At 51.7% G+C, this 104629-nt stretch overlaps 30 protein-coding genes across 30 annotated transcripts; 12 read left to right on the top strand and 18 right to left on the bottom strand.

Annotated features, from left to right (window-relative positions):
* Positions 1–9654: 9654 nt before the first annotated feature.
* Positions 9655–10050, bottom strand: MIND_01108500 (uncharacterized protein; the record flags this gene model as incomplete). The annotated part of the gene is made up of 1 exon (XM_037367651.1): positions 9655–10050. One exon carries the CDS (start codon positions 10048–10050, stop codon positions 9655–9657), a length of 396 nt encoding a protein of 131 aa, XP_037217045.1.
* Positions 10051–10937: 887 nt separating this feature from the next.
* MIND_01108400 (uncharacterized protein) lies at positions 10938–11381 on the top strand (the record flags this gene model as incomplete). The annotated part of the gene is made up of 3 exons (XM_037367650.1): positions 10938–11004; positions 11051–11150; positions 11201–11381. The coding sequence occupies 3 exons, from the start codon at positions 10938–10940 to the stop codon at positions 11379–11381; spliced, it is 348 nt and encodes a 115-aa protein (XP_037217044.1).
* Positions 11382–12106: 725 nt separating this feature from the next.
* MIND_01108300 (N-acetyltransferase) lies at positions 12107–12859 on the bottom strand (the record flags this gene model as incomplete). Its single annotated transcript, XM_037367649.1, has 5 exons — positions 12792–12859; positions 12721–12745; positions 12582–12672; positions 12238–12534; positions 12107–12189 (listed from the first exon to the last, which is right to left on the bottom strand). Exons 1-5 carry the CDS (start codon positions 12842–12844, stop codon positions 12107–12109), a joined length of 549 nt encoding a protein of 182 aa, XP_037217043.1. The 5' UTR covers positions 12845–12859.
* Positions 12860–20516: 7657 nt separating this feature from the next.
* Positions 20517–21348, top strand: MIND_01108200 (uncharacterized protein; the record flags this gene model as incomplete). The annotated part of the gene is made up of 3 exons (XM_037367648.1): positions 20517–20791; positions 20842–21267; positions 21321–21348. 3 exons carry the CDS (start codon positions 20517–20519, stop codon positions 21346–21348), a joined length of 729 nt encoding a protein of 242 aa, XP_037217042.1.
* A 6801-nt stretch (positions 21349–28149) lies between these two features.
* On the bottom strand, positions 28150–30662 carry MIND_01108100 (Acyl-CoA carboxylate CoA-transferase; the record flags this gene model as incomplete). The annotated part of the gene is made up of 19 exons (XM_037367647.1): positions 28150–28203; positions 28255–28266; positions 28320–28385; positions 28432–28559; positions 28604–28674; positions 28728–28840; positions 28900–29015; positions 29069–29088; positions 29137–29212; positions 29266–29452; positions 29500–29616; positions 29669–29749; positions 29794–29849; positions 29895–30020; positions 30069–30160; positions 30203–30315; positions 30362–30412; positions 30466–30477; positions 30528–30662. 19 exons carry the CDS (start codon positions 30660–30662, stop codon positions 28150–28152), a joined length of 1626 nt encoding a protein of 541 aa, XP_037217041.1.
* A 303-nt stretch (positions 30663–30965) lies between these two features.
* On the top strand, positions 30966–32177 carry MIND_01108000 (F-box domain-containing protein; the record flags this gene model as incomplete). The annotated part of the gene is made up of 1 exon (XM_037367646.1): positions 30966–32177. One exon carries the CDS (start codon positions 30966–30968, stop codon positions 32175–32177), a length of 1212 nt encoding a protein of 403 aa, XP_037217040.1.
* Positions 32178–33920: 1743 nt separating this feature from the next.
* Positions 33921–35758, bottom strand: MIND_01107900 (PH domain-containing protein; the record flags this gene model as incomplete). The annotated part of the gene is made up of 4 exons (XM_037367645.1): positions 33921–34103; positions 34149–35228; positions 35273–35404; positions 35450–35758. 4 exons carry the CDS (start codon positions 35756–35758, stop codon positions 33921–33923), a joined length of 1704 nt encoding a protein of 567 aa, XP_037217039.1.
* A 134-nt stretch (positions 35759–35892) lies between these two features.
* MIND_01107800 (F-box domain-containing protein) lies at positions 35893–37128 on the top strand (the record flags this gene model as incomplete). Its single annotated transcript, XM_037367644.1, has 1 exon — positions 35893–37128. Exon 1 carries the CDS (start codon positions 35926–35928, stop codon positions 37126–37128), a length of 1203 nt encoding a protein of 400 aa, XP_037217038.1. The 5' UTR covers positions 35893–35925.
* On the bottom strand, positions 36931–37869 carry MIND_01107700 (Phosphoglycerate mutase-like protein; the record flags this gene model as incomplete). The annotated part of the gene is made up of 4 exons (XM_037367643.1): positions 36931–37030; positions 37081–37186; positions 37247–37743; positions 37805–37869. The coding sequence occupies 4 exons, from the start codon at positions 37867–37869 to the stop codon at positions 36931–36933; spliced, it is 768 nt and encodes a 255-aa protein (XP_037217037.1).
* A 726-nt stretch (positions 37870–38595) lies between these two features.
* MIND_01107600 (Avidin family protein) lies at positions 38596–39078 on the top strand (the record flags this gene model as incomplete). Its single annotated transcript, XM_037367642.1, has 1 exon — positions 38596–39078. The coding sequence occupies one exon, from the start codon at positions 38596–38598 to the stop codon at positions 39076–39078; it is 483 nt and encodes a 160-aa protein (XP_037217036.1).
* A 442-nt stretch (positions 39079–39520) lies between these two features.
* MIND_01107500 (uncharacterized protein) lies at positions 39521–42600 on the bottom strand (the record flags this gene model as incomplete). Its single annotated transcript, XM_037367641.1, has 10 exons — positions 39521–39780; positions 39832–40330; positions 40379–40423; positions 40472–40621; positions 40742–41497; positions 41548–41747; positions 41796–41882; positions 41932–42032; positions 42085–42245; positions 42298–42600. 10 exons carry the CDS (start codon positions 42598–42600, stop codon positions 39521–39523), a joined length of 2562 nt encoding a protein of 853 aa, XP_037217035.1.
* Positions 42601–44680: 2080 nt separating this feature from the next.
* Positions 44681–45985, top strand: MIND_01107400 (F-box domain-containing protein; the record flags this gene model as incomplete). The annotated part of the gene is made up of 1 exon (XM_037367640.1): positions 44681–45985. One exon carries the CDS (start codon positions 44681–44683, stop codon positions 45983–45985), a length of 1305 nt encoding a protein of 434 aa, XP_037217034.1.
* A 762-nt stretch (positions 45986–46747) lies between these two features.
* On the top strand, positions 46748–48765 carry MIND_01107300 (F-box/WD repeat-containing protein 11; the record flags this gene model as incomplete). Its single annotated transcript, XM_037367639.1, has 3 exons — positions 46748–47018; positions 47073–47167; positions 47221–48765. 3 exons carry the CDS (start codon positions 46748–46750, stop codon positions 48763–48765), a joined length of 1911 nt encoding a protein of 636 aa, XP_037217033.1.
* Positions 48766–50732: 1967 nt separating this feature from the next.
* Positions 50733–52037, bottom strand: MIND_01107200 (F-box domain-containing protein; the record flags this gene model as incomplete). The annotated part of the gene is made up of 1 exon (XM_037367638.1): positions 50733–52037. The coding sequence occupies one exon, from the start codon at positions 52035–52037 to the stop codon at positions 50733–50735; it is 1305 nt and encodes a 434-aa protein (XP_037217032.1).
* A 591-nt stretch (positions 52038–52628) lies between these two features.
* Positions 52629–53690, bottom strand: MIND_01107100 (SH3 domain-containing protein; the record flags this gene model as incomplete). The annotated part of the gene is made up of 1 exon (XM_037367637.1): positions 52629–53690. One exon carries the CDS (start codon positions 53688–53690, stop codon positions 52629–52631), a length of 1062 nt encoding a protein of 353 aa, XP_037217031.1.
* Positions 53691–54386: 696 nt separating this feature from the next.
* MIND_01107000 (MYND-type domain-containing protein) lies at positions 54387–55441 on the top strand (the record flags this gene model as incomplete). Its single annotated transcript, XM_037367636.1, has 4 exons — positions 54387–54476; positions 54525–54757; positions 54805–54982; positions 55031–55441. The coding sequence occupies 4 exons, from the start codon at positions 54387–54389 to the stop codon at positions 55439–55441; spliced, it is 912 nt and encodes a 303-aa protein (XP_037217030.1).
* A 1817-nt stretch (positions 55442–57258) lies between these two features.
* Positions 57259–57829, top strand: MIND_01106900 (uncharacterized protein; the record flags this gene model as incomplete). Its single annotated transcript, XM_037367635.1, has 2 exons — positions 57259–57330; positions 57377–57829. The coding sequence occupies 2 exons, from the start codon at positions 57259–57261 to the stop codon at positions 57827–57829; spliced, it is 525 nt and encodes a 174-aa protein (XP_037217029.1).
* Positions 57830–59637: 1808 nt separating this feature from the next.
* On the top strand, positions 59638–60416 carry MIND_01106800 (Acyl-CoA N-acyltransferase; the record flags this gene model as incomplete). The annotated part of the gene is made up of 4 exons (XM_037367634.1): positions 59638–59685; positions 59759–59846; positions 59894–60094; positions 60142–60416. 4 exons carry the CDS (start codon positions 59638–59640, stop codon positions 60414–60416), a joined length of 612 nt encoding a protein of 203 aa, XP_037217028.1.
* Positions 60417–68064: 7648 nt separating this feature from the next.
* On the bottom strand, positions 68065–69289 carry MIND_01106600 (uncharacterized protein; the record flags this gene model as incomplete). The annotated part of the gene is made up of 4 exons (XM_037367633.1): positions 68065–68268; positions 68312–68552; positions 68601–69054; positions 69112–69289. The coding sequence occupies 4 exons, from the start codon at positions 69287–69289 to the stop codon at positions 68065–68067; spliced, it is 1077 nt and encodes a 358-aa protein (XP_037217027.1).
* Positions 69290–74915: 5626 nt separating this feature from the next.
* On the bottom strand, positions 74916–75901 carry MIND_01106500 (FAA-hydrolase domain-containing protein; the record flags this gene model as incomplete). Its single annotated transcript, XM_037367632.1, has 6 exons — positions 74916–75083; positions 75138–75233; positions 75280–75337; positions 75384–75486; positions 75544–75621; positions 75667–75901. The coding sequence occupies 6 exons, from the start codon at positions 75899–75901 to the stop codon at positions 74916–74918; spliced, it is 738 nt and encodes a 245-aa protein (XP_037217026.1).
* A 309-nt stretch (positions 75902–76210) lies between these two features.
* Positions 76211–77177, bottom strand: MIND_01106400 (uncharacterized protein; the record flags this gene model as incomplete). The annotated part of the gene is made up of 7 exons (XM_037367631.1): positions 76211–76372; positions 76416–76511; positions 76563–76620; positions 76672–76774; positions 76818–76895; positions 76942–77095; positions 77145–77177. 7 exons carry the CDS (start codon positions 77175–77177, stop codon positions 76211–76213), a joined length of 684 nt encoding a protein of 227 aa, XP_037217025.1.
* A 906-nt stretch (positions 77178–78083) lies between these two features.
* On the top strand, positions 78084–79455 carry MIND_01106300 (uncharacterized protein; the record flags this gene model as incomplete). The annotated part of the gene is made up of 9 exons (XM_037367630.1): positions 78084–78123; positions 78188–78468; positions 78519–78686; positions 78734–78793; positions 78839–78855; positions 78905–78963; positions 79016–79130; positions 79177–79241; positions 79292–79455. 9 exons carry the CDS (start codon positions 78084–78086, stop codon positions 79453–79455), a joined length of 969 nt encoding a protein of 322 aa, XP_037217024.1.
* Positions 79456–80005: 550 nt separating this feature from the next.
* MIND_01106200 (Acyl-CoA N-acyltransferase) lies at positions 80006–80811 on the bottom strand (the record flags this gene model as incomplete). Its single annotated transcript, XM_037367629.1, has 4 exons — positions 80722–80811; positions 80579–80666; positions 80331–80531; positions 80006–80283 (listed from the first exon to the last, which is right to left on the bottom strand). The coding sequence occupies exons 1-4, from the start codon at positions 80794–80796 to the stop codon at positions 80006–80008; spliced, it is 642 nt and encodes a 213-aa protein (XP_037217023.1). The 5' UTR covers positions 80797–80811.
* A 2139-nt stretch (positions 80812–82950) lies between these two features.
* MIND_01106100 (uncharacterized protein) lies at positions 82951–83521 on the bottom strand (the record flags this gene model as incomplete). Its single annotated transcript, XM_037367628.1, has 2 exons — positions 82951–83403; positions 83450–83521. The coding sequence occupies 2 exons, from the start codon at positions 83519–83521 to the stop codon at positions 82951–82953; spliced, it is 525 nt and encodes a 174-aa protein (XP_037217022.1).
* Positions 83522–89847: 6326 nt separating this feature from the next.
* On the bottom strand, positions 89848–90814 carry MIND_01106000 (uncharacterized protein; the record flags this gene model as incomplete). Its single annotated transcript, XM_037367627.1, has 2 exons — positions 89848–90065; positions 90118–90814. 2 exons carry the CDS (start codon positions 90812–90814, stop codon positions 89848–89850), a joined length of 915 nt encoding a protein of 304 aa, XP_037217021.1.
* Positions 90815–91469: 655 nt separating this feature from the next.
* Positions 91470–95785, bottom strand: MIND_01105900 (Helicase C-terminal domain-containing protein; the record flags this gene model as incomplete). Its single annotated transcript, XM_037367626.1, has 15 exons — positions 91470–91763; positions 91808–91929; positions 91981–92093; positions 92141–92358; positions 92408–92945; positions 92992–93132; positions 93177–93217; positions 93263–93283; positions 93327–93474; positions 93526–94138; positions 94185–94206; positions 94254–94381; positions 94432–94908; positions 94957–95293; positions 95348–95785. The coding sequence occupies 15 exons, from the start codon at positions 95783–95785 to the stop codon at positions 91470–91472; spliced, it is 3651 nt and encodes a 1216-aa protein (XP_037217020.1).
* Positions 95786–95913: 128 nt separating this feature from the next.
* On the top strand, positions 95914–96709 carry MIND_01105800 (uncharacterized protein; the record flags this gene model as incomplete). The annotated part of the gene is made up of 6 exons (XM_037367625.1): positions 95914–96063; positions 96111–96200; positions 96248–96296; positions 96345–96515; positions 96568–96602; positions 96653–96709. 6 exons carry the CDS (start codon positions 95914–95916, stop codon positions 96707–96709), a joined length of 552 nt encoding a protein of 183 aa, XP_037217019.1.
* Positions 96710–96918: 209 nt separating this feature from the next.
* On the bottom strand, positions 96919–98426 carry MIND_01105700 (uncharacterized protein; the record flags this gene model as incomplete). Its single annotated transcript, XM_037367624.1, has 7 exons — positions 96919–97225; positions 97274–97432; positions 97481–97671; positions 97723–98034; positions 98087–98158; positions 98208–98269; positions 98318–98426. 7 exons carry the CDS (start codon positions 98424–98426, stop codon positions 96919–96921), a joined length of 1212 nt encoding a protein of 403 aa, XP_037217018.1.
* Positions 98427–99321: 895 nt separating this feature from the next.
* On the bottom strand, positions 99322–100969 carry MIND_01105600 (uncharacterized protein; the record flags this gene model as incomplete). Its single annotated transcript, XM_037367623.1, has 6 exons — positions 99322–99489; positions 99535–99618; positions 99665–100228; positions 100278–100439; positions 100488–100550; positions 100601–100969. 6 exons carry the CDS (start codon positions 100967–100969, stop codon positions 99322–99324), a joined length of 1410 nt encoding a protein of 469 aa, XP_037217017.1.
* Positions 100970–102457: 1488 nt separating this feature from the next.
* Positions 102458–104042, bottom strand: MIND_01105500 (Endopolygalacturonase 2; the record flags this gene model as incomplete). Its single annotated transcript, XM_037367622.1, has 10 exons — positions 102458–102478; positions 102531–102687; positions 102741–102833; positions 102888–103200; positions 103250–103362; positions 103409–103449; positions 103506–103537; positions 103586–103651; positions 103709–103766; positions 103818–104042. The coding sequence occupies 10 exons, from the start codon at positions 104040–104042 to the stop codon at positions 102458–102460; spliced, it is 1119 nt and encodes a 372-aa protein (XP_037217016.1).
* Between the last annotated feature and the right edge of the window lie 587 nt (positions 104043–104629).

The following is a 104629-nucleotide window of genomic DNA, read 5'->3' as shown; positions in this document are numbered from 1 at the left end:
CCTAATTACCATAATATATTTCCCTAGACTAGTCTGACCATTCACATAATTTTTTTATAATTTTCCCACGAGTATACAGCTTAAAATGAATTTAATACTATTTGCCCAGAATGGGTGAACCACAGGCACCAAACAGCTGGTGTGATGTGACAGGGGGTGGAGACACCCATGGTGATGGAAACAGCCATAGCCTGTGGGTTGAACCCATCCAGGGGAACCTCTTAGGTTAGAAGTCAGGGGGGGGTATTTAACCCTAACAGGTCTAGGGGGGGGGTAGCCTGAGGTGGACAAACTCCCCCGCGACTTTCCAGACGATGATGAATGACATTTTCCAGGATCTCATTCTTTCAGGAGACGTTATGATCTACCTCGACGATATCCTTATCGCACATTCGGACCTCCGTAAGCACCGCGAGATCGTCCCGCGAAGTCCTTCGGAGACTCCGAATGCACAAGCTCAGAGCTGTACCTTCGCAAGGAGAAGTGCGACTTTGAGAAATCGTCGATCGAGTACCTGGGGGTTATCATCTCTCACAACCACGTCGAAATGGATCCCGTTAAGGTCGCCGGAGTCTCCGCATGGCCTCCGCCCGAAAACAAGAAGGACGTCCAGCAGTTTCTGGGGTTTGCTAATTTCTACCGCAGGTTCATTCGGGATTTCTCGGCCCTTGCGCAGCCTCTCTATGCGCTCACCAAGAAAGACCAGAAATGGACCTGGGAGAGCGCCGGCCGCCGCCTTTCAAGCTATCAAAGACGCGGTTGTCTCAGAGCCCGTCTTAGCGATCCCGGACGACTCTCGGCCTTTCCGACTTGAAGCAGACAGCTCAGATTATGCGACGGGGGCGGTTCTTTCACAACAATCCACCCCGGACGGGAAGTGGCACCCTGTAGCGTTCTATTCCAAAAGCTTAAATGATGTCCTGCGCAACTACAAGATTCACGACAAGGAGATGCTCGCGATCATCCGCGCACTCGAGGAGTATCGGCATTTCCTCAAGGGCGCCGCGTATCCGGTCGAGATCTGGACTGACCATAAGAATTTGGAGGATTTCCGAAAGGCATAGCACCTTAACCGTCGGCAAGCCCGATGGTCGTTGTACCTTTCTAGGTTTGACTTCACGCTGCACCATGTCCCAGGTCGCCAGATGGGCCGCCCCGACGCTCTCTCCCCCCTGGCCTGACCACGGCATCTCCGAAGACAACTCGGACGTCACCCTCTTGCGCCCTGAGCTCTTCCACGTTCGTGCGCTTGAGGCCGTCACTGTCTCCGGGCCAGGGTCCGAACTTGTCCGCGACATCAAGGAAGCGCTATCCGGTGAGCCTGACCTAGAGGAGCCCGTCGCGCTTGCGGCCCGGCAACTCTTGAAGGTCCGAGGTCAAGTTCGGGGCCCCCGCTCGTCACGTTCGGACGAGTGGGCCGTCTCGGGCGATCTCTTGTACTTCCGCGGCAAGGTTGTAGTCCCCAAAGACAAGGACCTAAGGAGGCGCATCATCGAGCTCTGCCACGACACGCGAGTCGCCGGACACGCCGGTCGGTTCAAAACCCTAGAGCTGGTTTCGCGCAACTACTGGTGGCCACAGATGTCCCGCCATATCGGACGCTACGTCGCGACCTGCGACTTGTGCTACCGCACGAAGGCCCTCCGAAAGCTCCCGCACGGAGAGAGCTACACCCGACCAAGTCCCCCCGAACGCTGGCACACCGTCACGGTGGACTTCATCGTCGAGCTCCCCGAGGCTCACGGGTACGACGCGGTCATGGTAGTCATCGACGCTCTTGGCAAACGCGCTCACTTCACTGAGTGCCATACGACAATAGACGCGGTCGGAGCCGCCCGGTTGTACTATCGGAATGTCTGGAGGCACCACGGAACCCCGAGAAGTACATTTCGGACCGTGGTTCGCAGTTCATCGCTGACTTCACGCGAACTCTGGCGCTTAATTGGCGTCAAACCGGCCACCTCTACGGCTTACCACCCGCAAACCGACGGACAAACCGAACGCGTTAACCAAGAGCTCGAGCAGTACATCCGGATCTTCACCAACTACTAACAAGACGACTGGGACGAGCTTATCCCTGCTGCCGAAGTTCGCCTATAACAACCACGTTCACTCCTCCACTCAACAGGTACCCTTCATGACGGACACTGGTCGGCTCCCCCGAATGGGTTTCGAGCCAGGCGCCCGCTCAGAGTTGGAGTCGGTGAACGAGTTTCGACCGGATAGCTAACGGCGTCTCCGAGGCAAAGGCCGCGCTCGTTAAAAGCCAAAGACGAGTATAAACGGTACTACGATCAGAAACGTTCGGACGCTCCGAATATTCAAGTTGGTGATAAGGTTTGGCTGGACGCTTCTGACATTAGAACAACTCGGCCCTCCGAGAAGTTCTCCCACAAGCGCCTCGGACCGTTCAAGGTGCTCGCAGAAGTTAGCAAAGGTGCCTACAAGCTCGACCTCCCCCCGCGTTACTCCAAGCTCCACCCCGTCTTCCCCGTTGTTAAGCTCGAGCCCGCTCAGGACGACCCCTTCAATGGACGACCCGGCTACGACGAACCGCCCCCCGAGCTAGAGGACGGAGTCCCCGAATGGGAAGTCGAGGAAATCTTGGACGCCAGGATAAGGTATAAGCGTCTTAACTATTTCGTCAGGTGGAAAGGCTACGATGCTTCACACGACTCGTGGGTTCGGTTCGACCGTGTCTTTGCGCCAGACAAGATTGCGGACTTCTATCGGAGGTACCCGGGTAAACCACGGCACATTGCCTCAGCGACCTTCGACTCCTTGCCCTTTCAAACTATGCGTCGGGACGCCGCATTCAAAGGGGGGGGGGTGATGTCAGGGGAACCCCCGCTTCGGCCTCCTTCGGACCCTCCGAACGCATCCGAGGCGCATCCGACCGGCGCCCCCTCGGACGCTCCGACCCACCCCGACCATCGTCCACGGCCTCCTTCGCCCGCACAATCACCGATCCGTCAAGACCCTCCCAACGATCACCTTGGGACAGAGCCTGCGACGCCGCTCAGGCCTTCTGCGCTCTACGTCGGCAGTTACGGACGACCAGTATATAGTTGGCGCCCTAGCAGGCGGACCCTTAGAGTTTCTTCTCTTTGGATCCTCCCCTGCTAGGTTGGTCCCTCCGTCTATTTCCTGTAGCTTTTATTCACGCTTTGGATCCTCCCCTGCTAGCTAGGCTTTCGTCGGAGTCTCCAGGGTTGCCCTTACAGTGCCAATGGGAAACAGTGCAGCTCCTATGACATGTAATTCAATATAACCATTTTATATTAAATATTGATATTATTTACCTTTGCCAGTTTCTCAGCTATTTCCCTGTCACTAATCTGTGAGATAGAGCATATAACATCAATGGCCTCATCCAGGGCCAAGCCAGATACATTGATCGACTTTTGCTTTGTGTATACACCTAGCTCTGGTTCGAGATGTAATCAGGATGTTGCCATGATTACACTTGGGAAGGTGCTCCCAGAGATTCAGCTCCACATTATCAGCATTATCAAAGAGGATGAGCCATTCATCTGTGTTTCCTGTCAGCCATGTGTGTGCAGCTGTGACTGAGATTTCTTGAGTCTTGATTCTAGCAATTTCTCTGTATCCTGCATCAATGGTATTTTCATTGGTTGCATCAATTTTGAACTGGTTTGTGAATCTGCAGAGGTATAAATATATATAGGAAGAGTTATTATATCATACCTTGAGCTGGATTCTGCAATGAATTTGAGAGCAGTCTGTGTTTTGCCTATCCCACCAAGCCCAAATAGAAGCACAAGCTTTCGACTTTGTTGACTTGTCTCTCCAAAGAATTCCTTCAGTTTTGCTAGAATATCTGTGCGACCAGTGAAGTTATCAGATGGCCGAAAGCACCCATAATATGCTTCTGTAGTCAAATCCCTTAGACAATTTGAAGATCATACAGAACATAGCACACTGACTATCTGAGACCATGTCTCTGCAATGGGTGTCAGTTCATTTTCCCATTTGGAATAATGCCCAGGCCTTACTCAGGCTCTGTTCCGTGGTAATGAATATTAAAGCTGTCGGTAATTACTGTTCCTCCACCAGTTCCCCCATCTCCGCCGCTTTCTGTTGCTGCCCCGCCGCCGCCGCCATGACCACCTGGGAACAGTGAATCGGGTGCCGGGGTCACAGTGGCTTGCCGCAGCCTGACGAAGGGGGGGTTCAAGATCCTTCTCAGGCACATGGGGTAGGGGGGAGGGGGGGGGGTCCCTAGGGGTAAAAAAAACTTTTTGTATATAAAATATTTGGGCCTTATATGGGTGTAAAGACACTAGAAATATAGTGTATACACTCTACTTTCTATAGTTCACAACTCTCATACTTATATCTGTATAATTTCAGGCCCATGAGCTTGGATAGCCCACTCTGTCATAGTGTCAGGGGATGAGGGTCCAGGTGCCTAGTTGATACCAAAGCCGGGGGAACAGCCCCACAGCCAACTACTTAAGTACAGGGCTATCTGCGCACGGACCAGTCACGTGATCAGTCACAGCTGTCACATCACATGCTCCCCTTACACCAACCCCTCCTCAAGATCCGTCGCCTCGACGGATAGGCGGAGTGTAGGGTTCTGCAAACTCGTATTCGGGGTCGCCAGGGAAATAGAGGTTGTCGCCTATAACACGCGATGATTGCAGCGGTACGCCCCCTCGTTGGGCCGTCTGTCGATTGCGCTGCCGACCGTGCGCTACCGCGTCAATCTGCATGGGAGTGGAAGCCACACTGGTATCCATCCGCATGGGAGAGGCGCCTTGGGTATGCGAGACTCGGGTAAACGTCGACGGAGTTCCCATAGCCACCGAGGGTGCGAAGGGAGTAGGGTTAGGCTGGGGAGTAGGGAGAGTGGAAGCCGCGGCCCGTATAGGTTGGGTAGTGGCGGCAGCGGGCTGACGGGGTAGGGTAGACGGGAAGAGGGGAGAAGACAGTCGCGAATGCCCAGCTGGCCCGCCGGCGGCAGTCGAAGCCCTCGGATGAGCGGCAGGACGTGCGGCAGTGGGGGCGCGGGGCACCTGAGACTGGCCACGGGGCACAGTGGACGAGCGGTGCGGAGCACGGTCCAGGATGTGCACTCAGTTTTACTAATAAAACTGTGGCTACTGGTGAAGGGCTGTACTCATAAAACCTGGGGGAGCTCATGCCAGCCATGGCCGGAGTACTGTGACAAAAAATGCGACATTCAATCAATTGTGAATATCTCAATGAGTTTGACAGCTATGACTAAGATATTACCAGATATGGAACGGCAAATCACCATTTTTTCAGGCCGAAGACCCGGATAAACATCTAGGTAGGCCTGTGATCTAGGGCAAAGGTATACACCCTAATTAGGCTAAAATTGATGTATCCTGACATAGCCATCAATGATACTGATGTCCATCAAAAATCGTTCCACATTGATCACTTTATCTTGATGCCATCAATCCCATCATCAATACTATGATCTAACACCCAAAAATGAATAAAATGGTTTTTTAAAAAGTGTGACATTTGTGACCCTTGAGCCCTTCCCCAGGTTTTATGAGTATGGCCCTTCACCAGTAGCCACGTTTTTATTAGTATTCCTGAGTGAATGAGCTGCACGGTCGACATCCATCTTAGTGGCGTGAGACGCAGGCACAGGCGCGACAGGAGGAGGGGGAGCAGGTCCCTCAGCAGACGGTGGCTGACGTTGCTTCTTCGCACGGACACGCTTACGCATGAACCGTTTCCCAAGCGCAATAAGCGCTTCACCGATTTGCTGGTCGGTTCCCCGGATAGAGACCCGGCGCTCACCAGGCGCAGCGCGATCAGAGTACGCGCGCAACTGAGCACCAGAAGTGTCATGAGCTTGGTGGAGACCCTTGCCGCCACGACCCACGATATGCCCGACAGCCGAGTCAGGCACCACAAGCGTACAAGAGAAGCGCGTGACAGTGTCGGGCGCAGTAGGGGGGAAGGTTTCGGCAAGTGGTATGGAAGTGTGGGCCGCAGCGATGACGGCAGGGGTAGGGGCCGGGATTGTTGGAAGAACCCAGCGACTGCCGTCCCAGACACCGTGGAATGTAGGACCAGGGGAAGGGGGAGCAGGGGGTGGAGCAGGCGTACCATACTCAAGACGGTCGAGACGGTCGGTGAGGCGAGTAATTTCGCTCTGCAAGAGCAGGCAGTACGAATACAGGTCGACAGGGACGCCAGGAGTCGTCATTGGAGGAGAGAAGGCAAGCACAGTAGGGTGAGGACGAATATAGGAGATAGAGAGGATCAACTGGGGCTAGAAGAGTGCCAGAGTCGATGTAGAGGCTTTGGTATGCTGTCAGGGGATGAGGGTCCAGGTGCCTAGTTGATACCAAAGCCGGGGGAACAGCCCCACAGCCAACTACTTAAGTACAGGGCTATCTGCGCACGGACCAGTCACGTGATCAGTCACAGCTGTCACATCACATGCTCCCCTTACACCAACCCCTCCTCAAGATCCGTCGCCTCGACGGATAGGCGGAGTGTAGGGTTCTGCAAACTCGTATTCGGGGTCGCCAGGGAAATAGAGGTTGTCGCCTATAACACGCGATGATTGCGCAGGTACGCCCCCTCGTTGGGCCGTCTGTCGATTGCGCTGCCGACCGTGCGCTACCGCGTCAATCTGCATGGGAGTGGAAGCCACACTGGTATCCATCCGCATGGGAGAGGCGCCTTGGGTATGCGAGACTCGGGTAAACGTCGACGGAGTTCCCATAGCCACCGAGGGTGCGAAGGGAGTAGGGTTAGGCTGGGGAGTAGGGAGAGTGGAAGCCGCGGCCCGTATAGGTTGGGTAGTGGCGGCAGCGGGCTGACGGGGTAGGGTAGACGGGAAGAGGGGAGAAGACAGTCGCGAATGCCCAGCTGGCCCGCCGGCGGCAGTCGAAGCCCTCGGATGAGCGGCAGGACGTGCGGCAGTGGGGGCGCGGGGCACCTGAGACTGGCCACGGGGCACAGTGGACGAGCGGTGCGGAGCACGGTCCAGGATGTGCACTCAGTTTTACTAATAAAACTGTGGCTACTGGTGAAGGGCTGTACTCATAAAACCTGGGGGAGCTCATGCCAGCCATGGCCGGAGTACTGTGACAAAAAATGCGACATTCAATCAATTGTGAATATCTCAATGAGTTTGACAGCTATGACTAAGATATTACCAGATATGGAACGGCAAATCACCATTTTTTCAGGCCGAAGACCCGGATAAACATCTAGGTAGGCCTGTGATCTAGGGCAAAGGTATACACCCTAATTAGGCTAAAATTGATGTATCCTGACATAGCCATCAATGATACTGATGTCCATCAAAAATCGTTCCACATTGATCACTTTATCTTGATGCCATCAATCCCATCATCAATACTATGATCTAACACCCAAAAATGAATAAAATGGTTTTTTAAAAAGTGTGACATTTGTGACCCTTGAGCCCTTCCCCAGGTTTTATGAGTATGGCCCTTCACCAGGTAGCCACGTTTTTATTAGTATTCCTGAGTGAATGAGCTGCACGGTCGACATCCATCTTAGTGGCGTGAGACGCACAGGCACAGGCGCGACAGGAGGAGGGGGAGCAGGTCCCTCAGCAGACGGTGGCTGACGTTGCTTCTTCGCACGGACACGCTTACGCATGAACCGTTTCCCAAGCGCAATAAGCGCTTCACCGATTTGCTGGTCGGTTCCCCGGATAGAGACCCGGCGCTCACCAGGCGCAGCGCGATCAGAGTACGCGCGCAACTGAGCACCAGAAGTGTCATGAGCTTGGTGGAGACCCTTGCCGCCACGACCCACGATATGCCCGACAGCCGAGTCAGGCACCACAAGCGTACAAGAGAAGCGGTGACAGTGTCGGGCGCAGTAGGGGGAAGGTTTCGGCAAGTGGTATGGAAGTGTGGGCCGCAGCGATGACGGCAGGGGTAGGGGCCGGGATTGTTGGAAGAACCCAGCGACTGCCGTCCCAGACACCGTGGAATGTAGGACCAGGGGAAGGGGGAGCAGGGGGTGGAGCAGGCGTACCATACTCAAGACGGTCGAGACGGTCGGTGAGGCGAGTAATTTCGCTCTGCAAGAGCAGGCAGTACGAATACAGGTCGACAGGGACGCCAGGAGTCGTCATTGGAGGAGAGAAGGCAAGCACAGTAGGGTGAGGACGAATATAGGAGATAGAGAGGATCAACTGGGGCTAGAAGAGTGCCAGAGTCGATGTAGAGGCTTTGGTATGCTGTCAGGGGATGAGGGTCCAGGTGCCTAGTTGATACCAAAGCCGGGGGAACAGCCCCACAGCCAACTACTTAAGTACAGGGCTATCTGCGCACGGACCAGTCACGTGATCAGTCACAGCTGTCACATCACATGCTCCCCTTACACCAACCCCTCCTCAAGATCCGTCGCCTCGACGGATAGGCGGAGTGTAGGGTTCTGCAAACTCGTATTCGGGGTCGCCAGGGAAATAGAGGTTGTCGCCTATAACACGCGATGATTGCGCAGGTACGCCCCCTCGTTGGGCCGTCTGTCGATTGCGCTGCCGACCGTGCGCTACCGCGTCAATCTGCATGGGAGTGGAAGCCACACTGGTATCCATCCGCATGGGAGAGGCGCCTTGGGTATGCGAGACTCGGGTAAACGTCGACGGAGTTCCCATAGCCACCGAGGGTGCGAAGGGAGTAGGGTTAGGCTGGGGAGTAGGGAGAGTGGAAGCCGCGGCCCGTATAGGTTGGGTAGTGGGCGGCAGCGGGCTGACGGGGTAGGGTAGACGGGAAGAGGGGAGAAGACAGTCGCGAATGCCCAGCTGGCCCGCCGGGCGGCAGTCGAAGCCCTCGGATGAGCGGCAGGACGTGCGGCAGTGGGGGCGCGGGGCACCTGAGACTGGCCACGGGGCACAGTGGACGAGCGGTGCGGAGCACGGTCCAGGATGTGCACTCAGTTTTACTAATAAAACTGTGGCTACTGGTGAAGGGCTGTACTCATAAAACCTGGGGGAGCTCATGCCAGCCATGGCCGGAGTACTGTGACAAAAAATGCGACATTCAATCAATTGTGAATATCTCAATGAGTTTGACAGCTATGACTAAGATATTACCAGATATGGAACGGCAAATCACCATTTTTTCAGGCCGAAGACCCGGATAAACATCTAGGTAGGCCTGTGATCTAGGGCAAAGGTATACACCCTAATTAGGCTAAAATTGATGTATCCTGACATAGCCATCAATGATACTGATGTCCATCAAAAATCGTTCCACATTGATCACTTTATCTTGATGCCATCAATCCCATCATCAATACTATGATCTAACACCCAAAAATGAATAAAATGGTTTTTTAAAAAGTGTGACATTTGTGACCCTTGAGCCCTTCCCCAGGTTTTATGAGTATGGCCCTTCACCAGTAGCCACGTTTTTATTAGTATTCCTGAGTGAATGAGCTGCACGGTCGACATCCATCTTAGTGGCGTGAGACGCAGGCACAGGCGCGACAGGAGGAGGGGGAGCAGGTCCCTCAGCAGACGGTGGCTGACGTTGCTTCTTCGCACGGACACGCTTACGCATGAACCGTTTCCCAAGCGCAATAAGCGCTTCACCGATTTGCTGGTCGGTTCCCCGGATAGAGACCCGGCGCTCACCAGGCGCAGCGCGATCAGAGTACGCGCAGACTGAGCACCAGAAGTGTCATGAGCTTGGTGGAGACCCTTGCCGCCACGACCCACGATATGCCCGACAGCCGAGTCAGGCACCACAAGCGTACAAGAGAAGCGCGTGACAGTGTCGGGCGCAGTAGGGGGAAGGTTTCGGCAAGTGGTATGGAAGTGTGGGCCGCAGCGATGACGGCAGGGGTAGGGGCCGGGATTGTTGGAAGAACCCAGCGACTGCCGTCCCAGACACCGTGGAATGTAGGACCAGGGGAAGGGGGAGCAGGGGGTGGAGCAGGCGTACCATACTCAAGACGGTCGAGACGGTCGGTGAGGCGAGTAATTTCGCTCTGCAAGAGCAGGCAGTACGAATACAGGTCGACAGGGACGCCAGGAGTCGTCATTGGAGGAGAGAAGGCAAGCACAGTAGGGTGAGGACGAATATAGGAGATAGAGAGGATCAACTGGGGCTAGAAGAGTGCCAGAGTCGATGTAGAGGCTTTGGTATGCTGTCAGGGGATGAGGGTCCAGGTGCCTAGTTGATACCAAAGCCGGGGGAACAGCCCCACAGCCAACTACTTAAGTACAGGGCTATCTGCGCACGGACCAGTCACGTGATCAGTCACAGCTGTCACATCACATGCTCCCCTTACACATAGGCCCATCATCAGGTAATAGATGAGAGGTGAACATGTTGAAGAGTTAATATGGCCTGCCATGTGTGTTTGAAGATTCCAGGTACATACATACATACACATATACACATGCACATATATAGAAAAATTTGCAAAAAAAAAGTTTCCCAAAGATTGAATTTTTTATCCCACCTTTTGATCGCATCAGTGATCACATGACGCGAATCGTGGGAGCATATTACCCGATATGGCAGGAGGGGGGTCCCCCAGGGGTCGGAAAAAAACTTTCCGACCCTATATCCATGATTCGAGACTTGAACCCCCCTTGAGCCTGACTCTGCCTGAGAATGGATCAACACACCGACAATGTGGATGTTCGTCCCGGCAAAGCTCATAGTTTGATGCAACGAGTTGGAGAGTGGTCGTCGTATGCGTGTAAGGGCTAGTAAGGCTGCCTCGTGGCATCATCGTGTGCTGTATTATGATCTCACGTCGGTCCGCCAGCGGTCCGTCATCAGATTCCAGCCATCGGATTCCAGCCGGGTCAAGTTACATACTGCGACGCCACCGCTGGGGCCTGGGCAGTGCTAACCACTCTGGTCGTCCCTCGGTGGGCATCCGAGTCTGAGACTCCCTACTAGTACTATTGCCTCGAAATGAACCCGAATCCCATGGCAGCAGCTGCAGTCTTACGGGGTCTCGCCCTCCTCCTCCAAGGACCAGGTAAGAAGGATTATTATCCCGAGATCTCTTATTGACAACACTAAAGAATTGGATCGTAAGGCTTTGGAGAAGGGCATGTGGGAGAGGATGAAGGAGTTTGCTTCCCGCATTCCCGGCTCTGACAAGCGCTGGGATGAGGCTGAAGAGTGAGTGCTAGTGACCGGTGTTCAGCAGCTCTGACTCGGACCTTTACAAGGCAAGGCCTCTTAGATGTGGACAAAACGATCGAAATTGGAAAGGAGTATTGCCAGCGCAAGAAGATGCCCCTCACCGTGGAAGCTATCCTGGAGGTGCACGCCTACCGCGTGTCGGTCATCGAGCGCGGCCCCAACGCTGATTTGTCGGACGCCAACGCTGCAAACTTCCCGATACGCTAGACAGTTAAGTTACCGATTCATGTGTTTACTCTCGGAATCCAAACTGGGATGAGTTCCCTTTTGACCGATGAAGGATTTCCCTGCCGCATTCGCGTGCAACGTGACTGGGTCTTTTTGAGTTGGCGACACTTCCAGTTGGGGGAAGCGGCATGAGAAGACGTGTCGCCGCCGCGAACCACTGTCAGACGGTGTCAGTCGTGATTTCGACGAATGAGTTACTTAACCGCTACCATATGAATAACGCAGCTGATTACCCACTATTTTGCTCTAAGGGCGACTCGCGGCTCCGTCGAGCCATGGCGCAAGCGTTCCGACCAAGGCTGCCAGATGACAAAGGCGAGCTCAAAGCTGAGAAATTTCGCGCTCACGGCAGCAGCCAGCACCTCGCCGCCGACGAGACGCCCATCGTGGCAACTGTGGTGGCTTTCTTGGGTGAATCTCCCTAGGGTTTCAGGCAAAACGACGTTGTTTCGAGAGTTGATCATGGCCGTCTCCTGGCTCATCATCATCCAGCCGACGACGACAGTGCAACAGGTAATTAGCCGCCGCAGAATAGACTTGTGGTGTGAGTGTTCATTGACTGACCTGAGGACACACAAACAGTTGAGAAGGAGTCTGTTATGGCGCTTCGAAACTGGACCGTGCGACAGAATGCAATGGGAAGTGATGCTTTGCTTTACAATTATTATGTGAGTGGGGTGTGTAGAATGGAATATATAAAGGCTTTACGCCTGGTCTACGATGACGTCGCGCCCGTTAGAGCGGACAGAATGCCTCGACGGGTCCCGGCTGAGCGGTTTGCGCATGTCTTTAGTTTAATTTCAATAAAATCCAAAGAAAAATCGAGTTCACGCACCAAACGCGTCCTCCTCGTCTCGCCCCTCCCTTCCCCGCCCGAGACTGCCGTAATACTCCCGTATCCTCCGCCAGACGCTGTAGCCCATGCCCTCGTACATGTCAATGGCAACCTGGTTTTGGCAGCGCACAAAGAGGTCGACAAATGCGCCGGTATATACCGCGTCAGCAACCAGCTCGAGTAACGTGGTCAGTGACCGCGCCAGCCCGAGGCGGCGGTATTCGGGGGCAATGGTCAGCGCCGTGACGTGGCCGTGCCAGTCAGAGGAGGTGCCTTCGCGCCCGGCGTTGCCCATGACTAAGAAGTTCGGTGCAAAACACTCGAGGAGCAAAAAAGCTGCTCACCATAGCCCATGAGCCGCCCGCTCGGCGCGGCCTGCACGTAGCACAGGTCCGGCCACGTCGCGAGGTACTGCAAATAGAACCCCAGGTCGTACTACGCAGTTGTCAGCTAACAGCATCACCGACCAGCCAGGCGACACACCGTTTCGGTCCAGACATCCAAATTTCTGCGTCGCGTTAGTAGTAGCCCTCCCCGAAGTGGGTTGGACATACATATTGTTGAACCGGAACAGGTCGTCGACGTGCAGCGGGCGGAGGACACTCATGTGGGGCGGGAGGAAAGGGCAAGGAAAAAAATGTATGTCACGGAGCGGATCGGAGGCCACGCTCACGTGGCCGGCCGCCGGTACCCCATTCGGCAGAAGTATTGCCTGTTTGGGAGTGCTGATCGGAGATATATGAGTGAGCCAAGTTTTGTTGCGTCGAAGACGAAATGTGGGCTATGTGCCGCCGTCGTTGATGCTGCGTTGACCTCTCGAAACGACTTGAAGCGCCGCCAAGGTAGCAAGCACTTAGTGGTGGGCGCGGTCGCGTTACAGCATCAACCCGGCGCTAGCTTCATCTGATGGCGGACCAATGGCGGATCCGGACCGACGCGCGAATGACGTGTGAGCGATGATGCCACGACACCACGAGGCGGCCTTACACGCATACAACGACTCCTCCTACTCTCTTGCTCTTTGCATTGAACAATGAGCTTTGCTGGGACAAATATCCACATCGTTGGTATGTTGATCCATTCTCAGGCTGAGCCAAGCCACCGCCGCACCCGATTCAATGTTCCCAGGTGGTCACGGCGGCGGTGGCGGGGCGGGAACAGAAAGCGGCGGAGACGGGGGAACTGGTGGAGGAACAGCAATTACCGACAGCTTCAATATTCATTACCACGGAACATTGCCAGAGTGAGGTGTCACACCAAGTGGGAAAATGAACTGACACCCATTGCAGGGACATGGTCTCAGATAGTCAGTGTACTATATTCTGTATGATCTTTAAATTGTCTGAGGAATTTGACTACAGAACCATATCATGGGTGCTCTCGCCCATCTGATAACTTCACTGGGCGCACATATATTCTAGCACAACTGAAAGAATTCTTTGGAGAGACAAGTCAACAAAGCCCAAAGCTTGTGCTTCTATTTGGTCTAGGTGGCATAGGCAAAACACAGACTGCCCTCAAAGTTATTGCAGAATCCAGCTCAAGGTATGATGCAATAACTCTTCCTTTATATATTTATACCTCTCCAGATTCACAAACCAGTTCAAAATTGATGCAACCAATGAAAATACTATCGATACAGGATACAGAGAAATTGCTAGAATCAAGAATCAAGAAATTTCAGTCACAGCTGCACACACATGGCTGACAGGAAACACAGATGAATGGCTCATCCTCTTTGATAATGCTGATAATGTGGAGCTGAATCTCTGGGAGCACCTTCCCAAGTGTAATCATGGTAACATCCTAATTACATCTCGGAACCCAGAGCTAAGTGTATATACAAAGCAAAAGTCAATCAATGTATCTGGCCTGGCCCTAGATGAGGCCATTGATGTTATATGCTCTATTTCACAGATTAGTGACAGGGAAATAGCTGAGAAACTGGCAAAGGTAAATATTATCAATGTATAATATTCAATATAAAATTTAATTACATATGATAGGAGCTGCACTATTTCCCATTGGCACTAGCACAAGCTGCTGCCTTTATATCTCAATCTCAGAAGCTACATCAAAACCCATTAAAGTATCTTGAAATTTATAACAAAAACAAACAGAAGTACTGGAATCAAAGGGCAACTCAACAGGCCTGGGATTATAAGGATACAGTCTATACTACCTGGAGGGTCAGCTTTGACAACTTGCCTCCTACTGCTCAACACATGATGCAGGTGTGCTCTTTAATGCACAATAGTCAGATTACTGAGGCTATTTTTCAAAATGCATCAAAATATAAATGGACTGAGGCAGAGTGGAAGACTCGGATAGAAGAGCCAGAGCAGGTTCCACAGCCATTAGCCCTCATACTCAATCTTTTATCCCAGTTCTTGGATGAAGATGAGGAGTGGGATGAGCTGCTATTTGAAAAGATTATAAGAGATATAGAAGTCTACTCATTAATCAGTTTGAGGAATGATGGCTACTATATCCATCCCATGAGTGGACAAGATTAACACTGCCAAACCCAGAAGATTATAGAAGTATGGCAATGAACCTGTTGGGAATGTCAGCTGTTGGAACAGTCAATAGGACAGATCAGCTAGTATTAGCACAACATCTAAAAACAGTGATATTGAGGCCAGAGGTGATACTGGCACCATTTCAGATTCCTTGTCAGAAGATATATATGTCTGCTAGCTTTTTTTCCAATGCAGAGATCTTGGGACAAATCATTGTGGAGAGATTAACAAGGGACCGAGGCTTAAGGGATCCTAGCACAATATCTGCTCAACTCAATTTAGCTTTAGCTTTCTACCAACTGGGAAAATATACAGATGCTAAAGTAGTATATGAAGAGATTCTAGAGCAGCATATACATCTACTAGGGTTTGAGCATCTTCAGACTATTCAGCTCAGAAGCAACCTTGCATCAACATATCGCCAGCTTGGAAAATACAGAGAGGCTCAAAAACTGCAAGAACAAGTCCTAGAGCAGCGGATGAGATTACTAGGGCCCAAACATTTGAACACTATTCAGTCTAGATATGATCTTGCCTGGACATACCATCAGCTTGGCCAATATCAAGATGCCCAACAAATGCAAGAACAAGTTATAGAGCAGCGCATTAGTCTGCTAGGACTGGAACATCCAGATACTATTGACAAGCTTTCTCACTGGTGTGAGAAAGAACAAGAAAAGCAAGAGCCCTTCAAACTGCTCTAACTGCAACCAAAGGCTACAGCACAACCAGAGAGGGAGAAGAAGAGGAAAGACTTTGAACTCTGAGGGAAACTCTGCTGGGGGAAACTATATGATATGATATGGAAACTAAACTAAGAACACTCTTATATACTAACTAAACTAGGAGCTAGGAGAGAGGAACCAGGACCAGGAACAGGACGAGATGAACTAAAGGAGTCCGGAAGGACGGCCTATCCGGATCAATGCTGACTAATCGATGCTGATGAGCCTCCGAGGCTCATCACTATTTGGGCCAGAAATGATCTTGCATGGACATACCAACAGCTTGGCCAATATCAAAAAGCCCAAGATATACAAGAGCAGGTTCTTGAGCAGCGCATACGTCTGTTAGGATCTGAACATCCAGATACTATTTCAACTAGAAATGACCTTGCATCTACATGTTATCAGCTTGGCAAATATATGGAGGCACAAGAAATTCAAGAACAAGTCTTGGAACAGCATATACAGCTGCTAGGATCTGAACATCTAGATACCATCCAAGCTAAAAGTAATCTTGCATTAACAAAGTGTCAGCTTGGCAGATATCAAGAGGCCAAAGACATGCAAGAGCATGTTCTGGAGCAGCGCAAAAAGCTACTAGGGCTAGAACATCCAGTTACTACTTCAGCCAAATACAATCTTGCATGGACATATTGTCAGCTTGGGAGATATCAGGAGGCTAAAGAAATGCAAGAACAGGTTCTGGAGCAGCGTATAGCTCTGCTAGGCCCTGAACATCCAGATACTATTCGAGCTAGGAATGATCTTGCATGGACACTGAAGAAACAGGTTCTAAATCTATTCATGTATATAATTGTAATTGTCAAAAAAATATTCACTTATTCCTCTTATATTAAGCAGATGTTGTGTAAATGTATGCACATGTTTGGCACCGGCTTTAAAATTTATTTACTCTACACTTCCATTTTTGGAGTGACTGCTGTTATAACCCTGAATTGGTAAGAAAAGCTGTAAAATGTGACCAATCCTAATTAGGATGCAAAGCTGTAAGTGATATCGTACACCCAGTATTATAAACAAATTATATCTAAGGTTATTTAACATAATAACACTGAAGTGTGTACTAAGTAAGTATTCTCAAATTGCCTTCAAATTGCCCACTAATTAAGAAATAAGTATATAAAGTTTACTGACTTGGGTTAACGTTGCAATCTAGATATATTAGCAACAATAGTAGACCAGATATTTAAGAGGAGTCAAGACCATTGGGTATCTATATGCCATTCTGTAGTAAGTGGCAATGTTCTTAATCTGGGAATTCATGTTGTTCAAGCAATATTCAAAGTTGGAGCGTAGCCCCAGCCTTGTCTAGTATGATATATATCAGGGCCCTGGATCATATAAGTGAATATTTTTGGTCCCATTTTCATGCAAAAATTGGTCCAAAAAGAGCATTTGATCTGCCCTAAAACTGGGTGACAAAAACTAAGTCTATTGATTGCACCTATTTCTCATGTAAGCAGGCAAATCTGGGACAAATTCCTTTGAGTGCAAAGGTGTTTTTTTTTTGATATATTGATTTTAGGCATATAATTAATTGAAACAGGCTCCCGCAGTGAGTATATCAATAGAAAATTGAAGAAATCAAGCAAGTACTCCCTCAAATTTCCCCATCTGATTCTGATTCCGAGTCGGAAATGGCGCTACTTGAACTGCTCTCATGCTCAGCCGGATTCCAGTACTTATCCGTCCTCCATGCGTCCTTGGAAATTGTATCTGGTTGTCTGGGTGTGAAAAAACTTGATGTTTGGAAATGCTGCTCGACAAGCGTGTAGCAAGCCATCATCCTCTGGCGAAACGATCCTCACACGTTGCAGCAAGGACCCAGAACGCATGATAAAGGCTCGCAGGCGAGTAATAGCCTCTTCAACGCTCTCCGCTTCTGTCCCTGCCAGTGGATTTTCCGGTAATATTAATAACGCTCCTGAGATTTCTAGATTTCGTAGTCTGGGAACAGCGCGGAAGTGGGAAAGATAGTCAGCTTGCTCCTTGCTGCTGACGAGAGTCCCGCCTCCGGCGTGGCTGTGGAGCAACACAAGCGTATGGATACGCGGGAGGACGAATTCGAAGGGTGAGTGTGGGACACCTAGAGGATTGAAGGACTGGATGACAAGTTTACACCACTCGAGGCTCTCCGCAGCTGCAAGGACAGCAGCGCAAGTGGATAGTTCGGCATCAAAGAGGGTCACAGTCGTCAATTGATACCACGGAAGCGAAGTTGTGCGCAATAGGGATGTCCCATAAGTAGAGGAAGCGCAAACACGGGGCGGGGTCAAACGACACGGCAGCAGTGTTGTGCCAAGAAGATAAAAGATCAGGAGAGTCCCATCCAACAATATCGACATCTACGAGTGCAGGAGCGGCACCAGAGAGGCGTGCGACTTGAAAATGCCGGACATGAAAGTTGACGTATTCCCAGCGGTGACGATGCTTTGTCACCGTCTGAATAAGTTCGACGCGATCGACATCACTATTGACTGCAGTAGGCCCATCTGAGCTTGGCTTGAAATCAAATTTGAGAGAAAGAAGACTCGCGCCAGACCGTTGCAGCCACGTTGCTGCAAGCTCTGCGTCCGCTCTCTTGTGATCCATTTCGATCGCACGCCATACTGTAGCATTTTATTCAATTCGGCGGTCACGCGTCACACCGGCCTTAAAATGCCGAAATTTTTTCGGCGGTCACACTCGACAGCCTAGACGCCGAATTCCCTCGGCTGATGTACCATTTTTGGCTGGCGCGGCCCTGCGGGCCGCGCCGAAATCTGCCCAAAATTTTCGGCGGTCACACTTGGAGCCACCAGATGCCGAACATTTCATTTCGGCGCCGATGTCACACCGATTTCGGGCGCCGAATTGAATAAAATGCTACAGTAACGTAGGGCTGTTCAGCGCAATCGTCCGCCAGAGTTGACAAATACCAAGTAGGTATGTGGGCGAGCCGGGGCCGATGAGGGGTGGGCATTGAGGGTATGGAGGCAGGTAGCGGGTAAAAATTTCGACGACGATCTCGCTCGGCAATGTGAGCACTGGATATGTGTATTGTGCGAGTCGTTGACGAGGCGCGGCCATTTTTAGTCGTAGACCCGCTATATATTCTTCAGCTTTGTCTATTTTCTCTTGTAATTCACCCAGAAGAGCTCTATCCGCGGCACAGCTGGTCATCGCGGAAACCTGGAACCAAAGCAACTTGAATGGTCTCGGGTTAAAGTTTCGACTCTAAAATGAGGCTCTGGTAGTTTGTTAGCAAGATGAAGAGCGTTCTGATTCTCTTACAATGTTATAGTTCTCCTCGCCACGACCAACGTGGATCGGCAGTTGACGTCGGAAAGAGAGGATCGTTCTGGATCGTTTGATCACATGCTCGTGGAGTCGCCGCACTTTACTCTTCCACCATCTGCTCTTTCGCTGCAGCTGATGCTAAATGCTTGATACAATACTCTTCCCAGTGCATGCGTGACGCATGCCACTCAAAACCGCATGTCTTTGAGCGGCGACACGACTGATGAGGAGTTTTTTTCAAGTTCAAGGCCCGAGTGACAGACCGTGCTTGTCGCGTTCTTGTGAAGATTCCGTTGACTCGTATACGCGAGCGGCGGCTCGGAGGCATATGAAAGCTTGGAAGGAACTGTGGCTAACGGTGTGTCTAACGCCCATTGTGCTTGATCTCCCATGCTAACTCAACCTTAGGCCCCGTGAAGCTGCCATCAAGGGTTGTCCACGCCCGCCAAGAAATTGCCGGCGACCACCAACCCCAATGATTGTGTTGGAGGGTGGAAAAGATGCGCAAGAGGGTCCTTTAAGTCCTCCAACAAACGCGGTCCCTCAATCTGCAGCGGTTCCCCAGATATGCCCGACTTTTTAATTTTTTTTTCAAAATCGGGCCTTAAAAACCCATTTTGATTGACATCTTGATGGCTGATTTCCCACGCCCCTGGGCGAATTTGGACGGAAATTTTTATATGGGCGTGTAGCTCTCATCGATGCGCACAATTTCATGTAGTTTATAAGGCCAGAGAGCTACATTTGCGACCGAAATCAAGGAGATACGTCAAAAAAAATGGGTTTTTGATCGATTGGACAAGGCTTGCCATCAGCTTCTCGGGGCCTTCAACCTTGCGGAACGCTTAGACTATCGTCAGCCCACAGCAAAGTATATGCGCGGGTTAACCGACTCCGGGACGGGGACACTAGCGACTGTCAACCATCTCACCCACAACTCCCTTCAAAAGACGGGCCCCAGGCAGACTGAGCTATCAAGCAGATGTGTGACTCTTTTTTTGCACTGTATTTCCGCCACAGAACCCGTTTCTCCAGGTCTTTCGCCGACTGCCGGCCACCAAGTTGTCTTCTTCTTCTCAGTATTTTCAATGCTGTCAAACCCAAGATGTGTCATTTCTATCTATCCTCCCATACCGTTCACAAAAGCAGTTGCACATCTGGACACAAAGGTCACTGGAATCTCGACGTGCACAATTGGAAGTCCTTCGGCAATCTTCACCCATCTCATCTGTATCGCAAGTGCGACAGGTAACAGAGCTTGAGCCGCCGATCAGCGAAGGGACCCACAAGCCTCACTGCCACCAATGAAGGGCATCAGCAAGACGAGTCTACACACGCCCCCATCTCCAATCGAGGCTAGACATTGTCTGCATCCAACCTCCTTCGAGAACCGACCGTTCAGCGAAATGCCGATGCTTGTCTAACGAGACATCTTGAATCCCCAACACGGCCCCACAAACACTGCCAGCTGTCCATTTCCATCCGTCCCACGCCGCCAACTGGCCCAGGAGGGCACAATAGCGCTCTTGTCTCGTCTTCCAAGCGCGCATCCGCTAATTGTGTGCATGATTCCATGGCCTTGTCTGGCGCGGAGGGTATAAGACGGGCATTAACGAAGTTCTATTTCCGGCAAGTTCTCAACTAGTCCTTCCCGGCCTCTGCTTGAACACACGCAGAACACAGGCTCGCCGACTTCTCGGAAATCAACACTAGGCGACCACGACTCATACATATGACTACGGCTGCGGCATCCTCTTGCCTCCCCATCGCGAAGTCAACGCGCCTGTTTACGACTGCCGCCTCCTCCAGAGGCCACTCGCCCCCGCCAATGGCACCAATCGCCATTCCCGTTCTGGCTACCCCCAAGCCCGTCACCAAAAGCCGACCGAAGGATCTGCGGAAAGAGGTGCTGCTCAAGCAGTTCTACTACGACCTGGAGAAACAGGGACATGGAGACTCTTTCGAGTCCACCATGGTGCTGCCCACGGTCTCTCTACGGGTAACAAGGTGAGCATTTGCCCTTGGGGACTGCCAGCGAAGCTGACAATGTCGTGCAGCTCGCGACACGTCAAACGCCGACGAGCTCATCCCGACAAACACTGTGACTACCTCACCGCACACGCTGCTCGTCACGAAGCGGTAGCCTCACCAGAACAGGAGCATGCCTTGAGTGTGACCGTACCGGAAGCACGTGCCGAACGCATAATCCACGCGCGCATCGACCAACTGAAAGACCGTCTCCGCCGCGTCTACAGCGCGGCATGTTCTCTTCAGCAAGCTGCCCTCGTCCGTCGTCTCCCGCCGAACAGAGCGTGGCAAGACAGCAGGACGTACTTCACAAATGAATACCACGCGCTGAGTGACTTTGCTGTTGCGCGGGTCCCCGGCTGGGAGGCGGAGCTCGAGACGCTTCTCGATGCGGTTGGCCTACCGGCCTGGGATAGGGATGGGTGGCGCGCCAAAATGTGTTTGGTTATGAACTCGTGAGTCGCTCTGCATTTATCGCAGGGAGAATAAGTAACTGACCAGGAATTAGAATCCAGGTCATTGTCGCGGTGATGTAGCACTAGCACAGACAGTCTGTGGACTCCCCTGCATGAATTCTAGCATTATCATGACTTGTACACCTACTTATGTGGTTGGGAGTTAGTCCCATTCGTCTATTTTCATTAGTGCTGTCCAAGGATACGATACGGCCGATATATTTTGAATATATCGGTCAAAATACGGATACGATATGCAATTTCAGTGCGCGTATCGTATCGTATCGGTTTGATGGGAGATCATTGGTGTGGAAATCATCCATATTGAGGCTCACCTGTTTCTGCTAGCTTCTGGGAGCAGTTCTGCATACTAAACTGCCCTTTAGAGGTGAGTGGGACCTTTGATGGTGTAGTTTAATGTTGGCAATATGGATACGATACTGTCAGGGGAACCTCCCTTTCGGCCCGGAGACGCGCCCGATTCCGGTCCGACTCCGGTTCCGACTCCGGTCCGGCCCTCCATCTCGCCCGCACAATCACCGATCCGTCAACGCCCTCCCGATGGTCGCCCTGGGACCTCGCCTGCGACGCCGCCCAAGCCTTCTGTGCCCGACAGCGGCAGCTACGGACAAGCAGTATATAGTCAGCTACCTAGCAGGCGAACCCTTAGAGTTTCTTCTCTTTGGATCCTCCCCTGCTAGGTCAGCTTCATTTGTATTCGCTTACCAATGTTCACGCCTTTGGATCCTCCCCTGCTAGGACCTTGATCTCAGGCCTCCGGGGTTGCCCTTACAGCAGAAGAAACTCTCTACGGGATCAACCGGACAAGATTGCCAGGTTCGGCGCTGACTCAGGCTCGGAGTACGAGTCCGTTCCGCCCTCGTCACCGCCCCTGCCACTTGTCCCCTCCTCCTCTACTCCTGTGGTCCCCGCACCCGTCATGCCGTCCAGAGTCACTCCTACCGCAGACGCCCGGCTGGACTCACTCGAGGCGAAAATCGATAGCCTAACTGAGGCCCTTGCTTTACTCACCAACCAGGCTTCCGCTGCCGCTGCCGCCGCTAATAATGCTGGCGGACCCCAAACACCATCACCGGAGACGTCGATTCCGACTCCGACTCCGGTCCAGGGCGACTCCGAAGCCCTTTTTGGCGACATCAACCTCGCCTCAAAATTGGTCTTGGGACCAAACCCCCCGTTCACCTTCAACGGCGACCGGAAACGCGGCCGCGCGTTCCTCTACGCGGTCCGCACCTACGCCCGCCTTGCCCCTGAGGCCTTCGTGGTCAACGGAGAGGCGAGCGAGGAAAAGGCTGTCCGCTATGCCATGTTATTTATGGCAGAAGGACCCGCTCAGCAATGGGCGGAGCGCCACGGAAGCAAAGCCCCGTTTCCGTTTCCGTCCTGGGGCTCGTTCGTTTCCGAGTTTCGACTCCGGTTCGTCGAGGAGAATGAGCAAGATCACGCTCTCTCCAAGCTAGAGACTTCCGCCTATCACATGGGTACAAAGGATGTCTACCAGTACACCGACGACTTCGAGGACCTGATGGACCTCGCCGGATTCGAAGACGCGCTGGTCAAGGTGACCAAGTTCCGCCACGGACTTGACCCCCTGATCAATAACGGAATCACGTCCTCGAACGACCCCCCGGACCTCCGGGATTACCTTAGCTGGCGCACCCGGGCCTTCCGTCAATACAAGGCCCTGGTCCGGGCCAAGCTGATCAAGTCAGCCGCCCCCAAGACGCCTGGCGGTTTGATTCGGACTCCGTTTCCGGTCAACCGCATCCCGGCTCCGGCCCCTTTCCGCCCGGTGGCTCCGGTCGTGCCACCCGCGGCCCGTGCCCCCGCTCCGGCGCCTCCAGCTCCCATCCCTATGGAGTTGGATCGCACCAGGGCTCGGGGTGCCCCTCGTCGCGCCTGCTTCAGGTGCGGCGACCCAAACCATCTCGCCCGGGATTGCCCCCTCCCCGCCGATGTCCGCTCGATGGACATCCTCGACGAGGTGATCCAACAACTCGGTGACGAGATGTTAGCGGAGTTGATCGCCCGCTACACGGACACAGCTGCCCTGCCGGAGACGGCAGCGGAGTCGATGGCCGGAGAGGATTTTGTCCCCCGCGACGAGTGACTGGTGTGCCCTCGTTCGCGTCTATAAATCGTTTTGCCTCCTTGTATGATCAATGCAGTTCCTTGCCCTACAATGAGCCCGAAACGAAAGACACACCCTCTCCTGCCCCCACCTCGACTCTGTCTCCGACTCCGCCCGCAACTCCGGTCATCGTCCTTCGCCGCCTCACTGCCTGGGAAAAGAAACTGCCCAAGCAGTACACCATTGCTGCTGCCCCTGGGGCGAACTCCCTCCACCTCCCGTTGGAGCTTGAGTCCACCACCAGCGCACTGAAGCTCTCACTCTCTGGGCTTGTCGACTGTGGTGCCACCTCCGACTTCATTGACACGAACTATGTTGCTCGGAATGGCATTCCGGTCCACACCCTCGATCAGCCGATTCCGGTTTTCAATGTCGATGGCACCCCCAATGACGCTGGCTCCATCAAACAGATCGCGGACTTGGTCCTGCGCTACAAGGGCCATGCCGAACGAGTTCAGCTGGCCGTCACCCATCTTGGCAAGCAAGACCTCATCCTGGGGTATTCCTGGTTGCGGAAACATAACCCAGAGATCAATTGGGAAACCAAGGAGGTCAAGATGACACGGTGCCCCCCAATTGCTCCACCTGCTGTGAGGAAGAGCGGGTCGAACGGACCGAGTTGCGGCGACTCCGGTCGCTTCAGAAGCGTCTCCGCTCCGGCCCGTTCCCCTCGGTCTGCGCCATGGACCTTTCTGGGTCTGATGACGGAGACGATTCCGTCTCCGGTGACGACTCCGGCCTGCCTGATCTGACGCCGGACTCCGACGACGACGATGACGATGGTCAGCTTGAATATGGTGACCGCATCTTCTACATCTCGTTCCGCCCCTCGGAGGAGATACGCGCTGGCAGTACTGTCTCGCAACGCCTGGCCGAAGCCTTCGCCAGGAACTCCGCCCCTCCGCCCTCCGAGATCCCGGACTGGGCTAAGGAGTTCCAGGACGTCTTCAACAAGGAGTCCTTCGACACGCTACCGGGGCGGAGAGCCTGGGACCACGCCATTGAACTCGTCCCCGACGCTAAGCCCACCAACTGCAAGGTGTACCCCATCTCGCCCCTCGAGCAACGCGAGGCTCGACGTTTCATCGAGGAAGGGCTTTCGACGGGCCGGATTCGCCCTCCAAGTCTCCGATGGCGTCTCCGGTCTCCTTCGTCAAGAAGAAGGACGGCGGACTCCGCTTCGTCCAGGACTACCGTGCTCTCAACGTGATGACTGTCAAAAACCGGTACCCCCTTCCGCTGATCAACGACCTCATCAACCGGCTCAAAGGCGCTCGTTACTTCACCAAACTCGGCGTCCGTTGGGGCTTCAACAACGTCCGGATCAAGGAAGGTGACGAGTGGAAAGCGGCTTTCCGGACTAACCGAGGCCTGTTCGAGCCCTTGGTGATGTATTTCGGCCTGACAAACTCTCCCTGACGTTCCAAACGATGATGAATGACATTTTCCAGGACCTCATCCTCTCCGGAGACGTCATGATCTACCTTGACGACATCCTGATCGCCCATTCCGACCTCCGGAAACACCGGCAGATTGTCCAGGAGGTCTTACGGCGACTCCGGGAGCACAAGTTGTACCTTCGAGCGGAGAAGTGCGACTTTGAAAAATCGTCAATCGAGTACCTCGGAGTCATCATCTCCCACAACCACGTTGAAATGGACCCCGTCAAGGTCGCAGGCGTCTCCGCTTGGCCGACTCCGGAAAACAAGAAGGACATTCAGCAGTTCCTTGGGTTTGCTAACTTCTACCGCAGGTTCATTCGGGACTTCTCGACCCTTGCGCGCCCTCTTTTCGTGCTCACCAAGAAGGACCAGCAGTGGACTTGGGGCGAAGCGGAGGCCTCCGCGTTCCAAGCGATCAAGGACGCGGTCACCTCGGAACCGGTCCTGGCGATTCCGGACGATACACGGCCTTTCCGACTCGAGGCGGACAGCTCTGATTATGCGACGGGGGTGGTTCTTTCACAATCCGCCCCGGACGGGAAGTGGCACCCTGTAGCATTCTATTCCAAAAGCTTAAATGATGTCCAGCGCAACTACGAAATCCACGACAAGGAGATGCTCGCGATCATCCGCGCACTCGAGGAGTATAGACACTTCCTCGAGGGCGCCGCGCACCCTGTAGAGATTTGGACTGACCATAAGAATTTGGAGTACTTCAGGAAGACGCAGCACCTCAACCGGAGACAGGCCCGGTGGTCTCTGTACCTCTCCCGGTTCGACTTCACGCTGCACCACAAGCCTGGCCGCGATATGGGTCGGCCTGACGCCCTCTCCCGGAGACCCGACCACGGAGTCGATTCCGACAACTCCGATGTCGTCCTTCTGCGGCCTGAACTCTTCCACGTCCGCGCACTCAAGGGCGTTTCCGTTTCCGGTCCCGGCTCTGAACTCCTCCGCGACATCCGTGATGCCCTCTCCAGTGAGCCTGACCTGGAGGAGCCCGTCGCACTAGCGGCCCGGCAACTTCTTAAGGTTCAAGGTCAAGCTCGAGGCCCCCGCTCCTCACGTTCTGACGAATGGGCCGTCTCCGGCGGTCTTCTCCATTTCCGAGGAAAGATCGTCGTACCAAAGGACAAGGACCTCCGGAGACGCATCATCGAGCTCTGCCATGACACCCGAGTCGCCGGACACGCAGGTCGTTTCAAGACCCTGGAGTTGGTCTCCCGGAACTACTGGTGGCCTCAGATGTCTCGCCATATCGGCCGGTATGTTGCGACCTGTGACTTGTGCTGTCGCACCAAGGCACTCCGGAGACTGCCCCACGGAGAACTGCACCCCACGGAAACGCCCCCGGAACGCTGGCATACCGTCTCCGTCGACTTCATCGTAGAGCTTCCCGAAGCCCATGGGTACGACGCGATCATGGTCGTCGTTGACACCCTCGGAAAGCGCGCCCACTTCTCGGAGTGTCATACGACGGTCGATGCAGTAGGGGCAGCCCGCCTCTACTACCGGAATGTCTGGCGGCACCACGGGACTCCGGAGAAGTACGTCTCCGACCGCGGCTCGCAGTTCATCGCGGACTTCACCCGAGAACTCTGGCGTCTAATAGGCATCAAGCCCGCCACGTCCACCGCGTACCACCCGCAGACAGACGGTCAGACAGAGCACGTCAACCAGGAGCTGGAGCAGTACTTGCGGATCTTCACCAACTACCAGCAGGTTCACTCCTCCACGCAGCAGGTCCCCTTCATGACGGACACGGGACGGCTCCCGCGCATGGGCTTCGAACCCGGAGTCCGTTCCGCCATGGAGTCAGTGAACGAGTTCCGCGACCGGATCGCCACTGGTGTTGCTGAAGCCAAGGCCGCGCTCACTAAGGCCAAAGAGGAGTACAAGCGCTACTACGACCGGAGACGGACTCCGTCTCCGGAGTTTAAGGTTGGCGACCGTGTCTGGCTGGATGCCTCTGACATCAGGACGACTCGCCCCTCGGAAAAGTTCTCCCATCGCCGCCTTGGACCGTTCAAGATAGTCGCGGAGATCAGCAAAGGTGCCTACAAGCTCGACCTCCCTCCGCGCTATTCGAAGCTCCGCCCGGTCTTCCCCGTCGTCAAGCTCGAGCTCGCCCAGGACGACCCCTTCGACGGACGCCCCGGCTACGACCAACCCCCTCCGGACCTCGAGGACGGAGTCCCGGAGTGGGAAGTAGAGGAAATCCTGGACGCAAGGGTGAGGTATAAACGGCTGAACTACTTTGTCAGATGGAAAGGCTACGACGCATCGCACGACCAATGGGTCCGCTTCGACCGCGTCTTTGCCCCGGAGAAAATTGCGGAGTTCTATCGTAAGTACCCTGGCAAGCCACGACACATCGCCTCCGCGACCTTTGACTCGATTCCGTTCCGGTCTATGCGTCGGGACGCCGCATTCAAAGGGGGGGGTGATGTCAGGGGAACCTCCCTTTCGGCCCGGAGACGCGCCCGATTCCGGTCCGACTCCGGTTCCGACTCCGGTCCGGCCCTCCATCTCGCCCGCACAATCACCGATCCGTCAACGCCCTCCCGATGGTCGCCCTGGGACCTCGCCTGCGACGCCGCCCAAGCCTTCTGTGCCCGACAGCGGCAGCTACGGACAAGCAGTATATAGTCAGCTACCTAGCAGGCGGACCCTTAGAGTTTCTTCTCTTTGGATCCTCCCCTGCTAGGTCAGCTTCATTTGTATTCGCTTACCAATGTTCACGCCTTTGGATCCTCCCCTGCTAGGACCTTGATCTCAGGCCTCCGGGGTTGCCCTTACAGATACGCGGTTGGAGCTGCCGATACGATACGATACCGATAAAATACGATACGCCAAATGGCGTATCGTATCTGTATTTGGCCAGCACTAATTTTCATCGTTCTCTATCAATGCTCCACAGAATGTTGAGGTTCAAAAGCATCGTATAGAACACTTAGAGACTCGACGGCGTGTTGATATTTCGTCCTTTTTCACAAGCGAAAATCGAGATGAAAACACGCGGGGCGGAGGGAACAGAACTTAATTAACCTATCATCAAATTATAATTACTAGAACTATCATGCATCCAATAACCAGAACCTCCAACCGATAACGCTCATTTCTAGTCCAGTAGCTCTCCGATGGAGGCATATACTGTATTACAAACAAACAAACAACCAATCTTCCCAAAACAAACTGCGTTCTGCGCGGTAATCTATGATATGTAATAGGACAGGACCTGATCTTCGCATGTAGCGTCCTCATAACTTGCACTTTTTTTTACTTAGACTAATCCCACTTGTCGACCTTCATCGTTCCCTGCTCCATCAACTGAATATGCATCTATAAAGACATCAGAATTCTTGGCTTCGGGACAACGCCTGAGCAACAAACCTTGAATGCATTCTAGACAACGACAGATTAGAGAGTAACGCGCAAACAAAGAAAAGGTGACGCACCCGCAGCATATGAGGCTCATGTCCCCGTCCAGCAGCAATGCATTCGTGTAAAGACCGTTCATAGTACTGCACCAAGTCAGACGATGATTTCCCAGGAAAGCACAGCACTAACATCCATAAGCATGTCGCGGTAATCCGGATGAGCGCAGTTCTTGATAATAATGGGAGCTCGCTCGCGGGGAGACAGTCCTCGTAGGTCTGCGAGACCTTGTTCCGTCACAACAACATCAAGATCATGCTCTGGCTCCAAGTCAGCTTCATTCAGGGCACGACAGGCCACGCACCAGTTTGGTCGATATGCGAAGCAAATGGTACGATGCAGGAGATGCCAGTGGGGTCGGATTTTGTCGGTCGACTACAGTTTTGGATCAGAAAGCCCGTCGGTATGAACGATGTGACAGAACCCACCTTGACGGAGTATGCATGATGGAGAGTTTGGCGTTGCGCAAGAAGTCGGCAGAACCACCTAGGCCGTTGAGCATTCGGGAGCCCAGAGCGCAAGTCGAATTAGCATGCGCATACTATGAAGCTTATGTCAGCGGGGAAAAAGAGAAAAAAGAGGAAATTTCTCCAAACTCACGATGTCCACTTCTAGAGGAGTATTCATTGCGATGACACCAAGACGCCTAATAATTTCGGGAGCGTTGGCAACTTGTTGTGAGCGTAGGAGTAGTCGGTCTTTGTAGTCGGCCCAATCTGCATCCACAAATAAGCTCCACTAACTTGTTCCAGTGCTTGGTTGTACTTACGAGCGTAAAAGTGGTCGAACCTGTTGTGTGATGAGTGGAATAAGCTTTCTATGAAGGCGAAGACTGACCCTTCCGCGCTGAACTTGATCGAAGTAGCAGTTGCGAAATCCAGCTTGCCAGAGTCGAAGAACTTCAGGAATGTATCTGGTTTATCATATCGTCGGTTTGCAGCTTCATCCAGCTCAAACAAATCCGACCTTGAAGAACTTCCGTCCACACCATGACGTTGTCAAACGGCCCAGCAGCAAGACCACCGATAATGGAGTTGGCTACGTTTCCAATACCGGACTGCAATGGGAGGAGGGAGCGAGGAAGACGTCCAGCATCGACCTCAGACGAGAGGAATTCAATGAGGTGGCCTGCAATCGCGCGGGACTCTTCATTCTGACAAGACTGTGAGCAAGTCTGAATTTGGAAGTAAAAAAATGTACCTCTGGCGCATTGGGGCCGGTATTATCAGGTAAATGAGATTCAACGATGGCGACGACACGGTCGGGGTCGATGGCAATTGCTGTTTTGCCGATTCTGTCTTCAGGATGGCTAACGAGCTGGGAGGCGGTATCAGAATAGCGCGACGGGCAGCGAATCGGATTCTTTTACGTAGGGCTGTCGGTTTGGCGGAACGAAAGACTGGGAAATATCGTGGAGGCCTTCGAGGTTTGGCAGATGGGTGTTAACTTCCTGTGAATGCGTTAGATATAGTCCAGGGAAAAGAAGCGCCGCACGATGATGATCTTCTCAGCGCACTCGAGAATCTCCGGCGTTGCTCCAACGGAAGCACCTTGGCGACTCTTAGCATGCCCACTGCCACGTCGACAATGCTCACCTGGAACAATATGGCCGTCTTCTGTAATGGCTGTAGCTTCGACAATGGCCCAGTTGAGGTGTTTCTTGGGGTCTCCATGAGTCTTACGGAGACTGTAATACCCATAAGTGAGGTCCTGCGGGAACACTGTCAAGAAATGAATGAGTAGAATTGAGGTCAAAGCATAGCCCGTACTCGACAAGTGTTTGTCTGCGAACTCGATTCGTCCACTGTTGATGCCTTTGGCAATCTCTTTGCCGACTTGGTGGGGGTAGCGGCGGGCAATCCTACCAACGTGAGCGTTCGCCAGCGTGAGCGGAAAGACATACATGTCGAGCTTGGCCCAACGCTCTTCAATTTCTGGACCCACTGATGCGCCAACAAAGAGATTGAAGCGTTTTTGAGACTGCAGATTGTTGGCCTCGACATAGTCTGCAATTGCCTGGACGACATGAGAAAAGGCGGAGTCGAACGGCAGCAACACGCACCGCTGGGACTGATTTGGGGTATCCGACACCGGTGAACCCGCTCCATGCTATCTAAAGACAATTTGAGAACTGGAGGGAGGAGGAACAGGGCGACAACAGCGCACATAATCGTCATCCTAGAACCCGGTTCAGTCTTATACTTTAGAAAGACAACTAATGAGCTCACCCGGAATAGCGGAGCAAGATCCTTGGGGTCTGCTAGCTTCTCCAGAAATGCTGGTCGCCTTACACGGTCGCGGAGGACAGAGGAGGCCGTAGACGGTCGAAAATTGATGTTTCTCGTGAGAGCAGTTCGACGCATGATGGGGAAGAAGGAAGCGTAGAACTTCCCTCGCGCCTTATAAAGGGCTCGCGGGAAGTGGGCCGGAGGAACATCCTTCTAACGAAGGACTGGGCGCGATTGAGCGACGGTCTAGAGTCAAGTTGGGATCGATGACATAAGCATCGCTTCTCTTCCGGGAAGTTCACGCTTCAAGATAACTGACCAGGCGTAATAGGGTCTCATTGCAGAAAACATGGGTTGATCGAAGCTTTAGAGACCCTCCTATAACCCAAACGCTTGACTTTACTTAAAAGGGTCATCGACCCTTCCCCTCTCACACAAATGGCCGCCCGCCGACAACAAGACCGCGATAGGCTTCCTGTCGTTGAGACCGAGCTTGCCCGGCTGGAACTCCAGATTAGCAGGCTGCGAATTGAGCGCAGTGGAATCAAGCGTCGCCTGGAGAGTTACATATACCCAGTCCAAAACCTTCCCAACGAAATCGTATCAGAAATCTTCATCAACCTCATTCCTCCCTATCCCGAATGCCCACCTCTCTTCGGTCAGCAATCACCGACACGCCTCCTGCGTATTTGTCATGCCTGGCGAGAGATTGCGCTTCACACACCCCAACTTTGGCGCGCCATAGATTGTCAAGGGCCACCACCCCGGTACCGTCTCCGGCCAAACCAGACGGTACCCGATGCTGCCACAACTCTCGCGGAAATTAACACTTGGTTGGGCCGTTCTGCTTCCTGCGGCTTGTCGCTCTCCTTCGATCCTCAACCTGACGAGAATCCTGAATACCAAACTGATGTCATGAAGCTGCTACGACTCCACCAGCATCGCTGGGAATTTCTTACTATGACCAGCGTCGCGGCAGTCGAATCGAACGAAACCCCTCTTGCACTCGCTGGGCCACTTCCCCTGCTTCGAGAGCTCTGGGCCTTTCATAGTGTCGCGGTCTCCGCGGCCCCTTCGAATGCTCCAATGCTCAGATCTTTATTCCTCAGTATTCCGCGATTCCCAGATACTTTTGCGATGGGACCCAACAATATTCAATGGGCTCAGTTCACCAGCTTGAACCTGAACCATGCTATCGAGGATTGTCTTCCGATTCTTCGTGATGCTGTCAATCTTCGACACTTTTATGTGCACCTAGAGCGGGAAAAAACCATCCTCCCAGCAGCCCTTCATCTCCCTCCTCGACTCGAAACCTTCATTCTGGTCTTTGATGCCAATCCAGGATCCCTCCCCCTTGCACCCGGTTACCTCCAGAAAATCGTGGGTCCCGCACTCAAACGCGTACACATCCATGCTGTCTTCCTGCAGCCCAACCCCATGGACGTGATAAATGCGTTTCTCCGCAACTCCCAGTGCCCGCTGCAACATCTGCAGTTCATGGGACAGTCCAAGCCTTTCGTGATTTTGGCGGAAGAGCTGCGAGTTCTGCTGCCACATATTCCGAAGATTACCAAAGTCAGCGGACCACCAGAGCCTGTAATCGGACAATCGATGGATCAGTACTTTGACCGAATAACTCTCCCATACTAGTCGAAGTTCGGCAACTTCCAAAACAACTGCTGTACTATTCAAATAGTCATATTACTCGTACAGAATCGGTACTCAGCAACTGATTTTTTTTAAATGGCACGGGCACGTGCGCTGTCACGGTCTGGAAATGATCGTGACCCTCATACTCCTAACATAACCACACCAACTCAAAAGACTTTAGCTTAACTCGACCGCAAGTGGACTCGGTCTGTGCCAACCACCGACATGGCGCCTCATCCACTCGTAAACGGCATACCAAACACCGAGAAGTTTGTCTCAACCGCAGCCAATCGAGCAGCCGACCGCGCTCGGCTGCACGCAATTGACGAAGAAACGGATAATGTACTCCGGAGACTGGAAGCACTGCGCTCCGAACGCGTAGAAGTCACACAGCGACTGGCAGTCTATCGATACCCCTTCCTGACGCTCGCGAACGAAATCATTCTCGAAATAATGAAGCAATACCTCCCCCCATATCCGGAATGTCCTCCTTTGCTTGGTGACGGGTCTCCGACCATTCTGACCCAAGTTTGTCGCCGGTGGCGGGAGGTCGCACATTCCACCGGCGACCTTTGGCGGGCGATTCAGCTTCCGGAATGCCCGCCAGGCATGTCTGCTGGACCACAATTGCTGGAGATCGTGATGGAGTGGCTTGAGCACAAATCCCGCTCTCTTCCGCTTTCCATCTGCTTGCCCGAGGAACTAGGCGCATATATCGATCCGCAAGACGGTTCAAATAGATACCACCAAGTTGCCAAGCTATGTCATGCGCTGCTCGGTCATTCTTCGCGGTGGCAACATGTCAAATGGAGGCAGCCGTATCTTTACCAGATGGGAAGCGCCCTCCCCGACTTGGTGGGTGAGATGCCGATGTTGGAGGGACTTCATCTCGACTGTTGTGATTACCGCAAGATCGGTCATCTTGGTGCCAGTGCCCCCCGTCTGTTGAGCTTCACTGTCATATTCCACCTCCACCATGAGGATTCTGATATCTCTTCCCTCCATCCGCAAATAGTGAACTACAGACATCTCACCCGCCTGCGCCTCGACCCAATCTCGCCTCCATCAGCTGCTCAGATATTGCAACAGACCAAACAACTCCGCGAATGTTGGCTCTTCCTAATATTTGACTACATATTCAGCGTCGACGACAAGACGGTCTGCTCCATGGAGCTTCCGCATCTGACCACGATGATACTCGACTCCGGAAGTGCACACTCGTGTCACGACTTTTTCGCTGCACTGCGTGTTCCCGCTCTCAAGAAACTGGCCCTCAAAGAGGACATGGTCACCCCGGATCCGCTGGCAAGACTCGCTAGCACCTTGGCGGGACTTGGGTGTCAGCTGGAGGGGCTCGGAATCCGGCACGCCGTAATTGGCTCCGAGGAGGAATATCGCGAAGCATTCCCGAGCATCAAACAGCTAGAGTTCAATGCGAACTATGGAACCTGGAAACCAAGTATAGAAGCATGGGGAGGACCTTGGGCGTGAAATCCTGTTCCGCTATGGTACTGCATAATAATTTATTGCGCCAATTGGCCCTACTTCATATTCTCCTCAGATAAGTACTTATACTAGTGAACGACCTCTAGTGGTCAATACTACTTCACATTTCTCAGCATTAGTATCTTTTTCCTGGCCAGTGCTCGGTTCACTTTCAAAACCATTGAAAATAACGAAGTAGAATACAAACGCAACAGGTAAACTTCATGTCCCATAGACTCACAACACCCAACTAATCCTTCAAACATTCTCCTTGAAACGGCTTTCCCCACCAGGCATCACTGGTTCTTCATCTGCCTCGCCCGCAGGATGTGGCTCTCGACCCTCGGGCGCCTTTTCCTGTTGGCGTTTGCTCGGACGACGCGAAACTGTGGCGCCATCTGCATTGGACGGTTGCCGACTGTGTCCATTCTTTTTGTCAATCTGCATTTCGTTAGTGCTTGGCGGTGAACTGGTCAGAGAACTAACCGGATATCCATTGGCGCCCATAACTAGAGCCTGGTGGGGTGTCGAATAACTCGGTGGTCCGTCTGCTTCAGCATCAGCATACTCGAGCCCATCTTCTTCATCTTCCTCCTCAACACTACTGCCTTCATCACTACCTTCTTCATCTTCGCTCAGATAACCAGCAGCCCTGACCGCAGCAGCCACGGGCCCACTCCGCTCCATCTGCTCGCTCGCCACCAGATACCGCGCACAAAGCATTCGCACGTCGTTCCACCACTCCATCATCTCCTCCCGACTCCGCGCGCGGAAACTCCAGGCATGATCATTGCCGCCCAGGCGACCGAGGCTTAAGCTTCGCCGAATGCTGCCGCTCTTGGTTGTACCGCTACCGTCTTTCCTGCCCTCGATATGGAATTTGTGGGATTTGGCGCTGCTTCCACTGGGTGGTCCAAGCGTACACATAGGGAGGAACAGAGAAAAGAGCGGCTCTCGAGCATTGACGGGGTCGGAGGAGGCATATTCGTGTAAAAAGCCAGCAGGGGTAAGCACAAAGTAATGCTCCTTGTACGCTCTCGTGTAGCGTTTCTTGCGTTCAAGTAAACCTGCGTGGACTGGGGCGACACTCGGGTCGTCTTTGCTTGGGTAGACGATGGTAGACGGGTTCCGTAGAGGAGTTTCGGGGTCAAGGAGGTGGTCTGCTCTCCCGCTGAACGCTAGCCATTCTCGATCCGGAGCCAGCGACGCCATATGGGTTGTTAGTTCTGAATGGGTTGTCGCAATCGAAGTTCCCATCCGAGCTTGCCATTCGTCGTAAGTTTGCCAAGCGGACTGGATTGCGCGCACGATACCCTCTTCGAAATGGGCGCTGTTTTGTTGCATGATGATGATCGATTTCTGGAGCAGGTTTTCCTCGTGGACTTGTTTGGTCAACTGTCGAACGACAGCTTGGTTGATAACGTAGGGGTCTGTCTTGTTCGTGACTGCCATTGGCGTGTTCTTGAAGGAAGAAATGCCGCTGGAGAGCTCGGAGATGAGACGCGTAGACAATTCACGCTCCTTTGCGACATTGCTGGCTAGTTTACCAGTGTCGTTTTGGATGTTCTTGGATTATTGAGTTGAGGATCTCACAAGACACCGAGACACACCTTCAAATGTGCCTTGATTTCAGTTCTCAGCTTTTCCAGGTGTTGGACGATGGAACTGTCGATTGTGCGACCAAGATTAGCATGCTGGTCGGCAATAGCACGAGTCTTGTCTCGAATATCGTAGTATATGTCCTTGATTGTGTCAGTAAGCACTCCCTCTCTACTCTATCAGCGCACCTGAAGCCCGCCCTCACCCAGAAACTGGTTGCCCGCGCGAAAGGGTACTTGGATAACTGCACCCAGTTTGGTCAGTTCTTTGGCGTTGCTGTTGTGAATGTCCGCGATTCCCTCGAAGTAGGCTATGAGTTGCTTGACGATGGCCTTCCATGCCACGAATCGCTCGATGAGGATGTCAGACGGGCGGAGGTCGTGTGGGGCAACGTTCTTCTTGATGAGGGATTGGTTGCGGGAGAGCGATGAGCCAGGGCGACTGGCTCGAGAGAGGGATGTAGCGCGAGAAATCGAGGCTCCTTCGTGGTTGTTCATTCTTGGGGGCCACACCCTGAACTGTCCGCCTTAAATGAAGGTGGAGAAGTGGATGCAAGACTGACGTAGTTGATCAACGGGAGGCGAAGGAGTGAGAAATCAACATGAACAAACAAGTGACAACGCGTGACCGCGACGACCTTCAAAGAGATTTATCTTTGCTTGGAATGGATGCGCACCATCTTCCTGCCTACCGACTACTTCTCAAAGAAGTCGAGGAAGACATAGCAAACGCCCAAGCACACCTCAACGCTCTTGAATCGAAACGCGCTGAAATTTGCCAACGCCTTGAAGCGTACAAATATCCAGTACTTTCGCTCCCCAACGAAATTATCACGGAAATTTTCTCGCAATACCTTCCGGAATATCCATCTTGTCCCCCTCTCACCGGTCCAGGCTCGCCTACACACCTCCTTGGTATATACCGTCTCTGGCGGAAGATTGCTCTCAAAAGCCCGACCTTGTGGCGCGCATTAGAGATGGACATAGAGAACGCTGATGCAGAGCTTGCCAACAGCTGGCTTCAGCGGTCTGGCAGCAGTTTCCTTTCTCTGAATTTCGATTTTGAGCCATTCGGGCCTCAACACGACGGCACACCACTTCTCGAAACCATTCTGGCGCACCGAAAACGCTGGGAATACATACACTTTCGTGTGGCTTCCTCCTATGACGCCGAAATCGCTTGTATCAGCGGGGAAGCCCCAGCTCTGGTTGAAGCGGACATCGCATCATGGGGATCTGACGCCGACTGGGAGGCAGAACCTGGCCCAACAAGCATATCTTTCCATAACGCTCCTCGGTTGCGTTCTATTTGTGTCGGGGATGTACGCTTCACCCCACAATCCATACCGTGGGCCCAGTTAACGACTGTGGTCCTTTACTACGTCGCCATGACTGCCTGCATTCCGGTCCTGGCGCAAGCCGAGAGTTTACGGTATTGCAGGCTGGTATTCAAAGACATAAGTGGCGTAAGTCAACCACAGGGTGTGCCGTTGACGCTCCCTCGAGTCGAAATCTTAGTTTTACTTGATCCGTTTCGCCCTCACGATCCGGACTCGGAAAACAATGTCTTGGCCAACCTCACGTTGCCTTCTCTCCAAAAACTCGAAATCTCAGGCTGCCTACTACCATACGACAACCAGAACTCCGTGGAGGCCATTCGCTCTTTGATTTCACGGTCCGCATGCTCGTTGCGGCATCTGAGAGCGGACATAGGTTTTTATACTGTTGCCGATTGGGCTGCAGCGTTTCCGAACATTCACGTATTCCATTCTACGCACTCTGTCATCTACAATGGCACTATATGGAAGCTGGATGATTACTGGGAGGAGCCGGATGAGTCTGGATCACTTGACTCGGAGACCATTTGATGAGTTGAGGGCGCTGGCAATAGCAATGTGTCGGACTGCAGAATAAAGCTCCTCATCTCTGTACCGTGATTAAGAAGCCCGCACCAAGTACTTGGACGGTTGGACCCTCGTGACTTACCACCATTCTCAAACCGCGAGCTGTCCACGAGGTACTTGATGAATGCTCGATGCGTCACAAGCAGAATATTATTCTCGGGTCTCGTCGAAAGCTCCTCACGCACACGTAATGCGCGTATCGTTGCCGCCTCCTCCGAGTGAGCTTCATAGTCCCATTCTTCCCTGCATCGTGTCAAATCGAGGGCTATTTGCGCCTGGAACGCGTTGGCAAGCTGTGTTTTGGGGACACCAAGGTTACAAATAGCGTCATGCGCCTCCCGCAAGTCCGGCCAGATCTCTAAACGCGGATTGCTCGATTCGGATCCACTGACAGAATTTGAAGTATTGGTCGAGGAAAGACTCGGGATGGCGGTAAGAGCTGTCTGGATAGTTCTCGTCATTGGAGAGCATATCACGAGCTCAGGCAGGTTGTTGGATAGCTCTTTCGAAGCAAACGCTGCCTCAGCGAAGCCTTGCTCAGTCAGTGGCGGATCGCGGTGAGGATAGCCACGCTGTACGCTGTTCCAGTATATTAGCGCGCGCATATGTCATGACGAAATGCAAGAGGTCTTATACGCACTTATGCAAGGCTTGCCCATGTCTCAAAATGCGTATAGTCTTCGGAAATTGCGGCGACCCTGACATACTAGTATAGATGTTCATATACGGAGGGCAGACAACAGCCTAAAGGTGATTTACGACCCGATAGCTTGGAAGTGATATTGGAGAAACAATTCCTGAGTTCAAGTCAGTCGGAAGTGTGCCAATTCGTTGTGTGGTTGTATGAACCAGATTGAAGTCGGTCGCGTCACACCCGGGCCGTGTGACCCGTCACCCGTGACACCGCTGCACTACACCTGCTCACAAACTCCTTGAACATTAACTCTCTCGGACATACCACTTTGCGCATATATTTAAAGCCTGTCCCAGCTTCTCGAGATCCGAAACTAGACTAATTGCTGCACTATGGGGGCGGCGTGGCTACTGGGCCCGGGACCATAGTAGCAGCAGAGTTCGCAGACGGTTCCTGCTCGTTAGTCTGATTGGCTGGCAAAGATCCGTCTATCAGAACTTCAGGATGGACAGGGCAGGCTCTCCTCCAATAGAATCGACATCCGTCGCTCTCGCGGTGAGTCCGGCTCTGTTCTGGGTTTTATTTTGGGACGCATTCTGACAGTGCGAATCCCGTTTCTTAGTGCGAGCTGCGTGTCACCCTGGAATGAAGGGCACATAGATAAATGCTTGTTTCGGCTCTCAAGCACATCTGCCCTCTTTCTTACCCCAAGTCAGAGGAACATCGACGGTGTGGACTCTTTCCCAGACCTTGTCGTCTGGCTAAGTCTTACTTCATAGGATAACGACTGTTGAATCATGGCATTTGACTATACGCAGCTTACCGGGACTTGGTACAACGAGCTCGGCTCTGTCATGTCCCTTACCGCAGACGAAAATGGCGGTCTTACTGGGACATACAACTCGGCGGTCGGAGACGCCGAATTTGAATACGTCCTCACTGGGCGCTTCGACACCACCCCTCCTGACGGTGAAGGCGTATCCCTTGGCTGGGCAGTCGCATGGAAGAATGGCTATCGCGACGCGAATTCGACCACAACCTGGAGCGGGCAGTTTTACCCTGGTGACACTGCTGACGATAACACCATCGTTACGCAGTGGCTGCTGACCTCGAGCACGACGCCGGCCAACAACTGGGACTCCACTGCCATCGGAAACGACCTCTTCACACCCAACGCGCCAGACGACGCGACTGTTGCCAAGGCCAAGGCCGCAAGCTTTGCGTCGCCTCGTCCAGAGCATCTTATCGCGAAGAAAAATAAAGACAAAGGGAAACATTGAACGTCAAATGTACTTGCAAGGTCTACCATGGAATTGTAACCTCAAATGTCTCTGTACTATCTCAACTTGAATGGAACAACTCAGTGCCAACGATCGTATTGATTTGACCTGTGTTACTTGAACTGGTAGTCTGCGACTCTGCATCTTGTAGGTGGGGTTATCAAAGTGGCTGACTTCTCTTTCTCGCTATGAATAATTAAACTACAGTAATCTGTTGGTATATGCGGTAGTTAGATGTCTTCAGAGACCTAGCTACTTACTGTAATGATATGGATTGAGGCTTTTTCTGCCATCTTCTTGCACTCATCTCAGAGACCAGTTTCCTTTGTGTATCGACATAATCCCCCCTTCAACACGTTTAGATGATCTTAGACTATCCAGCCACTCAACACTTTCTGGTTTTCTCTTGCAATTAATATTCTGGTTGCGATTATACAGATGACTACACAATGCTGGCAGAGCTGACAGTGCCCGCGGTGACGGGTTTGAGAACGGGCGAGGCGCTAACTGGGCAAGCCAGAGTAGCGCGTTGGATGCGCTCGAAGCGGGAAGTACGCGGGTACGAGCGGATTTCACGGGCCGCCTTCTTGGCAGCATCGGCCGTCTTCTCTGGCTCGGGGACGGTGGACTTCTTGAAGCACTTGTTAAGTACGGCGAAGTTCTTGGTGAAGAGGTTGGCCTTGGTGCTCTTGCTGAAGAGGCCTAGAATAACGTTAGGTGACTGCGCTCAGTGGGAAAAAAAGGTCAACGAACTGAAGAAGTTGGCGGAGGCACCAGCGTTGATGGCGAGGCCAGTGTTGACCTTGACGCAGCCAGAGAACGAAGCTTGGGCGGCGGGCTCAGGTGCTTTGGGGGCCTTGGCGTCCTTCGCAGCAGCATCGTCGGCAGCACGTGCTTCGAGCTCGAGTTCCTCGTCATCGAATTCCTCTTCACGTGCCTCAAGCTCGAGCTCCTCGTCGTCGAATTCCTCCTCACGTGCGTCAAGGTCAATCTCCTCCTCGTCGAATTCCTCCTCGCGTGCCTCGAGCTCGTACTCTGGCTCCTCGAACAGCTCAAAGTCACGCGCCTTCTTGGTAGCAACGGCCTTCTTAGCAACCGCAGGCTTCTTGGCAGCAGCGGTGGCTGGCTTCTTGGCAGCGGTGGCTGGCTTCTTGGCAGCGGTCGCGGGCTTCTTTGCGGCGGTCTTCTTCACAACAGGTCGCTGGACTTTGACGCCGGCCTTTTTGACGACGGGTAGCTTGATTGGCTTCTTCTATCAAATCTATGAGAAATATGCCCGGTATTCACAGATGCAACTCACAGCAGCAGTAGTGCCAGTCTTCGCGGTGGCCTTGGTGGCGGGTTTCTGGAGAGCGTCTCAGAAAATCACGCACAAAACAAATAGACAACAAACCTTGGCAGTTGTCGCCGTCTTCTTTGTAGCAGCTTTAGTCGCCGTCTTCTTTGTTGCAGTCTTCTTTGTAGCAGCAGCTTTCGTTGCGGTCTTCTTGGTTGCAGCTTTCGTTGCAGTCTTCTTGGTTGCAGCCTTCTTCGGGGCAGCTTTCTGTTAACATGATCAGTAAGAACATCGAGAAGAAGGTGTTGTTGTCGTGCCTTGGCAGAAGTAGCGGCCTTCTACAACAAAACATTTAGATCGAGCATAAGATAAGATCAGACAACACACCTTGGCAGTGACGGCCTTCGATGCGGCAGGCTTCTTCGCAGCAGCGGACTTGGCCGCATTCTTGCTCGGGAGGACACAGGCAGTGACACCCTTGGTTCCCTGACGTGCACAAACCACACCGGCTGGGGGAGTCGCAGCTGTTTTGGCAGCAGAGGCGGTGCTCTTAGTTGCGAGGGCGGATTTGGCAGCGGATTTGACGTCGACAGTTTTCTTGGCGGAGGCGTTGGCATCGAGACCCATGGTGAGCGACGCGCTGGTATCGAAGTCGATGAAGATTTGCGAGGTTGCCTGGCCTCCGAGGGCGTTGACGGCGACTTGGAGCGAGGGGATCATGTGAGCGGTGACGGTTCCAGTTGCCTTAACTCCAGCCTCGGCGTTGATAGTAAGCGCTGGAAAAACAGGGGTCAATGTTTCGTCGCATAGAACAAACAGGGTGCACGGACGCATGTCTCCAACGCTGAATGCGCTAGTGGCTGGCTTGCCTCCAGCGGAGGGGGGGAAAGCGAGTTGTGCGTTCTTGATGGCAAAGTTGATTCCAACGTTCATGTTCATGGGCACTTGGACATCGCCAACCATCTGCGCATCGATTCTGAAGACGGGGCCAACGGTGAGGACACCGGGGAAGTTGAGGCCAGTGACAGCTTGGTTGAGGAGGTTGATCTTGCCAGAGTCCATGCGGCCAGAAAGACCAGCCACCATCGTGACAGTTCCACCGATGTTGGCACTAACACCAGCGACAAGGGCGAAGTCGGAGAGCTAGAGTAAGTTTAAGCCATCGAAAGAGACACGAAAACAAAGAAACAGACGTTGGGAGGGACAACGGTACCCTTGGCCGAGACGGTGATGGACGCATCAGCTTTGGCATTAGCAGCCAAATCGACGGCGAGCTTCGCAGTGGCGGGCCCACATTTCGCGGTCTGGCTGACCAGGCTGACCTTCTTGTTGAACGCCAAAGGCGTCAGTTTGAAGGCTTTCTTGATAACATCAACGTTGCCGTCCTTGGGGGCTGTAAGGGAGTTCAATTTAGTAGCTTAAGATGGGGGAAATAGCGTACCCTGGCCGGCTACAACTTCAAGAGAGCCAGCGGCGCTTCCGCCGGGTTGAGCAATCTCTCCAGCAGCACTTCCTCCCGTTGAAACGACTGATAAAAAGTTAAATTAACATTCAATGAGATCTTGATATGAACGCACCGGGCGCAGCAACGCCACCACCAGAGATAGGTTTGAGTTGACGAGCCTCCAACTCCTCAGCACCAGCAAGACTAGAGATTTCGATGTTGACAACACCGGTTCTATTGGTGCCATCAACCAAGGTGTATTTTGATCCGGAACGGGACAACATACTGGGAGTAGTCAACCAAGTCGAAGTTGGTATCAAGACGCAGAGCTTTGACCACAGGGACCGTGCCATCGCGACGCACAAGACGCGATTGCAGTTGGGAAGGAATGGATTGGTCGGCGGGCTCCCAAGCCCGGGCGATCCGCGCGAATGCGCTACCACCACACTGTCATCAATATGTTACGGGGCTAAGGAAAGGAAGCTGATAGACGACATACGGCCTCTGGCAAGCGAACGAGCTTGTTCACGGCTCCGATGTTTTGGTAGAGATGGCCACATTCGGAGTTGGGGTCGTCTTCGGTCGTGCAAACGAGACGGATGTCTTGAGAGAGGGCGGCAGGGTCGCAGCCAAGAATCTCCCAACCTGCTGCTTTGGTGATGTCCGTAATGGCATCCTTGGACCCCCAGATACGAAGAGTGCCTGCAGCAGTAGCGTTGGAGGAATTCAGGTCTGTTTCGTGATAGGTGAGAACAAGCCACAAAAGAAACAGCGGATTACTTGCCGTAAGAACACTCTCCATTCGTGCACGGCACCGTCCAGTCGTTCTTCGCATTAATTACAGTTATGAAAGGGACGAGAACAACAAGTGAAAAAAGCATGATGAAAAAGCCGACCAGAGAAACCGAAAAAAAAACGAGGGCCGTTCAACGACCAAGGAAGAGAACCAAAAGGAGGAGGGAGAAAAAAGGAAAGAGAACGACGAGCAAAACACGCAACTCAGCGTTAAATAGTCGGTTGTCAGGCCCGTTTCCCCGCCATGCTTTTGATTGATAGGAGTTGGGAAGGAATTTCACCCGACAAGCAAATGTGCAATGAATCGTGATCGTCGGTCGCTGGCGCTGCCCGCACATGATGCATCGTCAACGTGTCAACGGGAATCAGTCTTGCCATCAGAGAATGATCCACGACCCCATGATTTTGAAAAGACAAGTTACAAGTGCTAGGACTCGAGGATTTAGACTTTACATCCAGCTGGCAAAGTGTGAGCAAGAGGGAGTGGTTTATCGATACCTGATAACATACTGAAGCTTCCGTGTTTCATCCTCGATCTACTGCTATAAGCGACAAGTCTTTGCACGCGACGGCAACTCTCCATCAGGATTGTTATTCAGCGACTTTGCCGGTAACGCTGGCTACCGAACCTACCTGACCAGCATCAATTGGCCGTAGTCGCTTAGATGAGTAAACGCAGTCGGCGATCGGCTTTCTGCCTCGTCGTCCGCCGCTAGTATTGAATAGCTCTGCGCAGTGTTTGATCCCTTCCTTGCGCGTAATCTTTAATGACCTGGATGTCCCTCGTCGACAAAGGCGTGCGGAGACCAAATTCATTATCTTTCGATGCATCGTCCTTGAGCAAGAAATCGGAGAAGCTGCCGTGTCATTTTATCAGTGCCAGTGCCAGAGGTTGTGTCGGCAACGACTTGAATTCGTACCGAATACTAGCATCTTTGGGACGACTCCCGCCAAGGCCTGTTTCTGCTCTCCATATTTTACCAATTTCAGCCAATTTCCTCTTGAATTCGCATCACATCCAAAGTCGCAGCCGGGATGTGGCAGCAGAACGTGTCTGAGCTCCGACGAAACGCTGGGTTTGCGGCTCGAACGTGTGAATAAGCGGCGTCGCCGCAACCTGGTAGAGGGCTCTCCGAACTTTCACGTTGTTTGCTGTTCGCTTTTCAGCGCGGAGACCAAGGCAGTGAGGTCTTCGTCCTTAGCCGGCTCGACAAGAATGTCTACTACCGCAACAAACGGCTCGCGAGAAAGACGGGACGCGGGAAGAGAGAGCATATTGAAAGCATCCACAGGCATCCACAAAACAAACTCGAAGGTGATGGTTTACCAACGGGTTCGTATAGAGGTTTTCTGCGATGACTGAGATACTGAGCGAAGCGTTGTCTTGATGGCATTCGGCTTTGTGCGACCTCCTGCGAGTCGGTATTGAGAACTCGAAAACCGTTTAGTGGCGGGACTCATACTCGTGGATTCATGGGAGTACGCACCAATTAGCCCTTTGGCACTGCGGTGATGAGGAAACATATGCTGGCCAAACTGGGCTTTACTCACCTCTTTGGAGCAATATTCTATAACCCCGCACTGCAGCGCGTCGATATTTCCCCACCTTTTCGTGGTTCGATTTCCACGTACCCGTGAGCAACGACGCAACCTATTCTCCTGACTCTCAGCCTTGTGGCATACGGAATATTCGCGAGGTTTGACGACGACGAGGGCAGCAATAGATTTTTCTTGGGGTTCGGATGAGCAAGGATGAGCAAGAGGTGCTTAGGTCACGTAAGCGGAACGGCTCCGCCACCATGCCCGACACCCCCGATGGCTGCTCATACGAGCACCGCGCCTTAGTAGCTGTAGCGTACTTGCCCGCGGAATATAAATCTGATTCAAAAAAAAAAAAAAAAGCTTAGGTCACGTGCCCATCTTCTCTTTGAAACAACCACCTAGCTTGACCCATTGGCTGGCAATTTCGTGCACTATACTATACTCCCTCGAGACTTCTCGTGCCGCTAAAAGAGTCCTCAACCGCCTCTAGCTCAACTGGAGGCCCTACTCGTCCCAGCGGCACATCGTACAGAGTTTCTCAAACTATGGCTACGCTGCTCCCCGAAAGAAAACGCCTGGAAGAGCTCGAGGAAGAAATCATCGGGCTCGAATTGCGACTATCCGCTCTACGCGACGAGGTTTTCACTGTCAAGCAACGGATGAACAACTACGTTTACCCTGTTCTCACTCTTCCCAACGAGATCGTCTCCATGATATTCCTCCATTATGTACCGGCTTATCCCTGCCGCCCAAGCATACTTGGGGAAGGCTCTCCCATACTTCTCACCAGAATATGTCGTCATTGGCGCGATATTGCAGACTCGACACCTAGGCTCTGGTGCTCCATTCGACTCTTCCACTTCCAAACTATACTCCGGCCGCCTCTCGCATCCGAAGTCCCCAGATCTCTCAAACTCGCCGCCGACCGCAAAACGGCCCAGCTACACCTGGAGCTCGCCGAGAAATGGATGGAAAAATCTGGTGCTCTTCCGCTTTCCATCGAACTGGGGGTAGATGTGGACAACTACGGCGATTATTACAATCTGATGGGCCTGCAACTTGAGGCTCTACGCCTCATAATGCGCTACCACAAGCGATGGCAATACATTCAGTTTCGCCTTCCTGTGAAACCAGCGCTGACCGGTGTTGCTAAACGTCGCGACCGGCTGACCATTACTGACTGTTTTCCGCTTCTCCGTGAGCTCCACATTGAATTCGACAATTACCCGGCTTTCTTGGTTCTCATCGAGGCGCCCCATCTTGAACGAGCGACATTCGACAACACCGATTTGGGCCCACTGTCGACGTTATCCCGACCACCATCGTTATTCAACAATCTGACTCAGCTCATTCTGCTTAGATTCGATCTCTTGAGTGCTGTTTGGGCTCTCCGCTACGCTCCTTGTCTGCAGCGATGCTGGATGAATGTTACATTCGTCATCGAGGGCGAGGACCACCATTCGGACTTCATAGAGCCAGTTTTTCTTGGACAGTTGACAACACTTGCGATCAGGCTGTGGATGGGCGAGTGTGATTATATGTCTGATTTTCTCGGGTCCCTCCGAACGCCTCGTCTGGAGAGGCTTTGCATTGAAGAAGACTTTCTCGACCCCGATCCCATCGACACGCTGTCCAATCTAATAGAGAGTGGCTCGCTACAGCTCAAGGAACTTCTCGTCATAACCCCGAAGCGAACCGGGCCCCAATACGCACGTGCATTCAGCCAAATACCTCGAGTCCGCCGCGTCATCGATATCGATTTATCCCATAATCGCGACTCTGCCATAGCTGAGGAGTGGGGTTTTGTCCTGGGTGAAGGGGTGCGCTTTGACTATCAAAATGACTGGTAGAATAGTTTTGGAGACCAAGACTTGAAGTGGTATTCATGCCATTTCGGGTAACAAGACAAGGTCATAGATTTTCAGCTATATGACCAGTAGTAGTGCGTTCGCCACATATTGTCTTCCTACATACCCGCCCACAGCCTCCGGCAGCGCCAAGTCCTCGAATATACTGTAACTGTTACAAAAAAAGTCCAACGTGAAGGCCCCATCGCGCAACGGTGGAGGCGAAAACTTGGTAGAGTAGGGATGCCATTGACGCAGTAAACATATGTCGCGATGCCGTTGTAATAATGCATCCAGGAAAGCCCGGCGTTGGGCCCCACTGCATTCTTGATCGCGAGGCAGCAATGCAGCATGGTATGCAAAAGAGAAAAGCACCAACGATTCGGAAAGACTTGATTGGAACTCAGCACCCGAGCCTCTTGCCTCAGTGAAAAATGCGCAAAAAGCCACAGGAGAAGCAGCCGAAGTCAATACTCCTAAACTAGGGCATGAGCGTGGGTAGGCAAGCCGCAAAAAGCAAACAGGTATACATTGCTAGTGATCCACTGGTCATGGTGGCGACGTGAAACCAATGAGCGACAACATGGTAGGATGACTTGAAGGTATCAGGACAGAGGCAAGCAACACTTGGGGGTTTGCTTCATGGTTGCAGAAGAAAGAATCCAAGAAGTCTGCCGCGGCGACTGACGAATATGCTTACCCTATTGGCCAGCGTCATTCGCGGGCTGTGATTGGTCCATCAACTTCTCTTCAAATTCCATTTCGATGACACAACGGTCTAGACCGCACAGACCGCCAGCGCCAACCGTTGTCTTACCCCGTCTCCATAGCACGCACTTACGGACGCAGATCTATGCGCTAGTCCTCCTCTCTCCACTCCACCGTCATCTCTTGTGGAAGAAAGCAGCGAAAGAAGGAAACGAAGGAGAGCAAGACATGCCACATACTGACGAGGGCTTTACCGATGACTGCGACGTTTTGCCACCCAGCCCAGAAGAGCTCCTCGCAAGAATGACGTCGGAGAAGGAGTGTGAAGGTTCGTGGCTTGCCTCTTGCTTTTCCTCATCGTTCTCAAGCTTTTTGTGGGTAGAACTCGCCTATAAACTCCTCGTTTCCCTCCCCCGTTCCCGCCTCGCTACAATCCAACGACGCTTGGCGCCGTTGCTGCAGTTTGACGTTGTCGGGGTCAGCTTCCTCACTTTGGCATTATCGCTTTGACCTAATCACAAAAAAAACAGTCCCTTCCAGCAGAAGTCTCGCTGCAAATCTTCTCCCACCTCCCCGCCCCCTCGCTCCTCACGTGTGCTTTGGTTAGTCGACGATGGCGCGCCTTGGCGGATGACCAAGCGCTGTGGAAGCGGCTCTGTGCGACCGAAGGCTGGGCATGGAAACAGCCCTCGCGGGTGCACGCGTTTGACACGCCACGCAATAACAGCAATGGTTGGGAAGACGATGAGGGTATGGGCGACTCGGACGAGGAAAGTGAAAACGAAGAAGAAGACCCGGTGGAGACTGCCAAGGCGGAATGGACACTCATGCAGACGGAACTCGATTCGGGCTTTGCCTCAATGGCCGTTTCGTCATCTTCCTCAAAATCTGTCCTGAGACAGATTCCACGCCCGAAATCGCGCACCCGCCACAATTCCGCCCCAGCTGCACTGGCCGAGTCAACTGTTCTTCGCCCAGACTATAAACGGCTCTTCCAGACACACACTCGGCTGACAAACCGCGTCAGAGCAGGCTCATATCGCTTGTCGGCAATCCAAACGCGTGGGGGGCCGTCCAATGCACACACAACGACTATTTACTGCCTCCAACTCTACACAGACCCCGCAACGGGTGTCCAGGTGTTGTTTACCGGCTCGCGCGATCGCACAGTGAGGGAATGGAATCTCACAACTGGATTAGTGGAAAGAGTCATTGAAGGGGTCCACGCTAGCTCTGTTCTGAGCATTTGTGTCCACGATGGTTACATTGCCAGTGCGGGAAGCGACAGACGGGTCGCAGTCTGGAATCTCACTACCAACTCGCTCGTCAAGGTCATCGCAGACCATGAAGACAGCGTTTTGTGTGTCCGAATGGATGGAAACAGACTCGTCTCATGTTCTAAAGATCGCACCGTTCGCACTTATTCTTTTCCTGACTTGGAGCCCCAGCACGTGCTCGGCGCTCATCGGGCCGCCGTCAACGCCGTCTCGCTCTCCGACACACTCATCGTCTCTGGCTCAGGCGATCGATCTGTTCGGTTATGGGATGCTGCAACTGGCAAATTGCTGCGGACTTTCGAGAACCACCATACGAGGGGCATCGCCTCAATCGACTTTGTCGCGCCTTTTGTCGTGTCTGGCTCGTCAGACAAGCATCTGCGGCTGTTTGACATCATGTCGTTCAGCGGGTGGTCAACCTCGCCCGAATACGAAATGAACCCCCACCACCATCCGTCCTCTTTGGCCGCCACAACCACCACCAACCTGTGTCCGACTTGTGGGTCGTCGACTGTCGCGTGTGATCGCCCCGCGCTGCAACAGCGCTGTGTCCATGCCGACCTCGTTCGCAGCGTAGCGCTTGGGAAGGACTTTGTTGTGTCGGGCAGCTACGACCTGACCATCAAAGTCTGGGACCGCCAGACTGGCGCGCTTGTCGCGGACCTCGCTGGCGGGCATTCGGGGCGTATTTTTTGTGTGGGCATGGATGCGACGAAGATCGTCAGCTGTGGCGAGGACCAACGGATATGTGTTTGGGACTTCTCGCATGGAGTTGACACCAGCTTTATCCAACTGTAATGAATGGACTGATTAGAAGTCTTGTTGTAGATAGGTTATGTATACCCATCTGGCTCAACTGTGAATTCACCCTCATTTGTACACATTTTATTTCTAATTACTACTACTGGTCATGTATGACAAGACAAGGTCACTCGAAATGGATACCATTTCGAGTCTTGGTCTCAAAAACTATTCTACCGGTCATTTTAATAGTCAAAGCGCACCCCTTCACCCAGCACAAAACCCCCACTCCTCAGCTATGACAGAGTCGTGACTGTGGGAGCGATCGATGATGTGGCGGACTCGAGGTATTTGGCGGAATGCGTGTGCATATCTGTGCCCGGTTCGCTTCATGGCCATGACGAGAAGTTCCTTGAGCTGTAGCGAAGCACTCTCCATTAGATTAGACAGCGTGTCGATGGGATCGGGGTCGAGAAAATCTTCTTCAATGCAAAGTCTCTCCAGACGAGGCGTTCGGAGGAGACCGAGAAAATCAGACATATAGTCGCACTGCTCGTCCCACGCCCTGATCGCAAGTGCTGTCAGATGTCCAAGAAAAACTGGCTCTACAAAGTGAGCGTGGTGGTCCTCGCCCTCGGCGACAAAGATAACATTCATCCAACATCGCTGCAGACAAGGAGCGTAGCGGAGAGCCCAAACAGCACTCAAGAGATCGAATCTAAGCAGAATGAGCTGAGTGAGATGGTTGAATAACGATGGTGGTCGGGATAACGTCGACAGTGAGCCCAATTGGGTGTTGTCGAATGTAATTCGTTCAAGATAGGGTGCCTCGATGTGAACCAAGAAAGCCGGGTACTTGTCAAATTCAATGTGGAGTTCACGGAGAAGCGGAAAACAGCCAGTAATGGTCAGCCGGTCGCGACGTTTAGCTTTCCCAGTCAGTGCTGGTTCCACAGGAAGGTGAAACTGGATGAATTGCCATCGTTTGCGGTAGCGCATCATGAGGCGGAGAGCTTCAAGTTGCAGGTCGATGAATTTGAATTCCTTCCAATAGTACTCGTCCAAGTTGTCCCACAATTCAATGGAGAGTGGAAGAGCACCCGATTTCTCCATCCAACTCTCGGCCATCTCCAAGTGTAGCCGGGCCGCTTTGCGGTCGGCGGCGAGTTTGAGAGATCTGGGGACGTCTTTTGGGACTTCGAATGCGAGAGGCGGTCGGGGCATAGTTTGGAATTGGAAGAGTCGAATGGAGCACCAGAGCCTCGGTGTCGAGTTCGCAATATCGCGCCAATGGCGGCATATTCTGGTGAGGAATATTGGAGATCCTTCCCCAAGTAGGCTTGGGCGGCAGGGATAAGCCGGTACATAATGGAGGAATATCATGGAGACGATCTCGTTGGGAAGAGTGAGAACAGGGTAAACGTAGTTGTTCATCCGTTGCTTGACAGTGAAAACCTCGTCGCGTAGAGCGGATAGTCGCAATTCGAGCCCGATGATTTCTTCCTCGAGCTCTTCCAGGCGTTTTCTTTCGGGGAGCAGTGTGGCCATAGGTTGAGAAATTTTGCGCTGGGACGAGTAGGGCCTCAAGTTCCTAGAGGCCGGTGGGGACTCTTTTAGCGGTACGAGAAGCCTCGAGGGAGTATAGAACACAAAAGTTGACAAAACTGTCGGCTAATTGAGTTGGGGAAAGTGGGTGTTTAGAAGAAAAGATGGGCACAACACCCCGTGACCTAATTACGTGCAAGAGCTTGAGCCTGCCAGAAGAATCCGATTTGCAAGTAAGTTACTTATGTACAGCTATGGTTACTATTGGTTTGAATGTTTCTACCTGGCTTACTCTCACCTTGATTATGACTCGTCCAAAGAGACCATATGTCCATCTCTTCATCCATCAAGTGCCTTTTTCGCTTCAGTCGGCAATCCCTTCGTATCCTGAGATCTTCGTCCCGTCTCTGACAAAAAAATGTGCTGAACCGCCATTATTCGGATTGCGCCGTACGAAATTTTTACTCCCACTCCACTGGTCAACTGGCAAAACCCCACTCTTTGACCAAGCCATCTATGTCAACGGAACGCAAGACGCAGGGGATCGGATCCAAGGCCGCCGCGTAATCAAGCCCGTTCAAGCTGTCCTTCAACCGTGGACCGGATACACACAGTTCCTCCAACTGCCGCAACGCGGCGCTTTGCTTGAGATTGAGCAAAGTGGCGATAGGACGGGGGTACAAGAGGAGTTCGTCGATGCAGAGCCGCTTCAGTCGGGGGAGGAAGAGCAAACGGAGGAAGTCCGAGATGCGCTCGCATTTATGCCCGCCCGGGATCGTGATGATGAACGCCTCCAATTCTCCCAGACATATCGGCTCTCTGAAGTCATCCGCATGGCCCTCCTCTTCGTTGTCGGAATCATTATTGAGGTGGAGGCTTATCCAGCATCGTTTCAGACGATGCGCGTATCGAAGCGCCCATGTAGCGGGGCGGAGCCTGTACGACAGCAGTTCGAGGTGGGTCAGATTAGCGAGAAATGGCGGAGACGGTAGTGGAGAGAACTGGCAGCGGCCAATTACACTTCGCTCCAGGGACGGCGCCTTTAGGCCGGCAAGGAATGCCGGATAACCACCGAATTTAACCGTAAATTGACGGAGAAGCGGAAGGCAGTCGTCAATGACCAGTTGCTTGCGCCGTTTGGCAGAGCCAGTCAGCTCTGGCCTTAGGGCAAGGCAGAGGTAGACGCACTGCCATCGCTTGCGGTAGCGCACTACGAGACGCAGCGCCCGGAGTCGGACATCCGCAAAGTCGTCGTGGTATTTGCTCAGGTTGTCTCCGAGTCGAATGCAGAGCGGAAGCGCGCCGGATTTCTCCAGCCACTTTTCCGCTATTTTGAGCTGCAGCTCTGCGGTTTCGGGGCCAATGGGGCGGTTCGGGGAGGTAGTGGCAAAGTCGGTGACCGTTTTTACATCTTCGAGGGGGAGCAGTTTGGGACAGGGGTCGAAAAGCCGAATTGCAGACCAAAGGCGGGGAGTGGTGTTTGCGACGCTGCGCCAGCGGTGGCATACGCTGGCCAGCGTTGTCGGGGAGCCGTCTCCTCGGAGAGGAATGTACGGATAGTCAGGATGGTCATGACCCTGCAGATAGTGGAGAAATATCATCGACAGTATTTCGGAAGGGAGGGTGGAAATGGAGCAGGCGTAGCCGTTTATCCGTTGCTTAACGGTAGATACTTGGGCGTGCAAGACGGAGAGTTGTCGCTCCAGCTTGTGAATTTTTTCACCAAGCTTGTCGAGGCGCTTATTGTCTGCCAATGAGGGGACAGCGTCATTGTTACACTTCATACTGGCCAAGGTTTAAACCACCCCAAATAAGGGCTACTAGCAGTGGAGGATTCGCAGAGGAGGAGGATGGTTGGATAGAAACAACGTGATAACGTGACGTGTGACAGAGCGTGTCGATCCAAGTTTTCCTTTCGCAGTCGCTATCCTTTTCAATTCAGACTCAACTAAAACTAAAACTTTGCTGGAATCTATGGCTGCCCAGCCCAGACTCTGCACTAATTCCGGATGTCGTCTTTTTTCTTCTTCCCGCATCACTCGAGTGGGTACATATCGAGTACATACATCAGTAGGGATTGAAACGGTGTCTCGGGTAGCCCGCGTAGATAACGCTTATAAGTAACCTCTCATTAAGTTAGCCAACAGCTCAACGCAGCTTTCGACCACAACTTGGACCAGAAACAGCGGGATGACATTTGTTCATTTCCGTCAAGGACACACAGGCTAACCTAACCTAACAAAGTAGTGCACAGGGGGGGAGATAGAGGGTAAAAGGCCAACGACAGAGGGTCCAGCAGGATTTAAATATATACAGCTCTGTTGTCGTCGTTAGTTCCGCAGCTAAGAAAAAAAAACTAGTGCTCACCCACAACATCAATAACCATTTCCAAGACTACTCCCCCTACGCGAGTTTCTGCCAGGCGGCAGTAGCCCACCACCAGTATTGCGGTCGAGACACTCAAGAGGAACCATCCCCTGCTCGTTCCGCGAGTTTGCACACAATGCCCAGCCATCGTCGTACTCGGCAACCACACGGACCACCTCCCCAGTGACAATCGACAGCTCGTCAGGCAACGACGGGATGAACTCGTAACGGACCGTGGCTGTGCCAGAGGCGGTGCTAGACAACGGCACAACAGGTGCAGGCGCACCATATGCGCTGGGCGGAGCCATCGGGACAGCCATTGGAGGAGCGCTGAGGGCAGCTGCCTGGGCACGTGCAAATGCCATGCCAGGATTCTGGTCGTCCATCATGCTCTTCTCCGCATCAGCGTAACCGCCAAAGCTGCCTGCAGGTATGGGTGGAGGCTGGGCAAACCCAGCAGCACCAGTGGCCCAAGGCGCGGTAGCGCGCCGAAGTTTGCGTTGGCGGATGGCACGTTGGCGGACAAGGAAGACGAATGCGGCAAGAATGAGGAGAACGATGGCGAGCGCGATGCCGATGATGGCCCCCGTGGGAACACTGCTGCCCTTGTTGGTGAGGCTGGCGCCCAGAGGGGTGTTGTTCTGTGCAGCGGCATTGGAGGTAGTGGTGTTGTTGTTCGACTTGTTGCGGTCGCTACTTGGGTTGGGGCTTATCACTGATACAACTGGTGTTTGTTGTGTTGGTGGGGCAGCAACAAAGCCAGATGAGACAGAGACGATGGGAGGAGCTGGTGGTGGGGGTGGGGGCGGAGGGGGAGGGGTATTGGCAACCACGGGTGTGGTCGTTGTAGTAGTGGCTGGAGGGCGGATCGTAAACGTCGCAGGGCCATTGAGTGTGAAGGTAAAGCCCTCGCCAGTGAATACCACAGGTGTAACGGTGGTGAACACTTGGCGGGCGGCTAGCTGGGCGTCGTCGTCGTTGTCGGCATTGGCCCAGCCAGAGGAAGGCAGGCGCTTGGCCTGCGGAGAAGAGGCCTGGCCAGCAGGCACACGGCGCGGGATGATGTGCATTACAGTGGAAGGAGCGTGAAGGACCGCACCAGGGCTAGTCGAAAGCTCTGCCCAAGCGGCAAGAAGGAGAAGGGAAAGAAAGAGGTGTAATCAAGCGACGTGACAGCGTGGGATCAGACAACGTCCATCAGTATCATCAATTCGGCCTCCAATCGCCTCACCATATGCAAGGGACTTGGCTGTTGTTTTGAGCTGTTCCCATCCCGCAATCATCCAGCCTGACTCTGATTAGCATGAGTCAGTATTGCCTTTGCGTCAATCTATGCACTTTTAAAGTTGCTTATCGACTTTTGTCGTGGAGCGCCTCCCCGACCTGCCCGACTCTTATTGACATCGTCAAGCCGACGAGCTGTCTCCGCGTGATTGGCACACGATTTGGATGTACCTTATGTAACGCGTTCTAGCCTTCAAGCATGATTTTCGATGATATCCATCTGGCATCCTCTTGGTTTCAACTCAACTTCAACTCAAGTCTGAGAGGTATGTTTTTTTGCGTGCTTTCGAGTTTAGACTGACTACTCAGCCTCTCAATCGCCATTCCACGTCAGCCCGCATGGTCTGCAGCTCCTGCTTCTCCGACAAGAAGCATGTTCTTCGATGTGGCTCTTCGAACCGGGGTGGGTTGCTCCGGCTATAATTTAGACTTGGATTTAGTCGTTGGCTGCCAGGAACTGTTCTCTCTCTTGCCGGCCACTCATGCCTGCGACCTGGACCGTCAACAGTGTGAAATCAGGCCATAACCCAGATTCTGGAGCGAGGTGGACGATAACAGACTCTACGGTCAAGGTCTGCTCAGGCCATACTACTCTTTTCTCATTGCTCATAGAAGCGCAGGTGTCTTTTTCTGCTGACCAACAAAACGCTTCCGAGGCGCGGGCAGCAATCGCATACGTCAACACTGCTGGCGACGGCTATGGTGCACACGCTACGACCATGGGCGCGATTGCGAACAAGATTCCGGCTCTACCGCCGTTGAAAAAGTCGTGCGATCATTGCCGTGCGCGGCCCGACCAGAATGGGGACGGTCTGCCGGGTTGTGCTGCCTGCAAAGTGGCGCATTATTGTGGGTCAGTCAATGCTGTTGCTGTGCCCGAAAAGTGCTTACGTGGGACAGAGTCGAGTGCCAAACCGCCCACTGGAAAATGCATAAGCAGCTCTGCAAGTTCCTTGTTCGCCAGGCCAAGAACGATTCGGACAATGCAGCACGAGCACTCCGATGTGGCCAGTCTTTTGTCTCCGTCAAGACATTGCGTGAGTGGTACTACAACAACATTGACATTGTGAAATACGCGGTACATATGTTTTGGCTTGCATTGATGTGGTTAACTGATAATAACCAGGTCGTCCAAAGCCTTGAACTGTACAAAGGCAAGGCAGACTCTCTCTGGCGCACGCACTTTGCATGGTTCCACGTCATACCACAGAAGGATGACCAGCGCCCTTGTCTGCTGACTGCCGATGAACTCCAATTTGTCGATGCGGAGTCATTCCCAATGGAATTGGGTTGCGAGAAGGGCCCAGACGGTGTCTCTCACTTGATGCAGTGGTTTGGCGCGGAAGAGCGCATCATCATCGTCATCCAGGCTGAGCTGGATCATGAATGCACGTGCGGCCACCACCTGTCGCCTCTATTTGAGGATCTGGCGCTGCCTGAAGAGGGGGAGTGGGCGAGCATGGAGCGTGACGAAATGTGGCGGATGCATATCCGTATGCGACAGCAAGCGAGAGACATTGTCGCGGGGAATATATAGCAGTGCTTAGGTGAAAGTTGCCAGTGTGTTTGCTTGAGTTTGTTTATCTTGGACAGAATCTTACAACAGCGTGTCGTGATGTGACTTCCGGCGTGACTCTACATTTTTCGTCCTCCCGTGTCCAAATTGCTAAAGACAGCGCGGTTCGCGGAATCTTCACTGGCAGTTTGACGTTTTACTATTTGCTCTTCCAGAAAGCTGTTCTTGCTCAAGGCTATCGGAGTGTTACCTACCATACTTACTTCACGACTCAAGTTATCATAGTAGGAAGATCAACATGAGGCCCTCAGGACATATATTTATGCTGCCCAATGAAATCATCACCGAAATATTCGTGCAATATCTCCCACCTTATCCTATGGCTCGACCTCTGGGAGGAGAGGGCTCTCCCACTTTTCTGCTGGGGATTTGTCGTAAATGGAGAGTCATAGCGCTCCAAAGCCCCGAGTTATGGCAGGCAATCCAGTGTTACGAAGACACGCATATCGAAAGGACGCTTGATTGGCTTCAGCGTTCGAAGGGGATGCCTTTGGCGCTCCATGTTGTGTTCAGGGTCACTCCCGCCTCACTACTAGATGATGATTCCGTCGACTCTCCGCAGAAGAAGCTCTTCACGGCAGTCGTTGCCGCCCGCTCACGCTGGCAATATTCACATTTCTGGAGCGGCTCGGCAATTACTTCGCTGCTTGTCTCGGAAACGGCCTCGTGCCTTCTTCACCTCTGCATCCGACCGGTGGACACTTACAGACACGACTTCAATGACACTGGAATAGTCACGTTTCATTCCGCTCCCCGCCTGCAGTCGCTGTCTTTGTTGGCCGTCAAGCTCACCGTGGAATCCTCTCAGCTACTTCCCTTTCGCCAGCTGATCGCCTTGACCCTCTTGCACGTCTCTTTTGTGGATTGTTTTGCGGTGTTGTCCCAATGCGGGAATTTGAAGCAATGCAAGCTGGCTCTGTTGGATATGGAGGGGAGTGCAGGCGTCAACATCGAGCTCCCTTTCGTCGACCTATTTGTTTTGGGGACCTGCGAAGCTCTCGGACTGGCTGCAATGGGTCCAGTCATTCAGCCCTGGTGTCTGTCGGTCTTCACATTACCAGCTCTTCTTCGAATCCAAGTTGCGGTGGATTCACTTACGGTCGACACTGTGGCGGAAGAGTTTGGGTCATTTATCTCCCGCTCCCAGTGTAAGTTGAAGCAAGTCCGTTTCACTTCCCGGCGCTTTGCGGGAGCTGGGGAGCTGGCGTCACGGTGTCGGAGTGTCTTTGTCAAGGCTGGTATCGACTTCAGATCAGTCTCCGTGGACCTCAGAGAAGTGTATGAGGACACACTGTGGGAGACAAGCGTATACTGGGACCCGAATCTATAGTCTCTGCTTGCTTCATCAAAGTACACAATAACTAGAAAACGTCTGTAGATATTCTGAAGTTTGAAAGAGTGAAATTTCAAGGGCCAATCTAATCAGATCAAATGGCTTGCCAAGCCATCGCCGGATCTTCAGCCAATCACAACTCTTCCTTCGACCACCACCATCCAAACCTTTTCACGCTTTCTCCCGACACTCCTCCAACCGATGCTTTTGTCGTTGATGTCACATACGATCCTTGGCATAGACCCACATCCGTGGAACTTACATGTAATATAGGCGCTTTGGTCGCTATTTCGCTCTCTGGTGGTTTTGAACGAGCAGCTGGAGCCCATTTTCCTCCACGACCTTCCTGCTATCGATGGCTCCAAGTCTCGGGACCCCTGTGCCAGAGCCAAAGCCAGCGTGACCACCGAGACACTTCCGCATTTCCTCTTGACTTTGGACAACCATGTCCCTCGCGAACTTCGACTTCACGTTCACCTTCTTCCCCGTAGTCTTCCCCCGCGTCTCTCCACATGTTGTACGTTATCCTTTTTCTACTTGTCTTGGTACCCATTCGTCTACAGCAAGATGAATACGGCTTGCCGAAGCCACCCCGTCCACAACATCGCCGTTCCCAAGGCGTCAAAGCCACTCGAAAGCGTCATCTACCACCCGTGGTGACGCTCGGGAAGCGTACTTGCCCCGTCAGCGATGGACCTCCAAAGAAACGGGTGAGACAGTGCTTTCCAGAGCCACTCCCCGAAGAGTTTCTCGAGCAAGTTGCCGCGCTCTCCCTCGCTCCTGCTGACGTGGACATGACTGACGTGGAGGTGGACAACCTTTGTACCCTCCTCGGTCACCTCACTGTCCAAGAGGTCGTCACAACCCCACCTCCAACTAAGCCTCCTCGCAAGCATCGTCGCTCTGACAACAAAGAGAACGAAGACCCAGCTTCTTTGACGTCGAGCAGGAGTGGGGGCGTGAAGCGCCATGGCAGGGCACGGGCACGTGCGACGGACCCATATTCGGTTCTTTAAGGGCCACGTTCAATCTGTTCATTGGAAGATATCGGCAACGGATCACTCGCATCGGACTTCAGAGATAGTTTGCTTGCTTCTTGGTGCGTTATCTCCTGGTGACAAGATTATTTGCTGATAGGTTGCAGGAAACACGATACCCTCTACTATCCCATACGCGCAGCTTATACCCTCGAGCCAGCTGCTTTGCTTGGATTTATTTGAAGGCTCCACATGCAAACTACTCCCCGATCGAGCCAGCCACGGATCCGCTGTGCCAGAAGTAGGTCTCATGTTTGAGTACTCATTGATGGGCTAATGTGTCTGCTAGTTGATGCCCTTTGCTTGAACGGACCGCTACTAGCGCCCATGAGGTCAGTCGGTCTTTGCTACTCGGTGTTTCCTTTCTGAATCTCTGCCCTAGATAATCGTCTTATGACATCATTTGCTTGGACTGGTGATACCCTATATCGCGAAGAGCGTCAGCCGATACCCCTGGAACTCGCTGCGCTCAAAGGGTGAGTAACAATCCTTCTAGTAGCGTCTTCTGACCCTTCCGCGTAGACTATTTTGCTTGGGATTGATTGTAAGTCCTTCTCCATGAATTTTTCGATATCCAAACTCATCAGGCTTAGACATGTGCTCTCTTCTTTCCGAACACCCAATTCCCTCGATGGTCCGCTTCCCCACCATCGACGATTTCAAGCCTGCAGCAAGCACCACCTCATCGTTCTCCACGAGTGCAACTGCCTCTATCGAGGGCTTTACATGCGACAGTTGTTTCGAGGCTGTTTCTGCCAACAGTCTTCCCTGGCACTAAATTATCGCCAACGGTCCTGTTCTATGCGCCACCAATATGATCCAGGGCGCGATCTGGAGCCATATTTTGCGCAATCTTGAATCGTCACGCGCTGTTCGCGACCATCATTTCTTGTGATTCAGTCACTCCACAGTCAGCGCAATCCGACGAACCAATCGACGAATTACCACCTTTTGCCCGCGGCCGCTTTTTTGTCGCCGGGCACGCTGAAACTCACTTCAGCATATTGCTGCACTGCTGCAGTTACCTTTTGGCCTCCACTGCTCTATACCAAGGCCTGGAATACCCCAAAACGACGGCCATATCATTGTCGTTGTTGGCGAACGCAACGTCGCCGTCAATAGTATCGTCTTCAACCACCTTCATGGTTGGCCACGACCCGACTCGATAGTCTGCTTGCCGACAATACTCTGGGCATACAACCATATACCAAAGCCCCCAATACCCATCGGCAGCGAGACGAATCGGCTCTACCATCATTTTCATGACCGACCTATCGGACGATCATTCCATTGTCTAAGGTCTTTTGGGTCAATCGCGTTGCTTTCAGGCCGTTTCGAAAATGCAAAAACGGCGGTGGTCGAATGAAAAGCGGAAAACCTGTTTTAAAGGCGGGCGAAGAGAAACGTGGCTTTACGCCTGTCTCTTTCGCGCTCTTTAACAGCACAAAAACAGGCGGGATAGGATTAGGAATCAGAAAAGCACTTTCAAAGGCGGGCGGAGATGGCCCTTTTTGCGGTTTTCACACCGGTCGCTTTCCATAGCGAAAACACAAAAACAGGCGGGATAGGATGGAAAAGCAGGAAAACAGATTCAAAGGCGGGCAGAGATTTCGAAAAAAAAAACCCCAAACAGGCGAGATCGGTGCCGGAGTAACAAAAGAAGAAAATCGTATTGAAAGGCGGGTAGTGATAAAGTCGTAGCGTTGCGGGCTTTTAGCTTGCTGTACTGTAGTTGAATCGAAATGTTGTTGCTAGTTTTTAGGTGTGATCGCTTACTCTCGACCTCGATGCACATCAACGCGACCACAGTCATTGTCGGCGACAAAGTCGTTCTCGTATCTTCCGGAGCATGTCCCCGTTCGTCCACTTGGTTCTCTCCTGCAACGCGGTCTTGACTCCACAAAGTAGGCCTACCACGAATGGATGCAAGATGAAGAGCTGCAAGCTCTTACTGCAAGCGAGCCTTTGACGCTTGAAGAGGAATACGATATGCAGCGTAGGATGATGAGCCTTTCTCTATTCCGAATTCTCAGCAAAGGATAGGCAAATGGCGCGAAGACCCGGACAAACTGACGTTCATCGTTCTGGCGCGACAAACTGGCGATGGACTTGATTCCTCACAAGTGCCCAGTCCGCACGAGGCCAGCGTGAAAGCGCTGCCTATGATTGGGGATGTCAATATTTTCTTGCACGGGAAGGAAACGGACGAGGAGTTCTATGCTGAAGCGGAAGTTATGATCGCTGGTTCGTCAGTGCGTTCCTCCCATTGACTTTAGTCTGAATAAACACAGAAAAGGAATACCGCCGTCGTGGATGTGCACGAGAGGCGTTGCAGCTACTGCTTGGCTACACGACTGCCTCCTCTGTTGGGCACTTCATCTGCCACAAACCACCACCACAGCCAGATCAATCTAGCCCACTCCCACTTCCCCCGACTGCTCTTCTCGTTCGCATATCTGAATCAAACGTTCCGAGCATCAAGCTGTTTGAAGGTCTGGGTTTTCAAGTGACGAAACGGGTCGAGGTTTTTGCGGAGGTCGAGATGCGGTGGAAGGCGACGACCTGAAATCTATAAGTACCCCGGTTGCTAGCGTCCCAACGTAACGTTAGAGGCCGGTCAACAAAGAACTTTGGATGTCGCGATTTTACGCCAAGAATTTGAATAAGACAAGCGGACCTGGATAGCAGCTAAACATCGTGTTAGATCCTGTAGCACATTACTTTACTCAGAAAGCCCGTAACCTACTTCCTACAGCGGTTAATGTCGGCTTCGCTCCGACGATAACTACGTAGGATTTTTCTAAGTAGATCAAACTCATCTGATTTTGATTCAGAACCTCCCTTTCGCGTTCATCTCATTTGTTTTCAAGTCGACTATGGCTGCTAACTCTGCGTTGCCCTATGCTCTCGTCAATGTGGTCATATAACACTTCCTCTCGCTGCGGCCAGCGCTGCGAACGCGAATTCTCAACGGAGCAAAAGTCAGTGATGTTGGGTCTCGGAGGTTTCCAGCGGCTTCTCAAAGGCTAGGTCAATTTGGAGAGATGCACGCTTACAAATAGCGCTAGGCAACGCTTATTCCGTTGCCGCCAATTACAATCTGTTGTCGTTACCAGGCATCGTATAGACTTCTCTCCGTCATCGCGACAACAACATGCTCGAGAAGCTTCCCGAGGTTCCCTTGCATCTTGGACACGACTATGCAAGTTCCCCAGGTTTTGGCTGAAAGTGGCTGACGATAGTTGCAGGAGCTTACAGCAATTCGAGCGGGTTCTCGGAGAGCAGAAGATAGTGCTTGGTTCTACGCCTTCGTCCGTCGTTGGTCATGCAGCACCGCTGCGGGCGAAAATCGCACAGTTCGAGTCTAAAGGCGGCGTACCTCGACCACGGCCGGGAGAATCGTTTGGAATTAGTGTCCCAGCCGTGGACCCTACACAACCGAGACGAGGAGAGCTATATGGCAATAGGATGAGGCCTGTTTGGGTGCCTAGTCTACCTTCCAAACCGGAGTCGGTGAAACCGAAGCCACTGGCCCATTCAAAGTCTCAGCGGATCGAAGTGGTTAACCAGATGGAGGAGACGGAACCCGTACCGGCTTTGTCGGTGTGTTTTGTTTGCTGTGCTGGTAGTGGAGATGAAGATTGATAAACACTTCAGAACGCTAGCCCGCTTTTGCCACCGCAGTCATCGCAAGATATGTTGAATCAAGAACACGAGGCGCCCTTAGTTGTGGTGGAAGATATAGCAGAACTTGTTGAGACTGATGCTGGGTCATCAGTTGAAGATGGGTCGGTGCGGGATGTCGAAGAGGTTTCTATACCGGAACTGGAGATAGCAAGGGTACTTCCGACCCCAATTTCAACAACCACATCACCAAGCGTTCCACCTCCATCGCCGCCCGACTCGCTGATATCGACTAATCAGCCGCGCGAAACCTTAAATCATGATGTAGAAAAGCAGCAACCAGTGCTCAGTCACTCTCAAACCCCCTCGTTCTTTGCTGTGGTGCATCCCAAAACCCGAGAGCCTCCATCGATGGATCGCTATAAACGACTACCTCCTACCCCTCCTCTCATGACCCCGTCTATGGCCAATGCCGATCTCGCAGCTCTTCTTCTCGATGCTGCAACCTTGGAGCGGAAACTGCTTGCTGGAGAACTACCCGCAGACGTAATACGCCGTTTGAGCATGCGACCACCACCGCCAATTGCCAAGGACCAGCCTGGGGTGATGCTATTCCCAGTTCGGCGCGTGCCAGGATTTGTTGATGGGACGACAGAGGAGAATAAGGCAAACAAATCATTGCTGAACTTCTCCTTCAAACGAAAGCACAAGACGGATTTAACCAACAACGACTCTGCGTGGTTCCCTGAATCGACAACGCCCAGGTGGAAATTACTAGTTAGCACGACGAGACACACGCGGACTCGCTCATAAGGCCACGGAGGAGATAATTATATTGTACCTACTCTAAAATACAGTAAATCTAGATTTTAATCGTCTACCCGACGGCGCGTTGTTACGTCATCAAATCAGGCCGCCTTTCCTCTACTTGCCTCCTCCTGCTTGGACCCTCTCTCCAACCCATCTTGAATGTTCTGGAGGCAAGCTGCTTGTCTTCTTCCCTCCCTCCAACCTCAATCCCTTTCCCAGATTCGGGTTTCACAATGCGTCCGCCATTGACAGCCTACTCGACAAGGAAGACATATCAGTCGAAGCAATCCTCGACGAAGACGACCTGCTTCAAGAATGCAAAGCCCAGAACACGCGCCTTATCGATTATTTTCAGCGGGTAGATGTTTTGCAGCGGTTGCTGGGCTATGTTACCGGTCAGATTGAGGGCGAGCCAGACAGAGGCCAGTTCAAGTGAGCTGCTTTTCCCCCCTCGATAACACCTTTCAACGACATCAATAGGTACCCGTATGTTGCGACAGAGGTGCTTTGCAGCGAAATCTGGTCGATTGTAGAGACTTGCGTCAACTCTCAAGCTGAGCTGCTCGTGCCCTTCTGGGAATCGGTGCTGGACCGGACTGCAGAGGACATGAAGCTGCAGATGGTCATGGCGTCGCATTTCGCGAAAATCAATGCAGTCTTTCTGAGCAAACGGCCGACAGAGGTGCGCTATCATGCTTTTTTGCCGGCAATCCTTTCTGACAGCGCAAGAGTAGATGCTTGCCTTCATTCGTGCCCAGCCCTCTATCGTAGAGCGTTTGTTGCAACACATTGAAACATCATCCTTCGTGGACCTCCTTGTCAGGATAATACAACTCGACGAGCAACCAGGCGGCATCGGCGTGGTCGAGGTCGGTGTCAGTTTACGGCAAACAGCCGTCTTACGATTCAATACCAACAGTGGTTATCGTCAGAACAGCTCGTGCCCCGCTTACTCGCGCTTCTCGCGCCGAACCACACTCCCGACATGCATACCGTGGTTGCGGAATTGATCAAAGGCATTATCTCAATGGCAACACCTGCGCCAGGTCCAGGGATCGCGGAACTGCATGCCGCCCCAGCGTCAAATCTGTTCGCTAGACAGCTTGCTTCAGAAGAGAGCGTCAAAACCCTTGTCGGGTATATGATGACCGAGTTCCCTGCGAAGCCGGCAGACGATCTCGACAGCGAAGATACCCTCCCCAACCGGGCCTCCTGTTCGTCTTCGGTCGTCCATTCAATAGCCATTGTTATCGAGCTCATCCGGAAAAACAACTCCAACTACTTCGAGCCATACCTCTTCCACACCCTTCGGAATCGCCTAATCACCGTCCAGCAGCAACTGACCTCGACTGCGTTAGAGGATGATGGCGGAAGAGAGACCCTTGAAAAGGCCCTTCGTGAGATGGTGGATCGGATGGGCATTGTTCATCTTGGGACGGTGTTGACAATCATTTGTGGCAAGCTGGACTCCCTCCAGCGTTTCTTGCGCTCGCCGCGCTCGTTTGTGAGACTTTCCACTCTTCTTTGATCTGTTCGGCTTATTTCAGCCCAGGACGGACCGATACAAACAACGGTTGGGGCCATCACCCCTCTTACCTTCGAGCGTTATAGAATCTGCGAATTGTTTGCGGAGCTATTGCATTGCTCCAATATGGCCTTGGTCAACCGCCCTCCAGAGTTGAACAAATTGTATGACTCTGAAGGACGGTTACAGGGTGGCTTGGCTGCGCTTGAAGATCTAGCTCGTGTCATTGCGCTCAACAACGGTGATGAACGAGATCGAGACGCTATGGGCACTTCTCAGGACGAAATCGAGCCGGCACGAGAGCTCCCAATAACTGGTATCGTCCGACCGTTCATGGATTCAGACGAGGATATGGATGAGGAACCTGGGAGTTCAGACGACGACTCTGTTACAATGGAGGAGCTCAATATGGTGGACGACCCGCCGTTTCCGATTTCTGACCCGACTGTTAGGGCCGCCTCAGAACCACCCCCATCTCCACCCCTCATCCCATCATCTTCTCCTGTCGCTATCCCCACTCCCCGCGAATCACCAACTTCCTCTCTAAAAAGTCCCGACTCCGGTATATCGGCCTCGACATCGACAACCAGTTTACGGTCGCAAAGCTCGAAACGTCTGTCCCGCCGGAGCGCAGCGCCGCCACCAGAAATACCGCCTCCAATTGGAGACCAGTTCAAACGGCGCTTTATTGATCTAAATATCTCTGCGACATTATTGGTGGGCTCTTTCTTTTTCCTTGCTCATCAGGTTATTGACCAAGTTGCAGGACTTGTTCTTCGAGTTTCCTTGGAATAATTTCCTGCACAGCTCGGTGTATGACTTGGTGCATCAGATTTTGACCGGGGACGTGGATGGTGGCCTTGGGCGAGAGCTGGCTGTTTCTCTTTTCCGCGATGCCCAGCTCATGAACCGCATTGTTGAAGGCCAGAAAATGAATGATGTCGAGTGGTATGCTTTCCCTTTCACCAGCCCTGAATTATGCTCATGTCTCCTCCAGCGCAAAGCCGAAAAGTGTGCGCCTCGGGTTCATGGGCCACTTAACACTTATTGCGGAAGACGTATTGACTGCACTCGAACGGTTTCCCGCCGACTTGAGAGAGCAAATTGCCGGTTTCGCGCCACAGCCGGACTGGGAAGAGTATGTGCAGGGGCGTTACAACGAGACAAAACGCAGGGACGCCGAGCTGCTTGGCGGGGGCAAGCCGGTGATCAGAAGCACGATGTCGGGCTCTGGAATGACGAATGGTCCGCGGTGGAAGGTGGATGAGGAGGATTCGGGAGGCGTCACTGTTTCGACAAATGCCCCAGAGAGCGGTAGTGCGCGTGGCGAGTTCAAGCGTGCTCTGACTTCGCGGCCACGGAGAGAAGGCAGCGCTGATTTTGGGCCTGCGCCGATGTTTGATGAGCAAGAGGAGGAGTCTGGGACCGTCAACAGCCATCGCTTCGATTATGTCGCCAATTCGGACAACTTTGATTCTGACGATGAGGATGATGGCGCCGGGTGGCTGGCCCAATCGACTTTTTCGCTGCGAGATCCGCCTGTGTCAAGTCGCCATTTGCAAAATTCTGAGAGGAGACCATTAGGTGCTTCTGGGTTTGATGTCAGTGCTATGTTCCGCTTTCCTCTAAGAGTACTTAATCTTGGTTAGGATGTATTTAGCCCAGGAGGCTCCTCTTCTTCCTCAGAGGACCCGTTTGCGGATGAGGCATGTTTTTCCGTGGTTAATTTTTGTCATTTCTGACGCCCTTTCAGGACGGCTTTGGACCCTTTTCAGACGCAGCGGCCTCCTCTGGCTCCGATCCATTCACATTCGCATCGTCGCCCTCCTCCGCTTTCTCAGAAGACATGGACGACTCCACGTTCGACGACAGCTTCGGCGATTTCGGCGACTTCCAGAGCGGAGATTCGGACTTTGGGCGGGCGAGTCCGCTGAACGACGGCGAGTTGACGCCCACAGCGGGCAGTTGGACGTTTACGAGCAGCAGCGGGATGAGCGATGGGAGCGCGAGCCCCAGTCCTGCCCCGCCGCTGGACCTAGAAAAAGTCTCGAAACACCTGCACTAGAGTTTCTAAAGTATATATTACACCCTGTTGTTGTACAGACTTGTCTGTAAAGCCCTTGTATCGCAGCCTTGAGGAGAGCGAATGATTCATTCAAAACACAGGCTCTAGCTTAAGAGCTGTAAGTCAAAAGTGTAACTTCAGAGTGCCTGTCAGGGGAACCCCCACTTTGGCCTCCTTTGGACTGTCTGAGTGCATCTGAGGCACATCCAACTGGTGCCCCTCAGATGATGAATGAACTAGCTTAGCTTATCTTAAGTATTCCTTGACTTGGTCAACACTTATCTTAAGCTTACAACTTAAGTAGATAGAGACCTAAGTTTCACTGCTATTATTGGGGAGCAAGCTCCCCAATTCAGCAGCTAACAAAAAAATCTCCCACACGACGTCAAGTGTGGGAGATTTTCGAGGCATTGCCGAGAAAACCCAAAAGCTGAGTGATTTCCGCCAGCTCCCCATAAGTAAGCTGAGCATCAGCTTACAAGATTCATGTTTATGTCTAGTTTAATAATATATCTTAAGATATCATGAGGAGGGATAAGGCCGCAAGCGGCAGGTGCCGAATAAGCCAAGGAAGACCGTGGCCAGCACCACGTGATATGACGTGGCTCGTCCCAAAAGGGTTATAGAAATGCACAGCCATTCCCGATATGGGGGGGGCTGGTTTCAACATGATTCTATAGAGGCCAAACCTTAGGTTCGGCAATAAGATCTTGTTTCAAATACTAAAAATGGTGGTCTATATCTTAAGTCAAGTTAACCCCTCAAAGAATAACAATAAGGTATCTGAAAAAAAAAATTATATATTGTGTCACATGTCACACCTATATGATGATATAAACTGTTTTGGCATGTGATAAATATTTTTGGTATTTTTTTACTTTGTCTGACACTTCTGGCACCTATAGTTTCCAAATAAAAAAATAGTTCAAATTCCAATTTTGTATATGAGCTCATGCCAAAATTGCTATTTGAATTGAGTAAAATGTTGTTGAGATACTACATCTACTGGGTGGCTGTGCTGGCTGATTAATGAATTGTTACTGATGAAAGACTTGACTGACCATTATATCTCCTGCTTGATATTACGCAAGATTTTAATTATACCAGATAGAGTAGTTATAAGTTGTTGTTTATTACACCTACCACCTAATTTTTTCTTGATTTCTGTCAGGGGAACCTCCCTTTCGGCCCCTCGGAGACGATTCCGATTCCGGTCCGACTCCGGTTCCGACTCCGGCGATCGCATCACCGCCTCCGTCAGGCGCATCGCCGCCCCCGCCTGGCGATCCCCCTGGGACCTGGCCTGCGACATGGCGCAGGCATACTGCACGGAGCAACGATCAACCTTGGCGCGTCAAGAGCGCAGTATATAGTTCCGCTACCTAGCAGGCGGACCCTTAGAGTTTCTTCTCTTTGGATCCTCCCCTGCTAGGTCAGCCTCACTTGTATTTGCTTACTTCTATTCACTCTTTGGATCCTCCCCTGCTAGGACCTTGATCTCAGGCCTCCGGGGTTGCCCTTACAATTTCCTATAGTATCAATCAATTTTCCAAAAATGATATCATCATATTTAGGAAATTAACTAGAAAAGAACAATCTTATTAGAGTAAGGTAGGCGACGTTTGATGTCATCGAGCGTTACTGATGTGACTGATCTGCACAGCCACACGCGAAAATTTCAGACGTTTTTTGACCAAGTGGTAGTTGAGCAAGAGAAGGCTATATAAACATTTTCATGTTTTTTGCGCTACAGATAGTATGAGTTTCGATAACTTAAGCCTGTGCTGGACCCAGTTTCCAAGCTGGCCACGACATCTTAGCCTCCTGCAAGTCTTCTGCATACGATGGCGGCAAGGTTCGATGCCCACGATACTTTTTTGTTGGTCCACGCAGCCTCCGCTCCATTAAGCCCATGGAAGTAAGCATCACCAAAGCGTGAGGAACGCGTTGCAAACCGTCGCATTGATTCAAGTGGCACTGACGCGACAGCCTGCAGAAGATTGGCACGAAGATTGTCTTCAGAGGTTGACTCGGGGAACATCCGGTATATCCGCTTGGCGTAGCCCCAACACTGCTCGATAAAATTCAGCTCTGGATGGAATTTGGGGGAAAAAAGAACGTGATAGCCACATTTCTCGCAATGTTCTTCTAAGATTGATTTCTGATTCTTGAAATCTGGCTCCGAGTACATCATTTTTCGTAGACAGCATTTCGTGTTGGTTGTGGTGCGGCATTTGAATGCACCGCTTCCACCGCACTGCACAAAATATTTCTTCTTGGTGGCGGGGTTGATTGAATCGGGGTCTGGCAGATCGTGACCTTTTGCGCGTCGTTCCTGAACCAGAACTTTGAGTCCTTTAAATGTGGTGCCATCGGTTTGATAGAGGTTCTGGGCTGAGCCGTCCCGGAATGTGGCATCGCGCATGTGGACACAAACCCCATTGGTTTTGTTGAACTTAGTAGACGGTCCTAGAGTCATGCCAAGGGCACTGAGAGCATCCGGAGATCGAGCCGTGTGGATAGTCGCATTGTCGTATGCAAAAACATGGCGGTCTTCTGGGTAATCATGGTCAAGAATGTCCATAGCGCGGGTGACTTGGGCCAGAATTGTTTCTGTGGTTTGATATCCCTCGCGTTTCTTACCCGGCTTCAAGAGAACCCGAGCATCATCATGTTCACTTTGCTGGAAGTGAGAATAAGAACAAGAGCATATGAAGTGTACTCACCCAAGGTCATTCGGCTTCTTGGATCGCAACCAGCCATATTCAGGTGACACAAAATCACCAATCATATCGCTCGCTCCCTCTCCTTTTGCTTTGATCTTCGCCGTCTCAGACTCGTGAACCCAGCGCAGCGTACGTCGATCGTTCGCATAGAAAATTGATTCATCTTGACGCCAAATTGTGTAGGGTCGACAATCGTTGTCAGAGCCCATGAATAGCCGCAGTCGACACTCGTGGTCAACCTCTTCAAACGTCGCATCTGCTTGCCAGTGTCTCGCACGGGCCTCATAGAACATCCACCGAGGCAGGAAGACATTCTTGCGATAATCAACAACATCTGCTCGTTCGTGCCCATCCAAGTACATTCCTTTGGGCTCTTTCTTCCAACGATACCCCATTTTCTTCATCCATCGTTGGGCGGTGCAGACAGAGATGTTGCGTTTGACACGGAGGCGGGCTTAAAACTCAGGGGTGCGTACATAGCGTGCAATTTGGTTTGCAGAGACCCATTTACCCAGACTTTGCAGATGGAGATGGATTGCGCCAGCAATGTCTTCGTCAGAAAGCATCGAGGAGCTGAAGCGGCCGTATTTGTGTTGAGGTATGTTGGTCTTGTCTTCACAAAATGCAATTGACCACTCTCGCAGTTTACACGCAAACCATGTCTTCATTCCCTTCTTCCCACTCGCCATCGCAATAACCTCAGACTGGACTGTCTAGCCTTGAAACCCAACACCACGATAGAGCTGCAAAAACCGGACCATTGCCTCCAAACGTGCCTGCAAAACAAGGTCCAGCTTAGCCCGAATACGACCATGTCCAGTTTTGCGATGTGGACGCAGCTTTTCGTGGAGGTTTTTGATAGCTTCCTCGACAGATTCATTCGATGGGATGCGTGCAGGAATACGACGAGCATCGACTCGATTGGGCAACGTGAAACCATTTGGTAGATGTGGATCGCAAAACTTGGTGTGCAGCAGGAACAGAGGATTCGATGGGTGGGGAGAATCGGGAGATTAACGGTGGGATCATTCTGTGCGGCTGTTCATGGGGCAGCGTCCGAGCTGCTGGGTCCCAAGGCTCGTCTTCATCAAGTCCTTCCTCCGCACGCTCTTCAGCTGACATTTCCAGTGGCTCCGTCGTGATCTCACTGCCAGCGAGCTCATCTTCTTCCCCGCTTCCACCATCATCGTCATCATCATCGACCTCTTCGACCCAAGCTCTCTTTCTACATTGCTGTTGGATCGCTGGTTGCGACAAGCTTTCCGACACTGGAACCTCAACCACTGGTGGTATCGAGTCTTCCTGGGCAACAACCTCCTCGACTTCGACTCCATTCATCTCCAGCTCCCTTCCCATGCCAAGACCATCATCTTCCCGTTCGATGGACATCTCGACGTCTGAATCGTCACTAATGACGATGATCTCTTGCATTTCACGCTCGTCAACATGAGCCTGAGCTTTCTGGAATGCAGTAAACAGGTCGCCGTTCCGTAGGCCCATGGCTGTATTCTCACGTGCTTCTCGTGCAGTTTGTTCCTTTTCTGCCTTATTCCGTTCTTGCTGACGTCGTTTGGATAGTTTCTTTCCAATCTTTGTACTGTGGTACTGCCCTCGTCGCTGGGGACCTGCTGTGATGTGGATGGCTGGACGAGGGAGGTTGGTGGCAACAACTGGTCTGCCTGGTTGGAGCAAACAGCCAGTGAGTGGCAGCTGATTGTCACAGAGCTGAAGCCAACGAAGGAGGGTGTCCGAGCTGGTGGGGTGTGGAACATCATCTTCTTGCTCAATTTCCAGTGGCAAGTCGTTGTCTGAATCAGAATCCAAGTCGGACACCTCAGTTGGTAGATTGTGTAGAATAGGAAATGCATTCTCTTCAGTTTCTTCATCGCTACAATTATCCAGCTTGCGTCGCCATAATAAGGCCCAGTCAGCTTAAGCAGAAGACCGTAAAAAACACACCTTGGCTTTTTTCTGAGCATGAATACCCAGATTCAATGCTCTTTTACCCCCAACTTTGCGTGGCATGCTTCTGTGAGAGTCTGGTTGGACTGTCGAGGACACAATAGTCAGCCGGGACCGTAGAAAATGTGGCAAGGTATGATCACGTGTGCGTGCCGGGATATCACGTGCCGTGACATGTCACACATTTTAGCAGCGCGGAATTTTTCCAGACTTTTTTAGGATGTACTCAGCTACAAAAGAAAAAAAATCTCAGACACTTTCCAAAAAAGGAAGTTATAAGTTGACATTGAGGGCAGATACAAAAAAATTACAACCGAGAGTTTCTTGAGAGCTATAAACCCTTCAGATTCTCGGTTTTACATTTGCCAAAAGTGTGCCCATCGAAGTGAAGTAGGCTTGCCATCAACCGCCATCACATCAATCCCATCACTCGATGACATCAAACGTCGCCTACTTAGAATAACCAGTTACAATTCCAAGCTAAATATAAAATAGAGACAGAGAGGCGTAGGCAAGTGTGTGTGGATCTACCTGCACCACTGCTCAGGCCTTCTGCGCTCTACAACAGCAGTTGCAGACAACCAGTATATAGTTGGTGTCTTAGCAGACAGACCCCTAGGCCCTGCTCGGTGTCACCGGCTTCGAACCCGGACTCACTTACAATCAGCCCAGATGGCAATGGGGGCGGATGCCACTGAATCCAGAGCCAGATGGGTGTTCGGTGGCGCCTAGCATCTGGGTTTGTCACGCGGGCCATCGATCTTCTTCCCCTCTTTTCCTTCCTCCTCCTCCATGAGCGAATCTTCGAGCAAGCAGCGCAAGGAGCACTGCTCGTGGCGCGATGCCGACGACATGGCGCTCATCAACACACTCCGCCACCCTGTATACCTGGTCTTTTGCAAAAGATGTGGGCCACTGCCCACCAGTCTAATGCAAAAGATGTGGGCAATTGCTCACAAGTCACAAGCCTGTAATGAAAATACTAGATTAAAGAGCCAAATTGATAGCTATGACTAAGCTAATGCCATATATGGTAATAGAAGTCACTATTTCTTCAGGCCGATGATTCGGTGTATAATTTGGAACAGTTTATAATACAGGGCAAGGGAATTGATGTAATCACATGTCACATTGATGGAACAGAGCCTAATAATCAAATTAATTGATCTTCATCAAAAATGGTTCCACATCAAAAACATTATATAAAAGGCATTCATCCCAACACCTAGAAGGTGCTAGAAAGCCCTAAAATAATTAATTATTATTGCAATACTTGTGACATTTGTGACTTTAGGGCTGTTACCCACATCTTTTGCATTACATCCATAGGCAGTAGCCCACATCTTTTGCATAGAAGTAGCTATATCAGCTGACTCTGCACAAACAAGGCAGCCTTCCAGACAGACAGCGGCTGGAAGCCGCAGGTCTGGCAGCTCTGTGCGGCGGCGGCCCTTGCTGCCTCTCCTGGCGCTACGAAGACAGCCGCCAAGTGTCAAGACCATTACGGCGGGCTCAAAAGCCTGTTCAACGAGGCCCGCAAGCTACGTGGCGCCTCGGGATTTGGGTGGGACAATGGGCTAAAAAACTGTAACGGCGACGGACGATGTCTGGATGGATTACATCATAAATAAGGTGCGTGGCCGTTGATTATGTGCTTGATTCATTGCTGACTACCCTCCAGAAAAATGGCTGGGCCACAAAATGGCAAAAAAAGCCTTTCCCCCTCTACGACGACATTCTTTTCCTCGTCGATGGCATCGTGGCCACCGGCGAGGGCACATTCCACGCCGGCACCCTCCCCATTACACCAACAACCTCCAGCACCGGCACTGGCACCTTGGATGGTGCTTCCACATCCACCAACACCGACGCAAGTCCTCCAGACCTGCCGGTGCCCACGACACCATCTGCTCCAACCCGGCAAGTGGCTCAAATGCCTACCCCTTCCCTTCGCACTCGCATCTATGATGACGCCAACCTGTCGTCTCCATTCGCTGAGCCGGCATCAAGCTGTAAACGCGCTGCTTTGACATCTCCCCAGAAGTCTGGCCGACGATCGCGACCCCGCAATGTGGATGCCAGGAATAGCATGGCTTCTGCCATGCGCGAAATTGCAGGAGCTCTGAAGGTGAGGGGCAGTCCAGAGATCTTGACAAGGGCTGTGGAGGTGATGGAGGAGGACAACGACCTGTCTGATAGCAAGAGTGTCGAGGCGATGAAGCTTTTCATAAAGGATTCGAAGGTGGCCCAGCTGTATATTGCACCAAAAACAAAGGCTCTGCGTACGAAAATTTGTCCAAGACCTCATCGAGAGTACATTGTTTGCATCGTAGGGTAGTTATCAATAGACTATAGTGGTATCTATTCCTCCGGAGCAACCTTGTGAATTTGAATACCTTTTGTGAGCATATAAGCTTTGTAATCTCTCCACATATTCTGTGCAATTGTGTCGCGCCTGGCCGATGCCCGGGCACGTTCCTCTGTGCTGATCGACCATCCTAGTTCCTCTGAAGAGATGGGCTCAGCTGGGTTAACAATAAGATCTTGCAAGGAGCTTTCTCGATGGATTGGGGCAGTGGTTGCTGATTCATCCTGGGGCTCCGCACCATCATCCTCGCCATCATAGACTCGGATGAAATTGTGGAGTGCACAGATGGCGGAGATGAGTTGGGCCTGGGTCTCGACGGAATACTCGGGGGCACCACCAGTAAAGATACTCCAGCGACGTTTCAGAATGCTGAATGTCCGCTCAACTGCATTCCGAAGCTGAGCGTGCCGCAGATTGAATAGTTCTTTATAGTTCCGAGGGCGCTGGTTCACGTTTCCCCATTCCTTGAGATGGTAACGGATATTGTGATATGGGGTCATCAGAACATCACAGAGTGGAAACCCAGCATCTGCAAGATAGAACTTGCCCAGGGGAACAGCAAAGTCGTGCTCACGTGCATAATTAAAGATGTGTGAGTCTGATGCACTCCCTTCCCAGCCTGCAAGCACATAGACAAAAATAAGAGCAAAATTGCAGGCAGCAAGAATATTCTGTCCAATGAAACCCTTGCGGTTACAATACCGCAGCATCGCCCCTGAAGGCACCCAAGCAGAGAAGTGCGAGCTGTCGATTGCGCCACGACATTCACGGAAATATGGGTAGAATTTCCGGGTAGCTTTGATTTCCGGTGGGGTGCTGTTTGGTGGTAGATAGATGTGTTTTGTATAGAAGGACCCAGTCAGGCAGTTAAGAATAGTGTGGATGGATTTGCTGATGGTTTCTCCGCTCCGTTGAAAGAGCTCCTGAAGGACGCGCGAGCTGCAGCCCACCCGAGTGAAGTACAAGAATGTTGCAAGTTTCTCTGTGGCTGTAACATGCTTCGAATTCGTAAGCCCAGAATGCAGTTGGAGTTTGAATAGAAGCCAAAGAAAGACATGCTTGGCCATTCCCAGCTGGCGATAAAAACGGATGTCGCTGCCAACAAGAAGCTTGTCAACCCAGATCTGCCCTGTAAGTGTGGACATGTTCAATGGGATGGGGTCAGTGAGTGTCATGCCAAATGAGACTGTGAATGCAGCAACCATACACACAATAGACACCAGCGCATCACGCCGTTGTTGCTGTGGCCAGTGCTTGCTTCTTCTTTTCCCTTTGTTGGGCCAATAGGGCATGTTGTGCGGTGCTGGACGCGTCACAGGAAGACCTGGATATGTCACAAGAGGGTCCCGAGGGCATAGTGCCAAATCTGGGCTGAAAAACACGTCAAAAGGGAATGAAGAAACAAGCCTTTTGATCTACTTTAAATACATGACTAATATCATTTTAGACACTTCCGCCCACTTCCGGCCTGTCGTGATGCACCTTGATGGCCTACCGAAGACGTGGGAGACTGCCTTGCGCTAGCCGAACCCGTTGCCAGATTGGCTACGGGTTCGAAGCCGGTGACACCAAGCAGGGCCTTAGAGTTTCTTCTCTTTGGATCCTCCCCTGCTAGGCCCGGGACTCTCATTGGAGTGGGTTGCCCTTCCAATACTATTATACCACTGATCATGTGTGGATGCCTATGGGTATTTTGACCTGTCAGTTACCTGAACCTGTAAGATACATAAACCCAGAGAATGTAGTAACCTGTAGGATAAGTATAGTAACCTTGAGGACAAATTTATTGTGATACTAATATTTTCAATAACACTTCCTATTACAAGTTAGTCAAAGCTGTCCAACTACAAGTCAAATGAGCCTACACTTGTATAACAGGCTCAAATATTTTACAGTGAAAATCAATAGGTTTTGCCAGCCACTTACAGCTAGCTGTACAACTAAGAAATCTATGCAACACTTTTATATCACAGCTGTAATGGGCTTCAGACTCTGTCTGCACTAAACTTATATCCACCCTCCCTAGCAACTGCATCAAAGGCAAGTCTGCTGAGCTCTCTTCCTGTAGAGTCGAGAAGGGTGCACTGGATGTTATCACCAGGATTGACAGGCCCGACGCCGTCTGGTGTGCCTGTGAGAATAAGATCGCCTTCCTGTTCATGATCCAAAAAGCGTCACATTTGGTTATGGTTGGACTGAAGACAGACCTCGAGTGTCATTATGGACGAGACGTGTTCGATGAGACGCGGGATTCGGAAGATCATGGTGGAGGTTGAGCCGTTCTGTCTGAATGCGCCATTGAGCTGTGGAGACTTGGTCAGTGAACTTACAATATAACAGAAAGTGCACCTGCAGTGTCAGCATGACGTTGTGCGGATCGGGAATGTGATCTTTGGGGATGAACGGTCTTTGTTACTCGTCAGCGCGGGTTCAAATTGGCTTGGACTTTGAACCCAATAGGGAGGAACGAGTCGAATCCTTTTGCGGCGCTCCACGGTAGCCCTTGTTTCTTGGCGAGATGCTGAACGTTGCGCGCACTCATGTCGACCGCAAGAGCTACAAAAGCATTATATTGTAGTCGAGTATGACACGAAACGAGTTTGAGAAACTCACCATAGCCAGCGACATGCGCCTCCGCCTCTGCCTTTGAGATTGCACGCGCCCTCTTTCCGATGACCACACCGAGCTCGACTACATACCGCTGTCAGCTCAGCACGCGACGACATAAATAAATACCTTCGTGGTGGGCGATGACGCCGGCGGGGATCTCCACCTTCCCGCCCGACAGGAGATAGCTCGTCGTTGGCTTCAAGAAAAAGACAGGCTCCACAGGACGCAGGCGGCCCTTGATGTAGGTCTCGTAGTTGGTGCTGATGCCGATGATCTGAGGGTGTTCGCTGTTACCAAACTGCAAACAGTAACGAGGAGCAGTGCTTGCCTTTTTACCGTTGCGGACGAAAGACGCAGCCATTTCAAGTTGCGGGATGTGTGCGGTTGGGCTTAAAGTAGTTCGACGCGACGCTGTACCACGCCCATGGCGCTCGGAACCGCCGCTTTATAGTTGATGGTGAGCTTTCAGGTCACCAACGGGAAATCTTGTCTTCTAGATCAAAGTTCGTTCGCCTGTTCTTGATGTCAATCCCATTAGACTGGACAAGGTTTATATTCAGCCTCACCCAGTCGAATAGAGCTAGTGCTCATCGTTCTGAAGATTTTAGGAAACACACATATAAAAGCCTTCTCTATATGTACCGTTCGTACTGCATCGCCTTAGGCCGTCCTAAATTCCAGTAAATTTATACCCGTCTTCCCTCGCGACTGCGTCAAAGTCAAGCCTGCTCAGCTCCTTGCCAGAGGCATCGAGGAGCGTGCACTGGACCTTGTCGCCAGGATTGACGGGCCCAACGCCATCAGGTGTACCCGTAAGAACAAGGTCGCCTTCCTGTCAAAGGCTGAATTGGGGGGACAACGAAGGAAGAACAAACCTCAAGTGTCATGATAGATGAGATATGCTCAATCAAACGAGGTATTTGAAGGATCATGGCGGAGGTCGAGCCATTCTGCTTGGACGTGCCATTGATCTGTCGACCAAGTCAGCGTAGACCAGACAGAAACAACAGCAACAAGCGGACTTGGAGTGTCAGCGTAACGTTATGCGGATCGGGAATTTGTTCCTTCGGGATGAACGATCTTGCAAGCAGTCGTCAGTTGTGCTTTTTTTCCGGGCTTGGAGGAAAGTACCCAATCGGAGTGAATGAATCGAAGCCTTTCGCGGCGCTCCATGGTAGTCCTCGTTTCTTGGCGAGGTCTTGAACATTCCGCGCAGTCATATCGACCGCAAGGGCTGCAACCAGATGAGTGGGGGCACAAATTGACGGACAACACACCATAGCCCGCAACGTGCGACTCCGCTTCGGCCTCTGAGATGTTTCGTCCACCTTTCCCAATCACAACACCAAGCTCGACTATGAACTTGAGCCTCCGTGAAGAACGAAAGAGAGAGCGACAGACCTTCGTGGTGGGCAACCACACCAGTCGGTATCTCCATCTTCCCGCCGGAAGGTAGATAGCTGGTGGTGGGCTTCAAGAAGAAGAAAGGCTCAGCAGGACGCGTGTTCCCCAGTTCCTTCACGTGGAGGTCATAGTTTCGTCCAATTGCGACGATCTAAAATGGGTGTTGGCTTGGCCATGCACTGACAAGCAACGGAGTCGACCTTTTTACCCTGTCGGACGAAGGAAGCAGCCATGGGTGTCGTGGAGAGGAAACGGATGCCGGGCCCGGTGCGGGCTCTATGTAATAAGCTGATCATGGCAGTTGCGAACAGGGTGGGACGCGTCGCGTTACGCAGTGTCACAGCCAAATCATTTTATTTCCTCTCTCAGTCTGCAATCCAACTACAATCCAGCCGGTCTCCAGAATGCTCCTTGACACTGAGAGTCGAACCGTTCCTGCAATATATTTCTCGTATTCTCGACTTTTTGCAGCTCAGCTCCTTCTTATGGATCATCTTCTTTCACACGAATGGGAACCTCGTAAGCTCAACATATCATGTCTTCTCAGGACGCGTGCTACGGTGCGTTTCGTGTCTAGAGACCTATCCAATGATCCAACGCTAATGAAACGATTTTCCTTTGTGACCTGCAGATCGTTTGGCCACGGCCTATTCGCCACTCATGTGTTTACCCAAGTTTTTTTGTTGATTTTGTTTTCTAGCCCCTGTGTACAGTGTGGCCCCAACAAAACTCAACGGTAACGAGAATCCGCGATGGACATCAAGGTGCCTAGGTTATTGACGCCATTTATCTATGTCATGCATGGTCAAGCCTGGTCAAGTTGGGAAACTGATTCAAGTTCATATTGAAGGTATACTTAGCGCGGCTCCGAAATCGAGCAGACCTAAGCATGCGTTGCGCCTGCCGCCCTGTCTTCAGCTCGTCAAGCAGCCTCCTTTCAATGTGGGATTCGCGTTCGGGGCGCGAAAGCGACACGTCCGCGTGGTTTTTCTGACGTTGTTACCGAGATGATCAGCCAACACGCTGATTTGGCTAGATCTCGTTGCGTCTCCCGTTTCTCCTTTCGCTTTCTTTTAAGGACGTGAGGTGCTTAAGTACCTGGTGTACGAGGGCTCTCGCTTTTTTCTTCTTGGTTCATCATGTCGTTCTCAGACACTGGCCTGTCCATTCTTTTATCTCGTGCGTATCATTCTCGTCACACACCCTTCTTCGCTCCACATTTACTCACTTGGTTACAATGTAGGAGACACTCACAACTCCTCCGACACCGACCCGCCCTCAACGTCCCGAAAGGCGTTAATCGACACCTTCGTTACTCTCCAGCTGCTTGGGCTTGTTGGCAGTATCGCGCTCGTCCTAACGACCACACTCTCCCGTCGCGCGCCAAGAAATGCGACATGGCAGAACTTCTTCACTAGCTGGATTATTTCCACCGCGTCCTACTCCCTCCTGCTTGTGTCTGGGCAGCTCTACAAGGAGCACCCCCCATTTGGCTTATGTCTAGCACAAGCGGGGCTAATCTACGTGCGCAAATGCCTCCTATCTCCTCGGAAGACGGCTAACAACTCCTGCAGGGCACCCCGTCGTTGACTGCTGCAACAACCTTTGGCCTCATTATGCAAATCTGGTTCAGCGTCCAAAATTTGCTCCTCCGCAAAGTCAAGCACGAGCGCCTGTGGACGGTGGTGATTCTCGTGTTGCCATACTGCATGATGTTTGGGATGGTCATCGCGTCCTGGGTGGTGCGTGAATTCCTCCGTACTTCTCCTCCACCTCACCGTTCTACCAGACGGGAATCCAAAACCCCTCGCGGGTCAAAGTGATCGGGAGTGGGATGTACTGCCACATCGTGCGTTGTTCGCTGGCTATCGCTGATGATACTGATAATACGCAGGGGCCGAGCAGCACTCTGTGAGTGGTTTACCCAACAGCGGGCGTAACGCTGACCGAAATTGAACAGCGGCAAAGCGTCAGCTGCACTCGTCGCATTGACATTGCTCCCCACCATTGCGCTCGAAAGTAGGTCCTTTCTCAGAATCCAACTTGTCCATATTCTTACCAGTTGGTGCAGTTACGATTTGTGTTGCCCTCCGAAAGAATTGGTCGACTTTCAAGCGCATGCGGCACTCGATGTCAATTACCCTCCGCGTTATGATCTTCACGCTGTTCGGTATCCTCGCCATCTCGTTAGTCCCGCTTGATCATTCCGTCCGTCTTCTAACAGGCTTCCAGGCTCAGCGGTGTCTTCGTATTTTCAGACAGCCATGGGGCAGCAATCAATGTCATTCTCGCCGCTCGTGCGTGACCCTTCCTTACTCTCCTCCTCTTCACTCAACACCTCTCCCAGTCCCGGTTATCGGCGTCATCATCTTCGCTTCCCAGACCGACATCCTCTCCGTCTGGAGAATAACGCGACAAAGACCCGAGGGTGCCCAGCCCCTCCAGTCACAGGTCTCGGAGACCACATCAACGAGCAAACCATTGCCTGATCTCCCTCCTGGCGCAGTGTAAGGAAGACGTCGGGCTGTAATGTGTATTCTCTATAATTAGTCCTGCGGATTTGTAACTGTACCACAGCATGGGGAACCGAGGTAGACCCCCAAGCAAAGATTTGCCTCGAGATCATACAACCAACCCATATAGCTGAAACCGTTACACCATAATAAATCTAATATAAGGCTGAGCGGGTGAGGTTGCACAAGTAGAAAACGCTGACTGATGTTTTCTGGCCTAATTTCTGTTCCCTCCAAATTTGAGAGAGCTCGAACCACTGGCGCTAATTGGAGAATTCAATCATGCAGGTCATAGTATCAGTACATTCACGAGACCGCAACGGACCGACCAAGTAACTTGCCAAGTAACAACGAAGCTCTAAATCGACACCCTTCAGATTGGTCTCGTAGATAAACAAATACGTTGTCGTTTGAATGGAAGATGGTAAGCTGGCCAGCAGAGCCCTCCAAACTACGTAAGCAAAATTCTTCGCTTCATCTACGACTACCGAAGAGATTTGAGCAAAACACAGTCCACATCATCGGGAAGACACCAACCAAGACATTTTTCAGGCAGCGCCAGCCCTCCACCGCATCTCGACCTCCGCAAAAACCTCGACCCGTTTCGTCACTTGAAAACCCAGACCCTCAAACAGCTTGATGCTCGGAACGTTTGATTCAGATATGCGAACGAGAAGAGCAGTCGGGGGGAGTGGGAGTAGGCTAGATTGATCTGGCTGTGGTGGTGGTTTGTGGCAGATGAAGTGCCCAACAGAGGAGGCAGTCGCGTAGCCAAGCAGCAGCTGCAACGCCTCTCGTGCACATCCACGACGGCGGTATTCCTTTTCTGCGTTTATTCAGACTAAAGTCAATGGGAGGAATGCGCTGACGAACCAGCGATCATAACTTCCGCTTCACCATAGAACTCCTCGTCCGTTTCCTTCCCGTGCAAGAAAATATTGACATCCCCAATCATAGGCAGCGCTTTCACACAGGCATCGTGCGGACCGAGTACTTGTGAGGAGTCAAGCCCATCGCCAGTCTGTCGCGCCAGGACGATGAACGTCAGTTTGTCCGGGTCTTCACGCCATTTGCCTATCCTTTGCTGAGAATTTGGAGTAGAGAAAGGCTCATCATCTCACGCTGCATATCGTATTCCTCTTCAAGCGTCAAAGGCTCGCTTGCAGTAAGAGCTTGCAGCTCTTCATTTTGCATCCATTCGTGGTACGCCTACTTTTTTTGTGGAGTCAAGACCGCGTTGCAGGAGAGAACCAAGTGGACGAACGGGGACATGCTCCGGAAGATACGGCACGAGAACGACTTTGTCGCCGACAATGACTGTGGTCGCGTTGATGTGCATCGGGGTCAAAAGCAAGCCACACTTAGACTTGATCACGCCCAAAAATTACCAACAACATTTCGATTCAACTACAGTACAGCAAGCTCAAAGCTCGCAATGCTACGACTACCCGCCTTTCAATACGATTTTCTTTATTATTACTCCGACTCGCCTGCCCGCCTTTGAATGTGATTTTCTTCTGCTTTTCAATCCTATCCCGCCTGTTTGGGGGCGGTGTGAAAACCGCAAAAAGGGCATCTCCGCCCGCCTTTGAAAGTGCTTTCTGCTTCCCAATCCCATCCCGCCTGTGTTTGGGTTTTCGATATGTCGTGAAAGAACGTGAAGAGACAGGCGTAAAGCCACGTTTCCCTTCGCCCGCCTTTAAAACAGGTTTTCCGCTTTTCGTTAGACCACCGCCTGTTTTTGCATTCTCGAAACGGCCTGAAAGCAGCGCGATTGACCCAAAAGACCTCGGACAATGGAATGGTCGTCCGATAGGTCGGTCATGAAAATGATGGTAGAGCTGATTCGTCTCGCTGCCGATGGGTATTGGGGGCTTTGGTATATGGTTGTATGCCCAGAGTATTGTCGACAAGACAGACTATTGAGTCGGGTCGTGGCCAACCATGAAGGTGGTTGCATGGTAAAGGTCCATCGTCGGCTACGTTGCGTTCGCTGACAACGACGATGGAAAAGGATGATATTGCTGCCGTTTTGGGGTATTCTAGGCCTTGGTATAGAGCAGTGGAGGCCAAAAGGTAACTGCAGCAGTGCAGCCATATGCTGAAGTGAGTTTCAGCGTGCCCGGCGACAAAAAAGCGGCCGCGGGCAAAAGGTGGTAATTCGTCGAGTGGTTCGTCGCATTGTGTGTTTCGCGAGAATTAACGTCGCCCTGGATGATGTTGGCATTGGTGGCGCATAGAACAGGACCGTTGGCGATAATTTAGCGCCAGGAGAGGCTGTTGGCAGAAACAGTTCGCGGCTGCCTCGAAACGAGTGTCGCATGTAAGCCTTGGATATAAGCAGTTGCACTCGTGAAGGGTATGAGGTGGTGCTTGCTGCAGGCTTGACACCTTGGGTGATGTCGTCGATGCCAAAAGGTAACTGCAGCAGTGCAGCAATATGCTGAAGTGAGTTTCAGCGTGCCCGGCGACAAAAAAAGCGGCCGCGGGCAAAAGGTGGTAATTCGTCGATTGGTTCGTCGGATTGCGCTGACTGTGGATTGAGTCAGATCGCTGAAGGACGCAAAAGGCGAACAGCGCGCGACGAGTCAAGATTGCGCAAAAGCATGTTTCGCGAGAATCAATATGGCTTCAGATCGTCGCCCTGGATGATATTGGCATTGGTCGAGCAGAGATGGCGATGAATTAACGCCAGGAAGAGACTGTACAGGAACAGTGTGCTGCTGCCTCGGAACGACTATCGCGTGTAAAGCCCTGAATATAGGCAGTTGCACTCGTGGAGAACGATGAGGTGGTGCTTGCTGCAGGCTTGAAATCGTCGATGGTGGGGAAGCGGACCATCGAGGGAATTGGGTGTTCGGAAAGAAGGGAGCACATGTCTAAGCCTGATGAGTTTGGATATCGAAAAATTCATGGAGAAGGACTTACAATCAATCCCAAGCAAAATAGTCTACGCGGAAGGGTTAGAAGACGCTACTAGAAGGATTGTTACTCACCCTTTGAGCGCAGCGAGTTCCAGGGGTATCGGCTGACGCTCTTCGCGATATGGGGTATCACCAGTCCAAGCAAATGATGTCATAAGACGATTATCTAGGGCAGAGATTCAGAAAGGGAACACCGAGTAGCAAAGACCGACTGACATTATGGGCGCTAGTAGCGGTCCGTTCAAGCAAAGGGCATAAACTAGCAGACACATTAGCCCATCAATGAGTACTCAAACATGAGACCTACTTCTGGCACAGCGCATCCGTGGCTGGCTCGATCGGGGAGTAGTTTGCATGTGGAGCCTTCAAATAAATCCAAGCAAAGCAGCTGGCTCGAGGGTATAAGCTGCGCGTATGGGATAGTAGAGGGTATCGTGTTTCCTGCAACCTATCAGCCAATAATCTTGTCACCAGGAGATAACGCACCAAGAAGCAAGCAAACTATCTCTGGTGTCCGATACGAGTGATCCGTTGCCGATATCTTCCAATGAACAGATTGAACTTGACCCTTAAAGAACCGAATATGGGTCCGTCGCACGTGCCCGTGCCCTGCCATGGCGCTTCACGCCCCCACTCCTGCTCGACGTCAAAGAAGCTGGGTCTTCGTTCTCTTTGTTGTCAGAGCGACGATGCTTGCGAGGAGGCTTAGTTGGAGGTGGGGTTGTGACGACCTCTTGGACAGTGAGGTGACCGAGGAGGGTACAAAGGTTGTCCACCTCCACGTCAGTCATCTCCACGTCAGCAGGAGCGAGGGAGAGCGCGGCAACTTGCTCGAGAAACTCTTCGGGGAGTGGCTCTGGAAAGCACTGTCTCACCCGTTTCTTTGGAGGTCCATCGCTGACGGGGCAAGTACGCTTCCCGAGCGTCACCACGGGTGGTAGATGACGCTTTCGAGTGGCTTTGACGCCTTGGGAACGGCGATGTTGTGGACGGGGTGGCTTCGGCAAGCCGTATTCATCTTGCTGTAGACGAATGGGTACCAAGACAAGTAGAAAAAGGATAACGTACAACATGTGGAGAGACGCGGGGGAAGACTACGGGGAAGAAGGTGAACGTGAAGTCGAAGTTCGCGAGGGACATGGTTGTCCAAAGTCAAGAGGAAATGCGGAAGTGTCTCGGTGGTCACGCTGGCTTTGGCTCTGGCACAGGGGTCCCGAGACTTGGAGCCATCGATAGCAGGAAGGTCGTGGAGGAAAATGGGCTCCAGCTGCTCGTTCAAAACCACCAGAGAGTCGAAATAGCGACCAAAGCGCCTATATTACAGTTCCACGGATGTGGGTCTATGCCAAGGATCGTATGCGACATCAACGACAAAAGCATCGGTTGGAGGAGTGTCGGGAGAAAGCGTGAAAAGGTTTGGATGGTGGTGGTCGAAGGAAGAGTTGTGATTGGCTGAAGATCCGGCGATGGCTTGGCAGACGATCTGATAACGGCTGATTAGAAAACTGATTAGAAATGACTTGAGAGTCAACCTGTTCAAGTTGTATATAATGTGGGACTACTGCATCGTTTAGCTACCAATATTCATCTGTTTTCCAAGCGGCATCCTCATAGATCTCCCGAAAATCAACCCAACGGGCCTTGAACGCAATCGCGGAAAAAAACATCTGACAGTGCGCGACCATTGCTCTCAGCGTTGACTGCCGATGGCGGCCGGCGGTCAACTTCACTTGGGATAAAGGACAGCGAGATCTGGATATGAATGGCCCTGTTGGACGATGACGCTGTCGGCCTGATCTAATCGTTTATCTTATCATATATCCCATCACCCTCGATCGTACTGAACTGGAACCTGGGCGACGGGAGAGACTCCTGAGCTCTCTCTCGTCGTACCAGGTATGACCCTATTTCACTTACTGTCTACATCTACTTACTGAGCTCTCTCTCGTCGTACCAGTCAATATATCTTGCTCGTTCACAGGTTATGGGCCCCGCGTGAAATCTGTGCAGCAAAGAAGATAGCATTCGACCAACATCCAAAGCTCCTAAAGTCATATCGCATCCCAATCCACTCGACTTGTCGACATCTTCCCTCTAGTCATCCACACAATCGCAAAGCACCCAAAATCTAACAGTGCACGCAACAGTGCACGCAACGTCGAAACCTATTCAGAATGTCTTCACCCGACAACGAAAAGGAGTGGAGAACTCTCAAACTCACCACCATTGTCGAAGCCGCAGATGGCAGTAACAACTATGCCGAATTCCGAACGAAAGCCATGCGTAAACTTGATGCGGCTGGATACTGGAAGTATATCGACGGCGATGAATACAATCCCCCTGTAATCCCAACACTCATTGAGAGCCAGACATATTCCGGTGTCGACAATGCTGGCAACATGACCACAATCACCACGCAAGGGAACGAGGTTGCAGTCAATGTTGCAAAGAAGGCTGCAGAGGCCTGGCTTGTCCAAGACAAAAAGGCGTTGTCGACAATAACCGATGCTGTTCCTATGGCGAAACTTTATGTTGTCAACGACTGCAATTCAGCACGTCAGGCATGGTTCGCGCTAAGAGACGCCTACGAACCCACCAATACCCTGACGGCTGTCACCCTGAAAGGCCAAATAACGTCGCTCTTGTGCGGTACAGGGAACCCAGTCGCGTGGAGAGTCACCATGCTCCAGAAATACCAGAAGCTCCGCAGAGCTGACCCAGATATGATGCCAGATAGCGAGTTCACGAAATGCTTGGTGACAAACATGGCGCAGACCGAGAAGTGGCGATATTGCAGAGATTCGTTGCTGCAAGAGATGACTCTGGCTGAAAAATCTGGCAAACCTCTGAGTTCCGCAGAAGTTGTCGCCAGATTGCAGCAAGAGGAAGCGTTCAAGGGACTGGGAGCTGACGCCTCGAACTCGTCCCACAACGGCTGAGACAGACAGCGAAGCAGTCGCTAGTGCATCATTAGCTCAACCGAATCACCAACAGAGACGCTTTCAACAACGAGCTCACCAGCGAGGCGAGCATCGTGCCGCTCCATACGATCGACGATACGCAAACGCGCCACCAAACAACACTCCCCACCGTGACCGCGAGCGCCTGTTTTGCGAAAAACGTTGAATGTGCAACGCCGATAGGTCATTGTCAAGCGGACTGTTTTGCTTATAAAGGCGGAAAGGAAGGTCAGTATCCTGACACATACAAAGGGTCAAGAATTGTGCACCTTCCACCCGCCGAACGCATAGCCGCTTCCAGACGCCAAGCTCGACAGAATATTCACAGAGGAGGAGGACGTTTTGCAGGCATGGTGGAATTCGCAGAAGATGAGGAAGAGGAGGATGTATTCGAGATCGTGGGGAACGAGACCATAACTGCTGGTTTTGCGTTCATGATGGGAGCCATGGAGGTGGAAGATGAAGAAGACGAAGGGGATATCTGGGTCAATGCAGTTAATGTCGGCCCAACTGAAGAAATGACCCGCACCGAAAACGTCTACCACGACACTGGAGCTTCCCGACACGTCTTCAATGACATAGCGTCCTTTCGAGGTTATAAGCGATTCAGGACCCCAGTCAATGTTCATGGTTTCGGAACGAATCTTACTACGCACGCGTTAGGAAAGGGAAACATATTCTTGGAGGGGACTCACCAAGGCGACACAAGTTTCTCTCTCAGCAATGTCCTGCATATTCCCACCGCACGATGCAACCTCATTTCGGGCACGCAGCTCGACTTGAAAGGTGTGCAAACGGAAACGGGGGGGGGCCGCATCGATTAACTTCAATGGCGAGGGGTTCCCGTTCGCGTCTGGAGAGATAGTAGGAGGATTATACAAGATGGGGGTCAAAATCATCCCAAGTGACGAAATCTTCACGGAAGCAAATTTGGCCCAAAATCTCAGCAACTCGACAGATATTTCCGCGGAAGCTAATTTTGGTGCAGATCTCATCAACGCAACAACGTCATCGGTCGTGGCGGTTCTTGGACCAAATGCCGACGACGCGACATCCAAGCAACAGGTTTTTTCCACCGTCTAATGGGGCATTTAGACGTTAAAGGTCTCAAGAGCGCCACCCGCGGCCTGCCAGAGACTGTGGACTCTGTCAAAGTCAAGAACTGTCGAGTTTGTGCTCTAGCCAATATTAAACGACTGAAATTTCCCTCAAAGGTCTCGACACGCGCTGAGCGCCCTCTATTTCGTATCCATGCCGATATCTGTGGTCCATTCCCCGTCGGGTATGGAGGCTTCAAGTATTTCATTACCTTCTCTGACGACTACCGCCGCTACGCCACCGTGTATTTCCTCAAAACGAAAGACGAAGCTCTGAAGTGCTTCCACCACTTCCGTACTGGAGCCGAAAAATTACTCAATACCAAAATTGTCTACCTCCGAATCGATAACGCCCCCGAACTCATCCATGGCGAATTCAGCAACTATTGCAGCGAAAACGGCATAGCCTACGAAAAGACGGTTCCTGACGCGTCTCAGCAAAATGGCGTGGCGGAAAGGCTGAATCAAACTATCGAAAGCATGACGAGAGCGATGCTGGTAGACGCTTCACTCACTACTTGGTTCTGGCCACTTGCGGTTCAAGCCTGCATCCATATCAAAAACCGCGTCCCTCATTCTGCCAACGCCGATGGCTCAACTCCTTTCGAAAGCTGGTTCAAGCACAAACCAGACCTCTCACATCTTCGACCATTTGGTGCTCTCGTCACAGCCAGAAAAACCAACTCCACGGAACAAATGAAATTCGCGATGCGAGGCGAAGAAGGCAAATTTGTTGGCTATGCACGCGATTCGAAAGGGTATCTTATTTGGTTCCCCGCTACCAAAGCTATTCGCCCACGACGAGACGTGGAGTTTCACGGTTTTCCCGAATTCGTTCCCTCTCCCACTCATTCCGAAACTCTGTGGGAAGATGTCCCCAGTGAAATCGAGGAGCATTTCAAAGATCGCGCAGAACGAACACAACAACTACCGCTACCCATTGCCGTTGAGCATAATCCCGCCTCTGAGCGTAATCCAATCGCCACTGAGCGTATCCCTGTCGTCTCTGAGCGCACTGCCTTTGAGCAACCCACGACCGTTGAAAACAACGAGTACGTATTTGTCGTTAACGACTATAAAATGATTTACCTGTTTAACCAGGCCTTCACCGAATGCGGATGAATCCCAATCAAATCGCAGTACAACTCCCGAGTGCGTGAAAACACACAAGGAGATCAACACACTGACGAATCTTACAGACCCGTACAACGTCTATTGGACGAAGTAATGGAGGAAATCATATCTAAGCCGAGAGCTACTCCGTGCGTTAACGCACTGGGATTCCTTGAAGAATACCCTAATCTAATAACCAGATTGTTTGACCAAGAAATGGCAACTCCAAGTGCGGAGGAGATTGATGACACTCCCCTTGCGCAACGAAAGGGCACACGTACCCGTCGCATTCCCGCTCGTCATATCATTAACCACGCGACATTGGACGAGGGGGGGGAAGACTTTGTGATTTCTGAAGATTACCTCTTATCCGTCCTCATGTCGGGCGATGAACTCGAAATCGAATGCGAACTCGAAGAACTAGTCGAAGTCGCACAAGCACTTGAACAAGCCGAACATGTATACTCCACACTCACCGAACCCATCGACGACCCAGACGCCAAAGATCCCAACTCCATTCCGGAAGCAAAGGCTTCAGCGTATTGGCCACAATGGCTCATTGCTATATTCGAAGAACTCGAATCGCTACGGGCGAAAGGAGTATATATCGAAGTCGACCAAGTCCCAGCAGACCGCAAAGCCGTTGCGTGGCAAGTGGGTACTCCACATCAAACGGGACAGAGACGGACGAATATCCCGCTTCAAGGCGCGACTAGTCGCAAAGGGGTTTACTCAAATTCCAGGCCAAGACTACACCTACACGTTTGCCCCAGTTGCTCGTTGGGAGTCTATCCGATTTGTACTCACACTGGCTGCGACTCATGACATGACTCTGCGCCAAGTTGACGTCAAAACGGCTTTCCTTAATGGACCTCTCGATGAAGAAATCTACATGCGCAAAACCCGAGATAGCTGGACCTGGGTATTGGCGACTATTGAAGGGTCTCTATGGACTAAAACAAGCCGGTCGACAATGGTACCTCGAGCTCAACGCACGACTCGAGGTCATAGGCTTCAAACGAGTGGAGTCTGATTGGAGCGTATATATTCGAAAGGTGGATGGGAACTATACGATCATCACCACCAGCGTCGATGATATGCTCATTGCATCGACAAATCAATCCGAATCCGACGCAGTAGTATCGGCCTTATCTGCCCAATTCGAAATCACTGACAACGGTGAACCAAAGCTCCATTTGGGGTGTTCAGTCGAGCGAGATCGCACGAACCGCACAATTCGCCTCCACCAAAAGTCATTCACGGAGACCATTTTGCGCGACTTTGGTTTCGACAAAAGTAACACAGTGCAAACGCCGATGGATCCCAGTACTCGTCTAGCGCCACCGACTGACGAAGAGGTGGAGAAGGCAAGAGATTATCCGTATGCGGCCATCGTCGGACGGTGCATGTATCTGGCAACTTGCACACGCCCAGACATCTCATACACAGTGCGAGAGCTTGCTCGATTCATGGCAAGGCACGGACCGGCACACGTGACTGCAGTGAAGCATCTCCTGCGGTATCTTCGCGGAACGCCAAACCACGGCATTCTACTGGGCGGCAAAGACGAGTCTGAGCCGATGCTCACAGCACTCAGTGACTCTGATTGGGGAATGGGGAACGACAGGAAGTCCATTTCGGGATTCATGATTCTTGTTGGGAAGTCTCCAGTTTCTTGGTCGTCGAAGCAACAGGCTGTCGTTGCCTTATCCTCGTGCGAAGCCGAATATCTTGCAACAACTCATTGTGCGAAGGACGTTCTCTGGCTTCGCAACCTTTTATTTGAACTCGGCTTTCCTCAAATTCAACCTACGTCATTATTTTGCGACAATCAAGGCACTGTGGCCTGTACACACGACCCACATGCGCACTCCAAGATGAAGCACATCTCAATTCGAGAGCACTTCATTCGAGACTGTGTGCTGAAACAATTGGTGGATGTCATGCACGTGGCTGGCAACGAAAACATCGCGGATCTATTCACTAAACCCTTACACCGCACGATGCATGCTCGATGGGTGAAAATGTTACGACTCGACCCGCGTCAAGGGGGGGTGTTGGACGATGACGCTGTCGGCCTGATCTAATCGTTTATCTTATCATATATCCCATCACCCTCGATCGTACTGAACTGGAACCTGGGCGACGGGAGAGACTCCTGAGCTCTCTCTCGTCGTACCAGGTATGACCCTATTTCACTTACTGTCTACATCTACTTACTGAGCTCTCTCTCGTCGTACCAGTCAATATATCTTGCTCGTTCACAGGCCCAAACCGAACTACAAATCCATGTACCTCAGAGGAATCGACCGTCAGTTGGAGTTGGCGGAGCGCCGGCAGCGTAAGTGCACTGAGACACCGGTAGTCGTCGGGGTGTGCTCCTTCGCATGTCTCGAGGACAAGCCTCTCGAGCTTGGGAACGTTGATATTGACAGCGTTTTCGTTGGTGTCCGCCAGGACCAACTTGTGTTAACCGGTAGGTAACCATAAAGCCAGCGCTGGCTTTATGGTTACCTACCGGTTAACAACTTGCACTGAACCAAATTGACACACAATGACAACACACTGGCGCACTCGACGAAGGAAGTGTGCATCAAAGAGAGTGTTTGCAAATGGCTCCAAGAAATCGCGGGGCCGGGAGTAAATTTGGCGGCCAAGAGTGTCAATGACACAATACGTGGAAAGGCCCCATTTGTCATATCGACCGCCAGAGGAGGAAGATTGAAGGCTCGAGGATAATCATCCACTGGGCGGATTGCTAGCTCTTTGAGATGCGGCGCAGGGCCGCAAATAATTCGCGAGGATTGGGCTTCGAAGGTCCAAAACTGAGCGTATTCCCACCGAGTGCGGTGAGCGACAAGAGCTTGCAAAAGACGTTCATTATCCAGCCCACCTAGCTCAAAGACTATGCTCAGTGACAACAAACGGCTCTTGGACCGCTGTAGCCATTCCAGGACTACAACGAGGTGCCGACGACTGTAGCAGTCAACAGCTCGCCAGAGCTCGGGACTGTGTAGCGCGATGTCGCGCCAAGTGCGGCAGATTCCGAGCAGGTAAGTGGGCGAGTCCTGGCCAATCAGCTGTGGAGGCTTGGGATATGGTGGAAGACAGTGTTCAAATATGGTTGCTATGATTTCGCTCGGCAGAGAGTGGATAGTTGTGGGGTTTGGGGACCATGTTGTGCAAGCGAGAAGCTTCCAGTTTGAGTCTGGAGGACACTGAGAACTTGATTGGAGCTGCTCTTCCACTTTAGACGAATCCATAAGCAAAGAAGATGGGAGATAGAGGCAAGTTCCATGTCAGTCCGCCATCACTGATACCCATCCAGCTGACTGTAAACAGTTCCACGCAGAAATAGTTGTCTTACAGTTATACTACACTTACGAGCTAAAACGTTATTTCTTTCCCTGTACTAAATGTTGGGCGGATATGCATGCACCACATATCATCGCGTTCCATTCCAGGCCACTCCTCCGGAGGCATTGGATAGTCCTCTATAAGCAGCATATCGTCTTCATGGTTCAACATGAACACCAGAATGATCCTCCTCCCCGCGCCAAACGCTTGGGCAAGGACTCCGGCATACTCGGGCCTACTGCGAGTGGGCCCCCAAAGCTCGGTGAAGCCTGAAGGGCAGTGGGTCTGCGTCGGAGAACTCGATTTCCGAGGCCTGGACAGAATTCCCTAGCTCCCCCACACAAGTAGAACAGGACCGCGTTAGTGCGCCAAAGCGAGTTTTCTTGGCCTCGGTATACAGTTCAAGTGTTTGCACGACCTGAAATTAAGGTTGACATGGGGAGCAAGTGAGACAAGTTCAAGACGCACTGAGACTAACTCTACAGAAAGCAACAACAGCTAAGCAAAACACGATTGACTACAAAATAAGTGAACAATATGATACAACACTGCTCCTTCCAATCACGAGAAGCGCACTTTCCGCCGCGACGTGGTCTCTGAGACTGAAGCCTCACTTTCGTGTCGAGGAACGACTATCTTCTGTCGTTTTGGCGGCGATTGGCCATCCGTGTCATCAGAAAAACGGATTTTTCTGCGAGCAGGTGGTGTCGGCGGCGGAGTGTGTTCCAACGGGTAAAACGGCATGTCTACGTCTGCTTCCTGCTGGAGCGCATTGTCAGGTTCCCCAAACTTCACAAGTGGCGCTTCAAAGCTGGGGACATCCTCCATCGGAGTTTCTGGGAGGAATTTCGGATTCTAAAGAAAGTCAAACCGGACAATCAGGGAGAACAGGCGTGTACCGCAATGTACGACCGGAATCCAGCCTCTTCAATCAGCTTCGGCATCTGCGCGACATCCTGGAGGGCCTTGCGTCTGGCGGCCATGGTCTCCTCAGCAGTGGCGCGTATCGCAAGTGTTTTGACTATGGAAATGGTCAATCATCGACATAGGCTCGAGCGACAGAGGAACCGACCTGTGATAGGCCGTGTTTGGCCAATTCGATGGCACCGCTTGATTGCCTGGCTCTCCACGTCGGGACGCCAAACGGGCTCGCAGAAGATGATGCGTGAAGCACTGACGAGATTTCTGGGACGAACAATCAGCAAGCGTATGAAGTATGATGAAGCACCTACAAGCCACGGGCGCCAAGTTTCAACTCAGCGAGGAAGACGCGGTACTTTTCTGATGTCTGAAATGTCAAGACCATTTGCGTCCGTACATCGGCCTTGATCTGGTTAGAGAAATACAAGTAGTCAACGCCGATCAGCTCTACGGCTTCCTTGATGTGGGCCAATGTAAGCACAGAGTCGGAGAAGATAAGGAATTTTTCCGTCTTGGAGTATTGAAGAATCTGTCTCGGAGTCAGCGAGAAAGGAGCAAGTGGATGTTCGGGTTCTCGCCTCGTTGATGATATAATTCAACTTGCTGCTCGTTGTCGTTCCCAGCTTCGCCTGGCCGATGTGTGAGCGTGCCAGCAGGATGGATGGGGGATCTCTAGTTTCGGTGTCCATCGTGATACCCAACTCAACTTGCTCCAAGCTCTTGTGGATCTCCGTTACCGTCTTCGCATCCGAGGAACTTTTAATTGCCTCTGTGGCCTTTGCTTTCCTCCTCGACTGCTCGTGACTTGCCCCTGAGCTGCCTGTGGATTTTCCCTTCATAGCTTGTCTCTCCCTCCTCTCCACTTCGGCGCGCCATTTCACATCCTCTTCCACTTGTTCTCTCCCTGCCCGGCAAATAGCCTCTTCGCTCGCCAGAGGATGGCTGACCATCCAGTCACGAAGTCTCTTGATACGGTCAGCGTGGATGTAAAGCGCGCCGTTTGCTATTGTCCGGGACCATATATCCATGATTGGCTTCACCACATCCGTCAGCTGGTAGGGGACATCTTCATGGGTTTGAATTGCACGCCACAACGGGTCATTGAAAGCGGTTCCGCTGTTCTATGTGAGCAACACTCGAACACAATAGATGACCGGCTCACTAATGTCGGATGCTGTTTTCCAACAGTAAACGGTCCTCCGAACCTGTTGTTGGGCTTAGTTTCCCCCGCAATTTTGCACCACCATCACTGATGTTGTCCGCAGCGTGGTACATGTCGGCGTCCACGCCCCAGAATAGTATCCTACAACGACTTTAAATATGACAGTGAAACAGGATGAGACTGACTGTGACATGTTTTGCATTGCTACGGCAAGCAGGTTTGCGTTCTAACCCATATTGGCAGTCAACTTTTTGGAAAAACCAATGCTTACTCGTGGATGAAAGAGATAGTCCTACAAAACAAGTCAGATTATGTATGGATACTAGTAGACCAACCAAATCTTTGCGCTCTGAGGTTATTGCGTTGATGGCGATTGAAGCCTGCATTGCATTATAGGACTTGACGGCGATTGGGTGGAGCTGAAGAAAGACGAGTTCGTGTGTGACGGGAGGTAGGACGACCTCTTCTTCGACGTCCGCAATGCTTCAATCGAGTATGAGCACAAGAAGAGCGTATTTTTTTTGGTCCACTCACCGATGTCTTAGCATTACTGACGCCATTAGCTGCTTCAATACTTCAATGGCACCAGGACGTGGTGACTTTCGCGCGCTACCTCTCCCGTTCAGCAAGGGCTCCCTGACATGTGATTCCATAAGACTTGGTTTCGCGAGTAATTGTGGCACTCCGACGAAATGAGTGATCATGATGCCGAGTTTGTTCAGATCTTCGCCATCTTCACGAGTCCATATCCGCTCACCAGTTAAGGTCAAGGAGTTATCATCATTGGAAAGCGAAGTTGCTCGAGAAGACTCAATTGATTCCGAGTCACGTGCGAGCGCATCGAACGACACCACTTTCTTGCCGAGGCTCAAGCCTAGCAGGTTTGTAGTTGGGGTTCCCGAGACAATCCAACGACGCTCAACACTCAACGACTTTGTGAACCCGGTCAACTCTGTTGCGAGTGTCGCTGATACATGACCTTCGTCGATGATCAGTCGTTTCCATCGAACGTGTCGCAGTGGAGAGGAGGCAGGTGCTGTGCAAACACATCGCGGCACCCGGACATTGTGATATTCGGCGCAGGAGCAGCCAGTCCATGGACTAGTTGTGGAGTTGTCTTTCGAAGCCCTACTTTCAGCAGTAAACCCTGCAAAAAAGTGTCAATGATCAGCAGCCATAAAGACCATCCGTACGTGAGTAGGTCATTAGGATTATCTACACGTTAACGTTGTAAGCACAGAAATTGGACTTTTGAAGCTTACGTCATATTCTGATGCCAGTATCCGTGCAGGCAGCATGGCTTCAGTGCCTTTCAGGACGCAAACCCTGACATGGTCTTCACAATGTAAAGATATTTCCTGGGTCCATTGGAGCAGAAGATTGGGGGGCACTGGCCAATGAGTTAGCGATCTAATGGTGTAGTGAACGGGGATTACAAACCAACAACCAACGACGCTGAGGTAAGATAGAGCATAAACGGCCCAGCTTGCTTAGCCCCGACCTGATTCCTCCGGTTGGTTCGCTCGTAGTCTATTGGCTCATTCTGGTAGTCAAGGTAGAATGGGATATTATTTTGCTTTGGTCCATTATACTGCTCCAGGTCCTCGACTGCCTCTTTGAGCTGCTCATAGCGTTCAGCTCTGGATGGGGGCACCGATACCACAGGCTCGACGGCCAACTTGTGCAGCAGAAGTTCGACAAGTGTTGGCACGCATTGACGACTATCTCTTGGAGGAAGCGCTTTGCGGTTGTTCAAGAGTAAACGGGCTCGTGCCGCGGAGAACTCTGACCCCGGGAAATGGCGGAGGGCTACGGGTGTTAAAATGGGCCGTGTATCGAGCATCGACGGTTCCGGTGTCGATATTTCGGTTAGAGTAAACAATATCAAACCCAAGCACATAACGGTTTTGCCCGTTCCTATATGCCAGAGGATTAGTTTATGTCCGGCTTGCAATTGGCTCATACCAAGCTCCTCGCACAAGATTCCACCTCTGGCTGAGTCAACCTTGGGCCGTTCGATCAATACTTCCATGGTACCAGGCTGGAAGTAAAACTCTTGCGCGTTCATGCCTTTCACTGGCAAGAACAACGGATCTGGTTCAGCAGTTGAATTTGATTTCGACTCCTTTTCCACCATAGCAGCAATCGTGCGTCGTTGGTAGCGATGTAATGTCGAGCGGAGCCCCAAATTGTTGAGTGGATCGTCATAGTTGAGTAGACGACGTGTTATTGGTGTTGAGGTTGCAGTGATACTCCCTGAGGGTGAAGGGAGAGCCTCGTAGAGCTCCGTCAAAGTTGTTGCCTAATGATTAGTGAGATTTTTTCGGCCATTTTTTCAACTCAATTGTTTGCTTACAGTATGTGTAGGAGTTGATGTCGGTGCTAATTCGAGTCGGCCATCCCAGCTCGCAATCGTGCGATTAAGATTGGGCAGTAAGTTCGCAAGAATACCTCTGGCAGACGTTAAAAGAGGCTCTGCTCTATTTCTCAGCTTCCCTTGTGCACCAGGCAGGTCATACGGGATGAGATATATGCGAATGAGCACCGTGTCGTTCCGTGGCGCGGAATAGGATGCAGATATAAATTGGTGGCTAATGAGAAGTCGGAGACCAGTAACAACAGAATAGTCTTCCGGCCTCCTGATATACTTGAGAAGAGCATCTAGACTGAGGATCGTCCAACCGTCTTCGGACTCCGATTCACGGCGAATTTGAGAAAAGGAATTTGGCTCTATGGGCACAGATAGCGTGCCATATGAGAGAAACCTCGAGGTTGACCATATAGTGCCATTCATAAGCAGCGTTTAAAGATATACGAGCCCGTCGTCGATTAGACGTCGAAAGAGTTTCGAGTTTAGGAGTCAGTGTGGTCACCACCGTGACCACGTCACGCCGCATCCCGTCACAGCTTTCTCGTCTTGCGATGCAAAATTTCGCGTCCGCGTTGCGCCAGCCATGGAGGAACATTGGCCGTAATGCTCAAACCCTACGCTTTAACTCCACCACATCAGGGTCCAACCCAACCTGGACGGAGTATTTCGCGCTGCGAAAACGGCGGCGACAATTCCAAACAGTGTGTTGATTCTTGCACTCATTCCATTCTCATTTCTAACGTGATAGGCGTGTACGATTCCCTGCGCAATGTTCGGCTTTCTTGGGGGATCAGCTTACTTTGGCTCGTTAGAAACAGATCCAACAAAGCCTGTTATGGCGCGTCCTGTTTTGCTCTCTCGATTCGTGTTCTCATATCCACCTAGGGTGTTGACCCCATGATATTCTATGGGGGCTGCGTCATCCTTTGCATGGGCGAGTCGTTTTGTTGCCTGTAACCCAGCTTTCTAACCGCTTCTCAAGGTACCGGCTGGTTAGTTGGACCCACTCTTGGCTCGTCCGTTTGGAGAGTCTTCAATCGAACAAGTGTCACCCATATAGATGCTCTCGACCGCGAATTCTACAAACACATTGCTCGCAACCGGGTTGACGCAACCTTACAAAGTGCGACGAATCCAATACCAGACTACTACGGTACACCTCTCTCTCTTCTAATCCGTGTGAATGATTCAACCCTCTTCCCCAGGCGAGAAGGTTGGATCGCTGGCGCAATATAGACAAGTGCGTATCCTACGCTGCATTCCTTCCTTTATAACTGAGGTTTCAAAAAGTGGCTTCGGGACCAAAACAAATACCGACGAAAGGCAGCACCATTAAAGGAAGAGTAGCATCCATTAGTCCAAATTCTGTTTACTCGACCAATGCTATTGTGCAAATCTACATCCCGCGTCTCAACTTGGACTTGTATTGCTGTCGAGAGCTTCATTTGTCCCCCTTCGTTCAGCAGGGGTACCACTAGTGGGCAGCATGTCAAATCGTCAAATCCGCTCATTGTTTGTTTGTCGAAAGCTCCGACATTTGAGAAAGTTCCACGTCCTCAAACGGGCAACCAGAACTTGAGAGCATCCTGGCCTTGACCATTGATTCCAGAAACAGCACTCAACACTGCTCGTATCCCTCGTATTGTGGTGAATGCTCTCAGCCCGATGGCACTCAGCAGCGCCCCAACGATCACTAGCAAGAAAACCGAGCCCGTGATACTGAAAGCGAGAATGCCTGGAGCGGTCGTTGATGGTGCATCCAGGGTAGGGTCAAAGCCGTCAGTCCGGTTGAGAAAGAAAACGGTGAGGTTGAGTATAATCAAAGAGGCAATGACAGCGAGTGTGGACGAGAATAAGAAAACGCTAAGACGGCATGAGTGGAAGTAGGTTAGCAGGGAATAGAGTAGATACCCAATAATAATAGTCCAAAAACGCTGACTCGCAAAAATTGCCTCGCGTTGAAAGTTGGCTCCCCAGTTGAGCACGATTTGGATGATAACTGGGAGTATGATACCGCATATGAAAAAGGGGAAGCAGTAGCACATGAGCCCGACATCGCCTCTCGTTGCTCTTGGTATAACGTGAGCTCAGCCAATTTCGATTCAATCATCATCGTACTGGAACACAGTCGAATATATCAAGCCTGCCCCAAGGGTGGAAATGATGATAAGCGAGTTCGAAAGATGGGTTGTGATTTGGAGCATGAGCCTGCACCAGTCTCGAAAACCTCGAAAGTAGGTCAGCTCCGCCGTTGCTTGCGTCTTGATAAGATGTGTGTAGCGCGCAAGGTCATCTTCAACCTCTTGCAACTGTAGTGCCGTGTTAGCCTGAGGAATAAGCACTGACTGCGAGAGACAAACATGGGTCCGCAGCTTCTGTGTTCGCGTTATGCTCTCACAATACTCGTCAAGGAGGAGCGTTTCCTCCTTTGTCAGACAGGTCTTTCCCTTGCTACCTGGGAGAGCATCCAGGACATCGTATGCGTGGATGCTGCAGACCGGAGTCGTTGTGAGCTGACTGGAGGCTTCATTATTATGGGACTGTTGGTCCGGAAGCGTGAAGAAAGCCTGTACAGTTGCTTCATCGTCCCATCGCTCTGGCGGTTCGCTCAAGTTGAGGGTATGGTAAAGGTCTTCGAGTTGGGAGATGCGATGGGAGCGAGATATAAGATACTGATGTTACATGCCGTTAATGGCGGACGAGAAGGAGGAGAGGAGAACATACCAATTGCTTCACCCGTTTTCTGAGTTTGTTGTACCCTTGGACTTGTTCAAGGAACGTCGTGGCAAAGTATTCCTGGTCATAAGTTCAGAACAAGACTGGCTAGCATCGATGTTTGACTGACCTGCTTGTCCTTGAACGCGTCCGATCTCGTTGGGGCCACCAGGTGCCAGAATCGTTGTTTGACTGTTTCTAGTCTGAATCCGAAAGAATGACCAAAGAATCACAACTAACTTGCCTGAGACCAGGTCAAGTGGTGGAAGCGTACACTCGGAGATTCAACGCGACGTAGGGGCAGGTGCCATTGGTCAAGGTTTTGCGTTTGGTTTCTAGTAGGCGGCATGATGATGAGTCACGGATGGCCAGCAAGAACAACGGCTCACCTTTCGTATATATCATGAAAGGGATATGATAGTCGCCGAATGCTGTTCAAGTCTGCGGAGCGGGTAGCCAGCGAACGGGGATTCTATCACCGGCAAGTGGGAGTACATAAGGCAAGTTGTGAATCGACATTGCATCCCGGCAAACTTGCGATGCTGTGTTGGCTGCAAGTGGAGCACGAATGCATAGCTTTCGAGGTTCATCGACGTCGTCGCATGGCCTCAGTCGGAGCTCTTGCACGTTAAATCCGACATGGCGTACAACGGGTTACGATGTAGTGGTTAGATGCAAAGGAGGTGTGCTTAGTAATGCAGGTCAACTCATGGCAAAAAGAAATCCATTCCAGGTTCTATTTAGGCGCTTTGGAACACTCTACGGTGTGCTCCAAAGTCGGTGGGTATACCAACTACGAAGAACAAGAGATGAGAGAGAGGGAGAGAGAGAGTAAAAAGAAAAGAAAGAAACAATAAGCAATCCATCCAATATCGTGGCAGCCTGACTGTGTCCAATACGAAGAGCCGTATACCGTAAAGAGAGACCGAATAGTGACGAAGATACCGCTGCTGCTCACCGTTTGCCAACCCTTGTTGCTCTTCTAACTTTGCCAAAACCGATCCTTGACGTTCCCAGATACTCGCACTTTTGAAGGAAGCCGTAAGCACAGCGTTGACACACTTGAGACTAAAACACGTCTGCCCTCGCCGTGGGCGTGTCGCTGTTGCTTCTTTGTCGGCAGAAAAAGCGTGTGGAATGCATCACGCTTTCCCCCTTCTTGCTGATCATGGTCGGGTCAAGGTCCTTTGTCGATTGAGGCGAAGAGCGAGGGGAGGTAGGGTTGGCAGCAGCAGTTCGTCAATTTACGCCCTCTTGCGGCCGTGCTTCTTCTTCTCGCCAAGGTCAATCTTCACCTGTTTGCCTCTCCGGTACCGCTTCTTTTCGCGAGTCCGTGTGCTTTGGCGGATGTATGGGGTTGGCGCAGGAAGCTCAGCGTCGGTGTCGGTGTTGGGCTGGTGGGTTGATTCGACCTGAACATTATTAGCAGATGGCAAAAGGAAGAAAATGCTAAAAACCTTGGCGAGACCAGAGCAGGTGAGTTTTTCGACAAATTCATGATTGGTGACTTCGAAGAGAAGAGTGGCTCCTTCGAATGTAATCTATGGTAATCAGCATAAGCAACTCGAGGATTTCGAAGTAACGCACCGTGAAGAGAAATGCTTTAATCCGATTCTTAATTAGGGCTGAAATGGTTGCCTTGAATCGGCGAGTGTTGTTGGTGAGAGGCCGTGCTGTGGTAATTCCGAGAGTACTGGCCTTGTTGGTGATCCAGGCAACGGTGAAGACACGGGTTGCGGTCAAGCCGAGAAAATGGTGCAATTTAATTGCAAGTGGGTGGACTTTGTCCGTTATGGACACGGCAGTTTTATATGACAGCCAGCCGACGATGAAAATGGATAATACAAGGGCAGTCCGGACCAAGGTGAACAGATGATGCAACTCGGCCGAAAGTGTGTGAAATGTGGTCGATATGCTAGACCAGATTGACTTGGCCATATAGAGATTTCGAATGGCAATGCCTCGAATGACGACAGAAAGTTTTGATCGTACGACCACTGCCTGGCTGCTTACGACCAAGATAGGCCGTATAGCTAAGGCGTTAAACTCGAGAGCAAGGAATCGGTCACATTTGATCAAGAGGTATAGAACTTGCGACGCGACTATGGGAATGAGAGACCCAAGTGTTTGGCAGAGGATACGAGGCCAATTCTGGACAATAGATAAGCAAGTGAAAGAGAGAAAACAAGAGGAAACGAACAGCGAGAAAGACGCCAGCGAGGATCATGCTCTCGTCGACGACATATAAAATTTGACGACCTATCGACAGCACCTTGCAGAACGCGCATTCGAAAAACGGCGAAGACTTTATGAGAATGAGAAGGGCGAGGACAGTGACGAGTTCGATGAGGGAGACGTCGAGCTGAGATTATATTAGTCGTTGATTAAACTGGACAAACGAGCGACACACCAAGAACACGAGACATTCGAGGTCGCTTATGTTAAACTGCACGGATACCAGATTCTGTTGGGCCTATACGACGAAGATGAGAATGTGCACAACAAGGCTGAGACGGGAAGTACCTCGTGCAGAACATAGACCAGATAATCGACGTTTCCTTCTTGAAAGACCTCGCCAGCAACGATGAGCCACTTTTCCCAGTCAGTGACTGAGACATTGTTGTCCTGGACATGAGCGAGGTGGCTCGCTCCCCAGTCAAGGGTAGGAATACCGATGACTGAGGGTGTGGTCCAATTCGCGCGAGAGAAACCAATCGAAATTGGTTCCTCGTTGAAGAGGCACACTGGGAAGGTGCGCACAACTTCGAGAATGATGACGAGGGTGGGGAGGAAGGGAAGGAGGGCGGAGCTGACATCGACACCAGGAGTGTCGACGCTGCTGAAAATAGATACAAGAGAGGCAAACGCAAGTGTAAGCTTTCTGAGGAACATCGTCGTTCAGATTCAGAAGAGAATGGACTGTCACGGCTCCCGTCACCAGCATTTTATAGTGGCTCGCCAGGCGGTGCAGAGGACGCAGCAGCAACGCGAAGCTCGCAAAATGGCGCGCTCCAGAGTCGGGAGCATTCAGGAGCATAGCTGCCAGGAGTCTGGCGACAGCGGGCAATGTCATTCGCTTTGTTTGAAGGCGGATGTCAATGAAATTGCTCGCCACTTGTCAGTCATCTAGCCTTCGACTAGGATTTCGACTGAAGACTTGAAAGTGGCCCATGCGGGCCATGTCATTGATGTTGGCAACTGGCGAGTTTTTGTTTGCGCGCGACGAGTTGACGATGAGGACTATAAACCATGTAATTCAGGAATCCATCCCTTGTCGTTGGAGAGGCTGTCTCCTCAAGGTTCAATGACGGCCAGCCATAGTTGCAAGAATGAAGATGATTTCCTCTGCACTCGCCATAACAAATATGTCGGTCAGACGCATCAATCGCCGTGAGATTGTCCTTGGAGTCCGCTAACCACCGTGCCGAAGCCCAACGCGAAAAAGTGTGGCCGCCAATGGGTATCCTACAACCCAGGACGGTGTTGGTGCCCGGTATGATGCTACTGAAACCTTGTGCAGGCTTTCGCAGCAGACATACTCAGATTCAGACTGGTCGGTCCTATACCAGTATGTCTTTTCAACTTGAATTCTCTTCAAAGATGTTGAACACGCACCAGTGATGTTGCTTTCATAAAAAGTCGAACATTTGGGTTGTCTCGACAATGTCCGTCAATACTATCCCGAAGTCAGCATTTTTTCTCCTCGAAAGCAGAGACATTACTCACATTGTCAGCAAGTTTCCTTATTCCCCACACGAAGTAAGTATCCACGAAATAGTCCAGTTCATCTGCACTCATCAATGGGCCTCCTCATCCAAGACACTTGCTTGACCGCCTCAGCCCACAAAAAGCTCAAGCGAAGCACCTGAACTAGACTGCGGCGGTCCAACCGCAGACCCAAAGTCGACATCCTTGCACCTTCGCCATACAGCCCACATATTGCGCCGGGTTTCGTCCCTGATCGATGTCCTGGATCATGCAAGCTTGTTCCGGCACTGACGCTTGTTATTCAGACCGGCCTTGTGCGTTCACGAGGCTAACGAAAAACATTGCCGTCGGATAGATGCAGGTGAAACACTGCTTTTGGTTGCCTTTGGATCGCGACATTGGGAGAGGAGCATTGAGACGAATGAGAGTGAAAGGCAAGTGATGGTTTTCCATCAGATAGTCACGGTATTCCCACGACTCTACAAGCCTGAGTTCTCGGTTCGGAGTACCCACTGGCTGCTCGATGGAGACTTTTCCGTGCTTATGCGACTCTTACATTGACACCAGACAGATATAGAGTCCATATCGAGTTATTTCCGATAGATACAATTTTTTTCCCGCTTCACCCAACGACACCATGCTCTCTCTTAGCTCCAGTTCTCAAATACTTTACTAGTACTTGCCACCCGATATCTACATCCAATCAATTAACAAGTCGCGGTTACAAGAGTCGCAGGCAACTCACCGTCGCCTTGTTTGCAGCAATGATATGCCCTTTGCCGCCTGTCGCATCAAGGTCGGAAAAGTCCCATGTGCCCGAGCACGCCCCACAGTCTACTACAACTGTATAGGCTGATGAAGTGACCGAGACAGAGGTGGTTCCACCCGTGAATGAGACTCCCCTGGAGACGAAAGCTTCAATGAGCGAGCCAAGGACTAATCATGAACCACTCACGAGATGGGTGCGCCAGTTCCGGGAGTGCCGTCGTTGTCAGGGTAGCTTTGGCTAATCAAGACACCATAGTCGGTGATACCTGAAACGGTGTTGCTGTCGAGGAGATTGAGAAAATTTTGCATCGAGGTTGATAGTGCTTATACTGACGCCTCGTAGGTCACCCCACTAACACTTGCAGAAGTCGCATCGGCATCAACCTTGATGCGCAGTCCATAGAGGCCACCAGTAATTGTGTTTCTTGCAATCTTGACATTTGAAACCGTCTTCCCAGAAGCGATAGAGCCAATGGAGATTCCATGGGAGCCTATGCACGTCGAGTCCTCGATTACAAGGCTAGAACCGGAGTTGATAGCAACACAGTCGTCTTGGTTGTTGACTGTAACTTGGGAAAGGGTGACATCGGAGGCGGAAATATCGAAACCATCAGTGTTGTGGCCCAGAGACCCCGCGTTGCCGGCAGCTGTAAGATTTATCGGTTTTGAGTTGTTGCTGACAGAAACAAACCAAACAGTTGTCAACAGTAACATGTTCGATGACGGTCGTGTCGGTGGTACCAACCGAGATCGCTTGGGCAGGCGAATTCAATACCGTGACAGAGGAAAAAGTGCCAGAGCCCTTGAATCTGCGTTTCGATTAGACAAAGGACATAGAATACAAGTGACACAAACTTGACAAAAAGGGTGGGGTTTGGTAACACCTCCGTTTGTGCCTTGTCCATCCCAATACAGAGCGCCATTTCCCTGTCGATTTCGTCAGTTCAAATACCTGACGATGATGTGAAGAGCCGCAGCGCACATCTGCGAGTGAAGGTAAGAGAAGTCAAACGGGCTGCGAGCAAGACAAACTGATGTTGTGGTCTCCGCCATTGAAGTTTATGTTCTTGGTGTTGAAAGTCAATAGCGGGCCAGATGCTAATGTGAGTTCTCCGTAAATATCATCATGAAACAACCCTGGAGTCAAGCACTAACAAGTAGTCTTCGAAAACACGATGTCCCCCGTCATGGTAACAGTTGCGCCGCTTGCTGCCTAAAAGTCAAGTCAATATCGCGACGGAGTCAATGAAGGAGAAATACACACAGCTATGGTAACAGTCTCCCCAGATGGGACGGTGAAGCCTGTAATCACGACAGTGGAGCACGACGAAAGATTTGAAGCGCTAGAGACGCTGTTGACCGTGCATGTCGCGCGTTTGGCCGTGTCCGTACGCGAAGCGGTATGGTTGCTAGGCAGTGCGACAACCAATGCAACAAGGGAGGCAAGCACGAAAAACCCACGAATCATGCTGACTTGCTGTCGATCCATCGGTCAAACATGGACGGGCTTTTATACCAGAAAAACGACCTGGCGGACCGCTACAGCCAGAGGATAGGAGCCACCTGAGCCTCGTCGTAATCTGCGACGGGCCGCCAGCAACTCCAAACGGAGCGACGAGATGCTTCCTCAGCATCTAAGCTACGATTCGCGACTCTGTTGGCAGATCAAACGCTGGAGCGAGCAATCTTGACCCTTGCGGCGGGCCACAAGATCGAAGGATTCGCCGATGTTGGAGTTCGCTGCACCGTGGCGATATTTTCGTGCTATGACCATGTGAGATTAATTTTAGCACGCTATTTTCGACAGACAGACCAAATCATTCACAGTCGTGGTGGTTTGGCTTGCTAGGACACTGGATAGAGACATTGAGATGACAGGAGGATAAGTTTTTAGAGTTTAGAACGAGGGCAAACTGTAAGCCCTGTAGAGCTCCCTGTAGATTGTAGTCGCATGCGAGACTCAAGAGGGAATGAAAGTTTCGATGTGCGGGGGTTTTTCGGTTGAAAAGCCATTCCTGGTTATAGCGTCAGCTTTGGACCGAGGCTTCAATGTGCATATGACGACTTGGAGCGTGC

The sequence above is a fragment of the Mycena indigotica genome, assembly GCF_014461135.1.
Source record: "Mycena indigotica strain 171206Taipei chromosome Unknown Mind.scaff0009, whole genome shotgun sequence".
NCBI classification, from domain to species: Eukaryota; Fungi; Basidiomycota; class Agaricomycetes; order Agaricales; family Mycenaceae; genus Mycena; species Mycena indigotica.
Note: the sequence above shows the minus strand (reverse complement) of the source record. Positions and strands in the feature narration are given on the sequence as shown.